Genomic DNA, 110864 nt, shown 5'->3' on the forward strand with positions numbered 1-110864 from the left:
ACTTACAAAAACCATAGTTGAACTAAGAATTCATTTCCCCTGATTCTGGTCCTTTTGTAATTAATTTCATCTATTTCAAATACAAGCTTTGCTCGTTGCAAGAATATATTTCTATTTTAGCAATAACTGGTGAACTCTAATATTAAAGACCTGACTCCCCTGATGTGGAGTGGCATATAGGTCTTCCTAAAGACCACCATCAGTTCTGCTAGTCCAGCAGACCATGCTGGAGTCAGTGGGGCCGTACCTGGACACATAAATATGTTCAATGGAAAATCAATTTTTTGAAGAACCAGATGAGGTTTTGGGGGAAAAATAATAATAAAAAAGTCTTGCTTGTATCTCTGTTTTTTTGGCAGTGGCGGGGGGAGAAGAATGGTAATATTTAAGTATATAGCACTAGAAAAAAGAAATTCTAATTATTTTATAGCATCATACATTTGTTGTTATGACTACAAGTGTTTGAGTTAAGAATATTTGTTTTATAAAAACATGATTCTCAAGTTTACATCTCTCCAACTTACAGATTCAACCAGAAGCTGGTGATTGCTTTACAGACCATCTTTCAGTGCAGGCTGTTTACAGACTGCTGGAGGCCCATGAATCACAGAGTGAGCAGCACTCCTGTCCAGCACAGCTGTTTGTAAACTGAAAGGTAATCGGCAAAGATGAAAACCAGATTGGCTTGATGCTTTCTTTTTTCCCCTTGGTCAGCAGTGCTTTTTTTGTTTGCTGTTTTGGTTGATTGATTTTTATTTCAGTAGTTCATACACGCAGATGCCAGATATATGTGTTTTTAAATTTTGAAAAAGCAAAACATCTATTTGTGTCTTTGCTGTGCTGTAAGAAAAAATACTGTCACTCTCTGTACAACCCAGACAATAGGTTCCGCTTTTCTACAGACTGGGTAAAAGACTTGGCATCCTCACCAACAGAGCAATTGTCGGTTCGAGAAGAACGTGTGGATAGTAGCAGAACTAATGTCTGTCTGGAAGAATACAGACTTAGGTAAACTTGGCACTAGGACAAAGGAAACACTGCATAAAGTCCAAGTCAACAGAATAATTCTTGTGGTCTCAACGTACGTGATAGTAGGAGCAAAGCCTTCCCAAAGGAAGAAAAGAGATATGCAAATGCAAAGGCAGAAAGCAACTGCCCGCCCCTCCAAAAAACCCCAAACAAAAGAAAAAGGGGAGGTGAGTTTTCCCCTTACCATATCGTGTGTTCTTATTACACTGAAACTGCAATAGCAATATAGCTATTTATTATAACATGAAGGGCTTAGCCAAAACCAAGCTTCATGGGTAGCTGAACCCTGATGAACACTCAGCCTCACAGAGCTGACTTGTTATTTTCCAGTGAACAATAAAGGGCTTATGTAGGACATTTGTTATGCCATTATCAGAGCAAGGTACCAAAGCAAGAGCTGTATCTAGTTTTGGGTGCTTTTCTGTAAAACATCTGATGTTGAAGGTGACTCAAAACACTACACAACCAATTGACATTACATTAGGGATTTGGAAAGTCTAAAATATGAGAAGTGTCTACTTAGGTTTAAAAATTAGAGGTGATTTTAAAAACTGGAGGTGATTGTTTTTTCTGTTTCCCACTGAAAGGATAAATTGACATTATGAAATGTATTTTGCGGAGGATTCATGATTGTATAAGGTCTTAGAATACCAAGTTTTGTAAGTCCATATATGGATATAAGTCAGTTTGAAATACCATCACCTTGTGGACCTAGCTGCCTGTTCTTGTTTTCATGTGTTAGATTAGAATGACTGCCTGACTTGGAGGACCAGGTCGGAATTCTGCCAAACTGTTGTATATTCATTGCATTTTTTAGAGATTTTTCACCTGAGGAATTGAGCAGAGAATTATCTGTTTAGGTCCATATGTATAGGTATTCCACATCATCATCATCTCCAGCAATCATGAGGTCAGAAACACAGGTTGTGGTAGGAAGGACAAGCCATTTCTTCCTTTTCAGGACTTCCCTAAATCAGTTATAGTACAGAACCATTTTGTTACATGTTTGCTATGCTTTTTTATTTATCTGGTCTTTAACCTTGGCCCTATAAAAACAAGAAATGAAAGTCCCTGTCCCTAGGAGTCTACACCTTTAATGTAGATAAAGGGAAAATCAGATACTTCACAATGTCTCATAAAAAAACATTCTCTTCTTCATTAACTGTATCACTATTACAGACTAACACAGCAATGGATGTTAAGTGAAACGTTTATAATGATGCCACATATATTAAAATACATCATCTGCATCTCATTGTGATTTTAGTAGCATAGCAGAAAAAATGAATGCAGTGGTGGCATAGATACCAGAAAGTCATTCAGTAGCACAGTTCTGCCAGCTTTCTTACGTGCTTGTGATTGCTAGCTACTCCCCTTTGCAGCTGGAATAAGCATTAAAAGTCAAAAGAACACGTAGCTGCTGAGAATCAGTATGGCCTCAATGTATACATAATTTCTGAAAACCATCGAGATCTGAAAATATGGGTCTGTCTACTGATTCTATGTCTTTTTAAAATTTTTACCTTTTATTTTTTTTTCATTCTCTGTGAAACATTTGTAGGAGAGGAAACATTCATTACCAGTGGTATTTCCTTCATTAGAAAGAGAATCGGTTTTGTCTGTTTGGGTAAATCCCTTCCCTTCCTATTTCACTCTATGCTGTATGCAGTCCAGGCCTTATTGCGTTTTGGCTGCTCTGGCACATCTCTCCCCCAGTACAGGAAGCCATGAAGTCATCCTTTTTGTCATTTTGGGAAGAATAGTCCAGTATGTGCAAAGTAGCATATGGTTTTTTTAATTGCAGAAGTAGTACCAGTCTGCAAAGTTTGCATCCGAGCTTTCTCTGCTTTCGGCGTTGTTCACGTCTGAGCCATTTACAAGAACAGTCACACTCTTCGGAACCAGAATTCAATCTTTCTTCCCTATTGTATGGGATTTCATGTCAAGCTCTTCTGCTGTTACTTGAGAAAAACAAGTTTCAGTTTTCATACTCTTGCTCTTAACAGGCCTCCTGTACTTCAGGTGTGCAGCATTTCACTTTGGAGGTTTGGTAGATAACCTCCCATAGCTTTGCAGCGACATCTCGTGGCCTCATTGACCTGGAAAAGTATCAGAGATTCCTCTTCTAGGGTGGAGAAGGTCTCATGTGGATTAAGTCAAACATTTCATGCAATGAGGAGGTAGGATGCCATTTGAGAGCCAATTCAGCAACTGGGTTTAATTACATAAGTGGCATTGTCAACATGATCGTCAATTGTACAAAAAAAAAAAGTTAGAAATTGTTTCAGTTGCTAACCAGAATTGGTGTCCTCGTTTTTTTTTATTTTAATGAACACTTTTACTATATAAAAATATTTTCTTTTTCCCTCATGATATATGAACAATCTACATAAAATCACAATAGTTAAATCTACTGTAAAACAGTTTTTTCTGGTGTAATTAATCCGAAATGTTACACGTGAAAATAACAGGTAAAAGTGTTTCAAACAGAATATGGTTTTTTTACATCGACAATTGTATTTCACCCAAAATCTGAAAAAGTAAACATTCACATTACCAGATTCAACATGAAACTCTCCAAGCTGCCTTACTAAGTTTTAAAGCCATGAAAAAATGTAGAAAAGTTAATTAAGAGAACAGAGGTTAACACTTTTTGAAATTAATTGAGAAAAAGTGAACAGCAAACTAATTGCCAGTACAAGATTAATATTGCTGTTGTACATCTTTTAAAGAGTCTTATGGAGTTATATTTAAACTTTCTAGCATTGGGTTTTAATTTTGCTTGTTTTGAACACTAGTGAGTATTCAGTAAACAGTTCCATATATGAAAAAACCACAGGTGATGCATAAAACATAATCTTGGGCAAAACTCCTGTTATTTCACCAGATCACAGATGTAAAGGTCAGAAAGGAATATCATAGATATTTGCCCTTCTTCTCAAGGCTGCAAAGTTTGGGCAGTATAGTAAGGTGAACTACTTAAGTTGCTGTTGAAAACGTCTAAGCACATATTATCTAGTGCACAAATATACCAAAGATATAAAATAATTTATCTCAGGCTAAAGAACAGGTGCTTACAGTCTAAAATAGGGGAATACTCCCTCTCCCCCTGTGTTCAGTCACTCACTGTTCAGACAGCAGTGTACCTCTTGGTTTTTAAGTATCTGAGGCCACACAGCTAAACTAAGGGGAGGGAATCTAAAGTAGCAAAATAGAGCAGATCCACATCTATCAATCCTCAATTTACAGAAATCAATTTTATCAAAACTATTTGTGTGTCCATTGGAGTAAGGAAGTGTTCTTGCAAGGAGGAGAGTAGGAGATGGCACTGTAGTGTACTGACTTCCAAAGCCTAAGCAGAAGACTGGCGTGTGGCCAAACCCCTAAAGAGGGAACAAAGGTAATTCACACAGCAATCATAATAAAATGCTGGGGATTTATCCCTAGCTAAAAGCTCTATTTTGTGGTTCTTGTTTGCTGTGAGGTTATGTATCAGCAGTAGCAGAAGTGAGGAGAGACAATATTTTTGCAGAGAAAAGGGACATTTCAGGCTAAAATTGATGGCCTCGTCCAAACTGAAGAACATTGAACGTGCTGCTGAGTGAAGGGCTTTCCATGGCTTGCCCAGGTGAGCTGAGGGGAGGGGTGCTGCGGCAGAGGCTGGCAGGAGCCGGGTGGCTATAAAACTGCTGCTTGCAGGAACGTTGCTGCCCCAGTGACTGGTCTTCGTGGCAGAGTCTGCTGATGCTGCCTCCTGCCCTCAGCTCGGCTCAGCTCAGCTGTGCAATCACGCAGAGCGAATTCAAACCCTGTTGATAAGAATGCCTCGAAATAATTAAAATCGCTGTTACACATGGTATTTTCATGTTCAGGGTTTAATCTGCAGATCTCATCTATACACTGTATACCCTTCCCAGGCACTTAGAAAGGGGTAGTTCTAGAACAGCAACGGAATTAACTCAATTTGCTGGGTCAGGGTATATTTTCGTATATTCTGCAGGCAATTCCATACTCTCTCACAGAATTCCATGTAAATTTTCTGTATAAATTTTGTTTGACAGAAGCAGAAGTCAGCTATGTGTGGAAGCTGTAACTTTTCCTTGTAGTTTCTCAGCAGGAACACACTGTAAGACAGACAGCGCACTCTGAGTCTCTGACATATTTCAGTGAACACGCTGGGCTTTAATGAAAAATTAAATTTACCTGTTAACTGTACTGGTATTCTTTTCAATGAATTGCACTTGAAAGTAATTGCACTAACTTGTAGTTGCATTTTTTAGATGCTTTTCAGATACCGTACTTCCTCATGCTGCGTTTGCAGCTTACTTCATTCAGCCACAGTCATACAGAGGTTTCAGACTGTAGCTATCTTCTTGAACACTTTGTAACTAGAGGTTCCTGTATTATTAAAGACATTTTATGTCCTGGACTCAGCTCAACTTTTCTGAAAAGTGATCATCTGGAAGTCAGCCTGAGATCCAGCTGTGTCACATGGATTTTCCCTGCTTTCTGAAACGATCTGTTCCACTGCTTTTGAAGTTTCTGGGTCCTGAGAGCAGGGGCTATCCAGCGTATCGCCACTGCTGTTGCAGTGAAGAGGGGAGGCTATGTCGGAGGGCTGCTCTGGGGGTTTGCCTGCGGCAGGAGGCAGGGGCATGGACAGAGGAAGGTTCATCATATAAAACACATTGCCCAGACGTCGAGACACCTTTAAAGACAAAAACACAATTGCAGCAATTGCTTCTTGAGATAGTGTTAAAGCTATTAAACACCAAGGCTGACTGTCGTGTAAGCAATGCCAGGGACATCCAGGAGATCCCAGCCATCTCGAAGGGTTATCAGTGGTCAGCAAAGTGAAAAAAAAACTCTTCCATTCTCCCCCTCTCATGTTTTTCTAGGCCCACGTTCTTGTGGAAGGAGCTTGGCAATGCTTAGCTGGGGAAACAGCCCCGTCTGCTGGGCCTGACAGCAGGCTCCTCTTGCTCTCCGGGTGCTGAGGCACCCAAGGGACACAGGGGAGGCAAACTGCCAGCCAGGAGCAGGGAAGGTGGTTTTATGAGAGAAGAGTGAGAGAGAGCAAGGGGTTAAAGGCAAGGAAGAGAACCAGGCAACAAAGAAACACACAGAGAGTTGATATTACTTGATGAAATTGAGAGCAGAAAACTTTAAACATAGAGGGACAGCCTGTCTGTGAAACGTATGAGATTATATTCCCAGAAAGGATGTAGAAACCTCTACTTTATGTTTTAAAAGCCAGGTTGGAGCAAAAGCAAGTATGTATCAGAGCAGTTCTTACCAGCTGGGAAGGGAAAAGCAGAGTGAAACTGAGTTTGTCAAACATGTCTGTCCCATTTCCAACCTCAGCCTAGTCTCCAGTGTTGTATCCTGTCTCCACTTCAAGTGTCTCTCAAACTGTCAGTCCGAGCCTCCCCTTAGTGTCTCCCTACATACTGTTGTAACATTCAGAGAAGCGAAAGCTGGAGTAATCTCTTTTCTCCTAATATTGTGGTAGTTACCTTCTCAGTGAGAAAAAAGGTGTTTCAGTCTGTGAAAATTCATCCTGTTAGCTCCTGACTCTTTCACATCTTTGTGACTTGCCATTTTGGCAGACATTTAATGATCATACCTGAGAGCGGATTTTTAATGCTGGTCCAAGTTTTATTCCCATTGTATCCAGGAGATGTTCCTCTGTTAGCAGTGGGAGGGTTTCTCCATCAATAGCATGGTCTTTAAATATCTTATGAAACAATAGAACATATCACAGTGTGCTAAAACAAACTTCACTTGTTATTTTTTATGCTTAATCCTGGTTATTTTTTATGCTTAATCCTGAGGCATAGACAAGAAAAGGAGGAAATAATAATGTTAGTGTTACTTCTTCATAGTTCTCTCCTAACTGCAGCATGAGTCCCTTGTTCAGGTGTGTGGGTATCAGCACAATTGCCTGTAGCTTCTCTACTTGTTCTTGGCAAGTGGGAACTTTGTAATGTTTGAGGGTTACTTACTTTTTTTTTTTCCCCCTTAGGAAGTGAGCGGCCAGCTACCAGTGAAAGAATAGTGTTGATTTTATTAAGGCTTTACCAGGAATATACAAGATTTCAACCTCTTTTCTTGCATTTTTAATTTTGCTTTCCATTTTTCAAATAGAATGATACTTATAAGAGCTTGGGGCAGTAGGGGGGTTATACCAATATCTAAAAATGCAAAGTTGCTTTAATCTGCATAAAAATTGTGCAAGGCATGTGAAGTGAAAAAATTGAGATGCTTTTCTTATGCTGATGTTTTGCTGCTGGTCCTCCTGGTATGTGTCATGACCAATGGCTCCAGGTTGCAGCAGAAGCATAGGTAACCTCTCACAGCATGGACTGCCTTTCCCTTTAAGAAGCAAGTGGCTTCAGATTTTGAAGCACAGTGAATACTTTTTTAACTTTGTGGCAGCCAGTTAATTGCTAGCATTTACATCTGTTTGATGACCTTGAAATCTAGATGGTCCTAAAGACCTGAAAATGTGATGAATGTTTATAATCACCTGGGCATAATCTGAACAGCCTGGGAGGGTAATGATGAAGTTGTATACATCATCAACGGTCCACTTGCGAATGTCTTCAATGGAAGAAATGTCTTCTCCATTCAGGATCAGGCCATGTGCTCCTTTGTGGAAGAAACACAAATGTTACGGTTGTACGACTTTGCTGGCAAATCAATAGGAAATTACTGTCAACATGAGAATTTTTACATGTCTCCAAACCTAATAGATTAACAGCAGTGTTTAGCCACAGACAGATACAGGAGTCCTAGACACCAAAACCACCAAAGAGCCAGGAGTAGCTGATTCTGGAGGGGTTTCTTCTAGTGGCTTCTTTTGTCCACTGCTGGCACTGTCCATACCAGGCACTCCACCTACAAATCATACTGCAGTGTTTTCTCTGATGCGTACATTATCCAATGCTTTTGATTCTTTAGACTTTACTGTTATTTTAACTTGACTAATTGAACAGAATCAAGCCTTTTCTAGCCCGTAGTGCCTACTGTGAGTTAGAAGGACACATAGAAACGTTATGGGCAGAAGAGAGAGGGTAGCACACAATTTCATTCAGAAATTTTGATTATTTTAAAATTCCTTTGGCAGACAGGAATGGAATACTTGATGTGCATTATATATTTTTCAGCGATACAGTATGTCTTTGTTAGATGATCCTGGGCAAACACCCCAACCTGTTCTCATTTCAGGTAATGGAAGGTTTTGCAGGGCTCATCTACTGGCACTGGTGCATTTAACAAGAGCTGCAACACCAAAGAAACAATGATTCTTGGGGAGGTCAAGTCTCAGGAATAAGTTTGTTCTGAAACGAGTGCAGCTTCTAAGAGGATTCCTTGTCCTGTTTGACACAGAGAGGGGTTATGATCAGTATATTGTGTGCTGCTACGTTTCCCCCTGACCACCAGAAGGAGAGGAGAAGGTGTAAAACGCTGAACAGAACTGAGGAGAACTTCAAAGTGCTGCTAATTTGACAGCTTAGGGGTGACAAGTGTGTTGTCCCCAGGGACTGATATAAACACAGGACGACATCCTACAGCAATACAGTACATGGCACAGAGCATTGAAATGGTTAGGAGACTGCTTTGTGCCTTTTTGCTATGCAATTGCATTGTCCTGCAAAGAAAAGCACTGCTACCTAAGATGCTGAAACCTCCATTATGCCAGCAGGCAGCAGTTTGCATGCAGAGAAAACCACTCTTTACCTTTGCTGACTTGGATTTACCAAGTTATTACTATTTGCAGCATATGAATTCTACATTAAGTTGCCATGACTCTATCATACTAAAATTTTGCTTAAAACAGAAGGAATAAATAAGAGAGCAAATCAATACAAATAAATAATATCAACATGCCACTCTAACTGTAATGCAGAGACTTCACAAACCTGAAGGTAGCAATGGGTTGCTGGGTACTGGAAATCCATATGGTAATGCTGAGAATGGGATTGCAGAAGGGTACATGTACTTGTCATCAAAAGCAGCACAGGAGCTATTAGATTCCTTCTCATTTGTGTTGCTGCAGCTGTTGGTTTCAGCAGATATTTCATGAGTAGCACAGTTTTTTCTCAAGCCTTGTTCAAACTCTTTACAGTTTTTTGCAACTGCAGATGGCTCACTCTGGTTTTTGCTTTGTTCGTGTTTGTTTGGGGTCTCCACCTCTGCTTCTTTCTTGTCTTCTTTCTCATCATCTGCTGCAGCTGAAGCAGGGTCTGTAGGTTTGTCGTCAGCTTGGTTCTTTGTGCCATTGGCACTACAGTCTGCAGTTTTGTGGTTTCCAGCTCTTCTCCCTGGTCGTCGTCCCCTCTCCCTTTGCAAAGTGCTGACTGGAGGGTATGGGCTGGTTGCCATGAGCATAGTGTTGCCGTGAATTTCATCTAGGGTGGTACGATGAACGTATAAATCGCTGGGAAGGTGGCCTTCAGGTAGCCTGTGCCTGCCACGGAAAGCAATGGGACTAGCTGGGATCCCATGGTAAAGGAAGGGTGCTTCCAGGCCCAGTAGCCCTTTCCGATGAGCTTTCTCCATTTCTTTTTGCTGAAAAATAGCACTCATCTCCATTTCCATTCTAAGAGACACACAGAGCACAAGCAGTTAGGGCAGCTCAGTTCCTTCATCACCCTTTTTTGGTGGCAGGTTAAAACTCAGGTAGTTGAATAGGTAAGAGTACTGCTTTTCTTCTCCCTCCCCTATATTGCTGTGTGTGAGAGGTCACAAACTGCAGATGGAATGGCAAACCTGGCTACATTTAATGTGCTGCCAGATACATATATTAAACTAAAAGGAAGAGAAAATATATCTTCCATGTGATGCCTCTGGGTAATATTTCAGACAAAGAAGTGTTATTTGTATATTGGCAATCCAGGCATTATTATACTGATTATGCTCACTTGGGATTTGGAGAATTGTCTCTGGGGTCATAAGGGTCAAAGACTAAAGAAAATAAGTGATTTACATTACCAATCAGAAAATTATACTGGAAAACTGGAAAATGGCAGTGATATTGTAAATAATAAAGAGCTAGAATTATATTATCTGTGGAACCTGTGCATACATTCAGAGTAAGCTAATATAAGTAAGTCTCCTGAGTGACTCTCCGTAGTGCCTGGCTCCTGAGAGTGTGAAAGGGTGAGACCCTGGTGGTCTGTGTCCAACTGATCTCCCTCCTGGTGGACAAAGCCAACGCTCCAGGGTCTGTGCCAGATTCCTGCCCTTGGTGGGTTGGAGGGCTTACCAGTGAGATATGGAGAGTACAAGGAGTAGCGTGTCTCCATTGTACCAACCTTTGCTGGAATCAGCTTTCTCTGGAGCCAAACTAGAGGTCAAACAGAAAGCTGTAGCTCCTAGACTCCGCTGCATCAGCTGGTGCTGAGAGGCGGGAGAAGTGAGCCAATCTACCAGACACAAACCAGAAATGGTTCAGCCTGCCTCCCTTGCTTTGAGGAGCTCTCAGTGGGACTTCCACATTCTTCTTTGGAAAAGGGCTTGTGAAGGCAACCAAGTCTTTAAAGTGCATGAAGATAGCTTTCTTAACACTGCAATGAAGATAAGAGGTCAGAGACAGTCTGACTTTCAGGAGACTTCTCGTTAATGTAAAACTGTCAGGAAAATAGTTTGGGCAAAAGGTATTTGTTCAGATGATGGCTGTGAGGAGGAATTAGTTGATTACTCCGTAACTTTCAGGGCTTTTTCTCTGCCCTTCTTTCATCTTTGCAACAACCTCTGAATTATTAACTTTCTGTTTTCAGAGATCCAGTGGAAGTGTTTTGTGTATGTACAATGTCCTTGTACATCTTGCCCAGTTGTCATGACTCACACCCAGCTTTTGAAGTGGAGATAAACAGTAAAGAGCATTACATTCCTGACCTCTCCTCCAGATAAGATAGTCTGCTCCTCTGAGGACCAGCAGGTGGGGGACTGCTGAGCTTTGGTATGAGACAGAGTCCCTTGGAGAACTAGGATTTGGTCCCGGGTGCTCAGCAGGACAGCTGCAGCAAGTGTAGGAGATTGCCAACACCTGGTTTCTATAAAGGGTGAAAAGAGGCAGCGTATTTCTGAATGTGATGTGTGCTGCAGAAAGCAGTGTGAAGCAAGCAGGAGTTTCCAGGACAGCAAAAGACTGGGGCAAAAGGTTATCTTGTGGATTTAGGCTGAACTCTTTTATATTGGGGTTTTCCTAGGTTTGGTGGGCTGAGGGGAAAAGCCTGACCAGGCAGGACTAGTTCTGTTGCGGCTGAGGGGATATGTGCTGGTTCTGCTTGCTGCTAGCTCTTTTACTTGTTTTTCCTCAGGGTTTTTGCCTGTGGCAGGAGCTATACGAAATGCATTGCTGATGCAAATCTTGTGCTTGGAGGAGTTCAGTAATCAAGCTTTGCTGACTGAAGAGCTCAAAATGCTTCTGTCATAATTCTCTTGAGATGCTTACTTAGAATTTATCTGTTCTTTGCTCTTAGTCTTACTGTGTTGGAGCCCAGTGCAGGCATGGTTGAAGTTAGAGTTCCTCTATGGAAATGGTGTGGCTGTGAGGGGGCACTGGTCCCTGTTTAACCAGCTACTACTTACACTGAAATGAGTGTGCTATGGACTCTCCATAGTCACCCTGATGTTCAGACTATTCGATTAAACTGGGAAAGCTGTCCACCCTGGTAGGGTGGAGATACAGCTAATCATCCCAAGGGCCCAGCTGCAGAGGCGTAAAATGTTGTGTGTGATAGCACACAGCTGTAAAGCTTAAATTTACTTCTGACTTTTTGTAACTTCAGGGTGTTTGGATCCAGAGTTCAAAGGCTGGGGCTGAAGTTTGTGGCTTGTTTGTTTCATTATATTATTTTAAGGCTAAAAGTAGAATAGGGGCAAGCAGAAAGTTCAGTAGCTTCAGATTTACAGAGATAATTGAGGACCCTCTGCTTCTCTGGGGGATTTGAAAAAGTGTCTCAGTCACTGTAAATAAAACCCCCACAAAAAGTCTGTGACTTAATCACTTCCATCTGCCTCTGCTGCCCTAATCCTGGCATGTACCTCAGGGCAAAGTTTGCTGTTGATTACCTGGCAATGTTTTGCTTTTGAACCAATTCCTGTCTTCTGGCCACAGCTTCCATGGATTCTGGTTGCAGAAAGCTATAGCCTTAAAGCGAAGGGAAAAAGAATATTTAAAATTCACTTGTTTCCTCAAGCAAATACCCAAACCCCAAAGCAATGCAGAGATACTTTAAAAAGCTTTTTAAGACTTGACCTATGTGCTTTGCCAGGAAGCTGATATGACTTCAAGTTTTTCCTATTTGTGTTCCTTGTTTTGGTGGGAATATGAGGTGGAAATATGAAGCCTAGGTGTTTGCAGGATCAGGTCTGTAGGTACGTATACCTGCCATTATCCATAAAGGCAGGAGACAGCCGGGTGGTTTTATTTGGTGACTTATGTCTTTGAAGTACATGTAGCTGCTCAGAAAATAACAATCAATGGTTAAGCAAAGCAAACCTGCTCCTTCAAGACTGTTTTCAGCCTAGATGCCATGTAATTTTAAATGACGCTTCCTCCTGAGTACATCTCAAATAAGAGATTCCCATTAGGGGGGAAAAAAGCTGCAGCCAGAAATTCCTGTTTGTAGATCTATGTGGCATTGAGAATTTATTCACTCATCTCAAAGGAGCCTTAAGACATGACCTCTTTGTTTACAGTGATATGTAAATTTCTATGCAGCATGACATGCATGCCACAGCTGTAATGCCATGCTGTGACGTCCAGCCTTCTCCTTAGAGCTGCGCCCTGTAATTTTAAGCCTTTGTTAAAAGGACTTGTAGTTGCCCTACATGAGTAAATTGGCATGTGATATTATAATTAAGGAATATGATCAATAGTCTTTTAAAACAGCCAATGCTCATACATGAGCAAGAGTTAAATGTAGAAAAAAGTGTTGTTGATTGGACTCACTTGTTTAGCTACAGCCTTCTGTTAAGGTGTGAAAATGCTTGGAAAATACAAAAGGAAAAAGAGAGAACACCAACATGCAAATGATTTTGAAAACAGCGTATTTAACAAAGCTAAAATGGATGTGTTTAGATTTAAGCTGGCATAGTTTAGAATCCCTGTAGGCAGACTGCCTCCTTTTAGTGAGACTGTTTTTCCAAAGAAAATAAACCATTATTGATGCTACTGATAAACCTATGAAAAACTAGTAGGTGCAGTCTGCTTTCTTGTTTACATGCTATCGCTTTTCAGGATGCAGGCAATGCTTCATTACCTGGGCCCGGGTAAATGCGGCTGGACAAAATGTTCGGCATGTTTGCGTGCTGTGGGACTGTGGGCCCAAGGTGGGACGCTATATGGATTTGTCTTGGGTCAGCTGATGCCATCATTTCAGTTGAAGGTAACAGATCCCTGAGAGGGAGAAAATACATTCAGGTATGCAAAGGACATTGTTTATTTAAGAATAATCTAAGATCTTTATATACTCAGGTACAGCATGTGCACAGTTATGCTTTAACTACAGTGTTACAATAGAGAAACAGTGCAAAATACCTGTCTACCAGTCGAGGCTCAAACTGGGAGGGAATCGCCTGCATTCTCTGCTGGCCTGCCCCCATTAGCTGAGGGTTTACTGCCATCAACTGATTTCTCATTAGCATCTCTTGCCGCTGCCGCAGTTCTGACACAAAGCATATACAGTTCTGTTGTCAATGTAGTAAATTACACCACAGAGAGAATCACTTTCTAACTTTACCAGAAAAAATAGGGTTTTTTTCCCTCAAGTGCCAGCATTTTAGTGTGAGTTAGCAAATCACGCTTTTTTTTAACAGAAGCAACTAAAAAAGAAGAATTTTCTACTGCCACCTTAGCCGTGTTGTTTAAATAATGTGGTTTTATACAAACTGCAGCAAAAATAAACAGGATTTGCACAGTCAAGGATACCAAAGGGCAATTTACAATCAACAATAATTCATATATCCCTGTTAAACAGAAGAGAATAGCCATGAATGTTAGGTTCTCTGCTTGAGAGTTTTCATTTCTAATACAGTTTTATTTTTAGAAAAATCTTATTAGCTGGAGCCTGCCTTGTCGTGAGGCAGCAGCTCTAGAATGAAGAGCCTGCAGTGGTGAGCCAGAACATCATAATGCCCAGCTGTGGCTTTTGTTGCTGAGTTCCTGTGTGACCTTGACTCCCCAGATGCTTAACATCTCTTGGTCAAATTCCGAATGCCAAGAATCCCCCATGTTAACTTTTAATTACCTTAAGAGAAATGTTTCTCCAGTTACTCCTAAGACAAATTTGAGATACCCTTTAAAAATGTTAAACCTGTTGCTGTTTCATGTACCTTGTGCAGGTATTAGCAATCCTATAATGAAATGCACAGTTAGGTTTCTTCCTGCTTACCTCCTGCTGCCATGCCACTTGCTAATCGGTATAAGTGCTTTTCTTCTAGTGTTCCTTGTTCCCCCAGGATAGACATTTTTCTCATGTGATCTCGTGGAGTCATGCTGCAAGGAGATAGCAACAACTTTTCTATTGTGAGGAACTGAATCGGCAGGCCCAAAGAAAAGAATAAGGCATTCAGCAATGTAAGAAACAGAGCGGGCTACACAACTTATTTCTCAGATAAGCAGGTAGTCCTTCTACCAGTCACAGCTGTACCCTTCAGTACTTGTGGATTGTATTGGTTACCATATAGAAACTTACAGTTTTCAGGACAATGCAAATGTTGCCCTTGTTTATACTGGGTTGTGCAGTGTCCTTGGGTATTACTATGCAAGGGAAGTCAGGATTTTGGGAAACATCAGCTGCTTGGAAGGATGTAATTAAGCCAAAGTCTTTCCTGCAGCCCCTGGTGTATCACAGCGGCCCTGAGAACAGTGACATGGGCTTCATACTCAGGAAAGCAGGTATCTTTGGTTTAACTTGGGAATTGTAATAGTTTGGACCCCTGTCTACTGTAAACTAAGTTAAACAGATGGAGAGAAATGGTAGAAATAAGCTGTTCCAAATGACATCAGCCCCTTAGGACTGCCAAATGAGGTAAAAAAAGTAAAAGAACATGCTTTGTAGTGATGAAAACAGTGATTAAACCAGCTAGGCTCAGATTAATTATCCATATATGTACAGGTAAACGAAGCCAGATGAAGAATAGAAATCTAGGCTAAAAACTAATATGCTACAAATGCATAGTTGAATAGCTGTAGTGTCACTGAGGTGGATTGCGTCAGCATTTCTAAGTCTGTCCAAAGAAGCAGGTGACTAGATTACAAATGATCTGATACCAGAGGAATGAGTAACTGCAGTATGCCCTGCTCAGGATTTTGGGGGAATGATCTACAGCAGGATTATTTGTGCAGGTAGGTCATAAAGGAAATTAGTCCTGTAACCCACAGTCTGGATCTTGGAAAGCTATCCTGTGTGGGAGGCTTTAAATTGAGGAGTTGGCAGAGGGAGCAGCCTAGCTTAAAGGCAGCAAGGGTATCTGTATGTTCATTTCAAACTAGATTTGCACAGCAAATGAATGAATTTTTTTTTTAAGTGAGTTGAAGTTAAGGAGTTGCATTTTCTTCCCCATTAGCTCTGACAAAATGTATTCTTTCTCTCTTCTGAAAGATGGAAGATGTAACCCTTAAGTGTTCTCATCCTGTAGAGAGTTCAGCTGGTATTTGATATAGATAAGAGTGAGGAACACCTCAGCAATACAAAGAGAGAAGTACAGAGAATCTACTAAAGTCAGAGAGAGCTCAAGTGAATTACACCTTTCCGAACCTTCCCAAGAAATCCAGCACACGGGAATCATTGAGAAACAAGACCTAAGAAACAGGAGACTGACTGCTGTGAAGGGCAGCAGATTCCTCTCTGCTGGCTCTCACTGGGGAGGTGAATCCCGTGGCAGGGAAGCCATGGCTGACATATTCCCTGATGGCAGCTACCTTCCATTTCAGCTGAGTGCTGACAACTGCTGAGTTCATGTTAACAATCACTCCACAAAGATGTGATCTGTGAAGCACAAATGGCCACAGCTTTGGACGGTTTGACTTGTTATGGCTTACTTGTCAATTTGCCTTCAGCATGTTGTGATAATGCTATTATGTTAAAATGCCAGCTTTCTCTGAGAACTCTAGCTACCTTTTGCTGAGGTCTTTCTCATGTTTTTTCACATTTATGCCAAACTTGCTTACTTTGCAGGCCAAAATACGTTTTCATTTTTATACTACATTGCCCCTGCTTCTAGCCTTACAAAGTCAATGCCTGTGATTAACGGTGTTGGCATGATAAAACCCAACTGTGGGACCAGCTGTGCGTATGTGACCACTGCAAAGGCAGTGGTGTTGCACAAGTATCAGTGAGATCAAACGCAGCTTGAGAAGTTAGCATAGTTACGAGTACAAGACAGCTCCAATTGCCAAGTGCTTTATTTACCTTTAAACCAGCTGCCTAGGATACAGAAATTCCTTAGAAATAGTAAGTGGGAACAACTAAAATTCCCCTTTTCGCAGCCAGTCCTTCTCCAAAACAGAACCAAACTTTAAAAACTGTTCATTATCCAAAATGTGATGGAAGCCAAATCCTATATTTTGTTACTCAAAACATTTATAAATTAGAGAAATCATTATAACTCCTTTTATTGCCATTGACCTATTGAAGAGTTACAGAAAGTTTTAAGGGAAAGCTACCAATCTAACTCACATGATTCAGGAATTTACCATTTCTTTGGTATAGTGAAAATACTTGGTTTCAGCCTCAGAATTAGTTTTCCAAAGCGTAGGCAAGTTAGTCATTTCAGCCATTAAGGCTGAGAGTGGAGGCTATACTTGGACCAAAGCTATACTTACACAAACACTTGGTGTTCCCTCAAAACAAAGTTCTTTATATTTGTAAATGTTGTAAATGCTAGATTGTGTGTTGGCCAAGATTCAGGTCTTCCTGGAAGCAGACAAGCCTGTCGAATCCAGGAACAGCACCATGTCCTTTTGTTCTTGACATGTGTATCTGAACATGTGCCGCTGGACGTGTTTCCATTTGCCTTTTTTTTTTAGGATGCTTTAGACTTAAAGCGGTTTAGGATGCCTGGTGCTTCATGAAGAGCATTTGAGCTGCCAAAGTGCTTCTGAGCTGCTAAAGCATTTTAAAGCTCAGTACTAAAGCGATTTAGTGCTGAACTAAACTTTACAGCAGCTCAAAAAAAAAGATGGCAACTGGGTTGATGGTATTTGCCATACCATATTGGTCCAGTGAGCCTTTTAGGTGGTTTCCTTTCACAGATGAGTAGCTGTGTATTAAATACTCTGGAAAGCAAAGCTGCAGTTTTAAACTCCATGCTAACCTCCTTACAGCCTGGCCTTTGCCTTGTGCATCTCACTAGAGAATATGAAGGTGCAAAGCAACCGCAGAGGTCCAGATAGACATAATGGAAAGAACAGGAGGCTTTAACATTTTTATTCCAGTAAATCAGAAAAAAAACCCTAGTATTAACATTGGAAAAGTTTTTTCTCTCAGATAACTGACCAGCTGTAGTACTTTTGCTTTTTAGGAACTGCTAGAATGCTTCAATCCCCTGTTAAAATCATAGCTGTGAATGCACTTTATTCTGGGGAAGCTGTCCCTTTGTGGGAAAGAGACATACAAGTGAAAGACGCTTTTCTTTATCAGGCCTCCCTACAACTTCTATGCTCCCCTCTAAAATCACACCTGTGACTAAAATTATTTGAAACAACTTTAAAGTGTAGAAACATGGAAAAACTATTGGGAAAAGACCCAGCTATTCTGACCCAAATCTACCACCTCCACATGGGATCCCATATACCCTGCCTGTTCTGACAGACATCTATCAACAACCAAGTGGCAGTAACTGTGGTTAGAAACCAGTGCTGTGGTGTTCTCTGTATAGTCTGTGCAATTCCCAAAACCAGTCTGGATTTTGTGTTGGATGTGACGTATGTTACACTGTCTGTGGACAGGTAGTCTCTCACATAGTCTCCTTTCAGAGTTGAAGCAGAAACTATTTAAGGACTTTCTTAAAATTTTTCTTTTAAAAAGCGAGGTTTTCTTTTAAATGCTGACATTTTCACTGAATGTAGGGTACCGAATACAGCAGTACCCACAGTGGAGTTCATCCCTATTTACTGATAGATTTTTATCCATTAGGTAACCAAGATTCACAGAGCATCACATAAGCAACTTATCCTTCCAAAGGTAGACTAGGTGGTCTGTTGGTTTGACATGGAAAAGAAAAAGTATTGAAAAAAACATGGAATAATGTGACTTGGAAGTTCATTGGCATCTTCCTCCACTAAAGCTGTAGCTTACTGCTTCCACTGACCCAGTTTTTGAATCAACGTGAGCTAAAAAGAGGGTTTGATTCCTTAAGGTTTTCACCGCAGTTGCTTCATGAAGTCATTCTGGTTTTTTTCATTGGTGTGCCAGTCACTCCTAGCTAACTTACCTTAGATTTCTTCTTAGATACATAAAAATAACTCTGGTATTTATGGTAAAAATGTTGAGATGTTATTTCCATCAGAATTCTAATCTACTTTCCCAAGATGAATGTCAGAATATCAGTACAGTTTAAATTTAGCTTAAAGGACACATTATGTATGTATATGTTTGTTTCCCTGAATTTCCTGTTCAGGGAGGTATTGCATTGATCAGGTAGGATAAACAGTTTAATAACCTAATATAAAGACTTGTATGTAACTGTGTCAGGAGGAGATACTGAACTTGACTAATCTATGTTATTCCATTTGGAAAACCACCTTTTTTGGTTATTTAGGTGGGGTTCTGCCTTGCAGGTCAAATTTAGGGTACTTAAGGTTCATACTATTTTCATAACAGCTGGTGTATTAGAAACCAACATCAGCCAAAAAAGATCTCTGAGGGAACAGGGAAAGTCTACCTCTGATACATATATTAGCTGGGATTTGAGAGCAGCTCAGAATCTTGCATCAGGGTTCATATAAATTCATACACACCAGCTGTCCAGTGTTACATTCATATATGGCTCTTCTCTGATCCTATTGCACAAATCCTGGCTGTACAGCACATTACAGGGATGAAGACAAGTTAATCTCCACCTTTAGAGTCTTACCCTTAGCAAACCCTTCTTGGCAGCAGGCAGAACCACTCACCCAGTACTAATTCTGTCTCAATTTATTAGATGAGAAGTGGCAAGACACGAACTTCATGAACCAGAAGCATTTGCAAATCTAATCATGCTATGCGCAGCTTCAAAACGTCTAAAGCGGTCTCTGTGTCTGTATTATTAATTGCATTGGCAAAATACAGTATGGTCTTACGTATAATGTAGAGTTGTTAGAGACTTTCATTAACTAATACTGCTTTTATTTATCTCAAACACATAGATTTAGCATTTTTTTAAAGCAATGTTCAGTGTGCCTTTGCAGTGGATCCACAGATTGTCTGGGAGAAGCTGAGTATTGTTTAGAATGCTGAGGTAAATCTGTGTCAGAGAAATCAGCTAAACATGTAATATAAACATGTATACATGCTTATGAGTGAAATAGATGAAGAAACTCATGCGTAGTCTCGTTTTCGTTCCCATTGGCCCCCTTTTTAGAAAAACCTCTCCTGATTACTTGAGAAATCAGATGCTGTTTTTAAAAATATATAAATATTCCAATATTATTAATACTTTAATGTTATTAACTGCTGTATCAAGGGTTCTTTCCCTAAACCTCTGCCAAGGGTCATAAAACTAGAGACTGTACTTATCCAAGAACCCACAGTCAGCAAAATAAATGACTTTTGGAAAGAAAGAAAGCAATTTTACCAACATTATGTCATACTGGAGCATGAAATATGTCTTCTTAATTGGGGTGAGGTACCATTGGAGAGGCTGTAGGGCTATATTCTAATCCTAGATACGTGGGCACAGACTGCTCAGAGACTGAGATTAGAGTGTAATCCTAAAACTGGATTGAGAACGATACATTCCCTAAAGATAGGAAAATAAATATATTTATACTGCATGTGTCAGCCAGTAGTGTTTGTGTTGCATGCCTTAGCACTGAAGTGAAGACATGGGTATTTCACCATTTTTGAGATATCTAATTGTTAAGATTGCAAGCAGCAAGTCACTCGTATTTCTTTTAAGCATACTGGTCTCGGGAAGAAATTAAGGCCTAGTATTGGCAAATTCAATCCTCCAGGAACTAAGTTAGGCTCATAATAGGAGTTCATTCATCTTGTCCCACTGGAATGGCCGGGGGCACAGGGAAGCTGTTATTCCTTTGTGCTGCTAAGGCAGCAGTCAGCTTAATGTGTTGACTAAAACCAAAGGTGGAGATGCACTGTGCTGAGCACAAACACACAGCAAGGGCTCTCAAAGCCTACTAGGTGAGACAGACAGATGGTGGAGGAGAAAGAAGCAGTCCTGCTGTTTTGATACGGCCTTGGAGGCATGGAGATACAGGACAGTAAGCGGCTGAGGTGTGAATTGTGCTTAGCACTTCTCCGTCTCAGCTCGGCGTCGTAACCACAGGAACGGTTTCTGCAGAACCACAGTGCTAATATTATTGATTCGTATTTGTAGCAGCATGATCCCAGCTGGAGCCTTTGGGTGCTGAGTTCTTTAACTATGCTTTTTCAAAAACTGAGTAAAATAACTAATCAAGAACTAATGAAAACAGTGGTCATAGCAGAGCAAGTGTGTGTGTGCACACATGTGTGTGTAACATTGTACACCCCCCGTATCCTGACAAACTGGCGCATGGAGAAGCTGTTTACAAAGGACACGTCTCTCTATTACATCAGTTATATACGCTGAGATACAAGCATGATGTCATTTGTTTTCCTTGTGGATTTATTTCATAATTAGGGATGACATTTGAAACATTATCCTCTTGGCTTTGATTCTTTCAGAAGCCTAAAGATTGCAAGATGTGGCACAAGTGGGATCAGTTAAAGGGAAACTAAACTCTGTATTTTCTACTTTTTAGTCATTTTTACTTCTACAGCATAAAAAAGTTTTTTTATTGTTTATTTTTTAAATACTGGAAATTGAAGTCTTCGGATGAAAAGCTTTCTGACGATTGGAGAGCAAGGCTGGTATTTCCAAATGAAATGCAGTTGGATTTTAGTGGGATTTGTGTCTCACTTTAACATGAAATACTAGTGCAAATGACAACACTCCCAGTGCCAAAAGAAATCCAGTAGTGGAAAGAGGTTTTAGAAGGGCTGTTTAAAACTATTTTTATTTAACAACTCTCTAATTTCATTGGCTAACTGTGAGTTTGAATCCAGAAAACTTGTACTGAATCCTCAGTACCTTCCCTCTTCAATTAGGGTATTAAATATTGCAGCAGTATCCCTTGGACTTCCCAAAATCCTCTCATAAAACAGAGAACTGCATTTGATGTGTCTTACACCATTAAAGTAAAACAAGATGGTGCGGGTTTTTGTCATTAATCATTTCAGGTTATCTTGCTTTATTACAAAGCAAAAGGCAGCACACACTCATCCTAAAAAATATTTGCAGATATGTTAAAATATATGTCAGTCACTGATATCAGATGCAAAAACCACTGTTATTTTCCAAACTCATATATGAAGCCAAGTTTTAATACAAACTCTTTCCCCTTGTGAGATTAACATGTGAAATTGCGCACCTGTTCCTGTAAACAGACTCAGAAATCAGTATCTTGAGCAGACCGAACATTTCCAGCTCTGGTTTCCAGGATCAGACCATGATAAAATCACTTGAGTCAGGATTATATCTCTCTCTCTCACTCTTTCTGTATCTCTGGGGCACCAGGGAGATACAGAAAGTCACATATTCTGTAACTGAAGAACTTGAAATTTTAGCTCTGAAGGCAAAGTAATAGTGCCCAAGCCCTTCTCAGTCTACAGTCAATTCTGCCCACACAGTCAGATAATAACAAGATGTAAGGAACAAAATATATCATACTGCATACATTGGTGTTCCACAAAGCTGCTAGCACTGGGGTTTGTTGCAATGGCTGGGCTCACAGGCAATATTTTAATTACATAAATCTACTATAGGTGCATCAGACTAAACCAGCCAAATATATCTGTGTGATGATAGCCTTGATTAATTCTGACTGCACTCTTATTTAGAAAATCCACTGCTCTGGGAAGTATCTGTAAAATATTGAGGTTTTTCTATTGTACTTTAACCAGTTAGCTTTTAAGAATCTTTTGATACGTTTAGACAAGCCAGTGAAACATTTGTGCATGTACATTAAGCAACTCAATCTGTGTCCAGAGTTTTCTAGAAATATCCTGAATATGCAATGACAAGCCTTCCCAAAGTAAAATCCTCCATTTGTGAAACAGACCTTTAAAAGCTTCCAAAATGATCAAGCTTATGTCATAAAAAGTACAATGTTTCCACCTGAATACGCAGGAATATTTGCCCGTAAGAAAACGTGTAGCAGATTGCTGACAAATCAGAACATAGTTCATCACATATTTTTACTTTTTCTGTATCACTCCCTGCGTATTCCTAACTTTACTCTCTGCAGCCCGGTGCTGCTTTTAAAGAACACCGTGAAAAAGTCTGCTTTGATTTGTGCTGCTTCTATCGGGAGAGAAGTCTTTCCTATCAAAAACTGAAAAATCATACACCTCTTGGTATTGCTTAGCAGATGTTGCATCGCCATTTACATTAAAAACTAGCACTTTTAAATTTTATTTCATGTATACTTACATCTATTGTGAAGACCTTAGTTTTGGGTGAAATGAAGACACCATGAACATCCAAGAGTATGTGCCTTCACTGTATGTCTTCCTTTCAAGCTGCCTCAGTAATGTGATTGGCAGCTTTTAAAACACATCAAGATTAACATGTCAAAAACTGCCTTAACTAACGCTGACTTTACCTTAAATACAAATTGAATTTATCTTGATTAGCCCTCATCCCTGCTTCTAAGCCCTACCCACTCTGACATCACAAGCCCTTCTCCAATACCATCCCCTAACCAGGCTGTAAAAACATAATTACCAGAAGAGCACTACGCTGATCTGATAAACCTATTTCACATTTAACCTGCTAAGCTGTTGTTAGCTTTTAAGATGCTTGATGCATTCACTTAAAATCTTCCTGTTCCAATAAGAAATATGAGAGAAGGTTAACAATTGCCTAGCTCTCATGCGGTGTGTTACCTATTTATACTGATTTTTAGAAAGGCCATACTCCGACCATTGCAAGCAGTTACCCCAGAACAGTGTTACCCCAGAACTGTGTATCCAATTGGATTGGGGGGAACTAGAAGATGGAAATCCTGTTAAGCATATTGTGAGGCTAACACAGGGATCAGATGGTTATACTGCTCAAGCCGGCCATTTACTCTTTAATTCTCACTGTCAGTGAGTTAACTCTCAGAATGAATGCCTAGTAAATGGTGATTTTAAAATGTCAGGGAGTGGTTAGTTTCTTCTAATATCCATGTCAGCTGAGGGGATGTCAGGGCTGATGTTCGTTAATCCCTTGTTTACCTGCCGAAAGTTCATCAAATGCTTGCTGCAACAGCAAAAAATTGCCCTCGTCCTCCCTCAGATGCTAACGCAGTGCCTAAACTTGGAGAAAATGAACCTATTCCTACTGAAAATTGCTCCCAGAGAAGCGTTACCATTCATAAAGGGATGTAATTCTGCTATAGTTCAGCATGTCCTTACAGAAAACAAACTTCTTTTTATAACGTAACACAAAATACATACATAGTATCTAAGGTGGGATTTTTTTTAAAGTTTTTTAAAAGTGGCTAAAGACTTTTGTTGTAAATACTCTCATGGCTATTTTGTTTTTGTCTGGACCTTCTTTATAAAGAAGAAAATTACACCCAGAATAATTGTTTTAAAAAAATAATCCAATACAAGTTTTAAGAGTAATTTCAGGACTTCCTTTAAAGAAAAATAACTAGAGACCAGCTAAAATAACCTGAGAATAATTTTCATGTGCTTGTCCAAATCTTTGGATGTTTGGGCAGACAAGGAATTGAAGGAGCGTTCTAGGCTTAAAGATAATTTTCAGGTTGTGTTCAGTCTGCTCAGTCTGTAACTGCCTGCAGAAGCCTGTGACTCGAAATGCAATGAGTAGATAGAGTCTTGAAGAAAGTTCCTCTGCTGGGATTTTTCAAGATTGGCTGAGGCTGAAGCAAATGCTCTGTAAGATGTAGGGTTGCCCGGATAAATTAAAGGCAAAGTCTTGCATCAGCATCCATTTTTCATCAGATGTTTTAGTCCATGTGAATCACGTTTCAGGAAAACCACAAGAAGTTTAATACTAGGAAAAATTACTTCCTGAGGCAGAAACAAAACCAGCAATATAATAAGGATATATAATTTTTTCCCGTTTTACTAATGGAGGAAGTTTGGAGAGAGAGCACTACTATGCAAGACCCCTGGCATCCAGCCTTTGGTTTCTGGCACAGAAGCAGGATTGCTGTGTGCCGTAGTGAAGTGCGACGACCACAATTCATAAAGATGCTTTAATGGTCCCTCTCTGGAGAAGATCTAGTTGTTCTTGACGGGATTTCACAGGCGTCAGGCAGGGGTGTATTTCTGAATCGTGCAGTGGGCTGCGTGTCTCTCAGCAGTCCTGTTTCTCCTGGTCATCTTCACCAGCAGGAAAAATGGCAGAGGAGCAAAGGAGGGAGAGAGAGGGACATAAGAGATGAGTTATGAATAGGACAAAGTAATGTAGAATATATCAGATTGATCTGGGCCTTGGTCTGTCACTGTTAGCTAAGATGGTTTAGGACAGCGTAGTCACATTTTATCCCCTTTGCAGTGAGGAGTCTGAGCATGGGGAAATGCTGACACTCAAGATTCCTCTGTACAAAGGGGATAACTGTAGCCTGACAGCTCCTACCCAGTATCTGCTGTTTGTAGTCTGAACTACTGACACCAGATATATACTAATGTGAAAGATGGAGCTGGAGTCCACATCACCTTCTGTACATTCTTACCCAGACCTATTGCCTGGGGTTACGTCTACGGCAAGCAGTGCGGAAGTCTCAAAACTGGGATTTGACCCATCCTGTATAGGATGCCCCAAGAGAGCATAACTTCATAGACCACAAGGAGTCAAAGGAATTTATGTGCTATCCTAAAGCGGAATTAAGAATGAGGAGACTCTCTTTCTCAATTAATTTCAAAAGAAATGTCAGCCACTTCACATCTTTCACAATTTGTGAAGTACCAGAATGGGTTATCAGTGTGGAATCAGCTCCATGCACTAAGGTAGATATAGATGTTTTGTTGGCACTGATTTGGGTCAGAACTTCCTTTGTTCCCTTTTGACAAAATCAATGACAGACATGGCTCAGCTGATGGGATGTATGGTCTTCAAAAATGGAAGGCAAAAAATTGTAATAGTCAATTTTATTACCAGTTCAAGAATTATGTTGTTTGCCAAAATGCAATGCTGGAATGGGTTTGTATAGGTAGAGAACCTGCTAAACTAGAGTCTAAGCAGGTTTTAACCCACTGTTTCTAAACACTTTCATAAGTGAGGAATCTGTGAAAGAGTGATGACTCTTATTTCTTCTCCTTATGAAGTTCACTGAAGCAAGATACACTTCAGTGGAGACTTATTTCTGTGTCGTGAAATGAGCTGCACTGATACAGAACTTGGCAAACAGCTTCTTTATCACAGATCACCCTGTCTTTTTCCAAATCGAAATCTATGTTCAGACATATTAAATTCTTTAGCTAAACCTCACTTTCTTCCATGTTTCCCCCAAAAAGTTTAAACTAGAAGAGTAGCATGCCCACAACTGGCAGCATAGGTAAGGAAAGGGTGGTCTGACAGATGAGTTGGAAAGTCTGGGACTGGTAGGCTGCAAATCCCAAGAATGAGCCTGAACAAGAAGTGGTGTCCTTGAGTCCTGGGATTGGAAACAGTCACCAGAGTCTATGGTGGCACAGCTGGCTTAGAAACACATGGGATGTTGACTTTGGGTCCACTCACAAGAAATTGAAAAATAACTAGAGAAGGGAAGGGGCAAAGCTGTGTGTCAGTGTCACTGTCATCCTCTGATGTCTGGGAATGCAGAATGTCCTTTAAGCTGTAGCACTCCTTGGGAGTTAAATTTTTTTTCCAATCTTCAGCCCTTTGCTTGGTTGCAGGGTAGGTGCTCTAGTTCCTTCCTGAGTTGCAGGACACTCTGAAGAGGGAAGTGCCCAACTTTGGTGTTCATCTGTACTAAATACACACTGACAAGATCAGCAAATACTCACTGGAAAGGTTACAGGTTGTAACACAATTGGCTGTTCAATGGAAAAGCATTACAGTTACCGCAGCTCTTGAGAGAAGTTTGGAGAGACTAGGTGGATTACACAGCTGTCTCATTCCCAGTGGAAATCTGGGAATTAACCAGAGAGAACTGGACCCAAACAGTGGCAAAACTAAAGCTGCTGAATTTTACTTAGCATGGCTGATGTCAGTTCCAAAAGCCAATGAGTGAATCTAAGGGATGAAGTATGGCTAACCATTAAGTTCCTTTGAAAGTTAAATTGACCAAACACTGTATCTTAAAAGAAGACTGTATTTTATGTGCCCCTGAATCAAAATGATTGGAAAGGTCTGGATTTAAAAGCACACAAGTTGAGTTTTCAAAGACCTGATTTTTTATTTGACTAGGATTGTCTCAAACAGGACTGAAATGTTTTGGTCAAGACTTTCAAACTGGCCGCATGCTGAGAGAGAAAATCAGTTGGTAAAATTATATTACCATTTCCATGCATGCACACCAGAGGTAAGGGAAGCCATGCTCTGCCATGTTTGTGTCATCTATGGAATTTCACCTTTTCCACTCTGGATGTGCCTTTTTACCTTGGAGTAGTAATTAACAAAGCAAATGACAATACACATGCTTATCTTTAATTAAACCATTTTATGGCAGACATGTTTTCATATTTGCTTGTTGGGGGATTTTTTCATTAACCCATGTATGGATTTAGTGCATTTTTGGATGTGGAAAGGCAAATTATGACTGCATTGGTATTGCATTCAAAAAGAAAACTCTTAGTAAATACTGATTTTTGAACTAACTTTTGAAATAACAGGTAGAAATACAGGGACCCAGATGTTGTCATTTAGGATGACCCTAAAAATGCTTTAGAACTACCTCAAGTATCAGCATAAACTCGCTCTCTCTGGCAACACATGTTCAGGTTGAAGTTCCACAGAATGCAATGGGGAGTTTTGCTGAACTATCCAGACCCATTGTACCAGATGGTACCGTATGGGAATAACACTGATCCTTTGACTCTGTTGATTTCTAATTAGGTTTCTAGTAATTAATATAGTTTGCAGGCCTTGCATGAACTCTGCAGATTACCCATTCATGTAAATGATTAACTGAAAGGAGATTATTCCTGGCATAAGTTCAACCAAAAAGAATTTTCCAGCCCTGAAAATCTTCTCCGACAGACTGGTATATTGTAATAGAGAATGAAACATTAAGTTTGTATTTGTGTAGTTCTATTTCAAAAAGAGTAACTCGATATCAGAGTGTTAAAAATATCTGCTGTGATGGATCTTTTAATTGTGCTTTTTATGGAAATCAAAATGCGTGTTCAATATGAAATAGAAGTTGGAAAAATCTACTTAGCATTGCTCTTGTTTCATAGTAGGTAAGGTAAATTCTGGCTTTGAGAAAAAGAACATGTTTTAGAATTCTGCAGTTTGCGTTTAGCAGCTCATGCTGGCATATGCAAGGTTTAAATTCTTACAGCGATAATAAATCAATGGCAACAGGGGCTATCAGAGACCTCTGCTCACGGCCAGTTCATCCAGCACATGCACCTGCAAGATTGTCCTGCCAAGTGTGCAGCACCCTCAGGTCAGGCAGAGCCCACTTTGCACGCTAGCACCAGAGTTTCATAACTTTACTTTTTGTTATGTTTTAAGGTGTAAAAACAGTGAAATGTCAAAATCTTCCTTAGCCTTTCCAGCCATGCAAAGTCTCACTGAGTTTAGGGGACTGCTTAAGGATGCTCTGAGGTGTATGCACTTCTGAACCCAAGGTTTTAGCTGGTTTTGTAAGTTCTCAGTGCCTTTTCAAATGCCCCCTGTGATCAGTCTGTGGTCGTACATAAATAAGGAATGAGGGGGTTGGATATAGTTTTCATAACCCAGTGAAATGTATTTTAAACAGCTGTCTGAGGAACTACTGTAGGCTGATGGGCTATTTAAATCAGAAGGTCAAATATTTTATTTTGTGGGAAATGATGAGGATATTTGGATACTTTGGACCCAGTTGAATCCTCAGGCATGCACAGTGGTCTCAGTGCAGGGAAGTCTGGAATGAGTTTGCCCCAGAGAAGTGTTAGTGTTGCACAATATTTCTGAGAGTATAAGAATATATGGAAAAAAGTGTTTATCCAGATGGCAGCATGCTGCTGAGCCCTACCTGGAAGCCCAAGCTACGTTTCCTAACCGAGGCTCTGCAGAGCCCTTCCCACTAGTGAGTGCAGCTGCATCTATTAATTTATCCTCGAGGAATGGTCCTTCTAGCCATTCTAGTGTGTGCAGTCTCGTCTGAAGATTTTTGTCTGGCCCTGAAGCTGGTCCCTGCTGCTCTGTGAATTGTCTGGGTGTGAAGAGAGTCAACATCAAATTAGTGGATGACACAGATACTGTGGTGCTAGCAGCATACCATCAGTGGCAGCTGAAGGCTTCTCAGCTGTGCAGGCAAGGCTGAATTTTGCTGCCTCGGTAATAAGGGGTCAGCATGGGGTCAAAGTCAGAGGATGAAGGGAAGGGACAGAGCAGGAGAGAGAGGACGGAGATTGCTGTGGAGGGCACAGTTTGATGTATGTGGCTCAGAAAGATGAGGGCAGTGAACCTGGTACGGGAGCAGGCCACCCTTCCCCTGCCCGCATTTGGCAGCAGCTCCTGGCACATGTATTCTGAGTCAGCACAGCCCAAGAGCAAGTCACCCGGATCTGGCAAAGCCAGCAATGGGGCAGTAAGCATTTTTCCACTCCCAGCAATTTCTTGGCCCATGCAACTGCCCACTTCACCTAGCCTGCAACAAATCGAGCTAAGCAAGAGGAGCCCATGGAGGCTACCGCAGGCAGTGACAGTTACGTGGAAAGACGACACAGAGCAGCAGAGATGTGTGCTAAGGACAGGGAGAAAGAATAATGTGGCAGTGATTCCATCTCCTCCCACAGAGAGAACAGTGGCTTCACTGGGTATGAGTGAAGCTGGGGAAGGAAATTGCCTTAGAATAAACAAGGGTCACTCTGTTACTGCATGCTACAGGACTCAGAATATTAAAAATCCCTAGCAGATGAATATCCAGAATCATTAAATTCTATATAAATATTGGGCCAAGTGCCTCCCTGGTATAACTGCAACAATTGTATGACAGCAAGGATGGGTTTAGTCCAGTGTGTTTAGTGTGTATTATTTTAACAAGATGCTTGTGGTTTTGTTTTCCTTTAATGAACAATAAAGGCCATCCAAAACAGAGTTGCTACTTCACTTGGTTTTCATTGAAAGAGACACTACTAATGGGAGAGGAAATCCCCAAAATGATACTCAGTGATTAAGTACATAGAATATAGGATTTCAATGTTTGCAAATCCTTTTTTTCAAATGAACTTGTAGCACTAATCCTCTAATGGCATTATTTCTTTGGAATATATGCCGGATTAAGGAGTCACAATGAGGCAAAGTACAAAAATCCACATTAATCTCTCACCAGTGGATGCTGTGTGGGATGCAACTTTAACTATTTTGTTCCAAAATTGATTCTGCTGCTAGCCTTGCCCCAGATCTACACAGAGAGAAGAGTAGATATAAACAAGTGTGACACTGAGCGCTCGGCAGATGGTCACAAGCCATTTAACTGGATAGAAAGGGGAAGGCGTTTATTATTTTTAAACTCCAAAAGCTAAGCCTGCCCTGTGCTGTCCAAGATGTACTGCAAGAAGCAGACGCACGGGTCCACGAGGCAGGAGCAGGGCACGTGTTCCAAAGTATGCCATGTAGGAGACAGCAACTGTTGCAGCGAGGCCCAGTCTAGCATTTAACAGGGACATGGCTGGGCCTGGCCGTCATGATATATTGCATTTCCAGGGCACAGCTTAGGCTATTGCAAAGTAATGCTCATATTTTCAGCCCGGTGCAGCTGCCTTACTCTAGTTATCCTGCTTTGCTTTGGGATAACCCTGCTGTCCCCTCTTCCCACATAGCTGCTGCAAAGAAAGGTAAAGATTTGCTTTCTAGGAAGACAAAACTAGGTCACTGCAAAACTACATTTGCCTTCTCACTGGATTACAGGGATGCCGTCATGGTGCCACGAGGTATTTTCACTATCATTCAACAGCCTAAAGCAGGGAAAGAATTTCTGAATGGGCAACACATTGCCTAACACACTGATGTCAGAGCATTCAAGTTAGTCCAGCCTAACCACTGTAATCGGTGCTTAACATGCTTAGGGATTTCCCCAGCTCCAGGGAGGGGAGATTATCAGATATTCCCATTCTGTGCTCTCATTGAACTGCAGTGGGCATCGAGTGTCTTGGACCAGCAGAGTGTGGCACATGTTCATGGCCCTTGTCTCTGTTTCATCCCTGGCCACTCCACTGTTAAGCACAACAAGTAAATTGGAAAGGAGCTGTCAAATTGAATGAGTTCCTTACAGACAGAAATGCTTGGGGTGGCTGATCTCTCAGACCTTCTGCGTGGCTGAGATGCCTGAACGTGTGAAGTGAATTAGCACAGAGGGAGGTGATCTTTCCCAGTGGGGATACAGGTCTGTAGAGAGAGGCTAGTTTCAGAAACAGGACAGCCACTCCTGGTGTCAGAAAACCCTAAAACCAACTTAGAGATCCTTTCTGTTTGGGGATAGAACTGTGCCCTCCTTTTCTGCAGGGAGAGGTGGTTCATCGCAGTGTTTTTGTGCATTTTTTCCTACTGTAAATGTTTCCCAGCATGGTACTTCTCACGGGCAGGAGGATTTTCCTGACGTTCACTTTAAGTTTTTCTTCTCTTAATCTTATCCTAGCAGCACCTGTGCCTCATTCCACCCTGACTGAATCATTGTGTGTTGACACACTGAGTCAAGCCTGCCCTCACGGCTGGTGTCTGCTCAGCTGCTTTCAAAGGAATTGTTAGTTTTGTTGACCAGCTTTATCATTCCCCACCAAACACACTCCAGTTTGCGTATGTCTTTAGTGTATACATATTGGTGGATGGTCCCATGTATTTGAGGAAGTATAAATTATATTGCAGTGGGTGCAGACAAAAGTGAGCACGAAATGATAAGGGAAATGGAGAGTTTGCCACATGAGGGGAGACAAGAAGAGTTTGGTTAGTTTAGCCTACAAAAGTGAAGACCTCATACATTAAAAAGAATCGTCAAAGGTAAATAGATTCAAGATAAACAGCCATGGGTATGTTTAAGCTAGAAATAGTAACATTCACCGTCGTGAAAATCAGATTCTAGGGCAGTCAGAGAGACAAAAAACGGTATAGGGAAGTTCAGTGTATGTATACGATGTATCAAATGATCGCGTCTTAAAGTTGTATCATGCTGTTGCCTACAAGTAGGTTGTACACAGCAGGACCTGTCCTCCCATATCTCCTATTGCCCTAAAATGAACAGGAGTGCATTAGTCCTCTGTATTCCTTTCTTTTACTGAATTATGCAACATCCTGCTGGCAGCACAGCTTTGCTCAGCCTCCAGCAGTATTTCTGACCAGTATGGACAAAAGGGGTGGGAAAACAAAGAGCTTTTCTTCAGGTAGTCTTGTAACCTGATCTACAAGGTGACTCAGCCTCTTCTAACAACAGCTGTTTTGGGGACAAGCAGTGGTTAGCACAGTATCGAAGGCTGTGCTGCCACTTCCTGATTTCTGCCTTGTGAGTGCTATAAGCTGGGACATGATCAGAGCATTTAAATGGTCTTCTCATCCCCCTCCAGGAAAGAGAGGCCAGGGACAGCAGGCTGACGTTGGGAGACAGTGCAGAGGGGAATAGAGCCATCAGGAAAGAGCCCACAAACCACTTGTGCAGAGCTGCTGCTATCAAACTGACGGAGATGATAGAAACTCTTGAAAGAAAACGACGTGGAAAGCCCTGTTAGGGAAAGAAGTGGGATTTTGTTTGCATGTCATGGCTCACTTCTCCTACAAGCCCTGAAATTGCTGTACAAGGTGAAACAGATCCCCAGGTGTACCAATGGAAGAGACAGGTATGTTTCTTCATTTAAAATAATACTATTCTACAGCATGAGAATACAGCCAGAGTAACCAGCATTGCTTTGCAGCTCAGTAACTGTGCCTGTGCAGCTGTGTACATTGTGTTGTATACTTTTAGTACTTTACTCATGAGAAATACACCTGTGGCAAGCTGTTAAGAGCAACACTAAACAATGCATCAGCTTTTCGTAATTGTAAGTGCTCTGCCCTTGAGCACTTGCATCATGGCAGATAACTTCCAACACAGTAAGAAAACTTACATACCTATGTGTAGATACATCAGTATAAATACCCACATCTACATATACACACACACAAAAAGAAACATATGTGCATATAAAAACTACATTTGTTTTACTTTGACATTTTCCCCCTGACCTGACTTTTGCTATAATAGTATGAGAACTATATGTGAAATGCATAGAGTTACTGATACTTCTTCACAGGTTTCTCTTTTTTGGAAAATTGATGCCAGCAACTTTATATATAACAGATTATTATTAAAATGATTGAGATCATGTGCTCTATGGATATTGGAGAATTGTGGAATGAGTTCTGTGTGGGGTCCATACTGGGAAAGGGGGAGTCTGTGTGAGCACAGAAATCCATTCTTGAGTTCTGGTGTGTTACAGGATCGAGGTCTGAGCACGGGTCATTCCCCCGGCAGCCAATGGCACACAGTAGTACCTGATACATACCTTTTCCACATAGTCCTCGCAAAGCAAAAGTCAATGAATGTCTGCTCAGTTTTTTTGACTGATTGCACGGTTAAAAGCATGCGTTTGTGGGAGAATGCTAGAATTAAAACTAAAGAAAAAGGATAAAATTATAGTTTAGAGAAAAAGGAAGCACCTTCAGAATCATCAGATGATACTACAGCTTGTGTAGTATAAACAGCAATAAGGAAAGAATGTGTATAATTTGTTATAAAGTCAAACTTTAATTTACCTGTGAATTAGCCACGGGAAACTGAGGCACTATAGTACTGAGCTGTTCCAAACAAGCTATCTGGGGGCTTGTTTCCTTCCAGCATTGGCACACTCCCAGTGTTCATAGCTATGATATCTGGTTGTTTTCTTCACTATCACTTCAGCTTTGCTCTAAGGTTAATGGCATTTCATTTGTGTGTTCCACCCTGAACTTGGGAGTCTGCGACATTGTTCAGGCAAGGATGTCCTTGTACTCCCTGCTGCACGCCTCCTCCTCTCACCTTCCTGGCAGCTGGACTGGTCTTTGGCATGAAGAATCACTTTGGTGCCAAACTTAACCTGGTTTCCCCTCAGAACAGGGACATCTCAGCCTTGCTTCTTTAATGTGGCCACAAGATGCTGAACTGAACCCAGGAATTAAGTGACAGGGGAAGCAGCAGGTTAGCCCCTCAGCGCTCGGCCAAATGGGGTTGGCCCTAGGAGCAGTCTGCATTAACAAGGCAGCAGAGAGTGATACCTGTATCCTTGAGAACTGGGACCACTGGCTCTGCAATGCAAAGACTGAGCATTACTAGTTAGTTCGTTTTGAAGGAGGAGGACTGAGTTCAGAGTCTGGTCCACTAAACAGTGCTTTTCTGATATAAGTGCAGAGGGAATGGTAGGAAATTCTCAGTGCATCTGCCATTATGAAAGAGGGTAAGCAAGAATAAATGTTACTAAAACTAATGCCTTCTATGTCTGCTGATCCCCTGACAGATGACATTCAGAGCTGCCAGAATAAGCACGAAGAGGACATCTCAAAGAGTTCCCCATTTGACTTTGTTATAAAACAGTTCCAAGAGAAGAGATCCTTTCCTGGAAAAAAAGAAGAGCAGCCTTCAGCCATCAAAAAATTCTTCAAGGGCTTTGACTTTGGGAAATCTGAAGGCAAGGACAGAAGGGAAATTGAAGAAACAGAAATAAACAACTCTGGAGCTTATGATCAGAGTGAGAAGCAGGATCTCTCTGTAGAAGGTAATGCTGGTACAATAATGAAGTACATGTGCATATGTATATATTTTAATTTCATAGAAAATCAGTTGTTTTTCTCACTAGCCAAAATGCTGTACTTTGCTGCCTATAGTTTATCCTTTAGCCAGGATTTGCTTCTGACTGGAATGTTACCAAGGATGTACCCCCAATTTGATAGGTGCCAAGCAAGGAGTGAGATCCATATTGCTGAGGAGGGATAGAGCTTTTGGGTGACCTCTCTCTTGATCTCCAATGTGAGAGGTCACTGCTGGAGTCAGCTCATTAGTTGCAGAGCTTATTTGGCTTCAAAGCCCAGCTTTGCGCAGTAGCTTGGCTTGTTGTATTTAAGATCGGTCTCTGTCTGCCCTGCTGCTAAAGCAACCTGAAGACAACAAGAGCAGATGTTTCCTACCACTCGACACTGGTGAGGGGGAGGGGAAGGGAGTGGAAATTCATCATGTATGTTATTTGGCACACACAAGAATACTCTTTACATCCACACAAAGAGTCTATTTTTAAAAAGGAGCTGGAAAGTGAGGCTTAGACCCCATCCTGTGTCCTAAGAGTTTTGGGTAGGTTTGGGGAAACAATGAGGGGACAGGTACTGAGAGTGGGATTGCTATTTTGTGTCATTTTTGGCTGCTTTTTTTCCAGCTATGGGCATTAGATGGAATTACTAATTTGTTAAAGGGTTTAGCAATGAATGTAAATGCAATTTCCCTTGCTGTACAAACTGCGTGGAAGAAGAAGGTAAGTGGGGGTTCCTTTGCAAAGCCAAGAAAAGCAGGAACTGCTGTACATGGACAATGTATGAAAATGAGCACAGGCTGTCATGAAGGAAGCAGCAGGTTCACCACAAAATTGCAGGGCCACAGCAAGGACTATATTGTAGTGGTGTGGCTACAGTGCAGGCACACAGAGGTGGTTATATGACTTGCGCACACAGAATAGCTGCAGTTCAGAGTTTTGCACGAATTTCATGTCCTTGAACTGGCGGTGCAAACGTCCAAAGTCACTGGCATAAGGTAGCATGGAGATACGCAACAGGAGATTCTTTTCTCACTCTGCATCAGGAGCTTTGTAGTCATCTGGTCTCTAGTGATCTTATCACTCAGGTTATTGGTCCATATTGATCAAAACTAGAGCCCAGTTTACTGGCAGATATAGTTAATTTCCTAAAGTCTTCACCTAACAGCCACAGACAGGTTTTACACATTGTCTTAGTAGCAGAGGTAACCAGGGCCCTATTTCTTTGTTACTCAGATGGACTTTCACATCTCATTTCTGAAGCGGAGTCACCATCTGGTGAGCAGAGATTTAACCAGTTCATGCAGAAGCTGGGAAAGAAGCCCAACAGCAAGAATCTGGATCTAAATAATTGTGCATTAAGTGCAGCAGATGTAACAGAGCTGGGTAAATACAATTTTATTCAACTAGTCACTTCATACATTTCCTTAATTCTTATTTGCCTATTACTCACTCTCCTCTTTTCCCTTCCCTTTCTTCTATACAGGCCTGGCTTTATTTAACATTTCATCTGGCGGTCCCAGGTCCCTGAGAAATGTTAATTATAAATGATATAAGTTATGTAATATATATCTATAAAAATATAAAAATCACACAGATCTGTGAAGCAAATGAAGGTCCTTACACTCAAACTACGGATAAGAAAACTGAGGTACAAATTGTCATGGCTTTATAATGCTATCTTGGTTGTAGAAAGCATCTCTGTATAACACATATTGATGTCCAGGCTGTGCAGATAACATACAAACACAATACGCTTTTTCTTTTCTTTTTTTTTTTTTTCACAGCTTCTTTACTGCCATTTGTCCCAGAGCTGGAAGAGATCAGCCTGTCCTGGAATGGTTGTGTTGGTGGGACTTTGAAAGCTCTCACTGTTCATCTTCATCATGTGAACCTGTTAAAAGTCCTTCGACTTAACAACTGCAGGCTGACAGCTGAGGATGTCACCTCCTTAGGTACAGGATTTCATTTGCATTTACTTCCAGACAGCTTGGGTCTACTGTAATCCAACTCATCTCTTCCTACATCCTACCCCTGCTGCTTCCACACTGGGCAATGTAAACTCCTGCTATGAAACAGTAGAAAGAACTTGGGCTTATGAGTGACCTTATACATTTGAGCAGCTCTGCTGAGTTCATACCTCAGGGCATGAAGGTTTCACATTCAGAAGGGAACTGAGTTCAGTCCTATTTTGCAGGAAAGCATGTTTTCAATTTAGATTAGAATTTTTTTTGGCTGGCTTTCGTATCTAATGGTAGACAGAAGAACTGAAACACACTGAGTCAGTCATAATAGGGTCGGCTTAGGTCTTGATGCTGCAGGACAGATGCAGTGCCTACACAAAAAGATGGATGGTCTTTTGGAGGAGACTTAAAACCGGTGCTGCTTTGGAACTTTATAACTTGTTTCCTCAAGTCTGGGAGAAGCTTATTCCTCTGCATGCTTCTTTGCTTGGAGTGCCTGCAACCCTGCTTTCTGCAAAGCATGAGATCTAATGGTTTGAAAGCTGGTGTTACACACTCAGGTTCTCACGCTGAGTCACTTACCTCTGGGCCTGGAGTTTACTCTGGGGTGAGCCTGTGATATGTATCTAAAAGAAGGGTAGACTCAGTCAACTAGGAATTCTACAAACTGCTGCATATTCTGCAAGTTCTAAAAACAGGTCTGAGTTATAAAGCTGGATTTTTATGTCATTCATATCCAGGCTTTTTGCAGGAAATGTTCAGAAATAAAGTTATATGTATGGTGGTAGCTCAAAAGTGGGTCATGCTACCTGTTGGGGACAAAAAATGCATCTCTACAAAAGCTGGTGAAAATAATTGGTCTGTTGCTAATGAGGCTAAAATCTTTGTTTCATCTTCTATCAGGTTTCTTCAAATTCATTTCATTCTTTTTCAACCCCTTTTGTAATACTTTTTTTCCTCTTGAGTTTTATTGGTTATGTTTCCAATTGATTTATTCTGCCTGGTTCTTCTGTGCTGTTTCCTTCCCCCTTCTGGCTTGGCCTCTGCTGAGACAGACACAAAACTCATCACAGAACTCAAATTTACAGTCAAAATGTGATGCCCTTGACATGTGGCATAGCAATAGTCAGTTTGCATTGGTTTTGCCTACAATTTTGAAAACAGCATGCATATTTAGTTCCATACTGCCTGTCCATACTGTCCACATCTATCTGTGGAAATGTGGCCGCTTGTGGACTCTGCATTCTTTTCAGAAATCAGTGCCTCAACTATAACCATAACATCAACTTCTCTTGTGTGATTGCTCAGAGCTGTGAGTGTGAGAGGTGGTACGAAACCACTCCTGGAGTTATAGTCCTTTATTTATCTTCTGGTGGAAAATGTGTCTGGAATGATAGTCCCCATGTCAAACAAACAGGCTACACTGCAGAGGCAAAACCACTTCCTAACTGTAGTGCATTGCTCACTATTCAAGACTGAGGCAATAATTTAAAATAAATGCAAAAATAAAAATTAAGACATGTCGTTTTCTCTCAAACCTGGATATTCACTTAAAACAAGAGAAATAATTATTTTTCCATTATAAATCTTTTGTGAAGATTTAATTATGAAAACACAAAGGCATGAAAGGATTTTATTATTAAAATACAAGTCTCATTTATTAGATTGATGACGAGACCTTAGATCAAAAATTTTTGTGTGACACTTTGAAATTGCATTTGCATGTGGTCTGATTGATTGATCTTTCTTGGGAATGAGTTTATGTAAATATACATCTGCCTCCCTCCTCTACAAAGGAGGTTAGGAAGCTGGATTTTGCAGTGGGATGTTAGTATTACAAAGAAGCACCAACACAGTTTGCATTGGAAGGTGCGTCAAGCCTGGAAAAGGCTGATTCTTCTAAATGTAATCAAAAGCAGGACTATGTGCCTTGAAATCATGGGAAAGCTACTTTGGGTCAAAACAATGCTCCTCTTGTTTCCTTATGCAGTGGGTCAGAAATTCCTGTCAGAAGTGGAGCTTTTAAGTCTCAGAAATAGCTGTGAGACGATTTCTTTTACCTCCTCCTCCAGAATGACCTGTGGACACAGTGCAGAGGACATCAGAAGTTTGCCAACTGAAATAGAACAGAACTATACAGGACAGTAAATTCAGGCTTGTCACTTGTATTGATTTCCCTGTAGACTAGACTTTCTGGGTCCTGGCACAAGTCTACAATGATGGCCGAGCAGTCTGTGTGTGCTGTGACAATGACTTGTGATCTATATTGCTCCTTAGACAAGATGAGAATTCATACAACATTGCTGCAGTAGCAACGATTCATGGCATACACCAATTTTCCTGGAGAGTCCTATAAAATATGATAATTTGAGAATTAAGTGGCTAACCTTCCCCCTTAATATATTCAAACCCTGTATTTTTGTCTTGCCCTGAAATTGACACCTAGAATGAATCATCTTAGGCTTCTGTTACAGGAGAGGCATTTGAAATTGTTCCTCAACTTGAAGAACTGGATTTATCATGGAACAGTAACATAGGTGGAAAACTATCACTCCTGACAAAAAAACTCCAGAAAGGATGCAAGATAAAACTTCTGAAAATTACAGACTGTAACCTGACAGCAAAGGACGGAGAATCCCTTGGTATGTGTATCCACATAGCGGGACTGAGAGACTGGCTTCACAAAAATGTAACTTGTTTGACTTAGATTATGGCTGTATTGAGCTCAATATTAGTTGAAAGTTAATTTATTTCAGGCTCTGCAGTATAATAGTATTTACCACACAGGATTGGGATATAATGCACTCTCTTCCAAGAAGAAAGTTGTTCTCTCTAATCATGTGAGGTAGGCTTGAGAAGAATAATAGCTAGGTCTAAACCACAGTCTGGCTGCCTCAGTGGTCCAGGGTTGCTGGATCCTTTGAGACCCTGAGCAAGTCATGTGTGCCAGAATTTCCAACACTGATTGCTTAAAATTAAGCAGCAGAACATGTAGTTAGCCATGGGATATGAAAGAAGGTCTAAGGGATGGGAATTTAGGCTGAGTTGGCAACCGCTGATCACCCCTCCCCTCTTTCCTCTCACCATAGCTTAATCTTATATGGTCTTTTGATCTGAATCTGTGTTTTAAAAGATGCTTTCTCCCTAAAGAGAAGCCCCTGTGCTCTGGTCTCCACTGCAGGAGATGGCCATATACAGCATACAGTCCTATATCTTTCCATTAGAAATTTTAATTTCTCTTTGTATTCCTGCTTTTTATTCCCCTGTATTTTTCGAACTGTCCTTGTATTTTATTCATCTTTATTTTCATACAGCTTTTTCACTGATATTCTTGATTACTATCCAATCCTTGTTTTGCTGTATTTTTTAGGTGGAACAGGAACTTAGTAAACCTAAACCACACATATAGGCAAACTCAGCTTACCTCTTCCTGTTTGTCATGGTGCTATATTTTTCTCGGGTTCATCTGTATATATTCCAGACAATCACCAATTCTGGTTTTCTGGTTTTTTTTTTTTTTTTTCCCCAGCTGAAATTCTACATGTGATCCCAGACCTCGAAGTATTAGATCTCTCTATCAACAAACACATCGGCGGCAGCATGAAGGTTTTTGCTCAGGATCTGAAAAATGTGCCAGGCTTGAAAGAGTTAAACTTGCATATGTGTGGATTAACGCAAGACAGCCTCCAGGGCTTAGGTTAGACTTTATGTTCAGAAAGACTTCCATTCCGAATAAATTGTACATCTGAAAACCATTTAAGAAAGGCAATGAGGTGGGATTTTGCTGATGGTTTGGCAGTATTAATGGGCAATCGTTATTTGCTGTTTGAGGATTGATAAAAGACTACAGAGACTTTCAGCAGGAGTAGCATTTATCTTCCCTGAGCTCAAGCATGTGAAAGTCAGTGGGGAGAGTCACCCTCCACACCATTTATCTGAGATACATCTTAGGGTAGATTAATGGCTCTCTGGAAATGCTTCCTCTCTCCCCAGATGGAACATAGGCAAGGGCACAGACAGGCTAGCTAACTTTTAACAAGCTAATACTACTCTCAGAGGGGAATCCAAATTCACCATTGTCACTTAATGAGTGTCCAGTGAAGCCATATGAAATGGGCTTATTATCTGTGTCTCCCTAGTGGAGGTCTTACCCATAAAACAATTAATTAATCGCACTAATTAGCACATCCAGTAGTCATTTCTGCAAAAGTCTGAGGATTGAATGGATCTGGGGGATGAGCTGGCCTCACCTTCACCTGCTCTTTTAGAGAAGAATGGAATTGCATAGATAGGGAGGCTTTGCAATATTACTGTATGTCTGCTGTGATTATACACTGAAGCTGAGCCTAAGCTTCAATACCTTGTGCAAACTTTGATGTTAAAATAAATAAACACTAAAGCTGTGACCTGTGCTATTGTAGCAGCTGGTGACCAGCATGCTTCCTTTCCCATTTCAGGCACTGCTTTACAACACCTTGCCGAGCTAAGAAAACTAGACATATCATGTAACAAAGAGATTGGTGGTGGCTTTAAAGACTCAACAGCTCATCTGGCCAGCTTGAAAAATCTCGAAGTCCTTGATCTCCACCGGTGCTGTGTAACAGAAGAGGACATGACCGTTTTGTGTAAGGACAGGTTGAGGAAATCCATTAAGAATGTAGGTTTTGACTTCTGAAAATATCTCAAAGGCGTAAGAGATTCTGCCTAACCTAGTCTAGCAGATCTCAGTATATTTTCATTAGGCAGCTCTGAAAGTGCAGTGTGGAGGTTAGCTTCCTCTGTCAATATGGAATGGTGTTTCGCTGTATCAAAGGAAATCTCACAGTGCCTGATCCCATGTGGAACCTGAATCCACCATGATTCAGACCCATGATGTGAATGTAGGAACCGCCACCAAGCACTGCTTTTTTTGATAATCAGTAATTTTGGGAATATCCAGAGACAGTTCCCCTCTAGTATAAATTGACGTGGATCCAAGGTGCGTAACTGCCTAAAACACCCTTGGTGAACTTTAAGTCAAGTGGAGAGTGATGTCAGGAGATCTTGCACTGCTGCTGCTCTCTGTTTTATAGCAAAGCTGAAGACTACAGTCTCCAGGTTGAATTGATCCAACTCATAAATACTATTAGGAAGAAAAATATATCTCCAATCAATGAGACAGTTTGTTTTTCTGCATTATGATAACTTTTTGATATTGGTTTTTACTCTGGAGAACAACAACAACAAAAAATCCTTTACTGCCCACGTCTTACTTTCCATGATAAAGAAGATAATTTGAAAAGCTGCTGCTGAAGCATAGGGAAATGATGACCATTAGTAGTCATGACTTATTTTTAATTTCTTGACCCATAGAGAATAATCACATTAATATAAAGGAGTTTCAGTTAGCAATGACGACATTTGGAAATAACCCCGCTCTCATTTAATGTTAAATTCCCTACTTCACCTAGCAAATTTCAACAGGAAGCTGTGTTCTGACAACCTTCCACACAGTATGTAATACCTAATTTCTTAAGCATTCCTACTGAAAATGACAAGGCTATTTATGGAGTAAAACATTGCTCACCATAAATTTGAGTGTAAAAACTTGGCCTTGGTTTATAAAGAAATTATGTCAGGCAAATATACAACTACATATTTGTTCTGGATCGGTGACTGTCTAATAAATATTTCATGCTTTCACAGCCCAGATGATACCTTTACTATCCAGTCTTCAAGAGCTGAATTTATCCTCGAATACAAATGTAGGAATCTCATCTGATCCTCTTCTGGGCAGGCTCAGGTTTTTACCAAAGTTGAAATCTGTGGCCATCAGCAATTGTGGTTTGAGCAAAGAGTCATTTTCATCACTAGGTAGGAATGTTTTTTTCAAGTGTGTCTGTTCTCTGTGTATCCTTGTGGGACAAAGCACTTCATTCTCTTCTGGCCGAACTCCAGAGATCGTGGTTACATTATACCACAGGTCCTGAGTGAAAAAGCCTGTAGTGAAGCCTGTACTTCATGGTACCTGGTTGCAAGGGAGGACCATTGTGTATCTTCCTCCGTTATACCTGACTGGATGAAGTCCTTTTAGTCCTTTGTCTGATAGTGAGCTTCCCTAATTTTGGAAGACAAAACAAAACATGATTTCATGTTATGCTGTAATTAGTGTTTGGCCGTAACACTGCACTTGCAGTTTAGCAGGGTAAAGTTTTCACTAAATGTTTTTCACCTCACTGTGGGTGAAAGTTTCAGTAGAAGCTTTCTGGGATAGAGTTAAGCATGGGGCAGCGGAGGAGCTGAGGCAATGACTGCAGTAGCGGAAAAGATATTGCAAGGCCATGAAGGCAAGTCCAGTTTAACACAGGATATGTAAATTCAGCCTCTTTTGCCTACTTATTGGGAATCTCAGTGGATTAGCAGCCACACTGTCCCTTTGCTAGGTATTCCATATGGCACATGAAATCTAAGTACAGAGGGATCTCTTAGTTACTGTGCATTGTCCACTTACATTTTGTACTGTTTACTAGTGACATTGCAACCTATAGTAAAACTTGTCTGCCTGCAGCAGAAGCAGCAGCAAGCTAAACTAGTCTGAGGTCCCTGCACGAACACTACTATATTTATATCATTGCAATTATGTAAGAGTGACATCATGGAAATTGGTGTTGTCAAAAGATACAGAGCTTTTCACCTTGCATGGTGAGTTCACAGAAAAAAAATGCTGTCTTTAAATTGATATGAAATGGTTTAAAACAAGCTGTTATATTGAATTGACTTCAGTGGGACAAGGTTAAGCCAATAACGTAAAGAGAAAGACAAGAAACCCCTCCAGAGAGTCCTCAAAGATTCTATAGGAAGGCCCTTCTTATATTCTTTAAAGAGCACAGGAAATATTTTTTTCTGACTTTTATTAAGATAAGATAAGTCATTCTAAGCACAGGTAGGCAGCCTGTTAGGAGCCTATTTACAGGTGACTTGCCGGTGAGGTGTCTTTTGAGGCCATGTTGTTTTCTCTTACTAAGCAGAAGTTGCCGGTCTTAATCTTTTCAGCTGAGGCTGTCCTTCACCTTCCTGAACTGGAGATATTAGACCTTTCTTGGAATAAGTGCGTTGGTGGGAACCTAAAGCTGCTTTTGGGAGCACTAAAGCTTGCAACGGAGATTCAAGTGTTAAGACTGAGCAGCTGCAACTTGGTGGCTGAAGATTTGGCACTTCTAAGTATGTATAACATGGTATTTACTAGCAGTCGAGGAGCCAGGGCATTTAGACCACAATTCAGAAGGGACTTGTTCCATGTGCTGAGCATGTTTTTGTATAAATCAAATGAAAAGATGGAAAATACAGCAGTATTTTTCCCAGGAAGGGTTTTCATTTTGCTGAAGGCTGTGTGTCATATACATGCACAGTGCAAAACCTGAACAGGCTAAACATGCAAAGAATCATTTTAGCAGAGTTTTATCTATTAATACAGAAAGAAAACACTTAGACAAATGTAGGTTTTATGTCTGTTTTTCATATCGGGTATTTAAAGCTGCCTGCGAGGAGTTTTATTTTGCTCAGTTGCTGGTTTTGGGTTCAGTAATTTATGGGAAATGTACATTCTGGCAGCCGGTAATACAGGCACTACCAGCTCTCAGCCCATTAGGTGTGCTTCTCGAGTCAAACTACTATGGGAGAATTAAACCAGAAATATTTTTAGCCCACCTCTTAGCAGCTGCTGAGAAATACTGGAAAATAGGAACCCAATGAAGGAATAAATTTTAGGATCCTTTTAAAACCAGTTTATTTTATAATCATCCTTGTGATTCTGTGGGCCTGACTCACAGGTTTTGAGTGTCTAAGACTGGCAGTAGCTGTGTGACATCTATTAAGGCCCTGTAATCTGAAGGCTGGTGAGATGAAGCCTGAATATTTTTGACTTTACAAACATCACCCTTGATGGGTGTCTCCTTTGCCCATCATCCATTAAGGATCCCAGTTCCCTTTAGGGTATATAAGGCCCATTACTCTCCCACAGTGAGAGGTGGCTGTTGTAATCATGCAACCTCATCTAGTTTTTCTTTCCTCTCTCTAAATCTCCCTGTAAAGCCTGTCTGCCTATTTTAATTGGCACTTGATATAACCTACTTCCAACTGACTCAAAGCTTTTCACATGATTTTAACCGCACGCTTCTGTTCCCTTTGAATTGCCTGTGTTTTAAATGTTGTACACTCCTTCAGCTGTGGTAGAGCAAACTTTCCGAGATCAACAGTGAGTGATTTTATGTTGCTGAGGAATTGAATCTTGCTGTGTGACTGCTGAAAGGCCTTAAATAATAGGGTATTATTTAGAAAGCTTTTAAAGCAATTGCCAGGACGTATTCGTTGTGTTTGTGTCTGTCATTTCTTGCAGCATTACTGACTCAGGACGGCCATCTAGCCAGATTACAGAAGCTGGATTTGAGTTATAATAACAACATTTCTGACGAAGGGTGGGTCGTTTTCTGTCAAGGCTTAGCGGGATTCAAAGAACTCTCAGAGCTGGACGTCAGTCTTCGCCCATCATCCTGCCGTGACTGTGGGATGTGGTTCAGCGAGTTGTTAGCATCACTGACAAAGCTGCCTGCCTTGGCAGAGCTGGGCATGCAAAGATGGGTCCTTTCAGAATCGCAGCGGAAACGACTGGAAAGCTTTAATCAAGACAACAAACGAGACATTCGTTTTGACTGTTGATGGAGGTTGAAGGTTTCTGGAAGACCTTTCACAAGCAGCACATGAACCAAGTGTTATGTATCTCTGGCTTAGAAGGCTGCCCAGTTTTTAATAATCTCATCTCATGAGAGCTCTTGAAATAGTTCCATAATTATGTAAAACTGTTATTTAACTTTCTACATGAATAGATGATACAATTTAATAACATATTCTTTCAGATTCTCTGGGCCATGCCTACACTGCTAGGCTGACACTACTATATATGCTTAATCTTCATGTTGTGAATACAGCAATGACTAGTGTCCAAAGAGCAGTGATGATTTCAGATGGACACACTGCAGGTTTGCCCATGGAGGGAAGTGGCCGGGCTGTGTGCTGTGCAGGTCAGTGGGCAACGTGAATGTGGCCTACGTATATATAAGGAAAGTGCCTCTGATGTGAAAATACTTGAAACCTCTATGTTTTAAATTTTAGTTTCTCCTCTCCCAAAACTTTTGCCTCTTTGTGACTGCATTAAATCTACATAATTGTGACATTTGGAAAGCATCCCAACAACTCAGGATTATGTATTAGTCCAGTAAGGAAAATACAGAAGGAGCTGTTCTGCCTCTGCTCTGGCCCTTGATGCTATCCCATAGTGTAAACAAGTCCTGTGTACAGAATCAGCATAAAAATCAAGGTAAGAAACAGTTGATTGGTGTCTTGGCAGGTCTCAGGGGCAAGGGAAATGCTGTGGTAGGTTAAACCAGAGATACGTCCTGCTATCTTAGCAAGGATTTTGGATACAGAGCAATCCGTAAGCGTTCTGGATAAGGCTATGCAAAGACTTCAGGATACTTCAGAGATGCTCCTTCTCATCCTGAGCTGTTTCAGCCTTACCCAGACTGTGCTTTCTGTATGAACCCTTTTATGACATGCAGTACAAAACCAAACTTCCAGATCCAAGAGTCCAATCTAGAGCATATGAAAGCCAGTGGGAGTCCCTGCAGTGCCTTCATGCTTCCTGCATTCAGGATTAATCCATTAACCTTCACAATACCTTGAGACGTAGACAGTGTTCTTATCCTTACCCTAAAGATGAAGAAAATAAGCAAAATCTATTATTCAAAGCCACAGGGCAGCTTCTAGCTAAGAGCAGAGCACCCTGCTCTGTGCCCAAGACTTGTTAGAAAAAGCACCAAACTCAGGACATGTAAGCGGCTCCTCCTTTTTTCATCTGATAATTTTGGTTTTGGCATTTTATTGTATTTGCTTACACAGAGCCGAATTCTGTCTTAGTCACTCATGTCATGGAGCATATTAACCCACATGTGAGCTCAAAGACTGCAGGGGGATTATTCATTGGTAAGGTATTTTAGGAAGTAAAGATATTAGATCTGCCCACTGAGTGAGGAGTCTTAGAGAAATCCTGAGGCAGCTTGAGGGATAAAGTACTGCTCAATTAGCCCTGAGTATATCTACATGCTGCAGCAATCTCCTGGAGGAGAGGCACAACAGGATCATTCAGTGGTGCTTTCCTAACTAGCTAGGACCTCTCCCATGCAGAAGCAGATCAATATTCAGCTTTCAGTCTGGATGACCCTTCCAGCTGGGGTCAGGGTTATAACCAGCAGCTGACCGTGCTGTGCTGATAGCTCTTGATCGTTTAATCCATGAATTCCTGTGAGGGTCTCTATGGACTTCCTGCTTCCAGTTTCAGTTCCACTTGAAAAGTGCACTTGGCTCCCCCAGCTCTGAGAAATGTGAGATGAACTGGAGTGTCTTTGTCAGAGGTAGCAGGGTATTGCTGCAGTGTGGGATCGGTTATTTTCTACAGAGATCCTCAACCTCTGAAATGAAGCAAAGAGCCCCTGTTTCATACAGGGATAACAAGAGAGTCTTTCAAGCAGTGACTCAAGCCAGGAGAGTTATTCTGATGTGGAAGTACCATCATCTCTAACAGCAGCACAACAACCTCTTCTCTTAATTACTTGCCTTCCTGTGACTTTCCTCCTCAAACCTGCCTTTGGTCCAACTGGGAAATTGGTCCTTCATCTGTTCTGGAAGACCTCCAGAATCTCTCTGAATCACTCCTTTCCCACTTGAACCTCTCTCTCTAATTCAGTAAAGCAGCTGGCCCATATTTAATGTCCGGTATCTGTTGTGATCTTACTGACTGAACTGGACTTCAGTCTTGGGGTTTCTTGCTTTGTCACAGCTGGGTTCCTCATTCTCCGCTCCAGAGCACAATACAGACTCACGGCTAGCAACCTCTCCACTTGCTGTTCGTGATCCCCTTCTCAGTCCTTTGCCCTCTCATGATTCTGTCATACCTATTGTGCCACTAAAAACCTTTTATTAAATCACTTCTATTAAATGTCCTGTCTATCTGCCAGTCTTCCAGGGAATCTCTCTCTTCCAGTGATTGACTCCTCAGTAGTCTCTGAATCATCCTTTTCTCTGTTCCTCTTTGCCTTCACTTTGGGTGAAAAAATTTCATAAGACGTCTCCAGATAATCAAAACAGCATCAGTTATGTAGTAAAATGGAAAACCAAAACTGAGACATCCCACTTTTCTGCACTGCCAGCTCTCTCCTGCCAACAAGCATATTAATGAGATTTCAGTATCAATTGATCCAAGAGCCAAATGGAAATAAGATCCATTCCCTAGAAGCAGACGTAGCTGCAGCATCCAGAGAGCACTACCTGGAGGTGGAGCTCTAAGAAGAGCTGAGTCTCGGTGTCCTTGCCTTTCCCACCTCCTTCCGGATGCCACCTCCTTCTCCGAGGCAGACAAGGCGAGGGAGAGCAGGGCTGCAGTTCCAACCCGCCAGTTAAACTAAGTAAAGGGTTCTGCTCCTACCCACTCGTGCATTTTGAATCTCCACAGTGGCCGGTCCCACCTTTATGTATGCCACAAGTAAAACTCTGGAGGGGTTTAAGGAGTAACTGAGCAATACAGAATAAAAACTAGACAAGTTGCCTGGGACAAACACTTATCTGTAAAGTGCTGTGGAAAGGCATGGTTGTGTATAAATTTGGCATGCTAGGATTATAGTAAGAAGCGTTTGTCATGGTTCTTTTGAATAACAATGGTGTTTTGGCATGCCAGGACCCAGAATCATTGCAGAATATTGCATTCTGCAGACTCTGCTTTCAAATAAGCCTGTTGTACACAGGCGTTTTACAAACTGTCACCAAGCTCTCTCAGAGATGAGCTAAGGATTTGACAGCTTGCAGTCATGCCAAATACTATAACTACAGATTGTCAAAACATCAGTGAACAGTTTTGCAAAAGTGTAGAGATACTTATAAAACAGCTTTTTACACCTCTGTAAGACAGGATGGTATTGCAGGTTCTGGTAGGATTGCTTATGTTCTGACTGCCTGGAATCCTCCCTATTTCCAACCAAGGTATTGGTAATTTCTGAATGTAAAACTCATTAAATAACTGATAGTAGGTGGGGCCACAAATGTTGTTTCACTCTAGGTACGGCTGTACCTCACTGACTGGAAAACAGATTTCTAAGAATTGCGTGTGAAAAACTTCGGGATTCAGAACAAAGAACATGACATTGTACCAGACTCCTAGAGATCAGAATAATTTCCAGTTAATCAGCTGCCTCAATGCTTTGAGATAACGTACATTCAGAATGAGACACCTCAAGAATGCTTCAGAATCTGCCTGAATCAGCTGGAGTCAATGTTGACAAAAACACAGAAACAAAACTCAAAAAAATCACCTGTTTTCATTATAACCTTTCATATAACCATATGCCTTTCCCTGATTCAAATGCTTTAATACTGCTTGTCTCCTACTCGCTTATCTCTGCTCACATTTGCTGTTCTTGTAAGTGAAAAGAGCTCTGTGCAGTTTAGTGCCCTAATACCAGTTTTGGTTTCTGATCCTTTTACAGGCTTCTCTTCTCCCTTTTGCTTTCTTTTCCTTCTTTCTTTTTTTTTCCATTAGATTCTTAAGTGTCAAGAAAGGTCCAATTGCCTTCTGGTTCATCAACCCATGCCACAAACTTTGGATCTCAAAAAGAGAGAACAATCCGATTACCTGGAGGGACAGGGTAGAAGCACACAGTCATGTGGAACAGTATTGCTGGTGGGTATTCTTGACGCAAAAAGCCAGGCACATTGTGGTCTCCAAAAAACCCCTTTTATTCAGTATTAGACTACATTGTTCGCAGCTAAGATAGACTGCTGGCCACCTGGCTTTTCCTTTACTCTGTGTGTTATGTTTTTCAAGAGGAATTTCTTAGCAGGGAGGACACTAGCACTGTAGTCCTCCAGACCCTTTGATTAGAGCAGAAAATTATCTACAAATCTTTAAATGTCACCTTTTAGTTCAGAAGAGCTGTTTGGGAGAAACACATTCATTCATAAAGAAATTACAGACGTTACAGAAAGAAAGGAATAATTTAGAAGAATCAAAGACTGAGGATTTGCCTTTCCTTCCTTCTTGCTCTGTAGTTTTTCTGAGCAATTCCATGGTCCATTGGTGATACAGACTGATGTTCTTTTGGGATCGACATCTTTGGGAGTGGGATCTTCTTGGGAAGAAAGAACATTTCTTTTGGGAAAAAAAACAACCAAACACAAACCCAAACAAAACCACACAAAAAGTGTGTTTTGTTCAGTGTGTTTTTACGATGGATCTTCAACTCTCTACAGTCAAAATACAGTCAGCAAGAGTGGAAAATGCCACCTGCAGTTAGTTTCATCTATAAGCAATGCCTTGAATTAGAGGATCTGCCTTGTTTTTAGACACACTAACCATTCCCCTTCCACTGGAAGCTGTAAGGGCTGTTCTGTGCCTGCTGTGACCTGGCGGGGCAGTGACAACCTTCTGGAAAGTTTCTGAATGATGCCCAGTGCTGTATTTCCTGATGGTTCCCTATATCCTACCTTAACTTGATCAGTGACAGAAGTACTGCTCTGCCATAGCTGATGCAAGCAGTGCTTTAAGACATTTTTGATCTTGCTTAGAGTACCCTGTAGGTTGTTCTGCAAACTAATCTGTCTAACTGCAAACAAATCTATGACTAAAAACACAGCTTTGTATATATATTGTGGTGGCTTTATTAACACCCCTACTTTTAAGTTCATTGCCTTTTTACACCGTTTTTCCCATAAGTATTCCCAGCTGGCAGATGTTCCCTGACAGCACACTTCAGTCGGAGGGTCTGTCATAGGGTTCCCATCCACAAGGACCAGTTCCAGCTAGTGAAGACTGTCCAAATCCTTGGGCAGCTGGGAGAGGTGATTCTTCTGAACAAGCAGGTTTTGCAAACCCGAACACACAAAAGCAAACACAAACAACGGGAATGAAGGGGAGCATTCCTGCGTGCTCCCAGTAAACAGCACATGGATGAGGCACAAACATTTCCATCAATGTCTGTAATGAATGTGTGTGTCGAACATCTCACCAGAGCACTTAAAATTCAAAGTATCTGCTCTCAAATGTAGAAGGATGGGACTTGGGCTTTCCTAGCAAAGCGTTTACTTCACTACGTGAAGAATATTCACCTGGCAGCCAGGTGGCCAAATCCAGCTTTCAAAAGTCCTGCTAATTGGCACTCCAACAGTGCTAGTGAACTAAGCCACACAGAAATGCAATGAACTGGGAAAGATGGAACGACTGCACTGGGGAGCACCGCCAGAGAGCTGGTTCCGCACCACCCCCGTGGAGTCACTGGTGCTGTCCTAGCGGGGCTTCTCACATCAGGGGGTCTGCTTGGAGCTGAGCTCTGGGGAACACCCGTTTCCTTGGACTCCTGAGGTTGAGGTGGGTCATGGGGGAGGACCTCCTGTCCATTGGCTTTTGCACAGCGCTTCCCCTACCCTCCCAGTTCCTAACTTTTATCCTATTTGGCTCCCTTACAATTACAGGATGAGCCCTGAATGATGCACTGCATTCCTTCCTTCCTTTCTCTCCCTCCTTCTTCCAAAATACTTACTGGTACTTGTGTCCTTAAGGCCACAAATACAATGACTATTTTTCACCTTGTATTTGGCCTACAGAGTCTGAGAGCTGTTTAAGAGATTGTTGGGACAGTCAAGTATTTTCAAGTGGGTCAGTCAGCTGATGGCTGCAGGCAGGTACTTCAGACAATTATTCTCTGTATGCAGTTCTTTCAGATTCTGGAAAATATGTGCGCATAGCTTTTAATAATTAAAGGCTTTTTCCTTAGCTTGGTATATAATCAATGTACAGAGAATATCAGTAAGTGCGGAAGTAAGGTTTATAATCTGAGCTACCATTGGGATGACTACCAAGCACATGAGTTTCAAACACTGAGTTTTGATGTTATTCCTATTGTGACAGCCTGATGCTGCACCATGTACCTAAAGAGATTAGGAGAACCTTCAGTACTGCATGTGGGAGCAGCGGAAATCCATGGAAGCGCCACAGATGCCGCAGCAGACCAAGATCTTCCCCCTTCTATTGCTCCTACCTGCAATTTGCTGATGTCTTCTGGCAGACTTGTGAATTTAATTCCTTTATCTTGTCCCAGGTATAATCTCTCTAATAACTCCAGGAGAAAGATTTCCTTTGGAAAGATACTGAATTGGTTTTCAGACAGGCAAAGGCTTTTCAAATTTGACAGTTCTTTCACCTCTGCAGGTATCTAGACACAGTCATTAAAAAGATACATTATGTCAATTAAACAGTAATCCTTGGGATTTGTTTTGAGGGAAAAATCTCCAAGGAAATGCTGTGGAGCTGCATTACTCTTGATGGATGAACACAGAATATTCTGCTCATTAATATAACATTATACCTCACAGTATGGTGGAAATCTTGGCAAAAAAACTCCATGTTGTTTCCTCTGCTGGAAAGATTTCTTATGGGGTTCATTTTATTTCTTAGCAGAAACATTAGTCTGCTTCTTCATTTCCTTTGTATGCACAGAGCAGGGGAGAGTAATTTAAATGAACAAAATCTGAAAGTGATTCTTTTGCATAAATTACTACTTCTGTAAACGTAACCTTCAAGAAGAAAATCGCGCAAGTGAAAATCTCCTTGGAAAAGAAGCGTTGCATTATATAAAAAGGAAGGTGTATTCTAAGCCCTAAAATGAGTGTGTCCATGAATACTGTTACACTTATAATAGCACAGCTTCAGGGTACATAATTGCTCATTATCAAATGAACAACAAATGTTAATGGTGTTAAAGACATTAACAATATCACATTCATTTTTAAATTGCCCTCTGCTCTTTTTCAGTTTGTGATATCTTGATTCTACACAAATGCAGCTCTTATTTTCCAGTGTACACAGAAAAAAAGACACAAAAAGACTGAAGTATTCCCTCCAGTCATTATTTCATCTTTACAATTCAAAACAAAGGTCAGTGTTTCCACATTCTTGCTTTTTCTCCCTGCCTGAATACTCAGATGTCAGTGATAATGAATAACGAAGGCTCAGCTGCGTACGAGGTGGAACAGGCTTTCTCACTGTAGTAGGGAAAAGTGGCACTCAGCTGTAATGAAGAACTTAGATTTTGCAAAAGGGAGGTATCAATAAAATAAAAATGAAAACAAAGGAACAAATACCTATCGTATGTGGTTGCCATCCAGGGCCAATATTTCCAGATTTTTCATAGTGCATATTCCTTTAGGAATCTCATCAAAGCAATTTTCACTCAGATCTAGTATCCTGACACCGGTTAATCTGGTGAAGGACTCGGGTACTGCGTGCAGTCCGGTGTTCCTCAGAGAAACACAGGAAAGGGACGGCCAGCAGCAGATCTGGTGTGGGAACTTCTTCAGGCTGTTACCAGACAGTCTGAGTACTCTCATTTCAGCGAGATTCTTCAAACCTGGGGGAAGCTTGTGCAGGAGATTATGAGCCAGATCCAGCACAGCCAGCTTCTGGCAGTGTTGCAGTGTAGGAGGAATGGAGGGTAAGCTATTAAAAGCTAAAAATAGCTTAACTAAGTTTGTCAAAAAGCCTACCTCTTCTGGGATGAGACTCATTAGATTTTGATCCAGATCTATTTCTAAATTAGCAATATGACAAAGCTCCTTGGGAAAACTTTTATATCTATTTTTCTGGAGGTAAATTTCCTTGAGTTTTGTCAGGTTCACTATTTCTTTAGGCAGACTTCTGAGATTAGTGTCAGAAAAGCCAAGCAGTTCAACGTGATGGAGGTATCCACCGATCCGCACTGGGATTTCGTGCAAGTTTGTTTTACAGAGCCTGAGCTGACAAAGGGACGGCAACTTGCTGATAACCGGCAGCAATCTACAAGAGAGGGGGTTGTTACTTAAATCTAAAATTAGAAGACATTTCAGCATCCCCGGTTTTTCACATATGTCCTGTATGTGATTCTGATCCAAGTAGAGGATCTTCATGTGCCTCAAGCGATTGATGTCTCTGGGGATGCTTACAACCAGGTTCTTTTCCATGTGCAGGTCTTCCAGATATTCTAGACTCAAGACCCCCAGCAAGAGCATTCGCAGAACAGAGGGTTCCTGTCTGTGACACATGTGGGAGAAAGAGCTTCATCCTCTGGCACTTCATTCACTGGTATTTCTTGTGCAGTCTGACCACAGTTATCCTCAAAATCAACAGAGTCAGCTTTGGGGCAATGAGTGCCCCCTGTGCTGGCCTCTTGGCTCTGCCGAGATTCAGCCGTCTCTGTTCCTTATTTTTAATTTCAGAAGAGAAGAAAATTTAAAAAAATCAATAGTATCTTCCTATACTAATAAATACTGGCAGAATTCAGCATTTAGGGACAGGTTCTAGTCTCAAGTTTTACCCCTGCAAAAAGCTGCTTGTGTTGAGATCAAATCCTGCAGTACGTACAGCCGGACCATATCTTTGAATCCTGAAGTGCCCCAACTGCCAAAATCAGAGGGTTACCTTGGGAAGTCAGAGCAGCTGGACGAAGTAACCTCCTTGAGTCCTGAAGGCCTATATTTACAAACACTGGCTGAGATCTGTCTTCAGCTACGCTGACTGCAAAACTGGAAGAGTCCTGTTGTAAAGAGGTGGCACCTTCTCCGGTGGTTTCTGAGCCAGGGAGATGCCAGTGAATCTGATATCTGATAATCCTCGAAGCTGTACTGCTGCTGATAGCGAAAGAGCCAGAGGTGGGAAGGAAGTGAGCTCTGACATCTGGATGAAAGAAACAACTGGCATTTAAGGAATGATAAGAGAGAAAGCGGAGGTTGAGAAGCAGCTGTCAGTCACCTTACACCTGATGCCCTTTTCTCTGCTGCCATAACCATGCCGGGAGGACGTCACGTTTCCAGAGATGGGTGATTTCCAGGTGCCACCAGGACACGGAGGAAGAACCGAGTGACCACCGTGGGGAGAGCTGGGCTTCCCAGTCCAATTCAGATGTTGCACAAGGGTATTTTCCTTTTTTATTGGCTCTGAGTTCAGGACTTGTGTGTGAGTCCAACACGCTGTGGGGCAGGAGAGCGTGTGATCCCAGCCCACGCCCTCCTGCCTAGAAGGGAAGTCGGTAGGAGGATTTATTCGGTGGAAAGGACCGGCACAGGCACCTTTGAAGTAACTGCTAATCCGTGTAACCACGGAAATTTTTGCAAAGGCTCCTTGGAGACCACGGGCAGACCGCTAGGTAAATACTCCGGGGGGTAAGCTGCCAAAACTGCCCTCCCCTCACCACAGAGGCTGGCCACCATAGCTGCGGCTGGGCCTCCGTGTTGGGGAGGGCTCAGCACAGCGCCGGGCTGGGGCGGCAGCAGTGCCTCCTGCCAGGGCACTGGCTCCTCTCGGCGGAGGGCCAGGGATGCCCTCCTTGGAAATGGGCTCCATTTCCAACCATTATTAACCTTGGAGCAGCCTGGCTCGGCCGTGGGGCAGAGCTCGCCCGTGGGCCTCTCACCGTGGGTTGACGTGGGGAGAGGACGCGGGTGTGGCTGGCTCAGGTAGGCCTGTGGAGGTGGGGGGCCCAGCAGCTCTAGAGGGAAAAAAGACCTGCTTGTACGAATATTAATTCTCTGTTAGCTCAGTTGCAACGCGATGGTGGATCAGAAACACATCCACAAATCCACATATTTTCCTATCTCTCTGTTATTCTTGTGTTGCATACCGACAGTTGTAACCCTTTTCAGACCAAGCCCATTTTTATTGTTATGCAGAGCCCAGCACAACAAGATCTTGCGTCCCTGGTGGTGTTGCTAGGCTGCCCTAATGATGCGGTAACACTTTCTTTTGTTTTCCAGCAGGTCATGTCAGTTCATCCAGATCTCCACCAGCACTATGTGCGGGCCTGCCAAAACCTGGGTCAACCTGAAAACCCTTTCATTGCTGATGTGCTTCGAGAAGCCAATAAAAATGATAAAATGTAAGGAAATAACAATGAGCATACTTCAGATGCTTCTGAAAGTGCTAAACAAGATAGCAGGACAACGAATTGAACAATGAGAAAGTTCATGCAGTTTCAGGCTTAAACGCAAATCATATTTAGCATTTACTGCTGCAGTTCTGGTTTGACTCATCTTGACATTATCTTGGCAGAAGTTTGTAGCTATATATCCGTTCTGGGCAGCTTTACAAGCAGTGAAATCAAAAAAAGTGAAAAATGTAGAGGATGGTGCCTTTGTGTCCCTTAAAGAAGCCAAACCCAGTGTCTAGTTCTCCTGACTCCCTTCCTTTTGTCTCTCTCCCGTTTAAAAAGCCTCAGCTGCATTCAGTTAGCCTCCAGCTGGTAATGCTTCCCTGAACTGTCTCTGAATCCTGCCAAGGTATTAACTACCCAAATTCTCTCTCATTATGTGGTTAGGTGGGGCTTCCTCTCATGGATGCTCCTGAGGTCAAAGTTAATTGTCCTTTGGGGAGAAAAACTGAGAAAATACAGTGTAGTGAAATGGCTTGTGTTAGGTTTTGATCCTGAGGGCAGGATAGAGTAAATAAAGGAAAGGGAGCAAGTGAAAAAGGAGACCATGAGGTAACCTCCAGAATAGCCTGTATTTCCATCTGCCTTCGCCTCATCTTGCTTCCCCCTGCTTTCTGTCCATGTGTGCTAAGCGTGGTCTTGCAGCTGTGCATTGTCTTCAGAATATCAAAAAAGGACAGTGCTGAGGTACAGCTTGAATCATGTCATCTGTCATGGTGTTACCAAAGGTAGTGGCAGCAGCTGACTGCGTGCAAACACGTCAGTGAGGGCAGGCATGGATACGATTCTTATCTGGAGAGAGAATTCATTTTTCTGTATCATTTTTTTTCTCCCCATGTGCTTATATTTTTATGTTACAGCAGAGGGACAAAAGGGATCATGTTAAAAATAGCTGGAAATAATCATCTGGTGCCTGTGCAGAGAGTTACAGATGATGATCTTCGAGTTCTTGCTTCTGTCTTACGCGATACAGTATTTGTCACAGGTAAGCTTTTTTCATATACATTTGACATTGCTGTGCTAATATAAGAAAACATGAGCAGCCTTGATTTCAGCCTTAGTTCATTTCTTTTTGTTTAGAGAACAGTTCATTGTAGATACACATCTGTCACATTCTTCATCTTTTTCAGGTTTGGATCTTAGGTGTAATGTATTGACTGATGCTGGAGCAAAGCACATGGGAACATTCCTCCAGGTGCCAAAATTATGTTTATCATTCAGCAGTTTGTGATTTATTTGGCTATGATAATATTTATTTGTGGTAAATTGGAGACAAGAATGCGTTGGTTTGGCAAAATGCCATTCATTTTGACTTTCACACCCAAATCCATCCCACTGGAATCTCATAATTTATCCTCTGGGGAGATTTTTAATGTCTGGTAGAAAACCATTGGACATTTGGCTAGGGTGTCACTAAAAAAGAAAGGTAGAATAAACTGTGGGGCTTTTAGGCTTACAGTTCAATTCAGCAAAGGAGGTAATGGTAGTGTCAAGTGTGCCAGGGCCTTTGATTTAGATACTTTATCACCTCTGTTAGTCTTTTTGTAGGTCTAAGCATAGGAAACTTTGATGCTGCCTTTCTGTCATTGTAAGCACCGGAACACAGATGGAAAATGGTGAGTTGCCACTCAGTGCCTGGGTTCCTGGAGCTCAGGGAGGGCCATTAAGTTCACAAAATGCCTCTAGGTCTGCATCTGAGCTTGACCACCAGCTTCATTTGGTCATGCTGAGCATGTGGTTTCTGTAGGCCCCGTGAGGACCTACACACTACACGTTTTTCTGCCTTTCTATCATTATCTGACGTACTTTGGCATTCTTTCTTTAACTACTTCGCCAAATCAGGGGCTACCTGAAATGTAGTGAAGGACAGAGGTTTTAAGCACATGTATGATGCATCTTCTTTTTGAAAAATGCAGGTGTGCTCTGCAAAAAAAATCTAATTGCTTTCTGCTTTGTTTGTTCCTAAGGAAAACTCCACTCTGCAGTACCTTAACCTGATGTTTAATGACATTGGCACAAGTGGAGCAGAGCTGATAGCGAGAGCACTCCACGTGAGTATTTGTCTGGGAGATTTGGACAATGGCATCTAGTTTGATATTTTTTCTTTTGATGAGCAGTACTAGCTGTCCTGCCAGCACCCGAGCTGGCTGAAAGGGCCCTCTGTCTTCAGCCCATTCAGCATTTTGCTGTATCACAGGGATTGCTTGTTTTCCTAAGGCGGCCTTCAGAAATCAGATTTCACACACGAGGAAGTTGCACTGTGCTGCCATTAACACTTAATTATCACAACTACCATAGCTGGATCTTTCTGTGTGAAAAGTGCTATGCTATAGGATATACAATGTCATCGTGTTTTTTCCTTTTTTTTTTTTTTTTTTTTTAAAAAAAGTGTTAAATTTGCCTGTACCTTAATGACAATATTTGTCTGGATTCAAGATGTCTAAGACATGTTTTCAAAACTTTGCCTTACAGCAGCAGCACAAAAACATGTTTGTTACTTTTAGTGTGGTTTCCCAAGGAAATGAGGCTTGTGTGTAAGATTTGTTGTGTTTGTGAAACAAGACTCATGTGAGCGCTTTGTTCCTCCTTCACGGTCTTTGAACTCTGAACTGATTTCAGCTCAATTTCACAGGCCTTCAAAACACAAAGGTTGTACAGTAGATGGGCTCACAAACAGCCCCCAAAGCTACTTGTGGAGGCCGGTGGCAGCATTTGCTGGGTTTGCTGAGCAGGCGGCTGGCGCGACCCGACCAGCCAGGCAGCCCCTCAGCAGCGTGGGCTCCCCCTGTCCGGCCAAGTGGGGTCTGGGGGTGAAGGGGTGTGTGATTGAGGGAGGGAGAGGGAAGGAGATGCTGTAGCCAGATACCACAGCCGGGGAGGCGGTACTGGGGACATGTGGAAGACATAAAAGTCGTGTGGAACCAGGCTTCATTAGTTCTGCTGCTCACGGAACTACTTGTTTTGGAGTCACTTAATCAATCATAGTCTTCGGTAATGAGTCATTACTGAGTGGTACTGAGGAATTAAAAATACAAAACTACTCTGCATTGCATTTAGGGCTTTAACAGTGAATAGATATTTCATATCCATTGACATTCTGTGGAGGGTGAGGGGAAAGATTCTGGCTTTTCTAGACCTCTGATCAGAACTTTATATTGCCAGTGAAGTCTCCAGCCCAGCAAAGACTTACCGGTTTGGCTCAGCACCAAGTGGTCCTACTGAAGGCAACCGGCTTCGCTGAGCTTTGACTGGTCATGTTATTTAAAAGACTATGAAAAATAATGCAAATTATATTCTTGTTTAAAATACACTTACTACATTTACATCAGTTTTGATCTAATTTGCATTTCAGCTGCCAGTTTAGGCAGAAATACCTACCTGGGTATTTTCATGAGTGTGAGATCTGTGAACCTGGGAGAAACAAAGTTTACAAATACTTACCTTTTTCTTTGAGTCTCACACGTTCAACTCTGCTGTGGGGAGCCTGAGCCAACTGCTCAGTCAGTGTTATCACTTAGACATGATTCTCCTGGAGGGATGTTTTGTCTTTGTGTGACAACCAGCAGGATCCGCAGGAAAAGGACAGTGTTGTTTTTCAAGCCACTTAAAAGGAATTGATTTTTTTTTTTTTTTATTTTGTCTAGAGGAATGAAACTCTCTTGTATTTGAGAATGACTGGAAACAAAATAGGAGACAAAGGTGGGATGTTCTTTGCTTCCATGCTACAAATTAATTCAACCTTAGAGAAGCTGGATCTTGGAGACTGCGATATGGTGAGTAACCCAGTAACATTATCAGCAATGACATAAGCCTTCAGGGGTATTACAAAGGTCCTGCAGTGGTCAGTTAGGGGAAAATGCCATCTCTTGTCATTGATTTTATGTTTTGTGATAGCTGGAGGTAACACAAAATATAATATTGCACTGCGTACTTGGAAAGGCATGTTGCATAGAGCACCCACAAAGTCATAATTGATGATATATTAGAGCCATGATGTCCCTAGGAATCCAGGTGCTTGGATTTCACATTTTCCAAGGTTTGTTTCTGCTGTTCAGTTTTGTTATGCTGTGTAAGTCCTGGGTAGTAAGTCACATGGAAGAAATTACTTCTTGTTCCCTGGAGGTTCTTTTCCTTCTGAAGTGTGCAATGCTTTAACGCCTGAAAGTCACCCAGGCCCATAATTCTGTTGCTGCTGTCAGAGCTCGATCCATAAAGGACACAGGCACAAGAGTCCTGAATTGAATAGAAAGGCACCCAATTTGATCTTGGATAACTTGCTGCCTCCTAGAGCTGGGTGCTGAGACTTCTTACACAGTGCACAGGGAAAGTCAGGGGGGTAGAACTGGGTCAATGCGCTAAGCAGGGTGTTTCCCACTCCAGTCAGGAAATGACTTTTAAAACCCTCCGGGTACGGCAGGAGGTAGTGACTAGAGCTGTCAGCCTCCTCCCGGTGCAAGGCCCCAGCACCTGACTGATGGTGTGTCCATATGTGATCACATCAGAGGGGCTGGAAGGTGGTAGTGGTTCTTCTCCCTGCCTGGGAGAACTCAGTCCTGCATCCTGCCCTCCAGGTGAATGCTCTAACCAAGCTAGACATTAAGATGGGCTGCTCTCAACCTTCCTGGTAAGGGTGCTGATCCTGTCATGAGATTAAATAAAGTATATGTTGGGCAGAAGGAGTAAGTTTGACTGTAACCTAACTGTTACTACTGTCACCTGGAGGCAGGGAGAGAGAGCAAGCTGGGGTCTGGTGAAAATTTTATTATATTTATTTCCTGGAGTTACAGAATTTGGTCCTAAACTAGAAGGGGGAGTACTTCTCAGAAACTGTGAAGGGCGTTATGAAAACATAAACAAGGAAAATGTAGCCAGTGTAGGATTTATTTAAAACCTTAATATGTTTATGTTCACTAGGGAGTTGATAGAAAACTGATTTAAAATGAAATAGCTTTGGGAGTAGACCAGCCTAACTGGAAAATAATGTAAACATAAATTAGTGAGCAAACGAGAAGGAAATAGAAAAATCTGAACTGGCCTGTACCTGTACCTGATACTGTACCTGATCGGACCGTCACTGCTCTGTACCACGTTAATTCACATTTGGAATCAATTTACCTAGTGGGTAAATGTTACCTAAGACCTTTACCAAAGACCTCAGGGAACACACACAAGCTGATTTTAATCCATAAATTAGAAAAACCAAAAAATGGGATCAATTAAATGGACAAGTATCTTTGAGATGCATTGTTCTTGCTTTCTTTTTTCTGAGTTACCAAATTTCATGGTCATTTGTACTTTTAGTTAATTCCACTCTATTATCCCATAGGAAGTTGGCATTGGTATTATCTGAAAATGTACATTGTGTCTGTAAGCTCTTGCCTGCTGCACTTGCATCTCTCCAGAGTACCTGGAGGCAGAAATAATAGTATTTCCAATCTGAGCTCATTTGGTGTTTTTGATCTTCTGACAATTGATTCTAAGAAGTCGGAGGAACTTGGTAGCTTGAGCTACACGTTGGACAGGTTTCTCTAAAGAGTTTATTTGTTTTCATTTCCAGGGTACGCAGTGTCTAACAGCCATAGCAACAGCCCTGACTCAGAACAAATCAGTCAAAGCAATAAACCTAAATCGTCCTTTACTGTACAGCCAAGAGGTATGTAAGTAGACTGTAGTGTCAGCTTAGTCAGAGAGAGAAGCACAAATAAAGTCAGTACTGATGTATTTACGGACAGCTGAACTACATGGCTCTCTGGGTTTCCTTATGAAGTGAAGTAAATGGTTGCAGAAATATTCTTTTTCTGTGCCAAGTTTTGTGCAGTCACGGGCCGCCCCTGTTTAACTAGGTTAATTTTTTAAAAATTCCTTCCTTGGTACATATGATTTTGTTAAATAATGGGCTAATGGAGAGGGCTCGGTAGTGGAGAGCTGAGTATTCCTTCTGCTGTTACAGCATGGAGAGCAAGCTGAGGGAGAAACGCTGTTTAGCAGGAAATGAGGAGAAGAACTAAAGACTGCTGTTTATGTGAGCAGTGCGATACATGGGCAACTGCCAGAGCCCGCAGCCTCGAGAAGAAAGGCACGCTTCACTGTTGTTTCATTGTGAGCTTGAAGCATGAATTTAACAAGAATGAACCTGGCCAATGTAAAACCTAGGATGCGTTTGCTAGCCAAAACAAAGACAAAAACCCACCAAAACAATCCAGTGCTGAAAGAGAACCTGCAAGGCAGCGTTTGCTGGGGGCAGCGCCACAGGCCCCTGGATGTGACCAGGCGCTCAGAGCTGTGGGGCTTTTGCTTGCGGGCGTGCAGCTCCTGCACATCACTGGTCCTGCTGGCGTCTTGGCCACAGAGCTGGGGGCGGTGGTGGCTTCACCAGGCCAGCAGCAGTTGTCGGACGTCTGTGATAGGCACAGTATTTTCCCGGTGACAGGATAACGAAATTAAACTGCCAGGAAGGCTGGATCTTCCTAAATTCCCAAAGGTGAATTTAACAGTTTAAACAGATTTTAGTTGTTTCTTTTCTTCTAAGACAGGGCTCGATCTGCCTAAACCCAGTTTTAGAAATAAATGTAAACTACTGCTATTGAAAATATGGGCCATTAACACCCTAGTCCGTATCTGTGGGAGAATCTATTTTCCATCGTTCCCACCTTCAACTCTATCATTTTTTGAGGCCTCTAGGTTGTTGCTTTATTTTTGCCTCACAGTATTCACTCAGTTATTTTCTTAACTAAATGTGACAACTCCAGAACGACCTTACTTTGTGTTATTGGTGACAGGACATATTTTTTCCCATAGCAATCCTGTTTCTTTTTATGAAATAATAGATTAGCACCGTGACAAAATACTTTAAATGTTAGTGAAGACTGAATCAAACGTTCAGTTTTTTAAGAGCAATGACTGGGAGGACTGATTAGACATAATGATTTAAACATTGACACTCCTGATATTTGCAGGGACATATATAGTGCTGGAAATCTGCAAAGATCTTTCTGGTATTTTTCAAGTTTTTTTATTTTCAGCATGATCATAACGTGTTGATTCCTGTTGCTATTTTTTAATTTTTATAATTTTTTATTATTTTTAATTTTTAATACAAAAAGCTGCCATTTATTCTAATTCTTATTACTATTATTTATTTTAATATGTCTTTTATAATACATTATAATAACAACAGATATTTTTAATACAAAGCTGCAATATACAAAATAGGACACTACAGATGACCAAATCTTGCTGTTAGTTGTACATCTCCCTTTTACTGAAGCAAGACCGTATCTTACCCTAAAGCACAGCTTAATAAAACTGAGTGTATGTTTTTAGGAAGAGACCACAGTTTATGTAGCTCTGATGTTGAGAAATAACTCCTCTCTTGTGGAACTACATTTGTGCAAGCACGAAATGAAAAACTTCGGTGTAGAGCGACTGTGTGAAGCATTGAACGGAAACTCCAGCCTGAGATACCTTGACCTTAGCTGGTAAGAGTTACGTGACAGAGCCCTGTCTAACATTAGGCACTCATTTTCCTTAGCATCCTTTGAAAAAAATGTCTGCATCTCTCTTTCAGTAATAAAATAACCCGTGATGGTGTAAAGTTTTTGGGAGAGCTACTGAAACGGAACCAAACCCTGGAAATCTTAGATCTTAGTGCAAACCGAATAGAAGATGATGGAGCCATCTACCTGAGCGAAGCCTTGGCTTTGTGCAACAGGACTCTTCAGGCGTTAGTATTTACATAACTCCTCCAGAGACTGCAGGTCTAACGACTCAAAGTATAAGAAGCTCGGACTTCGCGGTGGCTGAAGGGACATCAAAACTGTGTGCTTTGACATTACCGTCAAAATGGAAAAGTCTGGAAGTTCTAAACTTTTTAGTCCATTTTTCTTTCTCAGGACAAAAAACCATGAAAGACGGAATGGGTGGGATTCCTTTGCCTAAACAGAGGTATCTCCTGCCACTGGAGATGCCCCAAGACCTGTGAGGCAGCCTGGGGCGCTGGCCAGTGGCCCATGGGTCCTTTCAGAGCCCTGCAGCTTGGAGACCAGGCAGGTCAGGTGGCACAGGAGGCCTGTGCTTGGGTAACTGAATTAAGTCCCCTGTAGCTTCACGTGAGCTAAAGGAGTAAAACACTAGGCCAAGAAAAGCCACTCAGTCTCATGTGCTAATGCCTCACGTCCACTTTCCCACGCTGCCAGGCCTGCTCATATTTCATTTTATCTCCTTTTCCTTGCACTTTTTTTTTTTTTCACCTTGTATCCATTGCTGTGTGAGCTGACATACACTTGTTCTTCTTTTTCAGGGGTTTTTGGGGTTGACGCTTAGATCAGTTTTGTAGCGGTTCATCTTACCTGTGACTCACAGCTTTTACAGTCATTCTAAGGAGAGGGGAAGGCAATTAGATCTCACTAGTTCTTTTTGCACCTTTAAAGTCTCTGTGGTGCACAAATGAAAACAAACCAAGAGCTGTACATCTTCAGAATTGTAAGATGATCGGATTCCATGCAGAGATAAGGCACTCTATTTGTCGATTCTGATCTTCAGCACGTACGAAAATCCTCTGTTTAAGTTGGCTTCCGGGTGAACCCAAAAGAGCTGTAATCTCTCCATCAGGGTATATTTTGTAGCCCGCATTAAACCCTGCGCCGGCAGGATGTAAAAGCTGATCAAAGGTGTTACCTGAAACCATTAGTTTAAAGTAGCAGACTGAGGAGGTGGCAGCTGCTAGGTGCCTCTGAAAGCCTTCCAGGTTCACTACTATAAAAATAACTGCCACTCCACAAAGATCAAAGCTTAGCCTGGCTAAGTGCCAAGGCTCGGCCTTCAAAGCAGGTTGGAGACGAGGCTGGCCACCACGCAGTTAAGTCACCGACACTGAAGAGCTAAATAGTGAACAAGCTGGCTGCATGAGTCCGGGAAGTGCCTGAGAAATAGTACAAGCCCATAGTCCAAACTGCTTTAGCAACCTGGAAAAGATTTCGTAGTAGGACTGGACTTGATACAAATAAATAATTACATTATTAAGAATAAATATAATTTTTATGTAGATATATGATATATAATAATATAAAGAATAAATCATAGTTAAACTCTCAACTAAGAGATGTGAATCAGTGGTTGGCACACATTTGCATAACTATTGTCTCTGTTCATTAGGTTGTCAGTAGTAAGCAACAACGTAAGTGGCAAAGGACTTGTAGCTCTTTCAGATGCAATGAAAACAAACGTGGAACTTTCCTATATTTACATTTGGGGGAACAAATTTGATGAAGCCACCTGTATGGTAAGTGGGTGAACTCTTCTAATAGAGTTGGGTTTTGTTTGTTCTAATTTGTTCTTACGATCATGGGGAAGACTACAGCAATTTGTGAACAAGATCCTGATTTACTCTGGCGTTTTGTTTTTTAAAAACATTATAATACGGTGGTGCTGTAATGGGACTCACTGGACATTAGCATACTGAAATGATCGAGTACTTGCCTATTGTCTGTTGTCTTCTAGAGCCTTCACTGCAGTAAACGTGTAATATTATATGTTGGATTATTGTTCTTATTCATTTCAGGCATTTTCAGAATTAATTCAGACGGGTCGCTTGAAACCTAATTGTACAGACGTGGAACCGTATGAAGTGGATGGGCACGTTCGCCTTGCTGAGCTCTCCCACGGCCTGAAGAAGCATTACTACTGGACCCCGAGTTGTGGGCAGGTGACCAACCATGACGCTAATGCCAGTCTGGCAATCGCAGCCGTTTCAGAATACTTGTGAGTGAGGTCGCAGCTGGATGCCTCCATGGCCTTGCAGTTTTCCTATCCTATTTCTACTGAATTAGATTATATCAGTATCAGACTTGCTGCAGGTTGTTTCTTCAGAATCTTTAGTCTAGAAGGAATCTAAAAACACTTGAAGTGTCATTAGAGGTAAAATATCGAACCAGTGACCTTAAAATGTGTAGCTAAAAATACCCAAGCTATTAAAAGCCCATTAATAGGAAAATACATTCATTTTGCTGCAGTCATTTGTATTGCACACTACCTCCTTCACCTTACCATGATTAGCTGTGGTTCCAGGCTCCCAGATGACAGATGAATTTAGCGAAATACCCAGAGGAAAGCATTTTGAGCATGGCACAGCGCACCAAGAGTGATGCTAGGTATGCTCAGCAGTAACAGGGAGTAGAACAGCTGCTGACCAGAGTCATGTGAAGAGTTTAGGCTGCAGCAGTGCAGATGCATGAATTGAACTCCTGGTAGCTGAACTGCTCTGCTCTATTTAGGAGACCATCTCAGATCAGGATTTTTATCAAGTGCTTCTTATTTAAAAAAGATGCAGGGGCTGGTTCAGAGGAGCAGCGGAGCCTACAGATAGAGTATCACGACCGCAGGGTCCTCTTCCACATGGGAGCCACAGAGGAAGAGCTGTCGTTGCCCTTCCTGGGCTGTGGTCTCTGCAGTCAGGTTTCCCACGTAGCAGGGAGAACCCACAGGTAACGTTATTGCCTCTCTGCAGGCTGGAGTACAGCCAGGCAGACAGAACGGACTTAAGCCCAGGACTGCTGCTGGGCAGCAGCTTTGCTTGACAGCGAATCAGCTATGCTGCAGAACAAGGTTCTTGTTGAAGCTGAGAGATTTAGGTAAACACAGTTGTTCCTACTGTGCTCTATGGACCCTCTCCTTTTACTTAGTAATGGCGTGCTTTTGTCTGTATCCAAGAGTCACCTTTTTTTTTTAGTTAACCAAGTTAGTTGAACTTAAGCATTAAGCCACTATAATGCTGGAACTTTAAAGCTAGTGCACCTAGTTTACTGCTATATAAATGGTATTTTGATTAACTTGTGGCATGTACTTGTTCCTTGTACTACAAATGAAAAAAACCAAACTTGGTTTCATTGTTTGTTCCTGTCTCTTAAACTGTTTAAAAAGATTTATATCATCACAGCCATGTGGCAACTCCTACACGTGAATAAGACAACGTATGCATGTAATGGTGGTTCAGCATTGTATAATGGTTTGGATGCAGGCTTCTTAGAAGTTCGGGAATCATTCAGCTTGTTTCCTTTGTACACCCGCCCTGCTCCTACCTGTAGGAGTGACTAGATCTGTGCGCCTACAGAGAAAAACTCACCAAACAGGACAGCAGAGGTTTGCTCAAAGGCTTCCGCTAATGCAATCTTGGGCATGTCTAAATGTGCCTGTTAAAAATTAGTATAGAATAAGTAACAGAATAATCCTTGAATGTATGTGCATGCAGGCAAGACCTACAAGATTGAAGTATGAGGGGAAAAAGATAAAGTAATTTCAACAGTAATAACCTAAACAGCAGGGATAGGTTCTGATTCTGTATTATCACAGCGGTAACGTAGAAATGGGGAGATGTATGGATACCCCTTACCAAGCTGAAATCACCACACTGGTACTGTTAGCTGTTCTAAGTGTCGATTTGGTTTCTTCTCACAAATTAGTCAGGCTCTGTTGGTCCAAAAAGCGCTAAGTATCACTAAGAGGACTTAGAGGTGAGCCTGCCGAGCAGGTATGTCCGTTCTACTAAGCACAAGCTGACATGGAGGCTCCTTCTGTCCCCTCTTGCTTGCTAGGGACAGTGTTTAAGAGCTGACCAGGCTTCCTTCACCCTCCAGGCCAGCAGTTCCCCTGTGTTCTCTTCACAGAACAGCTTAACAGATGTAACACCCAAAAGGTGAGGGCAGGAGACCAGAAATTAATTAGCTTTGGGGCCCACACAGGGTCACCTTAACCTGTGGTCATCTTGCTGAGCACAGAGTCCGTAGGTCACACTGTGAAAACCCGCTTCTGGAGAGCAGCTTGTATTTTAACTATTGTTGCACAGAAGAACAGAGCCATGAAAACAAGGTGAGGAACGTGTTTGTTGAGAAGAATCTGCATGCTATGAAAATTCATAAGGTTTTAAAAAATGAGATAGGCCTGTGTTGTCAAAGTTGATGTTCTGAGTGCTGCTGCTCCGCATCATTGCAGGTCACACTCTGCTAGTCTAAAGAGAGTACTTTCAGTACTGAGACATTAGTGATAGAATTTCATGCCAGAAAAACCACTACAAGATTCAGACCAAGGTGTATTTTTTCCATGTGTCTGTCTTTCCCTTGTCCTTTCTTTCCCTTGTCCTCTATTTGAAGTCTGGGCTAATTTCATTGCCCAAATTAAGCCTTAATTAACTTGTATGAATGACATTCATTAATCTGCCGTGGTAACAGGGAACCAAATCTACCAAGTCAGCCCCAACTCTACCAACAGCAGTGTTTTATTCTTAGTACGTGTGGTAAGATGGCAGCAATGTCATACACAAAATATAACAGTATAAGTGGCATCTACTTTAAAAATCACTGGCGTATGTTTTTGAAGTATTTTTACTCTATCTGAACCCTTGTTTAACAGCAAGATGCTTGGCCCAAAAGAGCACTCTGCGTTATCGGCAATATCCCTAAAAATAGCTCAGGTGTTATAGCTCACTCCGATATTCCTTTGTAAGAAAGGACTGCAGAGTAATTCTTACCGAACTAGGTATAAACACTTCCGGCAAACTAAAATAATTATTTATGCAGAAACCTGTCTTGCTTAAAGAAGTCTCCACTAGAGACATTTATTGCTTTCCTCTCTCTGAAAACCAAACCTTAAAATTCTTAAAAGATGTACCTTGTGTTTCTGGAATGAGAGAATTTACATGGGCTAGAAATTTTCACCATGGTCTTCTCAGTAAGTTATTCTAGGAGCAAAAGCAAGCACAGTCCTGCTCTGGAAACCATTGTTTCAGCTTCCAGAACTCACCGTAACTTGCTGAAAGGCAGCATTTTTGCCCCAATCTAAAGGGGAGTAAAATGACTGAGCCAGCAGGCCAACGGTACAACGCAGGTCCCTTACGTCCTACTGTGTGCTCTAGCCACCAAGCCACCCTCTGTAAAATTAATCTACTAAAAATAAGTTACAGTACAAATTCCAATAAAGAAATTCCCTGAATATCTACTTTGGCATAAAAAGTACATCCTTAAAGCACCCTGTAAAAACAACCGAACAAAACCCAACCCCCCCAAATGCCTCAAAACAAGTGGAAAAAAAAAAATAACCTAAGGGTAGTTATACTAGATTGTATTTAGAATAACATTTTTGCTTAGTTTGAACAGACCCAAAATATCTTCTGTGAGAAAAATCAGGTGCTTTTACTGCCAAGAAGAAAACATAGTAATCCTTGCCATGTTAGTGTGCTGTGCAAAGGGCTACCGTGCATCCTTCTGACAGGGTGCTTTGACGGTGGTTATGTTAGACTGCTTCCCTCCTCCTTTTGTTGCTACCCCTTGCAGTTATAGACAGGAGACACAAGGTGAGGGAAAATTACAAAAGTTTATTAAAGTCTAACATAAAACACTTCAGGCTAAATATGTACAACTCCCTCCCTTCCCAGGGGATTATAAAATTGAGAGTTGAGCTATATACAAATCACAGAGGAAAAATTGTATATACATGAAAGATGTTTTAAAAATAATTTAACCAAAAAGAATAATTTCTTAGTCCTTTTCTGAACTTTATCCTGCAAGGCTTATCGCTAGCCTCTCCAAGAACACAGCCTGAAATCCTCAACATGGGATTTGTCCATACTCAAAAGCTTTTTTTGGAACACGTGATTTCAGAGAAGTTGTCGTGCTTTGTGCCTGCATTTAGGCACACATTTGGAAGCAAGTGTCATACAAGGAGCTATTCTTGCGTAAGTATTTTTGAACGGCCTATTCAGAAATTTCTAGATACAGATAACCTATTGAGGCAAAACTTGCACTGACTTCAGTGCAAAATTGACTGAAATGGTACTGAAACAACAGTGTGATAAATCATGTTGTTTTTTTCTAAATTACTGCTAGTGGAATTCTTAAAATTCCCTCTTTCATTTTGCAGTTAGGTCTCAAGACGGAGATGTCTGCCTAAAAAGATTCCATGCTTTCCCACATTAATCCCTCCCAGAAATTATCAATACTGTTATAAACCTTGTACCTCCAAAACGAACTCAGAATCCTTAAGCCTAGGAATTAGATGGGCAGCCAACTTCCATGCATCTACTGGCAAAAGGTACAGTACAGACCTGCTTCCTCAGGTCCTACAGCACCCAGCCTGAACACACCTACAATTTTATTTTATATATATATATTTTAAATCTATATTCTAGTAAATGAATACAGTTCACAGAGATCATACCTCAGCAGCGAGATATCTTCATGAAAGATGAGGATAAAAATCAAGACTCTCAGATGGGGACTCAAGAGTGCAGGTCACTAAATTATTGCTCCAAGATAAAACTACGAGCCTGTGTATTTTATTAAGAAAGGTTAAAATTGTTGTCTTGTAAAAAATAATGAGTATCATCTTGTCTATAAAGAAAACTAAATGACTAATAAAGCAAGTGTTACTGTTATAAGTATCTAAACAAATCCTGTATAAATCTAAGCACTGTATTTTTTAAAAAAGTCTGAAATCTAAGAATACATTTATAAGCTATAATTTTAGAAATATAAAAACAGTCCAAACAAACATTGTTATGGAATGCATTTTCTCTGTAGGAATGTGATTTTTAAAATTTTTTTGTTTTCCAGAGCTAGTTCTTTCTTGTGGCCATTTATCCTGGATCTGCCAATCTTCAGATACTTTTCCTCAGATAAGAGCAGCATATCATTACTCTATCTTCCAAAGCTGTTTAAATATGAAATTTATCAATTGTACGGTATTGTTCTTGTTTCGGTATTCATGACTAAGCCTACGTCTATCCCAAGACTTCTGCTCTATTTTCAGAGAAAGTACAGAGGAATCTCAGGACAAGCTACACAGAGTTTGCTTTGTTTTACAGCGTCAAGATCCCGATCTTTGTGGTTCTTCAGTCTTAAATGGCAAGCCTAAGGAATCCTTCAGGTGCTACATCAGCAACGGAAGCTAAAAAAGAAAATGGGAGAGGAAAGGCAAAAATGCCAAACAAACGGGGGAAAAAAAAAACCCAAATGGAGAACTTCATCCATTGTCCTTTGCCAGCATTATGAAGGACATCAGCTGTTCATAAACGCTGTAGTACAGATGAGCAAAGCACATCAAGGTCAGGCAGGTGTGGCAGTAATTAGCTTCAGCGGATGGGGTTGGAGATGCTTGTGTTAATAATGTTCCTGGTGGACATGGCTGTACTCCTTGCTGTCCGTGGGAGACTTGATCAGCAAATTGGCCGTATATTAAAACATAAAATACAATCAAGAAGCAGAGTTTTAAACACGCCACACACTAAGAGGATCAACACAAAGAAGCGAAAGGTCTCCTACTTCACAAGTACAAACATACAGGAAGAGGTGGGGAGGGAGAATCTGTAGGAGTAAAGGGACTGTTTGCAGAATATTTAAATGAAACCCTCTGAGAAATTTTTCAAAGGTCTGTTTAATTAAGGTGCAGGTTAATTATTACTCCATGTAGAACAGAACCAGTTAAGAGGTATCTCCATGCTCTTCTATTTATCAGTGTCTGGACACAAGGCATCAGTGGAGAGAAAATGCTAGCACCAAGTAAATGACCAACAAATAATATCTTTAAATGCATTGTTGGTACAGTAATGACTGTTTCCTTACTATTTGATGATTACTTCAATAATGCTTACATTATGTTAATGGCACAAACTGGCAAAACGGAGTATAAAAGCACTCCTATTGTCAACTAGTCTTTAATGACCTTACCAAGACACTAAAAATGTGGCTTTTTGATAATTTACGTCGGTAGTAATAAAACACACCTTTACACGAGTCTTGTCAGATACCAGTTGTGTGCAGTTACTGTGGACAAGTGACACAAGAGGTAAAGCAATACATAAATCCTTCACTTAAACCAAATTGGTCATACTCTAACAAAACCTTGCCTGGAAGAGCATCGATCTGCTCTGTTGTGTTCTTCTTTAATGCCCCCTCACGTAGCATTCGCTGATTATTTTCACAGTGAAGGGCAGGATTTATTTCCCCTTCTGCACCTACCGTCTAGGACAAGAAGCAGCACTACTGTAAAAAAGAATTATGAAGCTATGATTCATGCCTCACAATTATGTCAAGGCATCTTTTCATCTCACCTACAACATGCGTGTTCCAGCTCTCTTTTTGAGCAAATGTTGGCGTTTGTGCCAAAACCAGGGCATTTTAGGGATGGGAAAATAAATGTGGGATAAGATGCAACAATGCTCGATTCACTTGAAAAAGGAAAGAAAAAAAGGAAAGAGTGATGCGTTGGAAAGAATACCCAGTAGCATCTATGCCATCAGAACCCTCTGACTTCCCCCACTACAGGGAAAAATTAACTCTCCTTTACTTGCTTTGCCAGGAAAATATACACAAAACTTGCCTTCCCTCTGGTCAGACCTCAGCTGAAGATGGCTACTTCTGGCAGCCAGCAGTAATCCTCTGCAAGCACCTCACCAGAGCACCGGCCTACCTTCCATCACGTACCGTTGTACCACCTTGGCATGCAGGAGTACAAGCTTGCCAGTACATTCAAATGATGATTTTCCCCCTTACGCCTCTGGGTTAATGTTCTTAAACTCTCAAATATGGCTTAAAACGTCTGCTCTCAAATGACTGTGTGACACATCCCATCAGCAGGAACATGGGAGGAGATCTCCAAAATACATTAACATATTTAACAGAGAATTCTTAAGGCAGGTGTTGCTGGAAAGGTTTCGTCTCCTGGAAATCAGCGTTAATTGCAAATGGAAATTTGATTGTAGATGAGCACAATTCAACGAAAACCAAAAGACAGCACTGCGCAATGGAAATGCCTTACAAGTGTCTTTACGGGGCGGGGGGAAGAACAAGTCCGATTTAAGAAGCCTGACTGCTTGCTTATGATCATCTTACCAAACGTATGCAAGTTCACTACCAAATTACCTTGATGGCTCTGGCTGTGCTGTCAGTATAACTGCTGCAAGAAAATAAACTGAGGTTCTGAATATCCAGTCACAGCAGATCTTAGTAATGTTTCTGATGAAGGCGACTGACCACCCGTCACGGGAAGCAGCATCTGATGGTCTTCAGTCCCAATGGGAAGAGGAAGTGCTAAAGACATCTCGGAGGGTTTCACATCTATGGACTCTGATAAAGGACTCTTCTGACTCTGAATGGATTCTTGTTCATTGAAAGAATTATCAAGTGCGTTAGAATCAGGGGGAGTTTCAGATCCTGGGGGAAGGGAGGGAAAAAAAAAAAAAAAAAAGAAAGAAATGTTCAAAAGCTCCTGTGCAAATTCTGAAAATTCCCTTTCAAATGACTGTCAAAACAAACACTTGGTGTGTCAGAGACTGCCTGGGCAGCTGGGCGATCCATGGCTTCAACGTGCCACCAAGCCAGAATGAGCTGTAAATACAATGTAAGCACTGAGAATCACATCCTCTGCTGCTTGTAGCACGACAACTGGACCGATGATGCGTTCCAGCCTGATCTCTATTTGACGTGGTACAGAAGATAACAAATCCTTAACATCACAGCGAAGCAGCTTTGGAAAAAATGTAATTATGAAAGTTTCCTTGAGACCTTCCAGCCCAGAAAAATCTTAAGAACCACAGCCACATCTAAGCACCCTCTTTTAACTGAGATAACAATGTACAATACATCATTTATCCATAAACTTCTTTGGAAGAAAACCTTTTTTATCTCCATTCCAGCCAGAGCTAGTACAGTTTTTATCCAGTCACTTGAGAAATTACTTTCTATTCTTAACTGACATCGCTGTTAGCGGATTCCTCACGGCCTTCCTGGTCGAATGCAGCCTGCCACCGCTCTTGGACAGCTTTCTGATTAAGCCACATCGGGTATTTGACCCTTCCTCTATCAAAGTGTGCTCTGAAGCGGGTTACTTCAGCAGTGAAGCTCTCCTCTCTGCCTTCTCCCTCCCCATGAGAGCTGACCTGCCTTGGCCGCTCTCCCAGCTCAGCCCTCAGGCTCCGCCAGGCCCTCCCGACCCGCACTGCTGCTCTCGCCTCACCCTTGCTTCCACCGCCTTCCTGCTGCACTGGGGCCTGCCTAAACAGGGCTTCTTGAGCTTCTGACATTCAAAGCTGCCTCTGCACGTGACTCTTGCCTTCTCATCCTCTCCCTCCCAGTCCAGACGTACACAGACACCTACTACTCCTTTTTCCACATGACAGAGGCAAGGCATGGTGGTTAATACACTTAAGGATGGACAGATAACGAGGTATACGGAGCCTGCACTGAAAGAGGCCGGCTATCTGAACGCCTCTGCTTTGGACCACAGGCGAGTAACATACGTCAAATTTCTTCCTAATCAAAATCTGGTTTCTAGAACAGGAATTAAATGTATTTGAAAGTCTTTTTAGAGCGGTATTCACAGCTGGGAGCGTTTTGCTGGCTGTCTGATCTTGCATTTGCTAATCCAGCTCAGATTTGGATTGACATTGAATGCATATTTTATATTTTATATTAAAAAAAAAAAAACTTTCCCTGTCACATTAAAAATATTTGTGCCTTCAGGATGTAAAGTAATTCCTGTAATCAGTATGTCTTGTTCACCTCAGTTAATTACCCTCATAAAGACACACCTCTCTGACATATTCAGAAGAGGTAAAAAACTTCCTACAATTCAGACCATGCCTTCACGTGGGAACTCTGACAAGTTACTAAGACAAGAAAGTAAATATTCACATGCAGAAATTCTTGTCAGCAGCAATTCACTTCTATGTTGCTCAACACGTGTCTGCGATAGCAATGAAAATGCCTGACAATTTGTCTTGAATCTACTTTAAAGCATGTACTTTATGCTTTAAAAGGTTTGGGTAACTCTAAAGCGGATGCTTTTGGCTCTAAAATCTTTTATTTTCTAATTTTAGGCCTGGATGAGCAAAGAAAAAAAGGTTAATCAGCACTAAAGACAAAACAGTTGATGTAGTTTCTTAACCTTTCTTTGCACAAGGAACTCACCTGTGTGAACTTTTGTTTTGTGCTTTTTAAGATTTTTAATATCTGTATAAGAATTTCCACACATTTCACAGATAAATGGTCTTTCACCTGAAAAAAAATTGGTTTGGCAGTTAGAACCACCTTGAAATGGAAAGAAAACACAGTTAGAAATGTAGGATAATGGATTTCAGTGTCGTATTTTAAAATGCAACTTTGTAACTCTTACTTTGTCTGTGTGTCCATACTCAGAATAAAATTGTTTCTAGAATAATAGATTAAAACGAAGCAAAAACCCCCAAACATTAGAAGTAAAGCCACGATCATACATCAGCACCTATGCTGTTACACAGATTTTAGTCTGAAAAGGCAATTAAACAAAATTTCACACATATTTTCTTTAAATTATGTTAACATAGAGATAGATAAATTAAGAAGCTCTGCTACTTTCAAGTACAGCACAATATGGTGTATTTTAAAGGCAAAAGGGTAAAGGTAGAATAGAATATTATTTATAGCGCAGGAAGCAGCCTGCCTGGAAACTGACCTGTATGGGACCGAAAATGTTTATTGAGCTCTCCAGAGGAAATAAAACTCTTTTCACAAATGCCACAGATATATGGCTTCTCTCCTAAAGGAAACAGGAGGAGTTTGTTATTCCAATACATAACCCAGAATACACATAAAGAACAAATCCAAACGAAACAGAGGTAACGCCCAATGGGAGAAAGAGCTCCCTACACTGGAGTCAAAGGTAACAAAACACGAGAAAGGAGCCGGGTGACAGCTCCAGGGGTAACTCCCGATCTACAGATCGTTAGACTGGGGTCGGTACCTGTCTCCAACCCCTCCACAGCTGGCAGTCTGCCCTTGCCAGGCCCATTCTGGTACCGCAGCGCTCTGTCTCCCCTCACCTGTATGTTTTCGGGAATGGGTGATGAGAGAACTTGAGACGGCAAAGGCTTTCCCACAACTGTCGCACACGTAAGGTTTCTCCCCCGTGTGGCGACGGACGTGGTAGGTGAGCGTGCTGGCCTGAGCAAACCGCTGCCCACACCGATCACACACGTAGGGCTTCTCGCCGCTGTGCTTCCTGCCAACGAACACAGACACCAGTGAGCTCCTGGCAGAAAGGGAAGCAACAGCACTTTATTCCCAAAGTTCCTTGTGCTGATGTTCTGCGAACTAAAAAAAAAACCATTCCTAACAAATATGAGTTCAGTTTGGAGTTGGCAGTTTCTCACGGAGTGAACATCACTGCCTGTTCACTCTGGGAATTGGCACATCCATGATTTCAATGGCAGCCAAATCGAACTACAGGCCCTGCACATGTAACGTGTGCCCCGAGGACTCAGCACGCTCTGCATATCATGCATGGAAAGATAAAATGATGATTCCTAACAAGGGAATGTAATTCCTGCTCCTGCCAAAACATGCAAAAAGACAGTGAATGGCAAGAACTGTTCTGCTTCACTCCCCATCAAGGAACTCTCTCCCCGTTGGTGCTACAAGCAGTTTAACACCAAACCAAACCCGCATCGTTGCTGTAAGGATACCAGCGCGCGTGCTGTAACTTTCATAAATTGCAAATTGCTTCCCTAAAGAGAAGTACGTCGGTGTAATTATTCTGTGATGCAGTGTGAGAGAAGACCCAAGAGAAAAGGATTAGAAGTGACCAAATTATGCAAACATGTAACACACACTCACACCGGAGTAAATTATTCTGTTTAAACAAACACCTGGATAGGCATTTGCAGGATCTCACTTTTGCCCACCTGGCATGAATCTTCAGATTGCTTGAAGTAGCGAACTGCAGATTGCAGACATCACATTTGTATGGTTTCTCTTCTCCGTGATGCATCCGGCTGTGGAACACCAACTGGCACTTCTGAGCAAAGCCTTTGTCGCATAGTTCACATTTGTATGGCTTCTCCCCTAGTGAAAAATAAAACCCTTGTGCTCTCTGCGTTTGCATACAAAAGCTTTGCAACCCATTACCTGACCAAAGTTCAAGTAACCGTTCTAAAACTGCTTACAGATAACACCTTGGAACATCCCATCATCAGCCCGCTGAAGTGGAATGCGCCAGGAATGCAGTGGATAACAGACTATTTTTGAACACCTTACCTTTAGTAGAAAAAGGATAATTAGTATTTTTAATTATGCCACTTTCCCCACGTTACTTTAAGAATGCTACTACTACATGTTCAGACTTTTTGCTGGTGATGTCTGTTCATGATTCTGAGTATCCAGGATGAGCCACCGGTAAATCATCTGCCTTTGCCAAACAGCAACGAGCCTTCAATGCACAGTCTAGTGCTCACTAATTTCTCGTTAGTGGCTGATGTGGGATGCTACAGGTACTTCTCTGAGTATTCATGTTTTCTTAGTAGTCAATAGTGGTCAATCCATCTCACACAGCGGATCGTGTGACTCCGCAGCCCTACATGACCGTACAGAAGAGCCTGCCTCTGCATTTCTACGGCAGTACACAACCAAACCAGGAACTCAACAATTCTTAAGTATATTGTGTACATAAAAACTTCAAAAATAAAAGTGTTAGACATCTAACCTGTCGTCTAGCAACCAACATAGTGAAATTCCATACCTCGTCACGCAAAAATTCTCAATACAACACCCTCAAAAGTAGAAAGCACAGCTGCCGTTCCTACCAGCACTGCCGTTCCTACCAGCAAACTGTCCCTGAACACTGCTCACATGCTCCATCTCGCACACGAATCTTTGGTTTGTCACTGGCTAACAACGTTTGAAATCCTCTCCCTCGGTTACTGAAGGAGCACGGCGTTCTCCTGCAGCTGCACCTCAACACCTCCTACTTCACCTCTTTCACGTCTTCGCAGCTTCCTGGAAAGAGCTCCACTGCTGGCCTCGGCTCAGAGTTTTCCAAAGGGGAAAAAGAGCGAAAGCAAACAATGTTTTTATCTGATTCACTGTTACTTCAGAATTCTGAATGCCAGCCACAAAAGGAAGAAAACTACATAACCCAGGTCCCTCTGCTGCTCCCTGGGCTAAGTACAGCAGCAAAGGCAATAGCAGGAGAGCAGCTACGCCGGATCAGCCTAAAGAACGAACTAACCCGGCATCAAGTCTTCCACCTCTAGGGAAGAACACACGAAAAGAGAAGCAAATACAGTGCTTCCCCCATACGTCTTCCTGGGCTCTGGCAATTTGCTCTTCATCATCTTTTTAAGTCAGCCACATTGTCTTAATGTTTAAGCATTCGTAACTGATTTCTCTTTGATGCTTTGTTCAGCAGCTCTTGATACAACACAAACTTCTGGTAATGCTACTAAATGAAGAGATTGTAACACCCTCATATGTTTCAGCTGCACATTTTACTAAATAAAATCCCAAATGCAGCCACCTCCCCTACCTTTTTTGAAGGCCCTATGGGTGAAGTTACCTACTTGTCACAAGATTCCTTTTTTCCCCGCAGTTCTGTTATCAAACATATATTAGGATTTGATGCTTAAAAAAAAAAACCCACAAACAATAGGAATTTCAATATCAAGTGCAGTGACCTTTTCAAGCTTTACTGGCAACAGTTTTTGGCACTCCATCCCGTTTAATCACTCTACAGAGTTACAGCACAGCCAGGTCTTCCCAGTCTTTCCAGAAATCAAGGTGCTCAGACCAATAAAGTCCTTTCTGGGTATTTAGACTATGATTTTTGTACTGAAAAACATCAAAACATTCCACGCTACCAGGATATGGATACTATCCCAGCACATGTCCTAGCAGCAGAGAAAACTTGTAGAGGAAGAAGTCAGAAAGCAAAGATCTTTTTAGTCCTGTATTCACGGGCTGCGATTACAGGTCTCCACAGTCCATGAAGACAAGGCCAACGGCTTACCTGTGTGAGTTCTTACATGAGTTTTCAGCTGATTGCACTGGGTGAATGCCTTCCCACAGAGCTGACACACGTATGGTTTCACTCCTTTGTGTATTCTCATGTGTCGGCGGAGGCTGCTGGCTTCCGAAAAGACTTTTCCACACGTGTTGCACACCGGCTTAGCTTTGGAGTACTTCTGGTCAAGCTCTTCCCCGGAACTCTCCAACTGGTAAGCGTTCTTTTCGCTGGTGATGTTAGACATACAGTGCTCCTTCAGTGCACAGCTTTGCTGAGGCTTCCCCCGTTTCTGTTTTGCTGCAATAGTCTGAACTAGGATATCCTGCGCCGCCAGCGTTTCGCTTTCCACTACAGACGCCAGCTGCAGTTCAGAGTTATCGCTGCCCTGGGCAGCCTGTTCCGTTATCTGGGTGGCCAGCTTATTTGCATCTAAAAACATCTCAATGGATGCGTTCTCCGTCACGTCGTTCTGATATTGTACGGATTTATTCTGGACGCTTTTGGGGGAGCTGAAATTCTTCTTTCGCTTTTTGGTTTGAGGAGATTTCTTTTCCAAAGTGGCTTTTTTTGCCTGTGGTTGAACCAACTCTGCAGAAGGAGCATCTGCTTTCTCCCGGTTATTGTAGTCTCGGAGAGTCAGAAGGCAAGTCTGCTGATTCATTTCAACATTTCCAGTGATACTAGATGTCTCTGTAGAAGAGGGATTAGCAATAAAAGCAAAGTCTTCCATCTTGATTTTGCATTTAGTGACCACTTCTTCCACTTTGAGATAGTCGGCAGCCTGGTGAATTTCTTTAACATTCCAGCTGCAAGAAAACAAGACTTGGGTGACAATATTCTGGACAAAGCAAGCATTTGTTCCGTACCAGCTGGATCAAATACAGACGGCACAGCTACAGACAAGTTACACTGTCAGAAAGCGTAACTTTGCGAACACGCACAGCAAGACCTGATCTCTTAGTGCTGCAGTGCCATAAGACACTTAGTATGACACTGGCTCCCGATCTGCCGGCCCATGCCTGGTGGGGTCTGCAGGTCCACAGAACCAAGCATTTTGCTCTCCGCTACAGACCTTTTGTAGAATTTTAAGCTAAAATTCCAGTTCTAAGGTGGTGAGGCTAGACACAGGGTTGTCGGTCCAAAAAGCTCAGAAATCACAGCACGAAGGGATAAAACACTGGAGAATAAAAATGCATAAGTTATCACTCTATAATCCTTCTGCCCAAAAGCCTTACGTAATTTGCAAGCAGCACATTTGCCTCAGCGTTTCTGTGAGGCGGGTATTAATCTTGTTTTATAAAACGATTTGCAGACAGTCTTGATTCTGTATCAGCTGCTCACAGACAACATGAACACCAAGAAAGTCCTCATTAAACTACTACGCTCTATTTTCGGTTCCTGCAACGGAGGCCTTGATGGTTTAGAAAAAATTGGTCCAGAAAAGGTGGCAATATGTACCATCAATCCATTTATGGATTTACAGCACTTTAAAGAGAGATGGTTGGGATGGTGTTGTTTACCATCAATCTATTGCACAGTAAATGTAATTAAACAGTTAGTAATTAGGCCCAGTTACTCTCTGTACATGAATAAAAGTGTTTTAGTACTGTGTATGACACCAGCCCTGAGTTCAAAGCACGCCCTCCCGGTGTCACCCATGCACCCACCAGCACAGAAGACAACAGAATTCGCAGACAGTTGCAGCAGCAGCCCAGAGGGATACAGAACAAGATGATGGGTGTACAGGGCAGACCCACAGGCGTCATCTTCTGTCAAATAGCTCTCCCTGGGTAAGAACTGTACTTTCACCTTCCTATTCCTTCAGGGATCTCAACTGCTCAGAATGAATCCAGAAACCCTCCCGCTGCAGTCCCAGGTGGACACCAAGAATGCTGCACGCTCCTGCTCATATGGAATTTGCAAAGTGTCCACCGTTAGTTTCACAGCTCTGCTCCTGCTAACACTTGCAGCTAATTTAAAAAACAAAAAAAACCACCCAAAACCAACAAACACCACCCCAAATATACGTACTTGAAGTATCAGATATGAGTTTTCAGATGCCAACAGCAACACAGCTTTTTTAAAATGCATTTAACACCAGACATTGAGAAAAGAGTTAAAATCCTGGCCTACATACTCCTAAGTAGTCACACTTCTCTCATGAGGGATAATCCCTTTCTTTCCCAGAAAGAAAAGCACTGCAAAGAATCCTCGCTGCACATGGAGCAACACAGCGGGCACAAAACCAAGACAGTAAAGGGGGAAAACACTTTTCCTGTGACTCCTTTTGGACGCTGTGACGTATGATTTTAAGTAACAGATCATGCAAATTCTAACAAACTACTATTTTTTTTTTAAATCATGCCTATCCTTGCGCATTCCTCAGGCTTTAGTTTCTACTGTACATACAGTTTCTATGTGTTCTCTCAAAAAACGGACTTCTATAATGCAACTTCAGAAAGAACACACTTAGCCTTCCCTCTCCCGGTAATTGCATCAGACTGTCAATCCCTTCCAATCCAGACAGAAAGACTCGGAGAGTGAAACTATCCATCAGTGAAATATCAGACAACAATACTGATTTGGCATGTACCATGTGGTGTTTTAAAAACATACAAACAGGCGATCTTCAATGTGTTAATACGCATCGTACCCACTGCTATTTTTTCTTCCAGAACTTACAACAAAGAACAAAAAACCCAGCACTGCCTTAACACAAAGTTTATTTCCCTATTTTCCTTCCCCCTTTAATATAGCATATGTTACCTGTCAAGGTTTAAATTTCCCGTATAAATAAATTCCAGGAGTTTTTGGAATCCATCAGCTTTCACTTGAGTCTGATCCAAAACAACATTGTTGTCGGACGTGTCTCTGTAAAACGCACCGAAGTACTCGCTGAAAGAGGCAAGCACATTTCTGTGTGCTTTGAACTGGAACTCCCCGATAACCACGGTGCAGTCACAAAGAAAGCCGGCCTCTCGCTGCTTGTTCAGTCTCTCTAAAAGGTGCTCACAGTGATGGGAATACTGCATTTTGGTAACGAGCTGCAGCCTCTTCGTTACGATCTAGGAAAGCAAAAAAAACCTGATATACATGCAAGATTTAACTTTGTTTCCCCCCTAGCAGGGTAAGTTAACGACTACAAAAGCCTCAGCACTCGAATCCCACAGAACGGGTTGTGTAGCGGCGCTTTTGTAGGAGGTACAGCGAGATGGGTGGATCCGTCTGAACTTGGGGAGCTGCTAATTTTAGAGGCAGAGCGAGGGGCAGAGGGCACCGACGCGCAACTCCCCACCCGGATCAGAGGATTAGCTCGCCTAAGCCTACGAGCTGTCACGTCAAAACCGGGCTCCGAGGAGCGCCTTGCAGGGACGAGCAGCCGGGCCCGGAGGGCGCTCAGGTGGCCACCCCGGGGGCACAGCTCCGCTTCGCGGGGGCCGGGCAGGGGCCGACCCGGGTGCGGGGAGTCCCCGGCGGCCACGGGCGCCCCGGGACGGGAAGGGACGGGAGGGGACGGGAGCGATCCCGCAGCGCCCGCCACCCCCGCCGCGGCCTCCCCCGGGCCCGGGCCCGCCACCCCTATGTCGCCCCGGCGCTGCCCGCCCGCCCCGCAGGCCGCCGCGGCCTCCCCTGCGCCGGCAGGAGGAGAGGAGCGGCAGCGGCCACGCACCTGCGGCGGGGACGGGACGGGACCGGACGGGATGAGGAGGAAGGAAGAAGCGTCCTCGCCTCAGGCCGCCATGTTCTGATGACGCCCTGCGCGCCGCTTCCGGGATGAGACTTCCGGTGCCCCGCTCCCGGGGGGCGGCTCGGGGTTGGGGGGCAGCGGTGGCACGGGAGGCGGAGCGTGAACGGGCCGGCGATCCGCTCCGCCGCGGGGAACGGGCAGGGCCGGGCCACGAACGGCGCCCCGGGTAGCTCGTGGAGGCGCGGACTACATCTCCCATGACGCAGCGCGCGGCGGCAGGGCCGGCCGTTGGCGTGGCGGGGCACTGTGCATGCCGGGAGATGTAGTCGCGCTCGGCGGGGAGCGGGGAGGTCGCCGCGCCGCGTTACCCCGAGTCCCGTTACACCAGCGGCGGGCGGGAGTGATGTCACGGAGCTCCCGTGGCGTGGGTCCTCGCCCCGCACCCCGGGTAGTGAATAAAAACGAGTTTGAGGGGGGAAGGAAAAAAGCCGCTCACGGCCGGTGTTTCCGCCCGGTTTCGAACCGGGGACCTTTCGCGTGTTAGGCGAACGTGATAACCACTACACTACGGAAACGCCGCTTAGCGGTGTTTTTTCCGGCGGCCCTGCTAATGGCGTATCGCCCCGCTCCGGCCTTCTGGCGTCAGTCCTGCGTCACGGCGGCGCCCGAAGCGCCGGGCTGACGCCAGGACCGGCCTCCCCGCAGAGCCGCGGCCTGGCCGTGCCGGCAGCCCCCCCGAATGCCCCCGGGCGGCCCCCGCGGGGTTGTCCCCCACTGCCCCCCTCCACACCCGCCGGGAAGAACAGCAGTGGTGCAGCCGAGAAACCTTAGTGTTACGATCTTCCCTTGGATGCTCTAATTGATTCTCAACACACCTGTCAATAAAAAGCCGCATCACTGGTCGATATTTCACACCAAAGTGTCACCCTGAAACACTTATCGCTTACGATGCCAAATCTACCTCCTGCTGTGGTTACAGCGGCCGGAAGGACTTTGGGACTGAAGCACAGACAGGGAGAAAGAGACCAACAAAAGGAGCTGAAAATCCCAGGGAAAGGAGAGGGGCAGAGCGCGACAAAGATCTTTCCGTGCTGGCAAACGCAGGTGGGATGAGCGGGACGCACCAGGCAGGGTTGCAGAGGAGAGATGTAAAGCACCGTGGATCCTGCGGGGACAAAGCAGGGCGGTTTATCAGAAATCGGAATGAGATAGCCCCAGCCAAAGAGGAGGAAGAGAGCGGGTTGGCACTGCCAGCCTCGCAGGGCAGCAGCACAACAAAGAGCCGGCGAGAGCGGGCGGGCAAGCCGGGAGCTGAACGCAGAGTGTGCTACACCAGGCTGCGTCTCTTCTGCAGGCCTCTCGCTCCAGCTGGAGCTTGGAGAATGAGGAAGTGACTAATCCCCCTGGATTTTCTAGTACGCCAGGCATTGAAATGCCTGATCTTGATCTGGATCTGGATCTCCTGATCTGGAGCTATAGAAGGGAACTTAGCTTTGCCATCCTTTGCAAAGGGAAACGCAAGTCAGACCCCAAACGGTGGGAGGAGGAGCAAGAAAAGCCAAGAGAAATGACTGAGGAAAGGCTCCAGAAGAAAGCAGTGGCAGGGAAGGGAAATAGGGAGCAGGAGAAAGTTGGAAGCGAGCAGCGACGATGTTCTGTTGAGTTTGGCAGCGGCAGCTGCAAGATTTCTTAACACTGCTGCTGTCGTGCAGACGTTTCTAATAGCTGCAAGGACGTGCGCATAAAGAGGTGCCACAAAAGAGCATTCGAGAAAAAAACTGAGCATCCTTACTAGCTCTTTTCACGCTTGCAACATCTCTCAGGTCCATGTGGAAGGACACGTGTGGGAATGCGCTTGTGTTCGTAGCGGCACAGCACGATCACAAGATCCGTTGTGCGCAACTGAAGCAGCCGGTGTGAAAAGGCTGACATTGCAGCCACATCTCTGCCCGCTCGCCTGTTGTATTAATGGCACCTGTTTTGTTCCTGCCAGGTCTCCAGCGGTCCCCGAGGTTTAAATGTTAATAACTGTAAATAAACTAATAAAACCCAAAATACAAATTAACTAATGAATATGTATTATGACTGATATAACAATATGTTCAGGCACAGCTTGACAACCACCATTAGAGAAGGAAGGTCCTATTTAGGTAACATGCTATAACCTTCTCCGAGGAGCTGAATGGTCTCAGCTCTCGCAGCTGATGAAGTCACCTGGCCTGCGAAAAGGCTGAATCTCTTTCCAGTGTTTCTTCAAAACAACACGCATAAATTAAACATACATGAAGTACTTTTTCCTAACGTCCTTTACCTGGGAGGTCCCCAGACAGACTACCTGGACTGAGGGGAGACGCTGGTGTTGCCATGAAGACTGGGGTGGAAGAGTACTTGTCCAGTGCCGCTGTGTTTTGTTTGATTCCTGGAGGGACCCAGAAAAGTGTGGGGCTGTCACATCCGGGGGAGGTAGGGAGGCTGTGTGGAAGCACGTCTGTGACAATGATGTGAAGATGAACAGTAGCGAGCAGACAGTGATTCTGACTGAGGCAGTGCTTCACCCGCTGGTTAGCCGAGAAGAAATGGCAGAGCTCTTCCCCGAGCACGCTGAGGTACCGGCGATGTGTGTATCCAGGCTGTGCTCACCCTCTGCGCTTCAGGTCTCAGCGCAGGCTCTGTGATGGACTCCGGTTACAGTGGCACCCAGAGCTACTGATCTTTGAAGGCTACTGTTTGCCCCGTGGTGTTCTCCGGCTTGTCCTGGACAGCTGTGATCTCACAGAGCTTCACAAGTCACCAAGGCTGAGGGGCTGCTTGTACAAGGCATAAAAGAAACAATTATGTGGGCCTGAGCCTCGAGGAAGAGATGACTAAGAGCCCTAGTGAGGTGGAAAAAACTTACCACCTGGCCATGAAATTCTGCTTCAAGAAACAAAGGTTTTGTTGGCCTGAAACCCTCTTTTCCCCTCCTAGTGCTGGCATAGAGTCCCCAGGGATTGACACGCTCTGCTCCAGTTCTATCATGAATGAATCATCACCACAATGTTGGCATAAGGACTTACTTCCACTCCAGTCCTTTCTGGTCATTTCAGCCTCTTCCCTGGAATTAAGCTGAACGCTTAAACAGGGAGATAGTCTGCATGGTCCCAGGTGGTGTTAAGGTAGAAGTCAGTGCTACTCCTGGTAGGAAGTTTTCAGTTTGGCCAGAAGGCTCCTTGCTTCCCTGAGTGCCCTCCAGTTGATGCAGAGTACCGTGACAGGGTACAGGGAGGCTGAGACTAACAGGGTGCACAGAAAATGTTTCTAAAGTACATGCAATTTTATAACAAATTTTACTTAATGCTTCATAGAAAAGAACCTGACATTACAGCTACCTGGAAGCTAGCTGCTAAGGGGAAGTCTGTGCCTTTGGAAAGTCCAATAAAAATCATGTCTGGCATGCTTAATTCCTTCTTAGTCCACGGCTATGTCTTTCTGAGTAGGTGAGGAGGTTCTTTAGCAGGACAATGCTGTACGGTATGCCTACAACTAAATTTAGAAAGATGGAGAGCTCTATGCTATTGCTTCATACTCCGTTGTACCTGCAAAACCATGCAGCCTTGAAAACGCCTTGCTTCTCCCTGGAAATCTCAGGGTCAAAAAGCAAACATGCCTAGGCTGTTCTGAGGAAGATGACGCAGCAGGGGCGAGGCAACCGGCGCCCGAGGCAAGCGCACCGGGGAGCAGGAACCCTGCACCGGGACAACATGCACACCTTCACAAAGAGAGGTGGTGGAAGAGCTGAATGCGCTTTTCCAAGAGAGCATGGGGTGTTGGTGCAGCCCCGCTTTGGGGGCACTGTGTGTGTGTGGGGGGTCTGGGCCTGGTCTGACCCAGGGGTCCTCGACTGAGGCGGGTAGGGCCTGAACGCGGTCCCGGGCCCTAAATCCAGCCGCCAGGCCCCGAATGCCGGCCCTAGATCTCAAGCACCAGACCCTAAATCCCGACTCTAAACCCTAAACCCGGCCCAGGCGCGGCTCAGGCTCCAGGGGCGGGGCAGGGGGCGGAGAGGGGAGGGCACGGCCAGGCGCGCGCCCGGTGAGCACGTGGTGCGGCCGGCGGACGAATGGCCCGAGCTTTCCAAACTCCCGCCACTCTCTCGCTACCGCCCCCTCTCCCCGCCGCGACCAATGGCGGAGGAGGAGGGTGCCCATCCGACCAATGGGGGCGCGGCGGGCGTGGCCTAGAGGCTTTAAGAAGGCGGTCGGGGGCGCCCCCAAGTCGCGTGGCGGGTGGGGAGGCCCTGCAATGACTAACCCTAATGGCTGCCGCTGCGCTCCCCGCGCCCGTCCGCTGTTTTACTCGCTGACTTTCAGCGGACGAGGGGAGTAGCCCGGGGGTGGGGGTGGGGGAAAGAAGGGGGTCTGCCATTAAAAAAAAACGTCAGCGAGGGGGGCTCCTCACCCAGGCCCGCCCTGGGGTCCTCGTGTCCCGTCGTGTGTCTCCCCCGCACCCGGGGACCCGCCGCGGAGGTTCCCGCCGCCGCCGCCCGACCCCCCAGGAGGCCGCGGTCGGCCGGCTCCCCGCCACTGCCGCCGCGAAGAGCTCGTCTCTGTCAGCCTCGGCGGCGGCGACCGGGAACGGAGGGAGGCGCCCCCGCGCCCGCGGGGGACCCCAGCAGAGCAAAACGGGAGCGGCGCCGCCGGGATAAACCCGCCGCGCTTCCCTCAGCCGTGGGGCGCGCGCGGCCGGCGCCGCTCCGACACGCGCCGCGCGACCCCGCCGGCTCGCGCTTCCCGCCGGTGGGGGCTCGCGGCGGACCCTCCCCTCCCCCCAGTCCCCACTTTCCCTCACGCCGCCGTGAGGCGGCCCCGGCCCCGCTGAGGCGGGCGGGCGTCGGGGTCGGGGTGCGGGCGCGGGCCCGAGCGGCCCCAGCCGGGGAATGGGGACCGCGGGGGTTAAACCGACACTACCGGAGGCCTCAAAATGTCAGTCCCAGCCGAGATTTGTTTCGGGTTCCCCCCCCACACTCCATCCCTGCCAGGGTACGGGCGGTGGGAGGGCTGGGCTGCCCTGATCTTATCTGGGAGAGAGCCCTGCGGCGATGGAAACTTCGAAACGTTGAATTTTACTCATCGGTTTTAGAAGCAGGGAGCTGAATTTGCAAAAATACCCCATGCAAGTCTCCAAGTACTGGGACCCGGCGACAAATATTTTGCTGAGGTGTGGAAGAGGAGGAGGGGGCTTTGGCCCTGCCGTGCAGCAAACCCGCCCGCCCGCCCCACGCATGCCGCAGCTCCGTCTCCTTGAAGAAACAGGGCGGAGATCCCATCCCGCGCCGCTCACCGTCGTGGAAACGGGCTGTACGGTTACCTCTGCCGCAAGTCCTGACCGTAGGCCAAACCTTTCCCGTGCTTCCGTAGCCAGTACCAGCCGCTGAGAGATAATATACCAGAAGCGCAGGCACGCGTGTGCGCGCCGTGTGCGATGGCAGCCGAGTGCCTGCCGCTGCCCCACCGCAGCTCTCGCCTCGCCGGGAGACAAACATGGCCCTAGAAACTGGGCTTGGGCATGACTCAACGCTCACATTTTACCAACCCTTCAATGATTTCCTGAGCGTTTGACCAGTGCCATCTTGTGGCCTTCTTTTTTTTTTTTTTTTCCCCTCAATCCACAGAAGGTGAGAGTTAACTCAGGTACTTGGTTTTTAAAATTCTCTTTGAAGGAAACCTCCTGTCATTAGAATACGTGGAAATGGTGGAGCCTGACATCACGCATGTGAGGATGTGTAGGTCCTTTCCAGTAGTGGAATCTGAACGTCGCTTAAACCCAATCTAGCTAAAATTAGTGCTGGCTCTGCCACTGGCAATGATCTTCCCTGCTTCAAAGTAACTTCTGTGTTTTCATCGTTTTATCTCGTTTCTGGGCAACAGCTTTCACTTAGCATCAAATACTTCATTTCTGACTTGCAACTAAACATGCAAAGCAAGATATTTAATGTGCTTAGTAGATTATTTTTTCAACTGAAACTCTCCTTGTCTTACAAGTGTCTTGTTTCCCTGAGAAGAGTCTTGTTTCCTAAATATATCTGTTCCTGTGGCATTTACAATAGGATTTTTTTCCCCCGCTGTCACTTCTGAAAGAGGCGAAAAGCTTAAACTGCCAAGTTTCTGTACGCATGAAAAAGTGTACGCTCTGGAGATTCATGTGTCAGAGAAAAAATGTTTAGAAACTGAGAACGTGGTCTACTTTTGTTTCTATTTATTTGTGGTAGCAAGGAAAACTTTGTGCAATATGGTATTGTTGTAGAGACTACAACAAAGGTAGCTGTTGTTGCTACAGCTTGCTGCTGTTTCTCAACAGCCTGCAGCTGCCTTCCCTGCCCCAGTGGAACAGTCCGAAAAATGGGCCACTGTGGCATTTTGGGGATCAAAAGAGAAGTTCTCAGCAATTTCTTCCCAGAAGAGCTTAAAACCGTTTGCAAGTGGCAGCTGCCTCGGTGTGTCAAGGGAATCTCCTCTAAGCAGAACCCAGCTGGGGGTGAGTAGTAGTTACCTGCGAGAGTCAGTGTCCCGGGGAAGCAGGTCCACCTCGGCGCCGTGCTTGAATTACTTGGTGTTAAGCGGATTTTCTCCCCTGCAGAGCATTAAGTGCTCTTGTTAATATCTCCAGATTTGTTTGTTTTTAAAAAGCTGATTGTTGGTTTGGAGCTTGTGCACGCTGAGTTGTTTATCATCAATGCTACCACAAAGTGGTATGGAGAGAGGTGACGGTGCTTGGGAGAAGAGGAGTGCTTGTGCTCAATAAAATTATGAAAGCATATTATTGAGGTTCATACCCTGGGCTGCCATTCAGATGGTTTGGGAGTTAGGATTGTGTGTCCTGGGTGGCTTTTTATCAAGTGTCAGGTGCTCACAAATTAACACCAAGTCGTTGGGAGGCTCTCTAACAAATGTTCAGGTGATGAATTTTGAAGGATGCCTTGCTTGCATCTGCTTGAGGTGGACGTTTTCACCATTTGAGATCAGTCATACGACATTTGTTTTATCAGGTTGGGGACACGGAAAGCTCTTTGTCCAAAGCTCTTTCGATCACCCTAGCAGTACAAAATGGCTTCTGGGTACAACCGTGTGCGTGGGGTTGCCTTTCTTTTGCACAGCCATCTTTCTAGTGTGCTATTTCTAAACACCCTGGAGTTTTCTGTCCCTTTGGGATGGTAGGAAATCGCTCCTCTTCTGTGGAGAACCTAGAAAAAAAATCAGCACAATGTGGATGAAATCCCTTGGGAGATCCCGCAGGACTGATGGGACAGCAGGAGGTGTAATACTACCATGCTTGTGCAAATAGCCCTTTTCTGAGGGCGTTTCAAGAACTGATGGATTTGGGGACCCCGGGGGGATTAGCGTACCTCCCCCATTATGACATTTTCAAGCGCACATTTCCAAGTATGAAATCTCAGCTGTGGCTTATTCTGCCTGCGGTGCTCTGTGATGTGCGGGGGTCTTGAGCTGTGTCCCACTCCTGGCTCTACCTTGGACCCTGCCTTCAGTCACCTCTCAACACCGTTACCCTTCCCCATCTCAACAAGAACACTTTTCCGCTCTCTGAAGAACTTGCCGTATATGAAAGCGGCAGTACTTTGTCTTGCGTTGGTCTCGTTAAGTTCTTTCCAGTTTATGTTTTAGCTTTCTTGCATTAATTTAAAATCAATCATGATTGTTTGGGTTGTATGTGACGTGCCAGTGCACAACAAACCACAGCAAGGAAGATTTAATTCAGATCAAGAGGTTTATGTGCAAAGATGAACAAACTTAAGTGAATAAGCGTAGATTCACGTGTCGGTATGACTTTTTGTGTAAATTTAAAGTACACTTTGCTGTGTGCTTGAAATGACTGACAGAAAAGCTGGAGAGTTTTCACTTACTGAAAATTCTGGTAGGTATTTCCAAAAGCTGTTCGCAGAGGTGACAGTGCATGCAGGCTTTGTAAGAACAGTGCAAGTAGAGTTAACGTTGAACTACGCTACTGAGTCTGACAAAAGAGTTCAAGTTGACCTTGCTTATGAGACAACAAAAAGAGTCTTAAGGAGAAATAATAATTATCAAAGAGTAAAGAATGGTTTAATTCAAAGGCTGTTTAACCTCCGACAAGTCTGGCAAACATTAATAGAACCCTACCCTAATTCTGTTTGTAGATTGCCTCAACAAGGGGTACTTTCAAAATGTAGTTGGATGTCATATCTAAGGATATTTATCAGCCAAGGGGAGGGAAGAAGCATACGTCTCAATCGTTTCTAAATAAGTAATTTAATGGTGAAATTGTGCAATCAAATCTCTGTAAATGCTAAAAATGTGGACTAAAAATGGTTTAAGCATATAATAACTTTCTGTGCATTTCTTTGCCCAGTTCTCTGTGTTTGGCTTAAGACACCCAAGTGGGGAAGTTGTTTTATCCAAAAGAAGTTTGGAAAAAACCAAGCCCAGGCAATGCTAGACCTCTGAGACAGACAAGAGCCAGGGAGAACAGCTCTGGGTCTTGGTCCTGTGCTCAGTGACTTTGACCTGCTTGATAGGTCAGATCAGGTTTGTCTCCAAGCAAGAGCTCTGTATTGCATGGCCTTTGCACAGAGAGCTGGGGGATGGCTTTAACCATCCACATTTATAGTTTGCAGAGGCGTGATTGTAACTTGGGATGAATGGCATCTTAAATTTAAGCTTTATTAGTTAATCTTTTAATTTGTGTGTGTGTGCAACTCTAGCTGCAGTCACTGGGGGAGTCGTACAAACCCTCAAATCTGTACAAAAAGACCCCAGCTGTCAATGTTTGAACTCATTTATAGCTCCCGGTTATAGCAGACCAAAACCTGATATTGGTTTAGGAGTAAAAAAGACTTTTTTCTCCCTCTCCATGGTCAGCTGAATTTTGTATTTCAAAGATTTCAGTAGGGTGAGCTACTCCCCTATGGTTGGAGAAGTCTTTGTTTCCTACACCTTGCCTGTGCTAGGAAGGTCTGTGGGATGTGCTCTTGCTGTTGGTTGGGTTTTTTTTTTCCCAACGGTAGATGGCAATAGCCATTCATTTGTAAAACAGAAGAGCAGCACTCGCCGTGTTACAGGATTTAACGTGCAACTAGGATCATTCCTGGGTAGGAGTTTAAGTGAAACTGTTGTAAAAACTTTTTCTTTCAAATGCAGGTGAACTGCCATGAAATAGAAAACTTTGCAATTTAAATATTTTTTTAAATAGAATCGAGTTCAAAGCAAAAATTGTGAATGATGCTATTTAAGCTTCACAGGGAGGTGCTGTAATGAATTGTCATCCCTATGTAAAAAGGTATTTAAAAATGCATTTTTCAGCCTACATTCCAGGTGAATTCAAGTGGTTAAGAAATGTCGGTTAACACTAGTTTTTTATACCTTTTCAAGCTTGTTCAAAAGAGTAGTAATTTTCAGTTTATGGTTGGTTGAGAAACTAATTAAAACATATCTCTACGCAAATTAAATAATTTTATTTCCTGTCTCTAAACTTTAGAATTCTCCTTCACAAATTAGTTTGACACCTTGACCCCGTTGAAAACAGTGTCAGAGATCAGCATTTGCAGATCTTCGATTTTACTTTTGCCTTTAAAAATGCACTGTACAATTACAAACTAGCTGTGCGAATGTACACGAGATGTGTCTTTCTAGTATGCAGCAATGTGTCGTAGCAGAAATTGCTTTCGAGGTTTCTCATTTATTTAAATAAATTTACTGTTTGCTTTTGTGGAATATATACTTTGTTTCCCAAAAGCAATGTGGGAGTTAATGTGAGTGAGGAAGGTAATAATCTATAACAAAGTTATAACTGAGTCACAAGACTTTTGGGAATTTTACAGCTGCAAACTGAAGTTCTTGTGCATTATCATAGCGTTCTGTTTTGCAATGATAACGAGTTTAAAGGCTAGCATTTCTCTGTTTTTATTGAAAAGATAATCAGACTTTTGTACGTTAATGATGGAATATTGGCAGCTATGATAATTTCATGGAAAACATTTTAGTACTGCAATTAGTATTTTAATAAGGTTGTTTCTTATTACTGTACTGGTATTATCTGAATTGTACAGTTGGGCGCTTCGCTGTGCTCTGTGGGGGACAAAATAAGGCAGAAAGGGTGGAAACAGACTGAAACGAAGGTGCGAATGGAGTTTGCTTCCAAGCCTGCTACTGACTCCAGGTGTGCCCTTCTGAGCTTCTTAGATTCTTCACCTATAAAACGGTGATAACGACCCTGACCTCCTTCTGAGGCCATGGATGAGCAGTGCTAAGCAGTACTGTCCTCTTCGCCTTTTGCCCGCGGCAATAGACCCACAGGGCTGTATTGTTTCCTGAGAGGCCAGGCTCTTCACGCATAAAACTGTCTTCTAGGTTGCAAACTTTCAGGATCCGGAAAATTTACCAAGCCTGCATGTTTAAACCTTTTCTCTCTGGTTCAGCCTCTGAGCCTCCTAAAGAGCAGAATTCCATCACTTCTTTCATCACTCTAATATTCCTTTAAACAACTGTATCATGGGATCTATTGTACTTAGCTGTAGTATGTCTACCGTACAGTCCATGTTTTTCATCACAGGAAGCAGCTTGAACTGCTTATAACACATGGAGTATACATTTGTCTTGTTTTAGAACAGTTTTATATCGTTCAGCTGGCTTTACAGCCTCTTCTGTGTCTAAAGGTAAGTATGTTTAAGTATAATCCTGAAGTTTTTATCTTCTGCATCGTCATCCTGCACTTTAGTTACCATTTCATATTACGCTTTTCCAGGCAGCTTTGAACAACCTTAGTTTGACAATTAAGGGAGTGAACTGCCAAAATTGCTAATTTCTCTCCCTCTCCTTTCACTCTTATCTCATATTCTCTAAGGTACACGTCTTTATCTACATGTTTCCAAGAAGGTGTTCAATTAATAACTCAGACAAGTCAGAGCTGATAGGATCTTTTCATGTATTAATTTAACTCTTCCTTTCAAACAGAGTGCCAGAAAAATCACTGTTTTCATGTTTTCTCTATTTATTCTGGCTGGATTTTTTTATTGAAGTTGCATGCTGTAGCCCTTTGATTCTGCGCCCAAGAAATTATCGGGGATTACAGTAGTGGCCTTACAGGTAACAGGGGTTCTCACTGATGTGTTGAAGAGCAGTTTTCTTCTGTATTAATGTTGATTTTAGGTTGGTTTTATTTATAGCAAAAAAGTAAACCTGCAGGCTTGGCCATGTGGGATGTAGAAATATTGGGTGCTTTGTTTCTCAGGTTTTTGTGTGTGTTTGGGTTTTTTTTCTGAGGACAAGAACGATGCAACGCAGCTGATGACTACAACAAAATTAATTTTCAGTGGAGACAATCACAAGACTTGTTCAAAGGCAGAGGTTTATGGGTCTGTACGTGCCAGCCTTTTAGCAGTTACAGACAGCAATGCTTAAAAGCTCCCTGTTCATTCATTAGATGTGAATGACAATATGTTTAGTTTCCATCTGTGTTGGTCTTGCAACAGGTTTAAACTTGCAATAAGAGCTAAGATAAATTGATGTTATAAAAAATTCTTTTGACTCTTGTCTACGGTTTAAAGGCATCTGGTCCCGAGAGGAATCTACACCATTGTCAGTGTGAGCTGGGAGATGCAGAAAACTCGCAGTCACTCTTGGCTAGAACTGGAGATGAGGACACCCCTCTCCACAGAACGGCAGGTCATTCAGTGAACGTGAAACAAATGAATTTCGCTGAGAAAATGGGTAACCAACAAGCTAAAACATGAAGCTGTACACTGGAAAAAAAAATCTTTAAAACCCTTCTTGGGGAGCCTTTATTTTGTTTGTTTTGTTGGAGGTGAAGATAATGATTCTTTATTGGTGTTTTTAGTACCAAAATATTACTGGTGAAATATCTTACAGATTTCTATTCCTATGGCTTATAAATCAGTGTTCTAATTGCTTTCAGAAGGAGCAGCAACCAAGAATTTGAAACTGTGAAAGTGGATAGCAAATACTGGTAAATGACAACTGGAGTCTTGCTCCTGATTTTCCTTGTGAAAGAACATGAACATTTCAGTGAACAATTTGAAACAAACTTATACAAGGTAAAGGTAATGTTATCTAGTACGGAAATTGTTATGAAGTGCAGAAAAAGTTACTCGTTAATCATCTTTTCAAAATCATCTGGTTTTCTACCAACTTGAGTTTTCATCCTCCAATCAGAGGACTTTCCATATGGAGTTTACCCTTGGGAATGCTATTTTTAATGTAGTGAACCTGTATCACCAGGTCAAAAAGTTGGTTTACATCCAGTGAGGATCATAAACAGGTGTAGACTAATAGTTAAATTGCTGATTCTGTGATTAATATTGACCATAGTTTTAGTTGTCAGACTATTTCACCGAAATCTTGTCAGTATGAAGTCCAAGTTTAATAAGCTCGGGGATACAGCGGTTCTGGAGTACTTCCAGCACTTTGCTTCTATTTTCAAGTTTACCTCGGTGGTACCACTGAAGCAAGATGACATGTGAAGCCGCAGGTGACTCGCTGGCTTGCAAGCCTGCTGTGTCACAGGGCTTGGCTACAGCACAGTAATGTTACACTTCTTTAAATACAGTTTAGTCGTGTAATATAAGCCAGTTCAAATAATTTTTTAAGTGTGTTTCTCAACTGTAAGTTCTGGCCAAGTGTTTAAGATAGTTCAGGAATACAGTTAAAAGAAAGATTATTGCAAGAAGGAACAATACTTAAAAAGGTGAAAGTCTAGCTTCTTGAAGCCAAGTCCTGCAGCACTTTTTTTTCTTTTCAGTGAGGACTTTAAGTGTTTTCCATCTTAATGCTTGTGCAAGGTAAAATGTGCCTTTTAAATGATCTCTTCTTCAACCAAGTTCATTGGTTGAGGACTTGGGCACCAAATTTGAAATCCAAAGGAGATGTTATTGACCACTCATTGGTAGAAAGACAGAACAGAAAGGCTGTCTACAGATTCCTAAGTACTGTGTACTGCTTGACAAAGATGAATACATATTGACAGTGTTCCTTAAAGGCATGCTTCAAGGGCAAAATTAAAACATTTCCATAGGGTGTAGCCATCAATCACCAGAAGGATGTTCTTGTACACCAAGTACAACGGAGTATAGCTTTCCGGTGACCTTAACACACTAGCCAACGTAGGAGCTGCTAGAGTAATTACAGATTACATTAAGTATCAAGTAAAAGCCAACAGCCAACTACTAGGCAAACCTTTTATGCGTTATTAAAATCATATCCTTCCCAGAAGATTCAAGCTAATAAAATTGAATTCGATAATGCAATCAGTAAAAAGCAGGTTTAAAAAAAAATTCTCCTTTGTTGATAATGTCTCAAGAAATCCTGTGTTTTATATAACACTTAATATACATAAGCATGGAAATAATCCCTCAGGTGTATGAACAGTTTCAGTTGCACATTCCCTGAGACTGCCTTGAATTTTTTATAATTATATTTCATTAAGAAATAATTATTATTTGTCAAGTGTGTGTTGCACTTTAGATTAAAGATTAAGGACTGTGGTTGCCTAATATTTCAGCCAATAAAATATAGAAAATTTTAGAAAGTAAAAAATTGGAAGGATTGTTCTTACATATCAAGAAGCTGGTTCTCCTTCCTGAGCAACTGGCTGGGATGGTTTGTTATGGACCCTGAAGAATAAAAAATTTTAGAGATTTGACATGAAAAAGGGAGGAGGGAGCACACACTGTATGTAGGGAGACCAATGTTCACTGCTAACACTTCTAGTAAATCACTTATGACTTGATAGATCCTTTATTGGGTCACTTTGAAGGAGCCCTAGTGGGCCTGACGTTCAGACCAAACGTTTCTGAAAACTTGGCTTTTTGAGGGATTGTCAGAAGAATAATTTTTTTTCCATCTTGGCCAAGATAGTGTATGTTGCTATATAGTAGAACCAGTTACCTGTATTTGAGAACCAATACTGTACAGCAGCTGCTTTTGTGATGTTGTTGATCCGTCTTTGATTTCATACGACTCTTAAAATTTTAAAACCAGGTGTATGCTCTTCCCATATATCATATACAAATTTTAGAAAAAAGTGAATAGTGAACAATATTCTACAACTAGATTAGCATTTTGTTTCTGTGAGCGTACAGGGTCCAAGACCCAGCAGTAAAGCTGTCAGCAAATGAGTTGAGTCTGCAGCGAACATCTAGAATGTGGCCCAAAGCAGATCGTGGTGCAGAATCTCTGAGTAGGTGGTAAAAAAAACTAAAAATAAGTAAGGCCAAGATAAATCAATTTCAGGACAATGTATTTTGCACACAGAACACCATAGTTGCCTAAATCTGGCCCTTCAGTTGTTAGCTGGAATAGTGGTACAACATCCTCGCCCCAGCCATGCCTAAATGAGGGCTGGCATGCTTACTTTTTCTTCAGTTCTCCCAAACTGATAAGAAATGTTGCAACTCCGTGCATTAGATCACAGCTATCACCTCTGGGGAGAAGTACCGTCTGGTCTGCTCCTGTTGAAGGGCGTGGAAACAGTGCTTCTAGTAGGAGTTAACCAAGAGTTTGTCATTCTGAACTGAGGCAGTTTGTTAGCTACTCCAGAGCTGGATATAGTCTTAGCTATGGCTTTTGAATCAAAGTTGTCCTAATAAATTCTATATTTTATTTTTTGAAAGTCAGATTGCTTATTTAAAAACCAAAGTGTAGGTTCCTACTTCTTTAAAAACAAAACAAAACCTCTCCCCCCTGGCCGGAGTCTTTATTGTTTGCTGTCTCCGAAATCTTTCCCGAAGCAGAAAGCGGATCAAGTAGTAGCACAGCAGGCCAAAGTCAGCCCTTGTGCAGGTCCAGTGCAATAGTTGGGGTATGCCGACTGAAACTGGGGCTGAATTTGGTCCTCAATCTTTGCCGTTTGAGTAGAGGTTCTGTTTCAGTGCCTTAGAGGTGCCCAAGAAGACATCGTAACTGATGTTTTCAACGCATTTTCTTTCTCTGCTGGTTCTGTATTTTGGTTGAGTTGTGTTTCCCCAGCTTTCAGATGTATGCTTGAACGCTGGAAAAGCTCACTCTCATACATAATGAAAGAGGAAAAGTTACAGAGGAGGAATTTATTGGCTAGAGTCTCCATTCCTGCTCTATATCTTGCTCTACAAGCTCCCACAGCAAGTGAGTGGTAGAGCCAAGAATAGAACACCACTTCTCTGACACCCAGTCCAGTGTCTTAACCCCTGCCTCCCGTGAGAAATTTTGTTTCAGTTTTCTGCACAGTGCGAAGATAAGATCATACTTTATTTTAACGTATAAAGTGATCTCTAGGGTGAATGAAGAAGGTTGGGACATAGCCAGAGAATAACACAATGTAAATAGTGAAACTTAAGAAGGTTATATATATAACACTACAGCTTCTCGGACTGCTGTGTGTCTAGGTAGAATTAATTAAAAATAATACGAAGTGTTTGAGTCCTTTCAAGTTTGTTTTGAGCGTACAAGGTCTTCTTCAGAGAGAAAGCAGGATTTCTTTTGCCTAGCTGGATTTTCCCTGAGAGCAGCCAATGGAGGTGTTCTTTTGCCTGTAACGTAGGGATGCTTTTCCTCTCTGGTAGTACTTGTTTTGTCGGGGTAACAGCAGGTGTTGTGTTGGTTGGGGGTGGCAAAGGAATTTGGAAAAAGGTGGAGTTTGTGTGGGTTGACTAATGCATTCTAACTGCAAACCGCTGCTATTTTTGTGGATTGAGTATAGTAAGGAGTAGCATGCATAAACTTAGCACAGGGATGTTAATATGAAATGCTTAACTGCATCCAGCATTCACAAGTGATAAAGGCAAGAGTGGTCTCTAGAAATGCGTGCTGACTCAGCACCCCCTGACTTCTGAGACAGCCACGGCTCTAGGTTTGGTATGCCCTTTCCAAAATATCCAGCAGCGCTGGCTTGAAACAGCTCGGCTGATAGGGGAGACTCACACTGGCCTCTGCTTTGGTATCCTCCAAACCTTGCATCAGATACATGACTGCAGTTGTGCCATGTTAGCCGGCTTCTTTTTAGGATTTCTCTTCCAGAAAGACTTTGAGTTTTGACAAATCAGGGAGTTATCACCTCACACTCGATTTCAGGCAACATAAGAGCTTCTTTTTTCTTGTCTTTCCCAAGACGTGAACAAGAGGCAAGTGCTAAGTGCCACAGGTGAAAGCTGGATCCCACCTCTCTTTTAAAAGCATATAGGTTGGAAGAGTAAATATTTGTGAAAGATTTATTTCCAATATCTCTTCACGCACTGTGAATGGGCGTGTATGTGTATATGCAGGGAATAGAGATTGCTGTAAATGGATAGAAAAGAGGTCACGGTAGCTTTCTGTCTGTGTGCTTTAGCCATGCTCGCTCCTTTTATACAAGCATTTACAATACAACCTGCCCAAATGCATTTGGAAAATGACCCTACGTTATTTTAGGTACCTAGCAGTGTGGATGCACTAACAAGTCTCTAGGGATAAGCAGAAGCATGACCTTACAGCACCACTGGGACACAGAGATCCTTCTCTGCTGACGGCAAAATGACACGTTTGCTTGTTCACTGGCTAGAAACGATTGGGAATTTTTTGGCAGTGCTTTATACTCGGGAACTCTTTATTTCTCACCAGTGAAACATTTTGTGGGAACGTGCCAGTTTCAGTGAAACTTCTGTAATAAAAAGTTTGTTTTCAGGCTAGAATCTAGAGGGAGTGTGCTCTAACCCTGACCTGCCTGTCTGAGAAGGAGGACTTAACCCCCAAAGTCTTCACATTCCAGGAGAGCCCTCATTCTGGGTTATGATCCTCTTAGAGTGCTCTTTTCCTGTGCTTTCGTAAAAACAAACCCAAACCCCCCAAACAACAAATAAATCCTACTTCTAAGTTCATCTTGATGCAACTGGAAATGCTTCCGAAATTTTGAAATGATTTCTGGGATGGGAAAAATTATTTTTCTTCTCTTTCAACTTTGCACCTCAGCACTCCATCATGAACTTTGTTTGCATCTGAGATTTTGCTCATGATGAATGAGCTCTCGGCCATAAAGACTGCTGTGAACTAGGCTTAAGGACTTTCCTGAAAAATGAAAACCAAAAGGCTAAACCGCAGTTACCTTATGAAACGTGAGGAAGGAGAAAAATGAGATCTTCACTCTCCTGTCTCTTCTGTAGGGTTTTGTCATTCATTCTTCAGCCAGGTTCTCCTACTGCAGACGCTGGCTGCTCCTGCTCAAACAGGAGACATGGATAGAGCATTGCCGTGTTATCAGGGAGGGTCTCCCGGGGTTCTGAGCTGGTGCTGGGCTGTGGCGTCTCCAGGGGCCGGCAGGCAATGCTCTGATGGCTCTGCTGTCCTCGACATGCTCACCAGCACCACCCCGGCTGCTCTAAGAGAAGCCACAAAATGACTTGGCTCTTCACCTTCCTGAGCTTTTTTGGTTATTACAATTAGAAATGCCAGCTACGTTGTGAAAAAAACAAATGGGAATTTTATCTGTTGTTCTTTCTGGAACCTTATGTCTGTTGTTATTTACTGCTTGCTGTAGTTGTGGTTATACTTTTTTTTGTCATGATCTATGTGACAATTGGAGGGAAAAGGCTGCATTTTGACCTCAGTGAAGCGTGAGCTGACAGCTGTTCATACTCTGCCTTCTTCCAGGCAGCAGATACCAAGAGGCTGCTCTTCTAGGCTGCAGAGCTGTCAGAGAACTCATGGTGACATCTTTATACAGGGTTGTATCAAAGTGAAAAATTTAAATCTTACAAATCACTACACAGTATACACATTCCCCCGGGAAGATGCTGGGGGAAAAAACCAGCTGAGCAGCTGTTTAGCGTGCTATTAGAGTGTGCTCATGTTATGGCGATGAGTGCAGAATGAAAGAAACAATATAGAAAAGCAAATGGGAATATTTTAGAAAATTTTCCAAAGACATTTTGGAAGAAGACTGCTTGGTAGTCAAAGTATCACGACACTGTACTTGATGACTCTCATCTAGAACAGTGGGGCTTTAATTTACGACATGTTTAAGTATGACTGAAACCTTTTGGGACTCCGTGTCTCGCAGAAAGGTCTGAGCAACAGTATCTGTACTTATGCCCTAAGCAGAAGTAGCAGCATATAACATACAAGGGAGTAATTCCTATCTGATGTGGAAGGAATCGAACGCACTTGGCTTCTGTCAGCTGCGCGTGGTGTCTGCGTATGCCCTGTATTGATATAACGTGTTGGTGGGTATGCGCTTTCGTAGAAGCCTCGACAAATTGAAATAGCAGTGCTCTAATGGTATCTTCCTTCTTAATGTCTCTTTGAAATATCTATCAGATCAGCTGTGAACATAGTCGTATAAAGTTTGTCAGTACATTCATGCTTTAATACTACTGGATCCCATGCAAAACGTATTTTCAAAACACCTCTCAGAGCGAACAAATGTGGTTTAACTCAGCCAGTGTGAAAGTCTTCAACAAAGCCTCTAGTGAAGGATGGCAAACGGAATGTTTGCTGGGTACCAGAGTGCAAAGGAAGCCAAAAAATCATAGTTTTTCTGAATTATTTTTCAGTACCTCAAATTTGCTTCTGACAAACTTTTATTTCACCTTTAATTTGAATAGATTGAAAGCGTTTTTCATTTCTAAGTAGTTTTTACTCCGTCTTCGAACTTTGAACCTGATCATTTTAATTCAGCAGAGACTGGAGGATGGGGTTCTTTGTTCTGGTACAATAAATATGCAATAACTAGCCACCATTTTCTGTTCCCCGCTCTTGTAACTTTTGTTCTTCGTGTGATGCTATTTGCACGTTAGCTCCAGCAGGCATCAAATAAGTTGTTTAATTAAAAAATGTTATCGGAGGTCCAATTTAAGATCAAAGATCATATGCTATCAGAGATCCAGTACTTTGATACCACAATAATAGGTACCTTAGAAATAGTCACATGGGATATATTAGACAGTAATTTATTTTAGCTTGTTTCTATTTTCTTCATATTCATTCCAGATACCGTAACCTAGTTGAAGTTTTAAGAAGAAACAGTGATTTTTAAAGTGAAAACTAAAAGGCTTCCAGTTTAAACAAAACTGATCAAAAAATTATGGAAGTAGGAAAATGAGACCTTTAGAATAAATATGACCAAAAGCATAATAAACATTGACTGGGAGCATAATCCTGAATGCTAACATAAATCTGTTTGTTGTAACAAACATTTAGTCTAATTTAATCTTCGAATGTATTACTGCCAGAAAGAATAGAATTTATGGGCTCTAATGCGGTGGTTACTCTTAAAATTCTGCTTTACTATTGATGCTGATGGTGTCTCCCACTGAAAAGACCATTTTAATTATTATTGTCACCCATCTCAGTGAAGTCTATGTGTGTGTATTATTTACAGATCATTCTTTAAACTACTACATAAGTTGCATACTGAGACGGGAACAAGAGATAAAATTACACTGCATTGTCATCGCAGCACAACAGCAGCGTGTGAATTTGAGCTCTTGTGAGGGAAGAGCTTGTGATACAATGCTCAGAAGAAAGCAAAGGTGGTGCTGGTTCGTCACATGGCAGCGCTTCTGCACAGCGAACGCTCAGGTCTCGCAGGACATTAATCACCTCTGAAAAGGTGCAAGAACCTCCCACTCTTAACGTAGCCCATGGCACTTAACAGAACTGGGCGATGTGGTTTTTACCTGTTTACTTTTGTTTTACTTCTAAATTACTTTGATTTTAGATTAGGTAATCTAAATGTTTGTTTGGTGGAGAACAGTATTTTTTTTTGTATTCTTTCACACTTAGAAATTACTCTAACATCTCTTCCGCTAATAAATCATAACTAAGTCGGTTTCTAATGCATTTGAACTATCAGCCAGTATGTGCAGAATGTTATCGGTTCTTATGTGTTACAGATAGAGGAGGTAGAAAAGTGGTTTTAAAATGGTGTTGAGATACTGCAAAGGTTTTCCATTTGCTTCTCAGCCATTGCCTTTGTGCAATCTCAGGGCAATTGCATTTAAGCGTAAGGGCTACAATCTGCTGTGGCGGACGCTCTGCAAAGGTTCCTTTGACACCTGTGGAACTCAAAAAGCTCTTAACTAGGCAAAGCGCTGGGATTCTTCTGGAGGGACAACGGAGCAGAGCTCTGGCTCCTGCGTACCAACCCCAGCCTTCAAGGCCAGGGCGGACGGGGCTTCGAGCAACCTGGCCTAGTGGAAGGTGTCCCTGCCCGTGGCGGGGGGTGTTGGAACTAGGTGGTCTTTAAAGCGCCTTCCAACCCAAACCATTCTACGATCTCTCGCCAAAAAGACTTTAAATGACTTTCCATTTTTTTCTTACCCAAAAGTGGCTTTGGAAACACAGCAGGAGTGCAAATAAAGGTATAAAAGTGTTGGTCTAATCGGGCGTACAGTTCTCAGAACTTCATTACTCTTTGTTATCTGAAAAAACTGCAGATAAGGAAGCAAATGCCAGTGAGGCAGAAATGCGTTGTCACATTGCAACTTTCTTTCATGCTAGGAGAGAGGTTTGTGAACGCTAACAGAAAGCCCAGGATCCAAAATTCAGTGCTAGGGTTCAGTCTTGTGAAGGAACAGCATTTTTAGAAATGAACTCAACTGAAAAATCCTTATCTTCCATGTAAATGGACATCTTGTTTAAATTCAGAGACCAAAAAACCTGGGGTTAAGTCTAAGACCCACAATTCAATTTGCATGTTGAGTAATTCAGACTGCAATAGAAGCTTTGTCACATTAAGGTTAGATCTTTCCTGTGGCTGTTCAAGTGGGGTCTGAAGACTTTTTAACGTGTTGCAGGATATTAAGGGGGGAAAGTTTGACCTACATCCATTTTTTTTTCAGACCCACTTCTGCAGGTTTCATCACGCTTCCCATGTCTCGCACGTGGGACGTTGCTGAGGGCAGGATAGGTGCCCAATTGCCTACATACAATTTCATCAGGAAAGGTATATGATTTATTGCCCTGTAAAGGGTTTTGACGTGAAGCCTGTGAAAAGCACTATATAAATGCCAATACAATATAAAACGTCACACAACTACTTTACTCATTAATTCCGACCCTGTGCTTTTGTATTGGAGAGAAATGGGAGTGAAATATGAATGCGTTCCTGATGCTTTAAAGGGAAAAATGGGTTTGTGGATTTTATAAAGGCTGATATGTTAACCTGCCTTCGTGGTTCCTTTAAAGACAAGCAGAAAGAAGCCCACTCCTTGCCTGGTCATAACACTGTGAACGAAAACAGATAAAGCGCTGGCAAAGGAAAACTCCCCGCTTGCGATGATGGTCCTTGGTCATGATCCTGCTCTCGCAACAGAAACAGATTATTTCAGGTTTTTACCTCAAAATGTCTTTTATTTCAATGATACTGGCTGGAAGCCTTTCTGCTGTCACCTCATTATATTTTTCCCCCTTATATTTTGTCATATTATCCTCTTTAAACAGCTCAGTAACTGAAGCTTCCCCGGCCTTCGTGGCATTGGGCAGGCCCATTTTAGAGCGTGGCTTCGGCAAAGGAAAATGTGCTTCTCGGGAGTGCTTTACTCACCCGTTGGAGCTGAGCGGTGCTTGTTGCACCGGCCTTGTCGTGTTGCCCGAAGGGGACAACAGCTCCTCGAAGCCCAGATCTCACCAGTTCCCGGACCCTTCCTTCTGGGACGCCACTGGGGGAGGCCAGGGAGGAAGAGGAAGACCATGGAAGATGCCAAAAAAACCCCGTTCATCTTCCGCAGGGATTTTGCTAGCCTTGCCCAGTTCGCTTCGTGTAGCGCGAGCCAGCCTGGCCCAGTCGGTACAAATCACAAGGCTCTTGTGCCTAGCCAGCTGAGGTTTGCTCTCACCTGCTGACCCACTGCGCCATGGGGCTCTGGTTTTTTCAGACCTTCATACATCAGCTTTAACTATTGCTGAGTACCGAGTAAAATTTACTCTATTCCTTTATTTTTATCTCAGGTTGCTTTCCAAATTTTTTCCCCCTTCTGTGTTTCCCGGTGATTTTGATTATTTCTATTTTCGCTTTTAATAGGATGTTCGCTTTCTGCTGATCTCTGCTGACATTTTTCCCTTTTGATTTGTAGTACTATTAATTCCCCTCTGTTCAATGTTTTGTCTACAGTCAGAACATGTTTGTTTTTCTCTAGTGGCCTGTAATTACTTTCCCCCTCCTCCTCTTTAAGTTTTCCAATTACGTCTCCACTGATGCTCCTTTAAGAGCAAGCCGTCCTGGGGGTAACCTCTTGAGGATATGAGGATATGGCTTTTTGGGCCAGAAAGTGCTTTAAGCATTGGAAAGGAGCTTGAGTTGAGAATACTGATCGCCCCTCTTTTCGGTAAATTGGTAAATGAGGGTTTTTTTTGTTGCAGTTAGTTAATATGCGAGTCCTGAGTCCTGTTGCCTGTTTGGGGATGGTCCTGTATCGCCACCTTCTCGTGGGACTTAGGGGCAAGCCAACCCTGCTGCAGCGCCTTAAAACAGAGACCTCCAGCCCTTGGGTTTGGTGGAGCTTCTTCTCTCCGTTTCAGGCGAGGGATGGAGGGATGCTGGCTCGAAGGGGCCAGTGCAAAGTAACCCTGGAAACCCGTGACAAAGTTGAAAATCAGATTCGGTCCTCCGGTGTCCCCATGTACCCCACTGACCCCCACCCTGGTGTTTCAATCTAGCCACTGGCCTCTTAATTTTTCTCTGTTTTTCTTTCAGTCTCAATGCTGTGAAAACCCGAGTTTTGCCGGGCAGAAACGAGATCTACTTCATAGTTGGCATGCCATACCATTTTCGCAGGGAACTATTTCTAGAGGAGTATTTTGCACGGCTTCCTGGTATTCCGTACTTGTCTCTCCACCTCCGAATGCATTTCATTCTTCCCAACCCCAGTGTTTTCAGTGGCACTTTTACCAGGGGCAGGATAATTCCAGGCCTATCGGAAGCCCAGCCCAAGCCCTGGACTCCTGGTGAGCGTCTACACCCGAGCGCAGCAGCCCATTAAAACCGCTTTCGGCTTATTTTCTGCCTCACTCCTGACAGTTGTCAGCGCGGGGTATTCACCCGCGCTCCCACCCGGGACCGGCCCGCAGCGCCCGTACCCTGCAGTGCCGCGCCTCGGACGCGTGGGGGCGCCGCAGACCGCGGAGCGCCGCGCAGAGGCCGCGCAGCACCGCGCAAGAGCCGCGCAAGGGCCGCGCAGCGCCGCGCAGGAACCGGGGCCAGATCCAGCCCCAACCGCGCAGCTCCGCAGGGCACCGCAGCTGTTCCTGCGCGCAACGAGCAGCGCAGCGCAGCGCAACGGGCTCCGCGGGCGCGCAGCCATTAGCCGCGGATTTGTCCCCAAAGACGGGTCGAGTAGCGTTATCGGGGGGGGTCGCAGCGGGGGCGCCGGCGTTTACTCCCTCCCCCCCGCCTCAAAAGTCGTTTAAAAGCAACAGCGCTGGGCTCACACAGGAACGCTTTGTGCAGGCGTGTGCGTGAAGCACAGTGCAAAAGCCGGGGGGGGGGGGGGGAGAAGAAAAGAAAAAGGAAAAAAAAAGTGGTCGTAGTAGGTTTGTTAAGGAATCCGGTAAGTTATAGGGAGCAAAATTAAATGTCTGGTGCTTACACGACGGCATGTTTTACAAGGGAGAAGGAAACTGCGCAGAAAATGCATGGGCTTTTATTGTTGGTTTTCATTGCCTGTATTGTGGTGGATGCTTTATGCTACGGAGAGCAAGTTTAATTGAACCAGATCGCTGATTTCATATAGTAGGGGGCATGGAGTGGTTTTTTTTTTCCTTTTTCTTTTTTTCTTTTTTTTTTTTTTCTTTTTTCTTTTTTTTTTTTTTTGTTGTTTTGTTTTCGGAGTTAACCGTTTCGGGGGCTAGAGGCAGGCAGGACCGGGCTCCGCAGCCTCCCAGTTTCGAGCCAGCAAATACAAACACATTACATAAAACCAAACACCGAGCCCGGTTATCAAAGCCTCAATCTCTCTCTATTATTTTCCCTTGGATTTAGTGGGTTTTTTTTTGGTGTGTGTGTGTGTGTGTGTGTTTTTTTTTTTTAATCGCATCTGTCGTTCCCAGCCTTTCCCAGGACTGCAAAGCAAAGTGGACAGCCTCCATGTGACCACCTAGTACAGGAGGCATTTTCTACTGGCAAACTTTGGAGCGGTTTTTCTCCCTTCCTTTCCTTCTGAGAGCTCAGCAAAAGCAAATGTGCAATCTATCCGGTGATTAAAGCCTCCGCATTTGTCTTCAGACTTACCGGGTTTATCCAAACTTTTTTTTTCTCTGTGAGTGTGTCTGTACCCCCGCCTCCCCCCCCCCCCCCCCCCCCTTTCTGTGCATTTGTAAAGTAGCCCCATCGAGCAATGATAAATATCCCTGTTGATCACTTGATTGATTACCTCTCGGAAAGGTCACGCGGGCTCGCAGTAATTTCCTTTTGCCTAAGGCTCCCTTTTCACTTTTACTCCAGCACGACAGCTCCAAGTATACAGGATCTTTATTTTTTGATTTTTAACCCCTAAATAGCTCCCCGAAAACAATGCGGTTGGTGAAAAAGAAGGAGGAAAAGCAGCCGGCGGGTCGGCGCTGCCCCAGCCCTCGGCGCGCTCTCCCGGGGCGGGTGTGGGGAGGGAGAGCCTCCCTCCCCTGCTCTCCTCGGCACCGAGAATTCGGATTTAAACAACCAGACAAGCTATTAATTTACCCATGCTACCCAGGGTCCTGAACCCAATTAATTTCTAATAATTACAGCCCAAGGGGGCTGGAGAGATCCCTCTGCCTCTTTCTAGCCTTGCCACTTCGCGGCACCGAGGTCAGCGTATAATAATAAAGTGTATATTTTGAAAGTGATCAGCAGAACAGTGAGTTATTGCAATGAATGAAAATTGTTTCCATTTTGGCTAATTGAGCCCGTGGCTGAAAGCTGGAGTTCTGAGACTAAATAAAGAGGACTGTTTCATTTCAACGTGGACTGGAAATCCCTGCGCAGCTTTTCGGTCACCCAGCAAGAAGCTTAATTTCTTAACAGCAAACCTGAAATCGAGCGTTGGGTAAACAGTATTAATAATTGCATTACAATGATTAAATTAATCTTACTGGTAGCTAGGAGAATATAGATTGAGATTGAATAACACGATGTAAAGTTCACTGCACAAAGACAATAGCACAACAAATACCTCGATGAAGAATTCCAACTTTTCTCCAAGTGGGCTGCGGGGCTCGTTCAATTATAATTTAAGGAAGAGAAAATTTCCTGTTACGGGGAACGCACTGAAACCTGCGTGCGAGGGGATGCGTTTGCTCTCCCAGCCTGTGACAGAAACAGATTTAATTCCACCCCTCCATCAAAAACAAAAACAAACAAACAAACAAAAAACCAACAAGCCAAGCAAACAAACAAACAAAACCACCACCCCCAAACCCCACATTTAAATATTTCTTTCTGCCCGTGGATGTGCTGAAAACGCCCCGGCGGCTTCCCACCCGGGAGGGACCGGCGGCTGCCTGCGCGGAGAAGCCCGAACGAAACGGATTTCCCGGGGGGGCGGCCGGGATATTTCGGGGACGGGGACGAACCCGGCGGGGCTGCGGCGGGTGACCCCGGGGGGCGGCCCGGGGCGGGCGGCGCGGCACCTGCCGGGGCTCCCGGGGCCGCTGGGACGGCGGGCAGGTGGCGGTGACAGGCGGGGGCGGCCGGGGTCACGGCTGACACCCCACACCCCCCCCTCCCGCCACCCCGGGAAACGCGCATCTGCGCGCCCGACCCGGCCACTGGGCTCCCCACGCGTGTTCCCCGCCGCGCCGGGATCGGCCGCCCCGGTCCTTCGCCCGGACTGCCTTTGACAGGGTCTCCGTTTATAACCGGCGGCGGGGAGGGGGGGTGGGGGAGTTTTACAAAGTCCCCGGGCGTTTTCCAAGCGCGGGGCGGTGCGGGGGGGGTGATTTGGGGAACCCCCCGGTGCAGCCCCGCAAGAAGAGGGACCGCCTGCGAGCGAGGTCTGGGGTCTCCGGCCCCCGTGGGCAGCCCCGGGCCCGCTCTTCCCCCGCGGGGGGATCGGCTCCCCGGCACACCCCGGCCCTGCCTCCGCCAGGACCCTCCCCGGGACACCCCGGGCTGGGCACCCCGGGGGGTGCGAGCGGCGGCGGGGGCCGGTCTGTGGCTGCGGGAGGCCGAGCCCGGTACGGGTGCGCGGTCGCGCAGCACCCTTCTTGGGGTGGGGGGCTGGGGGACATTGGGTGCACCCCTGCCCGGGGGTGAGGGGGTGGGCAGGGAGCAGCTGCGTGACCCTGATTTTAAAAAAAAATATAAAAATCTAATTTGCAAATTAAAAATAACGACGGGCTTCAAGGACGGCTCCGCGGAGCGGGTTCAAGTGTTTGCGCCTGTCTGGGGGGAGCGGCGTGGGATGCGCGGTGCCCCCGCCCCACGGCCCGGGCCCTTGTCACGGGTGGGGTGTGGTGGCGGTGGGGGAGGCTTCACGGGCGGCCCCGACCCACTGCCCCGGCAGCCCAGGGGTGTGTGTGTGTGGGGGGTGGGTATTTGGGGAGGGGGGGGGGTTTGAAGGGGGAAAGGGCGATGCTGAGGATTTTATTAAAACAAAAAGTTGAGCAGCGTGTATGTACTGGCGCAGCACCCAGTCTGAAAGATTGTAATTTTCTTTTATGGTGTCTGGCAGGATTTGCAACAGATATTAATGGGAACATAAATAGCGCATGGAAGGTATTGAACAAAACTGTTTAATGCAAGGAGGTTGTACCAGAGGAAAAATCTATATGTAGTTTGGATTGATTCATACCTCGGACACAGCCATCCCCTACAGGAGTTCCCAATTTCTGCGCTCTCCCTCTTTGATTGGCAAACCCTGTAATTAAAACAGATTAGAGCGGTCGGTGTTACTGTTTTAAAAGCCCCCCCTTTTTTCTTTTTTTCTGCCCAGCTGACGGTGGCTGAGCCGAGTTCAAGGTGGGGGGGAAAAAGTGTGCGGGCTGGGACTGGAAAGCGTGTGATTTAATGGTACGCATAGATAATAAAACAGAATTTAATCGTATATACGCAGGGATCTACGGTGGTTGCGGCCGGGTGAGAATAAACTGTTGAAATGTTGCAAAGGCTCCACAACTGCATTAATACCCCATGCAGAAAAGATGAAAAAAAAAAAAAAGGGAAAAAGGCAGAGAAAAGGTGTCATTTGTGTGTGTGTCCCCCACCCGGCCCCTGCCCCGGCGGAGCCCCTCCGGCTGCCCCGCGGCCGCGGTGGCGGAGCCCGGCGGCGGCTGCCCGCCCCGTCCCGGCCGGTCCCGGCCCCGGTGCCGGCTGTCAGGGTCCCCACCGACGGTGATGGATCGCTGCAAACTTTTTTTGGCGGCGCTGAAATGTTGAAGAGCGAGGGGGGAGCCGCCCGTGCGCATGTGCGAAGGTGTCCAAACTGACAATGCTGGAGAGATAGCGAGCCGGGATTGAGAGAAAGGGAGAGTGTGTGTGCGGGAGAGGAGAGAGGGAGAGAGGGAGCGAAAAAGGAGGAAAAGCTCCGGGAGGAAAAAAAAAAAAGCCCCCCCCCACCCCAACCCCACGCCAGCATCGGCGGCGGGACTGGCAGCATGCGATCCAAAGGCAGGGCGAGGAAGCTGGCCGCAAGTAGGTGCAATACCCCTTTCTCTTGCCTTTTCACCCTCCCTCTCTGCCATGTTGCATAGACATGTCTGATGCGGCGCGGAGCTCGCAGGCAACCTGCAGCAGCATCCCCCCCCACCCCATCACCACCACCCACCCCCCCCCCGCCTCCACCTCGGCTCGGGGGGAACCGGGGGTGTTGGGGGGGGGCGGGGGGCGGCCGGAGCCGGGCCGGGGGCTGCGGGCGGCCGGCGGGAGGTGGGGAAGGAGTTGAGGAAAAGTTCAGTGGCGAGCGCTGAAGTTGCTGCTGCTGCTGCTGCCGGGGGCTGAGGGGGGAGTCGGGGAGGGGGGGGGTGCGAGAGGCTCCGGGCCCTATAGTGGGCGCTGTCGGCTGTCGGCAGGGCTGGGGGCCGCGGGGGGGGGGGGGCGCGGTGAGTGTGTGGGGGTGTGCGTGAGTGAGGGGGTGTGCGGGGGTGTTCGCCGAGCTGCTCTGCGAGGCAGGCGGCGAGCCCCGGGCGCAGGTAGCCGGTGCGGAGCTAGCGGGGATCACCACCGCCCCCCCCCCCCCGCACCCCATCTCTGCCCCACCTCGGCCGCGGGCTTGTGCCAATCCCCCCCCAACCCACGCGTGTCGGGGGGAGCGGCGGCGGGGCGCGGCGCGCGCGGGGGGGCGCCCCGCATGGCCGGGATGTCCCACGCGTGTGCGTGTCTTTGCGTGTGTCGGGGGGAAGGGGGGCGGGCAGCGCGGAGCGGTTCCCAGCCTGCTGGAGTCACCCCGCTAAAAGTTGATGTAAATGTTGTAATTTCAGGCGCTTTTCAGCACTTTTTATACAGTTTGGCCGCCCGAAGGTCTCTGTTCCGCGAGGCGAGGGCTCGGCCGTCCACACGCAAAGCCCGACTTAATTATTAGTCTTACGCTCCCCCCATCTGTTTCTCCTTTATGACAGGGATCTTTGCTTTTAACTGCTGCGGTGTTGGGGCTTTTATTTTTTCTTTTTTATAAAAAGAAAAAGAGGGAATCCACAACAAAACTTTGTCAGCTTTCGCGTCCTATTTTAAAAGCAACTGATGTCTTTATTTTCTCTGACACATCTGGGCAAGTTTCATTTGATAGCCGTGGCGATGGCAGCTCACATTCCCGAGTGAAAAAAGAGGGAATGAGCAGGCAAAAAAAAAAAAGTCAGATGAAATGTTGCATAAGTTGCGTGACGTAAAATGCAGATGCTTATTTACTTTTTATTTATGAAGGGGAAAAAAAAACAAAACAGAGGAGCGTGGAAAAGGGGAAGCGAAAGATCTCTCCGGATCATCATCAGCTTTTCTGTGAACCTTAACAATAACAGCGACAACCTGCATTTGATTAGGTGATTTTAAAGCGGATAATCCAGCGCCCACAATTTGAAAACAAATATGTTGTTAAATCTCCAGGTTGCCATCCCTACTTTGGAGCTAATTACGGGGAGAAAAGAAAAAAAATCGCACATCCCCGACTAAATCCGTCGGGTTTCCTTGCCTTTCCCTTGCTTTTTCTCGCTGCGCAGCGATGCAGGGCTGCTCCTGCTCCTGCTCCTGCTCCGCGGGCGAGATCCGATCGTCTGCAAAGTTT

At 43.4% G+C, this 110864-nt stretch overlaps 6 protein-coding genes and 1 non-coding gene across 28 annotated transcripts in view; 3 read left to right on the top strand and 4 right to left on the bottom strand.

Moving 5' to 3' along the window:
• Window positions 1–1954: 1954 nt before the first annotated feature.
• Window positions 1955–22889, bottom strand: SAMD7 (sterile alpha motif domain containing 7). 2 transcript variants are annotated; one of them, XR_012661465.1, is made up of 10 exons: window positions 22723–22889; window positions 14436–14539; window positions 13583–13709; window positions 13305–13441; window positions 12112–12190; window positions 8955–9634; window positions 7559–7680; window positions 6656–6766; window positions 5233–5737; window positions 1955–5153 (listed from the first exon to the last, which is right to left on the bottom strand). XR_012661465.1 is itself a non-coding variant. In XM_075098516.1 (9 exons), exons 2-9 carry the CDS (start codon window positions 14536–14538, stop codon window positions 5465–5467), a joined length of 1632 nt encoding a protein of 543 aa, XP_074954617.1. In that variant the 5' UTR covers window position 14539; window positions 22723–22889; the 3' UTR covers window positions 1955–5464. The 2 variants fall into 2 exon arrangements, 1 of the variants encoding a protein (XP_074954617.1); XM_075098516.1 differs by having other exon boundaries at window positions 1955–5737.
• LRRC31 (leucine rich repeat containing 31) lies at window positions 12401–45372 on the top strand. 7 transcript variants are annotated; one of them, XM_075098513.1, is made up of 11 exons: window positions 12401–12417; window positions 31959–32228; window positions 33921–34178; window positions 35439–35588; window positions 35990–36157; window positions 38641–38808; window positions 39696–39863; window positions 40624–40791; window positions 41852–42019; window positions 43199–43366; window positions 44541–45372. In XM_075098513.1, exons 2-11 carry the CDS (start codon window positions 32216–32218, stop codon window positions 44858–44860), a joined length of 1749 nt encoding a protein of 582 aa, XP_074954614.1. In that variant the 5' UTR covers window positions 12401–12417; window positions 31959–32215; the 3' UTR covers window positions 44861–45372. The 7 variants fall into 7 exon arrangements, with proteins under 7 accessions (XP_074954614.1, XP_074954610.1, XP_074954616.1 ...); XM_075098509.1 differs by lacking the exon at window positions 12401–12417 and adding an exon at window positions 31210–31398; XM_075098511.1 differs by lacking the exon at window positions 12401–12417 and adding an exon at window positions 31693–31803.
• Window positions 45373–48994: 3622 nt separating this feature from the next.
• Window positions 48995–54484, bottom strand: LRRIQ4 (leucine rich repeats and IQ motif containing 4). The gene is given in 8 exon segments (XM_075098361.1): window positions 48995–49120; window positions 49922–50171; window positions 50824–50869; window positions 50872–50968; window positions 51283–51456; window positions 52385–53304; window positions 53307–53477; window positions 54466–54484. Coding segments are annotated over 8 exon segments (1803 nt in total).
• Window positions 53339–73642, top strand: LRRC34 (leucine rich repeat containing 34). 7 transcript variants are annotated; one of them, XR_012661466.1, is made up of 13 exons: window positions 53343–54420; window positions 55028–55149; window positions 56061–56185; window positions 56331–56395; window positions 57168–57251; window positions 58845–58973; window positions 60758–60853; window positions 62524–62678; window positions 62768–62923; window positions 64354–64480; window positions 64760–67062; window positions 67186–67280; window positions 68757–73642. XR_012661466.1 is itself a non-coding variant. In XM_075098517.1 (12 exons), the coding sequence occupies exons 2-12, from the start codon at window positions 55034–55036 to the stop codon at window positions 70086–70088; spliced, it is 1290 nt and encodes a 429-aa protein (XP_074954618.1). In that variant the 5' UTR covers window positions 53339–54420; window positions 55028–55033; the 3' UTR covers window positions 70089–73642. The 7 variants fall into 7 exon arrangements, 6 of the variants coding, with proteins under 6 accessions (XP_074954618.1, XP_074954621.1, XP_074954624.1 ...); XM_075098517.1 differs by lacking the exon at window positions 67186–67280 and having other exon boundaries at window positions 53339–54420; window positions 64760–64959; window positions 70052–73642; XM_075098520.1 differs by lacking the exons at window positions 53343–54420; window positions 55028–55149; window positions 67186–67280 and adding an exon at window positions 55479–55549 and having other exon boundaries at window positions 64760–64959; window positions 70052–73642.
• Window positions 68544–81790, bottom strand: MYNN (myoneurin). 2 transcript variants are annotated; one of them, XM_075098507.1, is made up of 9 exons: window positions 81671–81790; window positions 80767–81065; window positions 78004–78806; window positions 75905–76064; window positions 75044–75222; window positions 74677–74760; window positions 74154–74240; window positions 72108–72398; window positions 68544–70134 (listed from the first exon to the last, which is right to left on the bottom strand). In XM_075098507.1, exons 2-8 carry the CDS (start codon window positions 81030–81032, stop codon window positions 72130–72132), a joined length of 1848 nt encoding a protein of 615 aa, XP_074954608.1. In that variant the 5' UTR covers window positions 81033–81065; window positions 81671–81790; the 3' UTR covers window positions 68544–70134; window positions 72108–72129. The 2 variants fall into 2 exon arrangements, with proteins under 2 accessions (XP_074954608.1, XP_074954607.1); XM_075098506.1 differs by having other exon boundaries at window positions 68544–72398.
• A 400-nt stretch (window positions 81791–82190) lies between these two features.
• Window positions 82191–82263, bottom strand: TRNAV-AAC (transfer RNA valine (anticodon AAC)). The gene has a single exon. It is a non-coding gene; the product is annotated as a tRNA-Val (tRNA).
• Window positions 82264–109080: 26817 nt separating this feature from the next.
• Window positions 109081–110864, top strand: part of MECOM (MDS1 and EVI1 complex locus) — a 346026-nt gene continuing 344242 nt past the window's right edge. For 2 of the 8 annotated variants that reach the window (XM_075098527.1, XM_075098530.1), the window contains exon 1: window positions 109081–109282. In XM_075098527.1, coding sequence (XP_074954628.1) covers window positions 109246–109282 — 37 coding nt within the window. In that variant the 5' untranslated portion in view covers window positions 109081–109245. The remainder of the gene's footprint in view (window positions 109283–110864) is intronic. The other 6 variants (XM_075098538.1, XM_075098539.1, XM_075098541.1 and 3 more) reach the window with 4 other exon arrangements.

Source organism: Phalacrocorax aristotelis, chromosome 7 (genome assembly GCF_949628215.1).
Source record: "Phalacrocorax aristotelis chromosome 7, bGulAri2.1, whole genome shotgun sequence".
Taxonomy (NCBI): domain Eukaryota; kingdom Metazoa; phylum Chordata; class Aves; order Suliformes; family Phalacrocoracidae; genus Phalacrocorax; species Phalacrocorax aristotelis.

Bases quoted from the DNA above. Each gene is read 5' to 3' on its own strand.
- SAMD7 (XM_075098516.1), bottom strand. From the start codon at position 14,538: ATGACTCCACGAGATCACATGAGAAAAATGTCTATCCTGGGGGAACAA. The intron at 13,442-13,582 runs GTATTTTGCACT...TCTCCCTCTCAG, and splicing joins GAGCCTCGACTGGTAGACAG to GGATCTGTTACCTTCAACTG. The intron at 7,681-8,954 runs GTTTGTGAAGTC...TCTTCCACAAAG, and splicing joins CAACCCATTGCTACCTTCAG to GAGCACATGGCCTGATCCTG.
- LRRC31 (XM_075098508.1), top strand. From the start codon at position 33,875: ATGTTACTAAAACTAATGCCTTCTATGTCTGCTGATCCCCTGACAGAT. The intron at 34,179-35,438 runs GTAATGCTGGTA...TTTGTTACTCAG, and splicing joins GCAGGATCTCTCTGTAGAAG to ATGGACTTTCACATCTCATT. The intron at 40,792-41,851 runs GTAAGGACAGGT...ATGCTTTCACAG, and splicing joins AGAGGACATGACCGTTTTGT to CCCAGATGATACCTTTACTA.
- LRRC34 (XM_075098517.1), top strand. From the start codon at position 55,034: ATGTCAGTTCATCCAGATCTCCACCAGCACTATGTGCGGGCCTGCCAA. The intron at 55,150-56,060 runs GTAAGGAAATAA...TTTATGTTACAG, and splicing joins GCCAATAAAAATGATAAAAT to CAGAGGGACAAAAGGGATCA. The intron at 56,396-57,167 runs GTGCCAAAATTA...TTTGTTCCTAAG, and splicing joins ACATGGGAACATTCCTCCAG to GAAAACTCCACTCTGCAGTA.
- MYNN (XM_075098507.1), bottom strand. From the start codon at position 81,032: ATGCAGTATTCCCATCACTGTGAGCACCTTTTAGAGAGACTGAACAAG. The intron at 74,241-74,676 runs GTCAGTTTCCAG...ATTTTTTTTCAG, and splicing joins ACATTTTCGGTCCCATACAG to GTGAAAGACCATTTATCTGT. The intron at 72,399-74,153 runs GTGAGTTCCTTG...CCCTTCCCCCAG, and splicing joins CAAAACAAAAGTTCACACAG to GATCTGAAACTCCCCCTGAT.